General features: G+C 55.5%; 8 protein-coding genes and 1 long non-coding RNA gene across 26 annotated transcripts; 4 read left to right on the forward strand and 5 right to left on the reverse strand.

The window, feature by feature from the left end:
* Positions 1–387: 387 nt before the first annotated feature.
* EHBP1L1 (EH domain binding protein 1 like 1) lies at positions 388–16,605 on the forward strand. Of its 7 annotated transcripts, none has more exons than XM_045486759.1 (20): positions 388–783; positions 3,514–3,571; positions 4,238–4,333; positions 4,625–4,678; positions 4,770–4,948; positions 5,038–5,180; positions 5,644–5,679; positions 5,771–5,839; positions 5,932–6,094; positions 6,229–8,230; positions 8,691–8,848; positions 8,937–8,985; positions 9,417–10,109; positions 13,882–13,951; positions 14,072–14,127; positions 14,219–14,342; positions 14,609–14,708; positions 15,688–15,761; positions 15,846–15,960; positions 16,093–16,605. In XM_045486759.1, exons 1-20 carry the CDS (start codon positions 680–682, stop codon positions 16,190–16,192), a joined length of 4,443 nt encoding a protein of 1,480 aa, XP_045342715.1. In that variant the 5' UTR covers positions 388–679; the 3' UTR covers positions 16,193–16,605. The 7 variants fall into 7 exon arrangements, with proteins under 7 accessions (XP_045342715.1, XP_045342718.1, XP_045342719.1 ...); XM_045486762.1 differs by having other exon boundaries at positions 6,229–6,973; XM_045486763.1 differs by having other exon boundaries at positions 389–783; positions 6,229–6,364.
* A 456-nt stretch (positions 16,606–17,061) lies between these two features.
* On the reverse strand, positions 17,062–19,935 carry KCNK7 (potassium two pore domain channel subfamily K member 7). The gene is made up of 3 exons (XM_045486779.1): positions 19,422–19,935; positions 17,661–18,059; positions 17,062–17,408 (listed from the first exon to the last, which is right to left on the reverse strand). Exons 1-3 carry the CDS (start codon positions 19,738–19,740, stop codon positions 17,203–17,205), a joined length of 924 nt encoding a protein of 307 aa, XP_045342735.1. The 5' UTR covers positions 19,741–19,935; the 3' UTR covers positions 17,062–17,202.
* A 1,299-nt stretch (positions 19,936–21,234) lies between these two features.
* MAP3K11 (mitogen-activated protein kinase kinase kinase 11) lies at positions 21,235–37,694 on the reverse strand. 2 transcript variants are annotated; one of them, XM_045486776.1, is made up of 11 exons: positions 37,571–37,694; positions 35,396–37,279; positions 30,977–31,157; positions 30,633–30,781; positions 30,353–30,528; positions 29,973–30,216; positions 29,377–29,490; positions 28,709–28,844; positions 28,529–28,620; positions 22,753–23,178; positions 21,235–22,105 (listed from the first exon to the last, which is right to left on the reverse strand). In XM_045486776.1, exons 2-11 carry the CDS (start codon positions 36,135–36,137, stop codon positions 21,768–21,770), a joined length of 2,598 nt encoding a protein of 865 aa, XP_045342732.1. In that variant the 5' UTR covers positions 36,138–37,279; positions 37,571–37,694; the 3' UTR covers positions 21,235–21,767. The 2 variants fall into 2 exon arrangements, with proteins under 2 accessions (XP_045342732.1, XP_045342733.1); XM_045486777.1 differs by lacking the exon at positions 37,571–37,694 and having other exon boundaries at positions 35,396–36,694; positions 36,909–37,057.
* Positions 37,695–37,802: 108 nt separating this feature from the next.
* PCNX3 (pecanex 3) lies at positions 37,803–58,510 on the forward strand. Of its 4 annotated transcripts, none has more exons than XM_045486770.1 (35): positions 37,803–38,469; positions 38,843–39,030; positions 39,257–39,356; positions 39,479–39,518; positions 39,618–39,713; positions 39,949–41,076; positions 41,583–41,706; positions 41,792–41,970; positions 42,433–42,523; positions 42,881–43,016; positions 44,311–44,432; positions 45,236–45,389; positions 45,659–45,691; positions 45,954–46,125; positions 46,232–46,342; positions 46,707–46,798; positions 46,973–47,082; positions 47,264–47,369; positions 47,476–47,568; positions 47,747–47,897; positions 48,693–48,837; positions 49,188–49,365; positions 50,396–50,504; positions 50,669–50,798; positions 51,190–51,248; positions 51,364–51,579; positions 52,235–52,488; positions 54,831–55,061; positions 55,233–55,336; positions 55,639–55,786; positions 55,879–56,109; positions 56,194–56,468; positions 56,851–56,984; positions 57,068–57,366; positions 57,443–58,510. In XM_045486770.1, the coding sequence occupies exons 1-35, from the start codon at positions 38,317–38,319 to the stop codon at positions 57,638–57,640; spliced, it is 6,090 nt and encodes a 2,029-aa protein (XP_045342726.1). In that variant the 5' UTR covers positions 37,803–38,316; the 3' UTR covers positions 57,641–58,510. The 4 variants fall into 4 exon arrangements, with proteins under 4 accessions (XP_045342726.1, XP_045342724.1, XP_045342723.1 ...); XM_045486768.1 differs by having other exon boundaries at positions 37,816–38,469; positions 41,795–41,970; positions 44,272–44,432; XM_045486767.1 differs by having other exon boundaries at positions 37,817–38,469; positions 44,272–44,432.
* A 270-nt stretch (positions 58,511–58,780) lies between these two features.
* SIPA1 (signal-induced proliferation-associated 1) lies at positions 58,781–70,481 on the forward strand. Of its 4 annotated transcripts, none has more exons than XM_045486774.1 (16): positions 58,781–58,909; positions 61,231–61,991; positions 62,664–62,791; positions 62,877–63,053; positions 65,086–65,260; positions 65,967–66,070; positions 66,328–66,485; positions 66,566–67,175; positions 67,498–67,772; positions 68,689–68,910; positions 69,015–69,126; positions 69,220–69,328; positions 69,442–69,543; positions 69,618–69,693; positions 69,916–69,994; positions 70,089–70,481. In XM_045486774.1, the coding sequence occupies exons 2-16, from the start codon at positions 61,319–61,321 to the stop codon at positions 70,233–70,235; spliced, it is 3,147 nt and encodes a 1,048-aa protein (XP_045342730.1). In that variant the 5' UTR covers positions 58,781–58,909; positions 61,231–61,318; the 3' UTR covers positions 70,236–70,481. The 4 variants fall into 4 exon arrangements, with proteins under 4 accessions (XP_045342730.1, XP_045342731.1, XP_045342728.1 ...); XM_045486775.1 differs by having other exon boundaries at positions 69,639–69,693; XM_045486772.1 differs by having other exon boundaries at positions 69,015–69,328.
* On the reverse strand, positions 68,352–71,621 carry LOC123602299. Its single transcript, XR_006714440.1, has 3 exons — positions 71,046–71,621; positions 69,732–69,811; positions 68,352–68,522 (listed from the first exon to the last, which is right to left on the reverse strand). It is a non-coding gene; the product is annotated as an uncharacterized LOC123602299 (long non-coding RNA).
* Positions 71,622–72,304: 683 nt separating this feature from the next.
* On the reverse strand, positions 72,305–81,356 carry RELA (RELA proto-oncogene, NF-kB subunit). The gene is made up of 11 exons (XM_045486778.1): positions 80,961–81,356; positions 80,304–80,330; positions 80,050–80,201; positions 79,752–79,900; positions 78,992–79,083; positions 78,496–78,627; positions 77,555–77,659; positions 77,121–77,333; positions 74,641–74,721; positions 74,477–74,551; positions 72,305–73,728 (listed from the first exon to the last, which is right to left on the reverse strand). The coding sequence occupies exons 1-11, from the start codon at positions 80,965–80,967 to the stop codon at positions 73,094–73,096; spliced, it is 1,668 nt and encodes a 555-aa protein (XP_045342734.1). The 5' UTR covers positions 80,968–81,356; the 3' UTR covers positions 72,305–73,093.
* A 28,649-nt stretch (positions 81,357–110,005) lies between these two features.
* KAT5 (lysine acetyltransferase 5) lies at positions 110,006–117,752 on the forward strand. 5 transcript variants are annotated; one of them, XM_045486781.1, is made up of 14 exons: positions 110,006–110,248; positions 110,348–110,414; positions 110,735–110,803; positions 110,895–111,031; positions 111,322–111,477; positions 111,567–111,641; positions 111,747–111,821; positions 112,390–112,638; positions 112,716–112,805; positions 114,160–114,300; positions 114,380–114,473; positions 116,743–116,902; positions 117,025–117,106; positions 117,196–117,752. In XM_045486781.1, the coding sequence occupies exons 1-14, from the start codon at positions 110,237–110,239 to the stop codon at positions 117,328–117,330; spliced, it is 1,542 nt and encodes a 513-aa protein (XP_045342737.1). In that variant the 5' UTR covers positions 110,006–110,236; the 3' UTR covers positions 117,331–117,752. The 5 variants fall into 5 exon arrangements, with proteins under 5 accessions (XP_045342737.1, XP_045342739.1, XP_045342736.1 ...); XM_045486783.1 differs by lacking the exon at positions 111,322–111,477 and having other exon boundaries at positions 110,043–110,248; XM_045486780.1 differs by having other exon boundaries at positions 110,063–110,414.
* A 72-nt stretch (positions 117,753–117,824) lies between these two features.
* RNASEH2C (ribonuclease H2 subunit C) lies at positions 117,825–119,091 on the reverse strand. Its single transcript, XM_045486785.1, has 4 exons — positions 118,854–119,091; positions 118,472–118,665; positions 118,256–118,375; positions 117,825–117,960 (listed from the first exon to the last, which is right to left on the reverse strand). Exons 1-4 carry the CDS (start codon positions 119,023–119,025, stop codon positions 117,934–117,936), a joined length of 513 nt encoding a protein of 170 aa, XP_045342741.1. The 5' UTR covers positions 119,026–119,091; the 3' UTR covers positions 117,825–117,933.
* Between the last annotated feature and the right edge of the window lie 15,064 nt (positions 119,092–134,155).

Raw genomic sequence — 134,155 nt, forward strand, 5'->3', positions numbered from 1 at the left:
GGCAGCAGGAGTCCGCCACCCGTGTCGAGGGCAGTTGGCTCTGGCCCAGGTTCTCAGTGTGGACCTGAGCAAGTCTGTTCTTCCCGGGTCTCTGTTTCCACCACCTGTGAAATGGGGCCAACAGTACATACCTCCCAGGGCTGCGGGCAGGAAGGGTGGCGGCCAGGGCAATGCTCGAGAGGGCGGCACCAAGTTGTTGGTTGCTCTCTCCCCGGCCCCCGCGTCCGCACCGCCTCGGCGCGCTGCGAGCCGGCGCTGCGGACCGGGCGTCCCCCTCGGTACCCCTCCCCTCCCCGCCAACCGCGGTAGAGGCGCGAGGCCCCGGAAGCCGGGCCGCCCCGCCCCCCCGCTCCCGCCCGGGCCCCGGCCCCCGCCCCCGCCGGAGCCCCGCCCGCCTTCCGACGGGGGTGCGGCTCCAGGAAACGGCGCGCTCGCCGCTCAGCGCTCCAGCGACCCGACGCGCCCCGGACAACCCGCCGACTCAGCCGGACCACCCGGCGGGCCCCAGCGGCCTCCCCGGGGAGATCGGCCCCGGGTCCGAGCCTCGGACATCTCCGACGGACGGGACGGGCGGCTCGGATAGCAGCCCCGGAGGCCATGGGGACCCAGGGCCGGCCAGCGGTCTCGGGCCAGCGGGAGCCCAGAGTCTGAGGATCCGGCGGCGGGGGCGGCGGGGGCCATGACCTCGGTGTGGAAGCGCCTGCAGCGCGTGGGCAAGCGGGCCGCCAAGTTCCAGTTTGTGGCCTGTTACCACGAGCTGGTGGTGGAGTGCACCAAGAAATGGTGAGTGACAGGGAGGCCTGGGGGACTCCTCGGGCTGGCCGGGACCCTGTGGCGGCGCCGTTGAAGCCTGAGAGAACCCTGCCCCCAACCCAGGGGCCAAACAGGCCCCTTGCCCCACCTTGGGCCCTGGCGTCCCAGACAGAGATTCAAAAGTGCCTCTGCAGTTTGTGGGGCCCCTAGACTTGGTGGTGTGGGTAGCTGTTGGGGAGTGGAGGTCAGAATTTGCAGGCCTGGGAATCTGTCTGTCTGTGCCCACACCTTCCTCGGCTGCGCTCAGGGCTGGGGGAAGGGAGGCCTCCTGTTTTTTTGACCAGAGGGATGGTTCCGGGTGGCATCGGAAAAGGGAGCAAATTTTGAGGTCTGCGGGTGGCCAGGCCGCGGCAGAAACCTCCATCGACGGGTCCAGCTCAGAACAAGGACGTTGCCCCCTCCCCCTCTGCCCACTTGTTGAGCCAGAGGAACACGCACGCACGCACGCACACACGCAGGCCTCAGCCAGAGTGGATGCTGGGAGGCTGGATATGTCTCCACAATGTCCTTAAAAGGGGAAACTGAGTACTGAGAGGGATGAGGAGGGAGGCAGGGATCGGCTTAAAGGGGCCTGAGGGCCTAGAAGGTTGTGAGTCTGGGAGGAGAGAGGGCTTAGGGAGGGCGAGGTGGCCTGGTCAGGGGGAGATGTGTGAGAGAGCACAGAGCCTGGCTCAGACTGCCAAAGGAGCCGGGGGCATCTTGTTCACATGGCTCCCACCCGCAGCTGCCCGGACCCCTGTGTCACACCCTAAATATACGTGCTCACTGGTGTCGGCTTCCCTTGGCTGGATTAGGGCGCAGCTGTGGGGGCCTTGCCCTGCCAGGCGGGGCTAAATTTAGGCTCCCAAGAGAAAGCTGCTGGGGCAGGAAGGGATCATGGGGTCCAAAGGGAGGGGAGTGAGCAGGAGGCTAGGGCCCCTTGGGCAGCAGCCATATCCGTGGTTTTGACTGGGCCAGCTGGAGGGCCCTTCACTCCATTTGGCGAGGCCCAGAGAAGACAGGGGCTGACTAGGGTAACACAGCACAGGGCTAGGACTTGAACTCTGGTCTCTGGCTTCTACCTTCTGCCCCAGCATCCAGGATGAGCCCAAGGGGACGCTGGGCATCGTCCCAGAGAGCAGGCCTAGGGTGCGGGCAGTGTCAATGCATCTGAGTCACGGGGGTGGGCAGGGCCTGCTGGGCTTCTGAGCTAGGAGCCCAGGCTAGGAAGCTGCCCCTGCCCAGATCTCAGGCTCCCCAGGAGGGCGTGCCTGGCCTGAGTCAGGCTGCCCAGCCAGGCCCCGCCCTCTCTAGGCACCCCTGTCTGCTTCCCCTTTCTGGGAAGGCCCCGTGGTGGCTACTTTTTGCTCAGCCATCACCTGCAGTTTGGGGTTGGGGAGAAGAGCTTGGCTGCAGGCTGGAGGGCTCTGCGCTTGGCTTTGTGACCTTGCCTGACTCCCAACCTCTCTGGGCCTCGGGATTCTCAGGGGTTGACAGGAGAGCCATTTATCCTGGCCCCGCCTACAGAGGGGCAGTCAGGTGGGTGAACCTAAGTGCCCTGGCCTGGGGCCGGGTGCAGGCAAAGAGGGCTCTTGTACTGCCCTCGGCCTGATGGTCCCCTCAACCACCCCCACCCTCGTGGGCAGGACTTGGACCCTCTAACCCAAAAGGACCTTCTCCCCGCACCCACGTATTATCGCTGTGGGGCTGGGCCCTGCACGGGCAACTCTTGGCCCTTGTTTTGTCTGTCTCTTCACGTCTCTGCCTCTTCTCTGAGTCGGCCCCGGTGTATGCAGTTGGTTTGGATGTCACCTTCTGGAAGTCTCTCTTGATGCCCCTTGTGGGAGTCAGGGGCCCTGCAGAGCTAGAGTCCAGGGCTCTGGGTTTGAGAGGTGGGGGCATGGCTGGCTCTCAGGGCCTCTGACCCCAGCGAAGGGCTGGACGTGGAAGGCCCTGGGTGGTTGTCTGATGACAAACTGACCCTGTGTGTCTCTGATCACCTCCCACCCTCTGCCCCTCGCTCTGATCCCGAGCCCCCACCCCCCCTGCTCCATCCCCAACCTCGGACCCTTGCACTTGCCACCCCTTCTTGAACCCTCCTTCTCCAGAGCCTCACGAGCTTGTCCCTCCCCCACTCATGCCTTGCTCAGACACCCCAAGTTCAAGGAGACCCCAGTGGCTCTCTCCCATCTCCCTGAAGCCAGCTTGTTCACTTATTTTCTTTTTGATTGGCTCTCCACCCCTACCTCTGTTGTCCTCAGCCCCCGAAAGGGTCTCATTTCTTCTGTGCTCTGCTCTGCCCCTAAACTGGGCTGGGCTCACAGTGCACAGTCCCCACATATTTGTGAGTGATTGGGTTTGTTTTACTCCAAGTCTGTCTCTCCCTGTGTCTCTAAGTCTGTGTGTCTCTTGCAGGGTCCTCGCTGTGTTTACGTGTATCTCCCTGTCTCTGTGTGTGCCTGTCTCTCTATATGTCTCTGTCTCTCCGGCTGCCTGTCTTCATAATCCCTGTCGACCCACACACATCTGGGCCTTTGCCCTTCTGCCCTGGGCCTCACCCTGCCTCAAGCAGCTCCACCCTGCTCCTGGTGGCTCCAGATAATGGGCTGTCCAGTCCCTCTCCTGGGCGAGGAGGGTGTGGGCAGAAGGAAGACCCCGGAGGAGATGGAGAGGCTGGGCGAGTGGGCCCGACTGAGTAGCCCCCTCTCTCCCCACCCCTAGGCAACCGGATAAGCTGGTGGTGGTATGGACCCGGCGGAACAGACGCATCTGCTCCAAGGTGGGGGAGGTTGTCAGCGGGGGGGTCCAGGTTGGGGGTGAGGCCAACAGTGGGTGCAGGGTAAGTGGGTGAGGACTGATGGGAGAGTGGAGTCAGCTTCGGGTTTGGACCAGAATCCGCAGAAAGGGGGCTCCTGGGTGGCTCAGTTGGTTGAAACTCCGACTTGGGCTCAGGTCACCATCTCGTGCTTCACGAGTTGGAGCCCCGCGTTGGGCTTGCTGCTGTCATCTTGAGGCTGCTTTGGATCCTCTGTCCCCCTCTCTCTGTGCCCCTCCCCTGCTCGTGCTCGCTCTCTCTCTCTCTCTCTCTCTCTCTCTCTCAAAACTAAATCAACGCTAGGGCACCTGGGTGGCTCAGTCGGTTAAGCGTCTAACTTCGGCTCAGGTCATGATCTCGTGGTTCAGGGGTTCGAGCCCCACATTGGGCTCCGTGCTGACAGCTCAGAGCCTGGAGCCTCCTTCGGATTCTGTGTCCCCCTTCTCTCTCTGCCCTCCCTTGCTTGTGCTCTCTCTCTCAAAACTAAATAAACATTAAAAAAAAAAACAAAAAAAAAAAAAACAAAAGAATCCACAGAATGGAGAGAAAGATGAGGTCAAGTTTGGGGATAAGGACAGGGGACAAGGGGAGACTTAAGAGTCAGGGGAGACTTCAGACTGCTCATTGCAGGCCCACAGCTGGCAGCCAGGCATCCAGAACCCATACCGGGGCACCGTGGTGTGGATGGTGCCAGAGAATGTGGACATCTCTGTGACCCTATACAGGGTGAGTCTCTAACCTTCCTGCGTAGGTGGGAATGGGAGGGGCCGATTACAACCCAGGCAGCCACGAGGGATCCCAGTGTGTTATCCATCCAAATCAGAACGGAGGGGTGAGGCCAAGAAGCAAGATGGGGGTGGGGGTAGCCTGCTCAGTGTGGGTGGCCCAGGAGGTCTCTCTGGAGCGGGTAGCATGCACACATAGCTGCCAGAGGCAGCGTGAGAGACGGCTGGCCCTCCTCCCCATACTGCCCTCACCCCAGCAGCCCCCGTACTCACCAGTTCCCCCTTTTCCCAGGACCCTCACGTGGACCAGTACGAGGCCAAAGAGTGGACGTTTATTATTGAGAATGTGAGTGGCTGGGCAGGCCGGGGCTTGGGCTCTTGAGGCCCCGGGGGCGGCACTGATGCTCCTCCCCCTGGCCCTTCTCCCTGGCCCACAGGAATCCAAGGGGCAGCGGAAGGTGCTGGCCACCGCAGAGGTGGACCTGGCCCGCCACGCGGGGCCCGTGCCTGCCCCAGTCCCCCTGCGGCTGCGGCTGAAGCCCAAGTCGGTGAAGGTGGTGCACGCGGAGCTGAGCCTCACTCTCTCGGGGGTTCTGCTGCGCGAGGGCCGTGCCACGTGAGTGCCCATCCTCCTCCCTTGGCCTTAGTCTGTAATCTCTGTCCCCAGCCCCGACCCCTGACCTCTGACCCCCCCCCCCCCCCCAGGGACGATGATATGCAGAGTCTCGCGAGCCTCATGAGCGTGAAGCCTAGTGACGTGGGCAACCTGGACGACTTCGCTGAGAGTGACGAGGAGGAGGCCAATGGTCCAGGTGCCCCTGAGGCACGGGCTCGTGTCCCCCAGCCAGGTGGGCTCACAGCCTACCGTGGACTGAGATCTCCAAGACCTAGGGAGGGTGGGGGATAAGCCTGCCCATAAGCCCCTCGCTGTGCCGGGCCAGGGCCTGCCTTGAGCACGCCCAGTGAGGGGGCTCACTACGGCCCGGGCAGCCCCAACCTGCCCCGGCAGCCCTGACTGTCCAAACTTGGCTCCTGGTCCTGCGGCGGCCTGGGTTCTTGGCTGAGTCCTGCAGGATGGGTTCCCAGAGCCGCTGGCCCTCTCATCAGCCCTGAGCGGGTACCTGCCCGGAGACGGCAGGGCCAAACGCGCAGAGGGGAGTCTGATCTCCCCAGCCCTCGCCGCCACCCACCCTGGCCCTCCTCACTGGCTTCCTCATCCCTCCCTTTTGCTTGTTAAGGCTTTGTTTCTGTCTGTCCTTGTGGTTCTCTCTCTCTCTTTCTCTGCATCGGAGGGCCTGTCTCTTCTCGCAGGCCGGGGCGGTGCCCTGAGGCTGGGGCGTTTCCCAGGTAGGCCCAGGACTCTAGTTGGGGGGAGGGGGTCAGACCTGCAGGGCCCTCCCCTGGGCTGACCTGCCCCCCCCCACCATCCCCACCCCAGATCCCCCTCGGGAGCTGAAGACACTTTGTGAGGAGGAGGAGGAGGGCCGGGCCCAGCACCAGCAGGCAGGTGAGGCCCAGGCTCGGGTTGGGACCGGGGAGGGAATGGACCTCCAGCCTCAGGGCCCGGGCCTCAGCACCCCTCCCTTCCTTCCTCCCCAGCTGCCAACCCCTCTAGTGTGGAGAATACCAGCCCGGCCCCTGTGAGTGCCCCTGCGCCCCCAGCCAGGACCTCCCAGGGCCAGGGGTCTGAAAGAGCTACTGTAGCAGGGGGCCAGGTGGGCCTCAAGGCCCCAAGGCCCCCGGGAACCCCACCAGAGAAGAGGTGAGCTTTGGCACGAGCCCTGTCCCCTGCCCACTGTTAGAAAGCTGCACTCCTACCAGCGTGCCTTTCCAGGGCCCTAGGAACCTGAAGGGCGGGGATGGGGCTAAAAATGCTCTCTCCTGCTCTCTCCTCAGGTCTTCAAGACAGCCAGGCCAGGAGGTGGCCCCCACCCCAGCCCCTCGGCTCCGGAAAGGCTCTGATGCCCCCTGGCCCCTAGTCCCCCAAGGGGAAGATGAGGCTCCCAAAGCCTCAGGGGATCCCCCGGCAGGAGTGCGTTCTTCTGGGCAGGCCCGGGCCCAGGAAAGCCCGCAGGAAGGGACAGAGGCTCAGGGAGCCAGGCTGGCCCCAGGCATTGAGGGTGGAGGCTCCAGAGACTCTTTGGGGGGGCAGAAACCTAAGGTTAAGGGGAGGAGCGCTGGGGATAGGCGGGGGGCTGGGGGGACGGACACTGAGCAGGAGTCAGGAGTCAGAGAGGTGAACACTAAGAGGTCAGACGTCAGAGCCGGGGAGGCTGAAGAGAGTTTAGAAGGGAGTCAAGTGGATGCTGAGCAGATGTCAAAGGTGAGACATGTGGACACTGAGGGACCAGAGGCTGTAGGGGTGATGTCTGAGGCAAGATTCAAGGGGACTCCCGAGGCTCCTCCAAGGGGCTCTCAGGGGAAGACAGGGGTCAGGACCAGGGATGAGGCTCCCACAGTCCTGAGCCCACCCCCAGCAGACCCTGCAGGGCACACCAGGCATCTCGGTGACCTCAGTGGGGCCAGGGCTGCTGCAGGCCAGGAGAGAGAGGGTGCAGAGGTGAGAGGCAGAGCCCCTGGTGTTGGGGGGACAGGCCTGGAGCAGGGTCCCCCTGTTGGAGCAGCAAGCACCAGGCCCCAGGTGAGCGGGTACCAGGGAGCCCCGCCAGCAACTGGCCAGGGGGTGATGTCTAGGGATCTGGGGGTCTGGGAGGCAGAGACTCGGGATTCAAGGGTCCTGGGAACAGAGACGGGGGTGGCAGAGTCAGAGGTACTGGGGACCCAGGAGACCGAAGTGGAGGGATCAGGGTTCCCAGAGATAGAGATGGGGACAGCAGAAGCCAAGGCGTTGGGGGCCCAGGAGACACAGATCGTGAGATCAGGGGTCCTAGAGTCGGAGGCTGCTGGGATGGCAGAGTCTGAGGAACTGGGAGCCCAGAAAACAGAGGCTGAGGGTTCAGGGTTTCTGGGGACAAAGACTAGGAATGCAGAGACTGAGATAGTGGGGACCCAGGAGATAGCTGGTGGTTCAGGGATACTGAGGATAGAAGCTGAGATAGCAGAATGTGAAATGTTGGGGGCCCAGGAGACAGAGGTGGGAGGTTCCCGGATGCCAGAGATAGAAGCTGGGACGGCAGAGGCTGAGATATTGGAAACCCAAGAGGCTGAGGTGGGGGGTTCCGGGATAAAATCTGAGATAGCAGGGACCCGGGAAACAGAGGTAGGGGGCTCAGGGATCCCAGGGTTTGAGACTGAGACAGCAGCAGCTGAGATACCGGGGACCCAGGAGATAGAAGCTGGGGGTTCAGGGGTTCCCAGGATAGAAAATCAGATAGCAGGAGCCCTGGAGACAGAGGTGGGGGATTCAAGGGTTTCAGGGCCAGGAGTTGGAAGGGCAGAGGCTGAGGGACTGGGGACTCAACAGACAGAAACGACAGTTTTAGAGGCTGAGAAGGACAAGGCTAAGACTTTGGGGGTCCAGGAGGCAGAGACTGGGCTCTGGGAGACTCTCCAATATGAAGCTTTGCAGGATTCCATCACGAAGCGTGGAGTTTTAGGGCCCCGGGGAGCAGAGGCAGAGACCACAGTTTTGAGGGCCCAGGAGGCAGAAGCTGAGGTGCTGGGAGTTGCAGAGGCCAAGTCTGGGGCTTGGGGGGCCCAGGAAGCAGAGACGGAGATTTTAGGGCCTCCAGAGAACGAATCTGGTATTTTTGAGGCCGAGGAAGCAGAGGCCGGGTTCTCAGGGACTGAGCAGGGACAAGAGGCTGAGGGAAACCTCCCGGAGGCCAGCCTGATTGAGGTGCAGGTGGCCAGCGGGGCAGGGGCTGGGGTGCCCAAGCCCTCGGGGGCCTCTTCCCCAGAGGAGCCTGAAGAGGACGGGAGGCTGCCAGGCAGCCAGGTAGGGATGGGGGCCGCCGAGGGCCCAGTCCGCTGCTTTCCACTAACCTGGGGCTGAGCTAACGGCGGCTCTGCATGGACCCACCTGGTCGACTGGGGTGCGGTGGGATAGGGGCTCAGCTTCAAGGAGCCCCCCTCACCCTCTCCTCTCTCAGGATGCCCTGGCTCCCCCATCTGTCTTCCCTGGGCTGCATGGACCCGGACACCCCTAAGCTGATTTTCTGGGCTGACCTTGAGGTGTGGCTGCTGGTGACCTCTGATCTTGCCTGGGGGCCACTGACCTTTTAGGTGACCTTGGTAGATAACCACAGAGCTGGAAACCCTTTGCCTAGTCCCAAGGCTCTGGCCAGTGGTCTCTGGTGACCCCTGCAAACCCAGAGCCAGGGCTATTTTGTGCCCAGGGGTCAGAGGGTATACAGGTCCTCCGTTCACATTCCCTGAGCCCATCCCTGTGTCCCTAGGCACCACGTGCTCTGGTCAGCTCCAGTCAATCCCTGCTGGAGTGGTGCCAGGAAGTCACCGCTGGCTACCGTGGTGTCCGAGTCACCAACTTCACTACATCTTGGCGCAACGGCTTGGCCTTCTGTGCCATCCTACACCGATTCTACCCAGACAAGATGTGAGCGGCCAGAGGGGGTGGGAATGAATGAGGGAGCCTGCTGGGAGGGCAGTGTGATTTCAGCCTCTGACCGGCCCTCTCTCTGCAGCGACTACGCCTCCCTGGACCCACTCAACATCAAGCAGAACAACAAGCAGGTGAGATGGAGAGGGAGCGATGCCTGGGGGGAAAGGGTCTAGAGCCAGGCCGTAGATCCAATATTTAGGGTCCGTCTGTCCTTAGGAGAGGAACCTACGGGCTGCAGGGCCCCAGCAAGTGGGTTTGGGAAGTTCTGTCACTTTTTTACCCTCTTGGTCTTTAAACCGTTCGTTTTTCTTAGTTTTGTTTTGTTTTAAAGCCTATTTCCCCCAGATGGTTTTTCCAAAACCGCCCTTTGGTGTGCAGTTGCTGGGTGACGCGGGGGCGGGCCCTGTTGCTAGATTTCCCCCAATAGAAGGGTGAAGGCGTTGCTAGGCAAAACCCCGGCGTGCCAGTCGCGGGGATTCCTCCGGCGGTCCTGGGCGGGGCCGCAGCGTCTCTGGGTAACACCCGCCGCCGCCGCCGCTGATCCCCAGCGCACCGTTCCTAGGCCTTCGATGGCTTCGCGGCTCTGGGCGTGTCGCGGCTGCTGGAGCCGGCGGACATGGTGCTGCTGTCGGTGCCTGACAAGCTCATCGTCATGACGTACCTGTGCCAGATCCGCGCCTTCTGCACCGGGCAGGAGTTGCAGCTGGTGCAGCTGGAGGGCGGCGGCGGCGCTGGCACGTACCGCGTGGCCAGCGCCCAGCCCAGCCCGCCCGACGGCCTGGACGCCGGGGGCCTGGCGCAGCGGCTGCGCGAGCACCGGGCCGAGGCGCCGGAGGAGCCCAAGGGGCCCAAGGCGCCGGAGGAGCCCAAGGGGCCCAAGGGGCCCAAGGAGCCCGAGAACCGAGAACCGGACGGGGCGGCTCCCGAGGCGGCCTCCAAGGACCGCGGTGCGGAGGCCGCCCCGGAGGCGCGCTCCGCGGAAGCCCCTGCCGACGGTCCCGGAGCCCGGGCGTCCGTGCCCCCGGCCGAGGGGCTGGTGAACGGGGCGGGGGCGCCGGGCGCCGGGGGCGGCGTGAGGCTGCGGCGGCCGTCGGTCAACGGGGAGGCCGGGCCGGTGCCCCCGCCCCGCGCGCACGGCTCCTTCTCCCACGTGCGCGACGCCGACCTGCTGAAGAAGAGGCGCTCGCGGCTGCGGAACAGCAACTCCTTCTCGGTGGAAGACCCGGACGCGGGGGCCGCCGGGGCCGCGGCTGCGGTGAGTGCCCTCCTGTGGCGCGGGGTCGAGGGTGGCCGGGCAGAGAGGGATGGGTCCTGAGGGGCCCCAAGGGCAGAGACGGCGCAGGGGCGGCGGCTTCAGGGCAGCAGGACTCGGCTGGACGCGGCGAGGCGCTTTCTGAGTGCGGGGCCGTGGTGTCCGGGAAGAGTCCCCCGGCGACGGCGACGGAGTGGGCTTCTGTTCAGGGGACACGTGCAGGCCGAGGCCCCCCAGGCCCAGAGCGGCCGCCTGGGCAGGGTCTCCACCTTTGCTGCCAGCTTGGAATCTATGCTAACGGTTCTTAATGCCTGACACCCAGGTAGTGGAATCAGGGCTGTAGCAGGAAGTTCCTAGGAGGCTCCGTCGTTGTCAGCACTCAGCACGCTGCTCTTTAGGGACTGTGAAGTGGGTGAGGGCGTTTCTTTCCCTGCGGTTGGCCCTGGGTCGCTCAGCAGCCACCATTGCCCTGTAGGCCCGGCAGGGCTTCTGTCCTCAGCGGGGCCAGCCAGGGCCTCCCTGTTCCAAGTATCTCTGATTCGGATCTTTAACTCCAGATCCTGGAGACCCATTCTTCTCTGATAATGGGAGGTTGAAGCTGGGAGACCCTGCCTGGTGCCCCCTCCACCCCACTCCCCCAGCCCCTGCATTTCTCAGGTTCGGGTCTCCCAGGGTGTCATATGGTCATTGCACTGAAGGGGAGGTGGTCCCAGAGGAGGCAGGGATTTGCTCAAGGACAAGTGCCACTGAAGTGGCTTCCCAGCTGGGGTTCCTTCCACCCCCTGCACCCATCCTGCCCGCAACAGCAGGGGCAGCCCTGTCAGGCCACTGCAAGCCTTCAGCTGCCCAGGGATGACGTTCCAAAGAAAGGAGGGAATAAACCGGGAAAGGCTTTCTGGAAGAAGCAGCCATGTGAGCTAGGCTGATAAGATGGGAAGAGATGGTTCTCAAATGGGGGGACCTGCTTAAGTAAAAGTGTGCTCTTAGCAGGAAAGCTCGGGTCTCCTTTAGGGATCTGCCAGTCATCTCCCACGAGGTCCGCAGGTAGTGATAAGGCTGGTTTGGAGAGCAGGAGCCTTGAGCGGGTCAGAGGCACAGCATTGTGAATGAGAGACAGAGAGGGCACCAGAGGCACCCCTAGGAGATGTGATACGCAAGGGTCAGAGGGACACAGTCACCCTGGCCTGTCTGTTGTCCTCTGGCCACAGTCTCATTAATATATGTCACTGGCTCCTTAAATCTTAGAGGGGAGGCTCCGTCCTACGCCCTTCTCTGCCCAAGTCCCAGCATCTGGTCCTTCTGAGCCAGGCCCCTCCTGAGCCCTTGTCCCACAGGAGATCTGTGACCCACGGGGCTGGAGGGGACTCCTCCTTATTGGCTGTTCCCATCCCCCATGCCCTATGCATGCAGTAGGAGGAGGTCAGGCCTGTCCCTGCCCTTGGGAGTTCCCAAAGTCCTGGATGGGATGAAGTCAGGCACCTTGAAGCTGGGGTGGGGCCAAAGCAACGCCTAGAGGAGGGCAGGGTGCCTCTGGTGCGGCCCAGCAAGGCTTCCTGGAGGAGTGGCCATGCATGAGGGTATAGAAAGGGGAATTGGGGTCAGACAGGAGGAAGCACTGGAATTCCCATCGGGGCTGGCTGAGTGAGTAAGCTCAGTGGCTGCTAAGGTTGGGGTTTCTCCTCCACTCTTCTGCCTCTGCCTGCTCTGTGGGTGGAGTGCACGCTGCGTGCCAGGCCCTGCCCCCATGACCCCTTATTAGCTCCCAACTGACTTCTCACAATGTCCCTTCCGGGGAGGAATGATTACCCCATTTGCAGGTGGGAACATTGAGGTTCAGGGAGAAAGTTGAGAACACCCGTGAAGCCGGAACTATGAAACGGTGCCCTCTGCTAGGCTCAGCGCTACCGGCTGGCTGGCTGCGGGACTCTGGGCGAGCCACGTAACCTTTCTGTCCTCTTTCCCTGAGGAGAAGCAGCAAATGCCTAAGTCCTTCACGGAGTGGCCTTGAGATACTACTTCAGGGTGCCGTCAAGAAAGGGGAACTGTGTTCTTCCCCAGATGCCTTTCTGGAACCCTGCCACCCCCAGTTTCCACAGGGTTCGGATTTCTCTCACATAAAGACAAACAGAAGCCCAGGGAGTATGACTGGCCCAGAGGCAAACAGCCAGTGGGTGGCCCAGCTTGGGAACACATCTTTGGATTAGACAGCCCTGGGTCCTAGGCCAGACCTATATGAGCTTCATCTCTGGCCTTTGGTGTCCTGTTCTGTGAAGTGGTGATGTTATGACCCCTGAATCACAGAGCTGTTGGGGGGACTGGTGGAGTCATTATATGCACCGTGTCCAACGCATCAATGTCTAGTCAACGGCGCTAATTGGTGGGCCCTGAGTGCATTCTCTGGGCCCCATCCTGTCTGCAGGGGCTGCCTCTGGGCAGGGAGACACAGAGAACCAGCAACTATGATGGGGGTGCAAGCAGGGATGGGGGGACCCTGGGAGGCCATGGAGGGGGGCACTCTCCGGGCTTCAGGAGGGGTGAAGTTCGGGAAGAGAGACAGAAAGCTGTGTGGGAGCCGGAAGGGGCCTCATGGAGGTGGAGCCGAGCCGGGTCATGAAGGTTGCTGATGTCAGGTTTCCCCAGATAGAGGCCAGTCCAGGCTGAGGAAGCTATTTGGGGAAGCGAAAGTCCATTGCTATGGCCAACGGCTGGTGTCTGGGTGGGGTCTGGGGTAGTAGGAGTTGAGGCTGGAGCTGCCAACAGGGCTTGGCAACAAGATTGGGCGCTGAGAGGGGTCGGGGGGCTGGGGGAGTGACACCATCTGGTGAAAGTTTTAGGAAGACCCCTCAGTTGTGACTTGAGGATAGAGTCAGCAGGCAGGGAATGGGTAGTGGCCACTGACACGGGCCAGAGAGGATGGCATATGACCGCCATCTGTCCAGGGACGCTTCTCAGAGAAGCACAGGATGGAGTGGACAGTGGGGGTAGTTCAACCTTCTCCCCACCCTGTGACCTAGAAGGGTGGCCCGAGCAGGAGCCATCAAAGGGGCCAGGCTATCTGCTGACCTGAGCCCCCGGAGCTGACCCCCCACCCACCCAGCAAGTCGCCAGGGGCAGGGCACATTAAGGGCCAGCCCTGCCTTTGGAGACTGAAATTGGTAGGCCCAGCCCACCTGACCTGTTCTGAGTGTTCTACGAAGAGCACAGCAGTCTGGGCGTGGGAATTGATAAGGTGGGAGGGTGCCCCCTTTTGGCCAGGATATGGAGGTGCTGGCCCAAGATGGCCTGGGTCTGGAGATGAGGTGCATGCATCAAGGGAGCTCAGTGTCACCGTGTGTGCCCCTGGCCATGATGGAGACTCAAGCACTAGGTGATGGGAGTCGGAGGTGGCCTGAGGGAGCTCCAAGCAGGAAGGGGCGAGGGGGAGAAGGAGAGGCCCCAGCCAGGCCCCTCACAGCCTTTCACCCCTGACTCTCACAAAAGCCTTGTAAACCCAGCCCAGGGAACAAGGACTGTGAGGCTCCCAGAGTGGGAGTGGACTGGCCCAGGATCACAGGGCCAGGCAGGGTGAAGGCCATGGCCTTCCCTTGGGGAGGCACTTTCCCTGGAGGGGACGGTGGGTGGAGTTCTGTGCATGCAGGACTGGAGAAGCAGCTGGGGTGGGCAGGGCCTGGAACTGAGGGCCTCTCCTCCCCTGCGTGTGCATGAGGCTCTGGCTGGCCCTAGGGCAGGGCTGTTGGGGAGCCCTGCAGGCCCTCACCGGCCCCTTTCTCCACAGGAAGGCCTGGGCCCTGACCCCAGCCCTGCCCCTGGCCCATCTACAACCACAGCCCCACAGCAGCCCCCTGGTGAGTAGTTGTGAAGGAGTAGTGACCCAGCTCAGTTCAGGCTGTTCACAGATCCTGAGCTGGGGACGCCCTGGGGGCAGCTGTCAGATGGAGGTGCCTTAGCCCGGTCTCTGTCTGCAGGTGGGAGTTCCCCACCGGAGGAGCCACCCCCAAGTCCAGGGGACGAGGCTGGGCTGGTAAGGAGGGCTGAGGAGGGAGGAGCTGGTGGGTGGCACTTCCCAGGCAGAGCCTGGACTGAGCCCCCCCTGCCCCCCCCCTTTTCTGCAGCAACGGTTCCAGGACACAAGTCAGTACGTGTGCGCAGAGCTGCAGGCCCTGGAACAGGAGCAGAGACAGATAGATGGGCGGGCAGCGGAGGTGGAGACACAGCTGAGGAGCCTTATGGAGTCAGGTGGGGCAGACATCTGGAGTCCACTCCCCAACACATGCCACCGGATCTGCCCAGCCCTGCAGCCCTTCCTGATCTGGGGAGGAGTTGGGAGGAGGCAAGGCTGGGGTCACTGTCCCCATTTACAGCGGGACAAGGGAAGCAGCTTGCCGGAGGCACCAGGCTCCGGCTTCTGGGATGCCGTAAGGAAGCGAGCCCCAATCCCCAGCCACCCTACTCCTGCCAGCTGGGTTGACGGCAGGCCTGGTGACTGTCCTGGCCGGGTTCAGGTGCCAACAGGTTGCAGGAGGAGGTGCTGATCCAGGAGTGGTTCACATTGGTCAACAAGAAGAATGCTCTCATCCGCAGGCAGGACCAGCTGCAGCTGCTGTGAGTGAGCCCCTCCCACTCCAGACCCCGCCCCCAGCCCTCCCTGGGCTGCAGGACAGAGGGGAATCTTGGCCACTTTGGTTAGAACTATTCACTACTTTCTTCTTTCTGCAAAGGTCTTTTGGGAAAATTGCTCAGTCACCTTATTTTCTTCTTCTCGAAAGTCCTGTATGAATTGTACACCTCTTTTATTGGTACTGTTTTTATGAATCAGAAAACTAAGGCCCAGAGAAAAACGTGGTACAGGCAAGTCAGGGCTGAGTGCCTGTTCCTTTGACCCTGTTCCTTTCCAATAAGAAAAACTGAGGCCCACAGAGATCTGAGCTGGTTTCCAAGTGGGGTCAAAAGCAACTCTTGACCATGATTGCTTTGATAGTCCTGCAGGATGAAGGCAAGTTTGCCTCCCTTTTGGATTTTAGATCATTTTTCAGAATAATTTTAGTGTCTCATACTTGCTGCTGATGAATAATGTTCATCCAAATGATCCTGCAAGGTTGTTTCCTAATTACAAAAAAAAAAAAAAAAAAAAAAAAAGGAGGGGTGCCTGGGTGGCTCAGTCAGTTAAATGTCCGACTTTGGCCCAGGTTATGATCTCATGGCTCATGAGTTCGAGCCCTACGTTGGACTCTGTGCTAACAGCTCACAGCCTGGAGCCTGCTTCGGATTCTGTGTCTCCCCCTCTCTCTGCCCCTCTCCCACTTATGCTCTGTCTCTCTCAAAAATAAATACATATTTAAAAATTAAAAAATAAAAAGCAATGGGGATGGGAGGAGACACTATAAGCATCCAGCATTTGGAGAACAGTTGGAAGGAAGATGATCTGGGGCAGGGACGGGGGTATAGCGCTTTCCTCAGCCCAGCCCTCCACACGAACTGGTAATGAGGTGGGATGGGAGGCCAGGGAGTAGTAGTCAGAGCCCCGGGACCCCTTCCTCTCCTGTTCCCCTTTTCCTGACCCACCCCGCATCCTCCACCCCAGTATCGAGGAGCAAGACCTGGAGCGGAGGTTCGAGCTGCTGAGCCGGGAGCTACGGGCGATGCTAGCTATCGAAGGTGGGAGATGGGGCCTGGAGAGGGTGAGAGCCAGTACAGAGCAGGGACGGGCGCCTCCTGACCCTCGGCCTCCTCCGCCCTCAGACTGGCTGAAAACGGCCGCGCAGCAACGCCGAGAGCAGCTTCTGCTGGAGGAGCTGGTGTCGCTGGTGAACCAGCGGGATGAGTTGGTCCGGGACCTGGACCACAAAGAGCGGATGTGAGTGGGGTGGGGACCGCGCTGGGGGGGGGGGGGGGGCGTCTAGGGGCGGACTCCCGAGGAGGGCTCGCTCTGGCCAGGGGGCAGACTAGGGTTGGGGCCCGACTCTGACTTCAAGCCGCTCCCTCCCAGCGCCCTGGAGGAGGACGAGCGCCTGGAACGCGGCCTGGAGCAGCGGCGCCGCAAGCTGAGCCGGCAGCTGAGCCGGCGCGAGCGCTGTTCGCTGAGCTGAGGCCTCAACCACTCGGACCGCAGGCTTTCTCGCTGCCGCGCCGGGTCGCCGCCCCGGACTAGCGCTGCGGAGGACCCGGGCCGCACGGACGCGGCGCGCCGCCCGTAGGGGCCGCCGTCGCCCCCGTGTGGGGGGAAGAAGGGCGGCCTCTGGGGGCCCGACAGACAGGAGCGGCTGGACGGCCGTGCCGTCCGGGCCGTATTTATTTGTCCGTGTGAGTGTGTGTGCGTGTGTTCGCGGGGCCTGGGGGTCCCAGGAGCACCCCTACAGAACCCCTCCCCGATGGCAGGGCCCGGGCCGGCCAGCGGGGGGACAGGGATGGCCGGTGAGCCGCTGCGCCCCCGCCCTCCCCCCTTTCCTGATCTTCGCGAGCAATAAAGTTGGACGAGGCCACTCCAGGCCTGCCTTTCTCAGCCCTGGGGCTTTCAATAGACGGAAGGGGGCGGGGCTAGGCCGATAAGGCTGTCTGCGACCCGAAGTGGGGTCGGGCGGGCTTTGAGGTTCCCAGATGCGGCGGAGGACCTCCCTCGGCCTTCGCCTTCAAAGGATGATGGGGTTTAAGGATGGTGGGGTTTGGGTCGTTGATCGCTTTAGGGATCCCATTTTTTTAAATTTTTTTTTTTTTTTAATTTTTTAACGTTTATTTATTTCTGAGAGACAGAAAGAGTGCAAGCAGTGGTGGGACAGAGAGAGGGAGACACAGAATCAAAAGCAGGCTCCAGGCTCTGGGCTGTCAGCACAGAGCCCCATGCGGGGCTGAAACTCACAAGCTGTGAGATCATGACCTGAGCCCAGTGGGTCGCCCAACCGACTGAGCCACCCAGGCGCCCCTGGGAGTCCCATTTTGAAAGAAGGGACCAGAACACGGCTATTGCCTTTTTCCTTTAAAAAACAAAACAAACCACTATTGCCTGAGGTCCTTACAATCACACCCTCCCCTCCCATCACCGGGGGCTTCCTCCTCAAGCTCGTCCACCTGAACAGAGCTCAACTCCATCACCTGGCACCCATCAGCAAGTTGGGGTCTGTTCCGGGGCTGCGGCCGAGGGTGGCAGGGTGCTCAGGGCCAGTTCATCTTGGCCTAGGATGCCGCTTTGGTCTTCAGCCGTCCGCGGGCCACTGGACCCAAAGAACTTCACCACGGCGCGGACCTGTGGCAGCTCTGAGAAGGTCTCCACAGCCAGCAGCATGGCCAGGAGCCCGAGGAGCAAGTAACCTGGTGAGGAGAGGTTGCTGGCACAGCTCTGGCAGTGCCCGTATGCTCCCTGCCACCTCCCAGCCAAGTGACCCGCCACCCCGGCACCCGGCGCCACTCAGAGGTGCCGTCAGGGTTCTACGACTCCCACACCACAGCCCAGGGCAGGGTTCCTCCACCTGGGCGGCTCGGCCTCCCCAGTGGTTTACGGAGTCGTAGTCCGGGCTCCTCTTCCCTCCTCTCGCCCTCACGCTCCTTGGCAGCTGGACTCACCGAGAAGTGCGAGCTGGCCCAGGTGGTAAAGCCCCGGATGCAGGCCACGGCCGTGACCCGGCAGCAGGTCCCCCAGGCCGATGGTGCTGAGGGAGCTGAAGCAGAAGTAGATGGCCTCCAGCAGGCTGCAGTCACCCTGGACGCCCCACAGCACCAGCGCTGGCAGCAGCACGAAGGCGCCAGCCACTAGCAGGCCCAGTCCGGCTGCCCGTAGCAACGCGGCCCCGGCCGGGGCCAGCCGCCAGTAGGCCGCTACCCAGGCCCCTGGGCGGCTGAGCAGAGGCAGCAGGCAGCGGCGCAGTGCGGCCAGGAGCGCTAACGAGGCTGGCAGCCCCAGGGCCGCGTAGACCACGCAGAAGGCCTTTCCGCCCGCCGACAGCGGGGCCATGCAGCCATAACCTGGAAAGGAGAGAGGCCGTGGGCGATAAGCACTCCAGCGGGATGCCCGCTGTGGTCCCCCCCCCCTTCCCCCAACGAGGCCTCTGGCAGAAGACCGCCCTCTAGTGGCTGAGATCGAGGGACCGGCTCCCGCCTGTGCTCTGGCTGGCTTTGCTCCTCATTCGCTGGGGGTCTTGGACAAGTCCCTTTACCTCTGTGCCCACTCTTTTCTGGGAAATGAAACATTAAAAGAGGCAGTCACCTTAGGCCTCTTGGGGCTGGGACAGTTCTGAGAACCCCTATCCTGCCCCAGAGGAAGCTTGGTTTTCTCCGGTTCCTCAGCTCCGCCCTTGACCAATACGATGCTTCCAAATCCACTGGGAAGAACGTTACGCACTCTTCCCCTGCCCAAAGGTGTCTTGAGACACCCTGTGTGCCAGGCCTTGCACTGGAATCTGAGTCTGCCCAGGCCCTGCCTTTTGGTGGAGACGACAATGAAGGAAAGTCAGTGGAGACACGACGTGAACGGCAGCAAAAGAGGCAGCGTGCGTGAGAGAGGGCAGTCAGGACTGGAAAAGCATGTGCAAGGCAGGGAGAGGCGGGAGAGCAGGGTGTGCTGGGAGAACAGGACCAGCTAGTCCAGAGGTTGTAAACGCAAATGCCTAGAGGGGCCAGATGTGAGACAAGAGCGTTGGGTTGGCCTGGAGAGGAAGCGTTCTGTCCAAAAGTACAGGCCTTGTTCCTCTCCAGACAGTATGCCGCCTTGCAGGGATTCTGGCTCAGAGTGAATATAGCTCTCCTGATTGTCCAAGAGAAGTCGGGAATACAGATTTAGACGACATTTAGACACCCTGCAGATGTTTGTACGGACGATGTCCACTCACAGGACAAAAAAACCTCCGGGGCTGTGGGTCCCATTGCTTTATCTCCCTGCACCTTTACACATGCTGTTCCCTCTGCCAGGAATTCCGTCATCCCTCATCTCTGTGCCCTCTTGCCAAGGCTAACGTTTCATCAGGACTTCCTCCCCCTGGCCACTCTCTCCGGAGTCGGTGGTCCTGACCTGCACCCCTGGGTTCACTCCATTCTCCTCTGTTAAAGAATCCACCCTACAATAGCTGTTCCCCACCTTGCCTCGGGCCACGGGGTCTGGGCATCTCTCCCGGATGTCAGGGGGCGTCGGGGTGTGTGGCTGAGGAGGACACACCCCACCTGGCCGCTGAACTTGAGGTACCAGTTGGGGTACTGGTGTGGGAAGCCCCAGCTCTGATGTCAGGCCGAGTCAGGCCTGGGATCTGTCTGGCCTTTTGGGGCTGAGGGAAGGGCTACATCGCCAGGGCCCCCCCAGGAACCCCCGCCTGCCCGGCCGCCTGGCAGCCTTACCCGTGGTGGTGAGGAGGCTGGCAGTGAAGAGCAGGGCCGAGGGCAGATCCCAGTTCCCAGCCTCTGAGCCATCGCCCGAGCTGGAGACCCCGCGTACCTGGGCCGCCAGGGCGGTGCCCAGCAGCTCCTCCAGTGCCCCAGGTGGCAGGCAGGCCCCATATTCTGCCTGGAAAGTGGCCAACTCGGTCCTGAGTTTGGCCTGGAGCCGGAGGGCTGGCGGCCCCTCCAGGGCCTGAAACACAGCAGCCCCAATCCCCAGGGCCAGCAGGTAGGCCATAACCAGTAGTGGGAACCGGGCCCAGGGCCTTAGAGCCCCCATGTCGTGCCGCCTGGGGTCGGAGGTGCTGTGGGAGCTGGCGGCTCCACAGGCACCTGGGAGGGGCTGGCAGGGTGCGGCTGGGAGGAGGTGCCCGTGGGAGGCTGAAGACAGACGCCAGGGACTCACTGAGGGAGAGTGTGAGTGAGCTGGAAGGGGGTCGGTCTGGGGCCCTCCTCCTAATTTCTGGGGACGAGACATTATTTGCCCAGTTCCCTGAAGCTGGGGAGATGGGGGCGGGGTGGAGTAGGCTGAGGCCCAGAGAGTGAGCGAGACTGGCTCAAAGTCACACAGGGTGGCTTATTCAGGGAGGAGCTCACTCCAGCCCGGCCCGCTCCCTGCATCCCCTCAGCAGGTACTTCTTTTTCCTGAGGACACGGGACAAGAAGACAGACACAGGTCCCTTCCCTCCTGCTGTTCCACAAGAAACCTGTTAGCAAGAGAATGTGACAAGTTTGAATTGTCACACATGCCCTGAAGTTCTGGGGGAAGGCCCTGGAAGAGTGAAGACTGACAGTTCAGCTGGGGAACAGAAGCCAGTCAAGGTGGGAGAGAGCTTGGGGTGTGAGAGGAACGGCGTGGGGTGGGGGGGGGGGGGGTAAGGACACAGGGCCGAGAGGACAAGAGTGGCCCAGGTAGACCTATTGGGAGGGGGGTGCGAGGGGGGTACAGCAGGCAGCCTGCAAGGAAGAGGGGACAGGAGTGGGGATTTGGGAAGAGTCGGGGGTGGGGGGGGGGCAGGGCAGTGAGCTGAGAGGAGCCAAGGCCGCCGCCCAGAGGACGCTCTCACACCTCCATTCTGAGTTCTCCCTGAGAACCCTGTGCTGGGCCCTCCTGAGTCCCGCCCCACTGAACACTGGGGACACAGTGAGCCTGGCGGCCAGGGTGTGTGCAGGGGCGGGGAGCCTAGACTACTACTCCCCTGAACCATGGAGGGGCTGAGCGCAAAGGCCCCGCCCCGGGGCCTGGTGTGGGGTGCCCCCCACCCCCCCCCACAGAACCCGCATAAGTGTGGATGGAGCCATGAGCCAGTAAGAGAAGTGTGGACGGAGCCATGAGCCAGGGTGTTCACTCCTCCTGGTCCAGACCCTGGAATAGAGACAAACCCAGGACAAACCCCAAGATTCTGCCCAGTGGGCTCTGGACGCCCGAGCTCCGCGAGCTGGCTGTGGCGGGCACAGCATGGCCAGGGAAGACGCCCCAGGGGAGGTGATGTTGCAGCTGGGTCCCGAGGCTAAGCAGCAGGAAGAACGGGGCGATTCTTGAAATGGCAGGAAAGGCCTGCCAAGGGTGGGGAGAAGGTGGGCGAGAGCAGCGCTTGTGGGTGCCGAGGAGGCTGAGGCGGGCCCGGAATGCCTGACCGAGGCAAGTGCCCTTGGTCCCAGCCTAGCCTCAGGCCAACTGCCCCTTGTGCTGATGGCACGAAGTCACCAGGTTTGCGTGATGGCTCGGATCCCCCAGTTACCTCCCAAAAAGGTGAGAGGCTGTACCCGGGGAGACAGCTCGGGGAGTTTATTTGGCTTCATAGGATCCTGAGGCCGAGGCCCCAACCCTGGCCGGGGCGGCAGGAGGGCACCCAGAGAGTCCTGGCCCCAGAGGACCCCCAGGGCAGGGGTGGGGGCATCCGGGCACTAAGCCCTGGGGCGGGGGCCACAGTAGCAGGGCTTGGTCAAGAGTGCTGGTGACAGCCGAGGCCAGCCCCTCTCCCCTGTACTTCCCCTCCTTCCTGCACCACCCCTGGGGGCGATTCCCTGAGACAGGCTCTGGTCCTCCCAACCAGCTGGGTACAGTGTTGGGCCCCAACGGGGCAGGTGAGTCGGGGGACCCACAGGTTGCAGGTGTTGGGGGGGGTGCAGGCTCCCCCCCTCCAGTGTGAAGGCTTCCTGTGCAGTGTAGTGTTCCTGACCCCCAAAGGGGGTGGGGTCCCTGGGGGAAACCAAGGCAGCTACAGAGGCTCGCCCGGCTCCTGTTCCAGTGTATGCTGTGGCTCCTGTAGGGCAGCTGGAGCGTGGGGGAGCAGCCCAGCCCACTCAGGGCCCTGCCTCTGGCGCCCACGGGGCCTGGGCACCTATGTCTTTGGTCTGTGCCCTGCAGTCCTGAGGGCCCCCCCGGAAGGGGTTGGCAGGTGGAGAGTCCCAGAAGGGGTCCGAGTCCGGGAACAAGGTCCAGGGTGCCCGGCGGGGCGCAGGCTGTGGCGAGGACAAAGGCGAAGGCCGTGGCCCGGCTGACACGAAGCTCCACGGGTCGATGCGGCTGCGAAGGGGTGAGGGTCGAGGTCGGCTGATGAGGCCCAGGGGCGGTGAGCGTGGGGTGCCTGGGGTGCCAGGAGCAGAGCGTGATATCCCTGGCGGCGGTGAGACAGCACTTCCTAGGAAGGTTGAGGGAGGGGCACGGGGTCAGGCAGCCACCAAATCCTGGGTACCCACAGGAGGCACCGCCCACCTCTGGAGCTTTCCTATCTGCACAGCGAGCTGCTTGACTCATAACTTCCACGGCCCTTTATACTCTGTGGTGCATCTGTTTAATTACCCAGTGGTTAAGAGCAAGGCCTCTGGCATAGACGGGCCTGGGCTTGGATCCCAGCTCTGCCACTTAACTGGTGAGAGCCTTGGGTCCCTCATCTCTCTGTGCCTTAAACCTCATCTAAAAAATGGGTATAACAAGAGTATCTTGTTCACAGGCCCGTCATGTAATTAAGTGAGACAATCTCTCCGTGGCTCAAGGAACAGCGCCTGGCACAAGTAAGCAACCAGTAGGCGTTTGCTGTCATTATCTCACCAGGATTATTTCTATTCTTTCACAACCTGCCTGGCCATGCCCCCCCCACCCCAGCCCCCTCTCCCGCCACTGGGTGGCTGAACTTAGAACTCAGTTCCTTCCCTGAGTCCCCAGTGCCCTGAGGGCCTGGTCTGGGATCCAGCAGATGGCTGTGGCCCCAGCCTTACTGCCCCACACGTCCCCAGCGGCCTCTCCTCCCCGCTGTCACCCACAGTAGACCTGCTTCGGGCCACTCACCGCGCCTCTCCTCCTCGCGCCGGGGGCTCTTGGCTGACAGCTGGCCCACGGGGACTCCCAGCTCCAGCAGCAGGGGCGCAGGGGTGGGCGGGCCGGGGGCGTCCGGGCTCAGCGGGGAGGCGGGGGCGTCGGGCCTCTTGGGGGAGAAGCGGATGAGCTGGGAGGGGGGTGGCTCGGCGGCTGACGGTGTAGGCAGCGGCGCGCGGGGCATTGGCGAGGGCTCCCCACGCTCGCGGCCCGGGCCGCCCGGAGACGGAGACGGCGACGGCGGCTGCAGGTCGCGGCCCAGGCCCAGGGAGGCGAGCAGGGCTGTGCCGCGCAGCAGCGCGCGCTGGATCAGCTTGGGCGTCCCGGAGCCGCTACCGCGCTCCGCGGGGCCTGGGCGCCGAGGCTCCTCGGGCTCCGGGCTCGGCCGCGGGGGGTTACCTGGCAGCGGGGGCGGGCACACGTTAGGCCGTCTTCCGGGCGGGGGCCACAGGGGGCCCTCAGCGGCCTAGAACAAGGACTGAGTTCTGCTCCCCACCAACATCCTCCCTGACTCCTTTACTCCCCGACCCGGTTCCTCCCTGCCCACCGATCTCGCCCATCGCGCGTTCTCCCTCTCCCTCTCCCTCTCCCTCTTCCTCTCTCTCTAACACACACACACACACACACACACACACACACTCACACTCTCTGGCCTTTCAGAAGTGGCAGGTGTGGGGAAGGCAGGCATGCTCAGGAGCTTGCAGGAGCAAAGCCTGGGAGGCAGCCAGGTGCCTTGGAGCCCAGAGATGGGGGTTGGGGTGAGAAGGGGAGGGGGGGTCCACCAGGAAGCAAGCTGAGGTCGCATCACAGCTGACTTCGTTGGCCTCTGTGGCCAGCCAGGGGTATCTGCATGGCTCCAGGGACAAGGCTGGGATCGATGCCCTGTGCTCTGTGCCCCCCTCCTTCCTGACTGGTCAGCCCTGGCCCTTCTGCCCACCTGCCCCTACTCGATCAGCCACACAGGTCAATTCCAATGCAACGACAGCCCGGAGAGGCACACATCACTGTCCCTATTCTAGAAATGAGGAAACTGAGGCTCAGAGAGGTCAGTTGTTTGTGCCAGGCCTGAGCTCAATGATTCAGGGGCATTGTGTTGTCTGATCCTCGTGCCCCAGGGTCTCCAGGCTCAGAGAAGTTAGGCGCTTGTCTGAGACTGCACAGCCAGTGAGGGCCGGAGATGGCCTCACTCCAGGTGAAGGCTGGTCTCCACCATTTCCCAGCTGGACTCTGCTCTGGATTTCAGAACATCAGTGTCCTACTTGTGGGCCCAAGGTTGGCCTGACTCCATTCTAGACCACCAGGAATAGGCCTGGAGAAGCTGACATTGAGAAGGTGGTGGTGGTAGGGTCCTATGATGGCCTCCCACAAAGCCCAATTTTGTCAGTTCCTCTCTGGCTCTAGAATCTGCCATCGTTCTCCACTGCCACTAAAATAAAGTCCAAGCTCCTTGGCTGAGCTTTCAAAGCCTTCCTCTACTCCACCCTCCTCGGGCCAGTCCTGGAGTGGGACATGGGGCTGGGGGTCCAGAGGAGGAAATGCAAGGCTGGGGAAACCGAACTTTTACTACCAGGGCTTGGCTCAGGGTCCCTTTTCTCAGCCACAACCCTTACCCAGTCTCTCTGACTTATCTGCCCCTGCCCAGACCCCTGCCTTCTAAAATGCAAATGGCTAAACTCCCCATCGTTTCCAGGCCCTTCCTAAACCATCTCTTGCCTCCTTTTCCAGTGTCACCCACTCATTCATTCAACAAACATCTGCTGGGGCTGAGCCGGGCCCACAGACCCAGAGGATGAAGGCTTGGCCCCCACCTATGGCTTCAGGCCTGCAACTCCATGGCTCTCAACTTTTCCTCTGAGGTTTCCTTTTCCTCAGGTGTGGAAAGCCCCGTGCCTGTGCACATACCGTTCCCTCTGCCCAGCACAACTTTCCCACCTCGGCTTTCTGTGATCCCTTAGTCACCATTCAAGCCCCGGGTGAAAGAGCACCTCCCTGTGAAGCTGTAATACTGTTAATTATAATAAGAAATACATATTTGGTTTTCATCTCATCCCTGGCACAGAACTCCGAAAACTCTTAGATTTTCCTAAGTGATCACATTGATAGAAGTGAAAGGAGCATGTTTCGCTCTTCCTAACAAGCCCCTCTGAATCACATTTAAGTTCACGTTAACGATGGGGCACCTGGCTGGCTCAGTCGGTTAAGCATCTGACTTTGGCTCAGGTGGTGATCTCACAGTTCATGGGTTCTAACCCCATGTCAGGCTCTGTCCTGACAGCTCAGTGCCTGGAGCCTGATTGAGACTCTGTGTCTCCCTCTCTCTCTGCCCCTCCCCCGACCTGTTCTTGTCATCTCTCTCTCTGTCTCAAAAATAAATGAACATTAAAAAAATAATTTTAAGTTCACATTAACGAGGTCACTTTTGGAAAGCCTGGTTGCCGGGGGAATGAACCACACGACGAGAGCTGGAGACTGAGGTCTATCACCAACGGCCAATGATTCAATCAATTGACCGTGTCCACATAATGAAGGCTCTATACAAAAAAACCCTAGCCAAAGGGTTCAGAGAGCTTCCACTGGTCAACACGTGGAGGTGCTAGGAGAGTGGTGCACCCAGAGAGGGTCCTAAAGCCCCACTTCCCCCCTTCCCACAGACCTTGCCCTAAGCACCTCTTCCATCTGGCTGTTCTCGATCTGTATCCTTTATGATAAATTGGTGATCTAGTAAGTAAACTGTTTTCCTGAGTTTGGCGAGCTGCTCTAGCCAATTACCAAACCTGAGGAGGAGGTCACGGGAACCTCTGACTTATAGGTGGTTGGTCAGAAGCACACAGGACACCCTGGACTTGTGACTGGCATGTGAAGTGGGGTGGGGGGCAGTCTTGTGGGACGGAGCCCTTCACCTGGAGGCTCCGATGCGAACTCCAGGTAGACTGTGTTAGAACTGAATGGGAACCCCACCATTTGGCGCCAGAAGTGAAGTGAGCAGTGCCTAGAGGAAAACAAGAGTTTTTTCCCTCTTTTAGAAGCCTTCCCAGAATCTCTCCTAACCTGTGGAGTTACTGCTCACGTTATGCCTTATACAGCCTTTGCCCCACCACTTACTTGTTTGTTTCTGAGTCTGCCCCTCCCCCCTAACTAGGCCCTCCCCCAGGGCAGGGCAGGGTTGATTTCTTTCTCTTTCTTTCTTTCTTTCTTTCTTTCTTTCTTTCTTTCTTTCTATTAGAGAGAAAGAGAGAGCTTTCTTTTTTTTTTATTTGAGAGAGAGAGAGAGAGAGAGAGAGAGAGAGAGAGAATCTTAAGCAGGCTCTACACTCCACACTCAGAGCCTGAGGTGGGGCACAACCCCACAACCCTGGGGGATCATGACCTGAGCCGAAATCAAGAGGCAAGTACTCAACTGACTGAGCCATCCAGGAGCCCCAGGGTTGATTTCTAATATGTATGATGCCTGTCTCACAAAATGCATCAATATATGTTTGATGGGGGCATCCATTCTTATGATCTTTGCAACAGCCCCATAAGGTGATCACTATTATATGACTTTACAGATGATGAAACTGAGAGTTATAATAATATTAAACTGAACAGGGGAAAAACATGTTTAAAACAAACAGGAAGGGGTGCCTGGGTGGCTCAGTCGGTTAAGCGGCCAACTTCGGCTCAGGTCACGATCTCACGGTTTGTGAGTTCGAGCCCCACATCGGGCTCTGTGCTGACAGCTCAGAGCCTGGAGCCTGCTTCGGATTCTGTGTCTCCCTCTCTCTCTGCCCCTCCCCCACACTCTCTCTTTCTCTCTCAAAAATAAACATTAAAAAAAAATAAAAACTAAAACGAGCAGGAAAAATGAGACAAAGGTAAGGGCGGGTGGGAGTCAGTACAGAACATGAGAGTGTGAAGAAGTTCCTGTGATCAAAGGCCTTGAGAAACAGGTTCTGAGAGGTAAGTGCCTTGCTCAAGGTAATTCGGCAGGGATTTGAATTTGCCTCCACTCTTCCTAGCACTAAGAGCTGGCAACTCTGTTGCTTGGGATAAAGCAGCACAACCATCTTGACCCAGAGATGCAGGTGAAATCGCTTCCATGGGGCCTCACAGAGAGGACATGTCGTGTGGTAGTTAGCGGCTCCAGAGAGTCACAGAGCAGTCCCGTCAGCATAGGCGGACTGTATCCACCAACAGGCACCTTAGGGCAACCCGTTCCCCGGTAGTATGGCGTGTGCCTGGGACAACCTCACAGGGTCCTCTTTGACTCTCAGCCAGGCTTCTGACTGTGTGGGTGGCTGGGAGGTCAAGGTCACGTACTCTCATAGGCCCAAGATGGCCACTGGAGTGTGGGCTCGTGCTAGGGAACCAAGTGTTCAGCCGGCGGCTGGGCTGGGATAGGTGATATCCTTCCAGGTCAGGGGCAAGCTTGAGAAGGATGGGGTTCAGACCCTTGTGTCCCTGCTCCTGGTTGCTCAGAAAGAGCAAGGTCAAAGGGCTCTGCAGAACATGGTAGGGGCCGCTTCAACCTACACACCTGGGTTGACAGGCCTTTAAGTTCTCCCCTGGCCCTTCTAGCTTGGTACATTCTAGAGCAGGTGAACCAAGCTGCCCCTTGGGCCTTCTAATTCTCAGTTCCGTCTCTACAGTACAGCTAGCTTGGGGCAGTGTAATTTCTGGAGTAGAAAATGGAGCGGCAGATGAGGGTCCGTGGCCCTGTTGCTGGAGTCAGACCTGGGTTCAGATCCCTGTTCTGCTGTGTGCCCTACATCAAACCACATAACCTCTCTGTGCCTCTATAAGATGGTCCTAATCATAATACCCAGCATTGCCTGGCACATACGAAGGACCTAGTAAATGTTACCTGTTGTTACTACTATCAAATGTTACTCAAATAATGGTGGAGGTGATGTGCTGGGTGGGGCGAGAGGGGCTCTGACGGGATCCACAGGCAAAGAAGGATGCCGCTTTCTACCCCTTGCCAATCCTGAGCTGCTTGTCCCTCTGACACAGGAGCCCTGATCTCTGCCCAACCCACTAGCTTCCCAAGCAGTTTGTGTGCGAAAAACCCTTTCTTCAGGTGAAAGCATCTGAGGAAGCCAAAGTCTCTCTGCGTTCAAATCCTTAGCTGAAGGCCCCAGGCAGGTTACTTTACCTCTCGGGGCCACGGCTTTCTCATCTCTAAAATGCCGATAATAACAGCACCTCCCTCACAGGGTTGTCGCTTAAAGGGAATGCCTGACGCGCAGTAACTGCTCGTATCCTCGTGGAGGACAGAAAAGCTCAGAACTGCCCCGGGTGCAGTGAGAATGGGCTCTGGATCCCCACCTTCTCAGCTTGCTCATCTTCTTCTCTACCTACAGGCTGCTCAGAAGGGACTCTGAGCACAGTGTGGCAGCCACCTGCCTGGTCCACTCCACAGGCACAGTTTCCCTCCCCTCTCTGGACCCAGCTTCCCTTGGGTCCCACATGGGGAGTACCATCGCTGTCTTCCTTCCCTCCCTACAGCCTGCTGAGGCACAGCAGCTGCCACCGGGGCAGAAAAGAGGCCTTTTGCGGGCCAGGCCTGACCACGAGGACTGCACTATGGGCCCCCTGAAACCTGGGCTGTACCTGGCTCAGTTGTGGACCTACAGAAGTCAGATGGGGGTTCTAGGAACGACCTGCCCTGCTGCTGATTTTTTGTCGTTTCCCCATAGTACCCATAGGAGCGCAGCAGGAGTCTGCTGTTTGCTGGTGGGGGTAGGGGGAGGGAGAAAAGGCCACTCACCATTGAGCATTGGGGGTGTAGAAGGAGATCCCAAGGAGGATGAGTCATCTGAATCCAGGTACCACGTGGCTTCGTCCAAGCGGGACCTTCTCCTGGGGAGGGGAGGGAGGTTGGGCTTCGTGAATCTCAGGACTATTGGGGAGGTAGATGATGCTGGGGCGGGGGCTCTCTGGCACTCACCTCCCATTCTGAGCTTCCCCAGGCTTGGGGGAACTGGGGCCCCAGGCCCAGCATGCTCGCCGCTCTCCATTGCTGGAGTCCTCCAGACGTCTAGGGGATTGGCGGCCCCATGCCTGGCCTGGTTCAGCCGGCTCCACTGTGAGTGGAAAACCAAGAGGGTCTGAGCTGAGGTCAAGAGCCCTGATCCTTGTCCTCCAATCATAAGAGTCTGGCTCCAGGGACAACTTCTTAGAAGATGGGGGATCAGGTGGGAACCCATACTATTCCGAGGGTGGGCTTTGGGCCACAGAGAAACTGAACAGAACTGGGATGGGGTAGGTAGGTTTGGGTTCTGGGGTTAGCAGTGGGGTGGGGTATCTCATCTAGTTCTCCAGTTGGCATTTGCTGCTTAGTAGTTCGCATGCTGTGGCAAACTTGCCTGGGTTTGCTGGCTCTGCCCCTCGTTAGCTATGTGACATTAGGCAAGTTACTTTTTCCATTTTTCTCATCTATAAAACTTAGATCAAATAAATGCCGCCCAGGGCACGCAGAGATATCGGTCTAAACAGATAGGGGAGGGAGTCTGGGTGTGGGGGGGTTAGGAGAAGACAGTGGGATCCAGCTCCCAGGGTAAGGTTTGACAGAAGGATATGGTGCTGAGGGGAAAAGCATGGGGAGAGGTTTCTTACACTGGATGGCCCGGAACCGGGGGAAGGTGGGCGAGTCCCCAGCCCCAACCTCGAAGACGTTTCTCCTCCGGTCCAGGCCGGGTGAGGCCTGCACGGTGATGCGATGTTTGAAGTCTGGGGTTGGGGGGAAAGCAGGGTGCAGGTTTGTGGTGAACGAGAGCCAGGATTCCAACCCTCAAGAGCCCTCAGCCAGCTCCCAGGCCACGAAGGCAGTTCAGGCACGGTGGCTGCGTGACTGAAGCCGGGGGCCACCGCTCACCTGGGCCTCAGGCTCTCCATAAGGAAAGCGGACAGCCAGGACTCCACCAACCGAAGATTCCCCGGAGGCGACCCGCCGGGCGCCCACGGCCTTCCCCGAACTTTCATGAGCCCCGCCCCTCTCCGGGAGCAGCCACTCCCTGGCCGCCATGCAAATATTTCCGCCAGAGCCCGCCCACATGAGAAAACAACACCCGCGGCCCCACCCCTTCCAGCCTTCAGCTCACAGTCCCACCCACCAGCACCCCAGACCAATCCCAGTGAGGGCAGCACAAGCCCGACCCCACCTCTCCGCTCATAACCAATGACTGGGAGGCGCGCTAGACCCCGCCCCTTACCGAGGGGCATGCTGATGCGCTCGCCGCCGTCTCGCGCGCGGAGCTTGCTGCGCTTGAAGGTGCCGCGGCGGCGGCGCACGTGCGGCCGCTCCCGGTCCACCTGCTGCAGCAGCAGCGTCAGCTCGCGCTCGAACACCTCCAGCTCCCACTGAGCCAGCAGGTGCTCGCGCCGCCGTAGCTGCTCTGCCTGTGACCGCTGCTCACGCGCCGCGCGGGTCAGCTCCTCCTCGCGGCTCAGAAGTTCCTGCGCCCGGGACAAGGAAGGTGGTGGGATCAGCCCAGTAAGGACCCTAGCGTCCGCCCCCACTCTCTGCCCCACGGAGACCGTGGAGGCACTTCCCGGCCTCTCTTTCCAATCCCGTCACCCCGACCCCTCCCACCTTTTCCTTGGCCCGCAGTTCGTCGAAAAGGCCTTGGATCTCACGCTTCCAGCCTTCCTGCATGGAATGGAAGGAGTCCCGCGGCATTTCCCGCAGGACCTGCGCCTCTAGCGCCTCCAGCTGCTGCAGGATGGAGGCAAAGTCGGGCCTGCGGTGGGGGTCCTGCGCCCAGCAGTCTGGGGACACGAGTGGAGGGGGAACAGAATGAGAAAGCGTCTGTGGGTGGGCGTGTCCTGTGCCAAAGGGCTCTGCCCCACACCCTTCAGCCCCATATCCTTACCTGCCATGAGCTGTGCGAAGGGCTCAGGGCAGGTGGATGGGATGGGCAGTGTGAGCTTGTTGACAGCTACTCCGTAAGCTACAGCAAGGCAGTCGATACCACGGTAGGGCACCTCCCCAGTCAGCAACTCCCACAGCAGCACCCCAAAACTGTAAGCAAGACAAAGGGTCTGTGTCCCGTCCTCTACTTACTTATTACTATTTCACCCCAAAGCAAGTAGGAACCAAATGATTTGGGTCCCTCCCCCTGGGCTCTGCCTGTCTGCCCAGCCCTAGATTTTGGCAGCCACCTCTGCCCTCTTCAGCCCCACGGATGGCCTTGTCCTGTCTCTACCCAGGCCTCACCTCCAGACATCGCTGCCCTTAGAGAAAGTGGAGGCCTTGATAACCTCAGGGGCCATCCAGGCATAGGTGCCCGCAGCACTCATTTGTGTGGTTTTGTGCCACTCTCGGGCCAGTCCGAAGTCAGTGATCTTCAGGGTCTTGTGGTCCATGTCATCACCTTCAATGGGCTGCAGCAGCAGAACTGGGGAAGAGGGTGGGGGGCAGGACTGTGGGTGCTCCATGCTCAGTTAGTGGGGACAAGGGAGGAGCTAGGAGCAAACCATCATCTCACAGACAGGCTGGCTAGGTACTGGAAGCACAGAGGTGATCTTGCTCTGGAGAACTCACAGCTGGAGGTTGGGGTAGAATCAGACAAAAATAATAATGCTGGGAAACATTAATGGAGGGGCTACTTGAGGCCAGGCATTAACACTCAGCTCTAGCATTCACAAAACCATCTCCGAGGTACCCATCATTATCCCCATTTTACAGAAAAGGAAACGGAGCAGAGAAACCACTTAGTCAAGATCATATGCAAATAAAGAACGGCGTCCAACCTAGTCTGTGTGGTTCACAAGCCAGCGTTCCAACTTTTCCCTAATGCTGCGTTGGACAGAAACCCATGTCTTGTCATGGTGCTGAGACAGGAGTGTGAATTAGAACCCCCGTTCGTGTGGGCAACAGGAGGGAACCCCTTGGTGAGAAAGGAAACCCAGCAGGCACTGCAGGCCCCCGGTGCCCATGTCTCGTCTTGGCTAGTGCAGCCACTCTCCGTGAGGACAGAAAGACTCCCAACAAAAGATATCTACTGATGCAGCTGGACATGAAGAAAATGGGGAGTCTGAGAAGTGAAGGTCCTTGGCCAGAAAGGAGGAGCTTGGGACAAACACGGGAGTGGATGGTCAGATTTGGCAGGGGTTCGTGGTGTTGACCCCAATGGGGCCACCATAGTCTGTAGACAGAGGAGAAGCAGCAACTTGCAAATCTCTCATCGGGACAAACGTGGCTCAGATGAGAGGTTTTGAGGAACAGAAAGAGGATAAAGTCATAGAATCATCAAGGGTTTGAAGGGGGCCTCTCACTCTGCTAGTTATCGTAGAGAAGTGACATCCAAGCCAATTACCTTTCTGAACACACGTCATTTCAGGGCACACCAACCACTCAGCCCTGCTGTCCAGGGTGAAAGCACCATTACGGGGGCAGCTCAGGGTACTGAGGGCAGAGGGGATGGGCACCCAACCCAGCCTGGCAAAAGGGAGGACTTCTTGGAGGAGGTGGCAGAACCAGGGTATTCACTTTTCCAGGCTTGAAACCATAACCCCTGCTCCTGCTGCTGGCCAAGCTTTCTGGGCCTTGCGGCCACATCTGGCACTGCCGCCCCCCCCCCCCCCAGCTGTCTTTGATTCTGGGGCCTCTGGCTGCTTGTGCTATTTCCTTAGGGCCTCCCCTCCCCTCAGCCTTTTCGGTGCCAGTGCTCCTCAGAGCCTGGCCTCTCCTCAACCTCTGCCCACTGCCCCCAGGCTGTCTTGGCCTCTCCCAAGTGCCAGCTGCCCCCTCCCTGTTGGACTCTCCCACATTTGAAGCTCTAGGCCAGAAGCCAATTCAGCTGCCCATCACCGCCCCGTCTGATGTCCAAATGCCCTCAACAACCACCTTCTGAATCCCACCGCACACAGAAAATCTCCCTGCGATTTCTCCTAATTCAGAGAACGGTCTTGCAGTCCGTCCTCTCCTCTGAGCCAGACTGGGGCTGAGTCCCAAACAGTTAATAAAGCTAAGGATGACAACGAAAGCCACCTCAGAGGGTCGTCATGAGTATTTAACAAGATCACACTTCTTAAATCCTTAGCACAGGGTGTGACATCTGGTACTGAGTGTCAGCTGTCCTCTAAAGATTAGGTCTCTACCATCTCGTGTTGACTCTCCTTGCGGTCCTCTGTCACAACATATTCCCTGCTTTGCAATGGACTCTGGGCTGGCTGCTGGAGGCTCAGAACTGGACCATTTAGTAAACCTTACACGAGTTCATTCCAAAGCAGCAGACCTGCAACGGGGGGCGGGGTGGGGGGGGGGGCGGCAGGTGGCTGGAGTGGCACCAAGCAAAGGGGTCTATGTGCCAGGGCCCGAGGGTCTATGTGCTGGTCTCTCCTGGTGACAGGACCCACCCACCCTCTTGAAGACCAACTGGCCAGGTCTCTAGCTACTTGTACCTCACAGACTAGTGAAGCACTTTCTCACTAGCATCTCTGGCTGGGAGGCCAGCTTCCCCTTTTCGGTCAGGTAATCTGAGGCCCAGAGATAGGCAGCCTCTCATCCAAGTCTCAGGACTTCTTTGTCCCTGGTGGCCTTTCTGTCACCCTCCGCCCCCAGCTTCACACCTTTGAAGCCTCATCCTCACCTCCGCATCCCCTGCTTTATATCGAGTGCCTTGAATTTGTCCCAACCCAAGTTGCTCTTCTGGCATCTGATACAAACCTTGGGGATGGGGTGATCAGGGGCCACCTGGAGGAGAGGGGGCTGGAGATCCCAAGCTCTCAGCCCCCTCTTAGGGCTCCCTAGCCTCTGAAAGGGGCCTGGCCCCCAGCTCCCTCCACAGGCTGGCCTCTGGGGGCCTAGGCAGCTCACACCTCTTCCGCTTCCCTTCCCTGGTCCCTACTTCTCCTTTCTGGGAGGCCTGGTCCAGGTTTCCAACTGGGGGGGAGCCCTTTGGGGGAGAATTGGGGGGAGGTCAGACCCAGGCCGGGCTGGCTGGTCAGTCCTGTGACTCGTGGGCCTGGAGAATTCCCCCTCCACTCCCCGCCAGGCTTCCTCACAAGGCCCCCATTGTCCAGGAAAATCACGCCATTGTTTCCTGCCTGTGCCCCCCCCCCCAGCCCAGGGACTCCCCCCACCATCCCGCAGACAGCACCCCAGGCCTAGGACCAGGACCGGGGTCTTCGAGGTGGGAGGCCAGGCTCAGAGAGGCTGAGGGCACCTTGCCTGCCTTCATCACCACCCAGACTCTGGGAGAGAAACAGGGGAACTGGAGGGGGGGGGGAGTGTGTGTGTGCAATCCCTGGCTCCTTCCTCTCCCATAACCCCCCCCCTCCCCAACCCTTGGCTCTTTCCTCCCCTGCAGGCAGCTGGGCTGGGGAGGGAGCAGAGGCTGGAGCAGGGGCAGGAAGCCGGCTCAGGGGCAGCAGGAAACGCAGGAAGCAGTGGGGAGGGTGGGGAGCAGGGGCCTGGGCTATTGTTCCATTTTCTCTGGAAAGAAAACTGGAGGAAAAACAGAAGAAGGGAGTCCCCTCCCCCAAGGCCTTCGGGGAATCTCCCTCAGGCTGGGGCAGTGAGTGGGGGGTCCCTGGAAGGCTAGGGCCAAGGAGTGAGGGTGAGCAGAGGGAAGTGCCCCACTGGATGAGGGGAGTAGGTGGGGGTGGCTGGCAGGCCTCCCCAGCCCCTCCAGGCGTGTCAAGGACTTGGATATTACTGGGTCAGGGCATTCTGCTCTCCATAAGCTACTTGTATATGGTCAGCTCAGGCCAGGCCACCCAAAATATCCATGCTTACCTCCCCCAAGAGTTGCCCATGCCTCTCCAATAACCCATCAGCCCCTCCCGCACCTCCTGTTGCTCTACGGCCTGTACCCTGAGCCCCAGCAGACCCAGCCCCGCGTCCCCACTACTGGGAGGGGTGGTCCTGCCTCTTGGCCTGACATGGCTGGAGACGGAGTAATCTTACTGCTTGAGGCTCCCTTAGCCCCACCACGCCCACCCCAATTGCTCATTCCAGGCAAGGCCCTCTCAGTGATCCAGCCCTCAAATGCTCACACCCACAGCTGCAGACCTACTGCGTGCCAGGCATCAGATGCCAGGCTTGCCCAGTCCCTTAAGCCATTTCACCTTCCTGGTCACTCCCTTTTTACAGAGTCTGAAATTGAGGATCTGAGTTGAAATAAGGAGCTAAAGGTCATGCAGTCAGGGGCATGGGCGGGACCAGAATTCCAGCCCTGTCCCCAGCCTTGACCCCCAGGGGTGGGAAGGGTGGGGGGCTTTCCTCTCCAAGATCTCTGTTCTGGAGAAGCTTCCCACCACAAGAGCAGAGCAGCAACAGCACAAGTGTGAGCTTTTGGGGAGAGGAAGATGAGCGCCAGTATCCAGCTTCCTTGAAGTGGTGCCCATGGTTAGACAGGATGCTTATGGCTCACCCGAGAGCTCCCAACTTTTTAACTTGGCAGCTATGAGCTCGGGTTAAGGGCTCCATCTGAGGCTGGAGCGTGAAGGACGGTTTGGTGCCTGGGACTCCTGCTTTGGGGTCCATGTGGACTCATGGCGCCCCTAGTCAGCTGGGACTCCCCTAGGGCAGGAGCTCCTGCCTCTCCTAGATCCCCAGGTGGCTCAGCTGAGAGTTGGCAGGTGTGTGCTTGGCCCATGCCGCCCTCCAACCATGCTCCCCAAAACTCACTGTTGTTGGACTTGAGGTCTCGGTGGATGACGGGCACCAGGGCCTCACAGTGCAGGTAGTGCATCCCGCGGGCAATTTGCACAGCCCAGTTGACCAGAACATGCGGGGGCACACGTCGCCCAGCCAGGGCACGGCTGAGGGGCCCACCGGCCGCATACTCCATCACCAAGCACAGGTTGGGCTCCTCTAGGCACACGGCCTTGAGGGCAATGATGTTGGGGTGTGCCAGCATGGCGAAAAGCCGGGCCTCCTGGCGCACGCTCTCAGCTGTCACACTGATGTCCTCATCGGGGTCCTGGCGAGCTGCCTTCACAGCCACCAGTTCACCTCGCCAGCTGCCGCGGTAGACCTTGCCGAAGCCACCGATGCCGATCACCTCCTCCAGCCGCAGCTCTTGGAAACTGGCCACCTCGCAGGGGGGCGGGCCACCGCCCCGAGACACATAGTTGGATGGAAAGATGCCCACCTGGCCGCCCACCTGGCCCGCCCACCAGCCCTCATCGCCTGAGATAGCTGCATCCCGGGACAGCACCTCCACACGGTCGCCCTTCCTCAGGGCCAGTTCGTCCTGCCCATTGGGTTCGTAGTCAAACAGGGCTGTCCAAACAGGGTTGGCATAAGCCGCTGTCTTCGGGGACCCCTCTGGCCAGCCTCCTCCGCCACCACCCCCACCGCCCCCACTGCCGCTGCCGTTCCACGACCCCAGCGGGCTCTTGAGAAAGAGGTTCTTCAAGGGCTCCATGGCTGGGACCCGATACTGGGGCAAGTGGGGTACCTTCCGTGGGTGCCCCTGGTCCCCACCCCTGCTGGCTGCCAAGGCCCTAGTCCCGGAACCCGGGCATCCGGGCCCTGGCCCTCAGCCCCAGACCCAAACCTCTCTGGGGAGCCAGGAGTATTGCCTCCCGGCCCCCCGCATCTCGGGCTTCTAGAGGGCCACCCAGGGCAGTGTGGTCAGGCTCTGGGGGTGGGACCCCGGGGCCTCCGGCATCTCACCATGGCCAGCTTGGAGGGGCCCGAAAGTCCCTCAGTCCTGGAGCAGTCCTGGGAGGCTGGCTCCGGCACTCGCCAAGTGTAAGGTGGGGCCAGCAAGGGGCAGCGCCTGGACTCCGGTTGGGTCTTTTTGCGCAGGGGGTGGCTGGAGTGTCCCTAGTTGGGCCGAGCTGCCGCTTCCCAGCCCGGCTCCCTCAGCCCGACGGCTCCAACCCCGTTCCCTTCTTCCTCCTCCCTTTGTACTTTGGCCCCGGGGGCGGGAGGCAGAGGTGGAGGGTGGAGTTTCACTTTTTTCCGCTCTTCTCCCTCCTGCAGGAAACAGCATCAGATGACGCGGGCGGGTAGCCCTGCTCCCCTCCCAGAGGCTGCCGGAGCAGGTCCCGGGAGTTCCCGGGTAGGCGGGCAATGAGGGGATGGGTAGTCCCGACCGCCCATCGCAGGAGGTTCAGGGTCAAGGTTGGTCTTTGCTAAGGACAGGCCATCATCCCCTCTGCATCCGCATCAGCAAAACGGGGTAAAGAACCTGGCTTGGGAGTGGGGCAAAGCCGAGTCTAGTCTTGGCTCCGAAGTTGAAGGACTGTGTGACTCATCTTCTCTTCGCCTCATTCCCTTCATAGCTGAAACAGAGACCAGAAGCTCTGCTTTGTAGAGCTAGTTTGGGATGAGAGTGGGCAAGATTGGAGGACGGGACTGGCTGCACCTCAAGCTCTTGGAACGGGTTGTCTAAGGCTGTCCTCTGCTCCTCACCTGGAAAACAATCCGGTTCTTCATGCCCCTTCCCCAGTGGGCTGAAACCTGAGACCGTCTTCCAGAATTTCGCCCCGCGATTGGATTCAGAATAGCTAAATCGCCCTCACAGCCGCTGGATGGACTCCAATTGCCTTGCGCCTGTCTCTTTAAGAAAAACGACGTTATCCTATTTCTATTACTCATGCCTGTTCTGTAAGGTTACTCTCTAACCGCTAAATCTGAGCTCTGACCCGGAAGTAGACACCGCTTAGGGCGAGAATGCCGGTGTGAGGTCCAGCACTAAAAGGGGCGGACCGAGAGGGGCGTGCTTTGGTGGTGCAGAGCTGTCCCTGTAGCCCTGGGGAGTCCACGCCTCCACCCCGCCTCCTGTAACTCACTGGGAGAGTTTTGTGCCAATTAATTCCGCCGTCACCCAGTGGCCACTCATCAACTAACCCTTCGGTTCCGCCCAGTGGTGTCTACTGTGTCGCCAACGCCTAGGTGTGCGCATGCGCTCGAGCGCTACCACTTTTGAGCTCTTTTAGACCTGGACTCTGCGCACGCCCAAAGGGCTCCGCCGCTTCTTAGCGCTCCACTACCTTCCTGCGCGTGCGTCGGGTTTCCTGCCGTCAGGTTTTCCTTTTCCGGGTCTCAACTAGGCCCGTCGCACGCATGCGCCACGGTTGGCTGGCGGCTCGCGGTTCCTTCCGGCCTCCCCCTTGGGCCGGCTCCTGCAGTAGCCGGGCGAGCGCGGAGCCCGAAGAGAGTGACCTGTAACCCCGGAAGTGGACCTCAGGGTCCCGGGGCTCTCCCCGGGCCAGAGCCGAGGGAGCCGTCGTCTGCACCCCCGGAGCACCCACTCCACGCCCATCTCTGGATGCCGCCGACGGGTGCCCGGCCCGTGCCCCGCGCCTGCCTACCGGATCGGCCCCTCGGAACAGTTCTGGGCCGGGGGTGGGGGCCTGGACCCCGCCCCTGATGAGGCTCCACCCCCGCGCCCAGGCCTCGCTCCGCTGACTGCTCCGGCCGGCCCCGCCCCCTGCCCGCCCCCTTGCCCGGGCGACCCCTCTCCCCCGCTGGGGGAGGCCATGGCGTGAGCTCGAGGCCGGGCCCCGGGGCCCTCGGGCGCCAGGCGGGGCATGGGCCGGCGGCCGCCCCCATGAGGGTCCCGGGAGGGGGGCGCGCGCATCAGCGGCGGGGCCATGGGGTCGCAGGTATTGCAGATCCTGCGCCAGGGGGTGTGGGCCTCGCTCACCGGCGGTTGGTTCTTCGACCCGCACCAGAGCACCTTCTCCAACTGCTTCCACCTTTATGTCTGGATCTTCCTGCTCACCTTTCCCTTCTTGCTGTACATGGTGAGATGCTGCCGCCACCTGTGACTCTCGCGGGGAAAGGGAGGGTGGATGTCAGGGAGGGGTGCCAACCTCGTAGGGATTCCGGGCTGTGCCTTGGGCACTTGGGGTGTGGAGAGGATTCACTGCAGCGTTTGGGGTAGGTGGAAGAGTGGCCAAATTAGTCTTTTGTTGGGCTGGGTGACCTTGAGCCCCTCACTTAATCTGACTCCAGTTAGAGGACCGAGCTTCTCGACAAGGTCTTGGTACCAGCTGTAGCAAGGGATGGGCGATGAAGTCTTGTGAATTTGTGAATCCTGGCTCTGACTGTGGTGGTAGGCCTACCCCATGGGGCCAGGGCTGTATAAAGAGGAGCCTGACTTGCTGCCATCTCCAGGTCCTGCCCCCCAGCTTGATGGTGGCCGGTGTGTACTGCCTTGTGGTGGCTGTCATCTTCGCTACTATCAAGACTGTGAACTATCGGCTGCATGCTATGTTCGACCAGGGCGAGATCGTGGAGAAGCGCAACTCTGCCATGGGGGAGCCGGAAGAAGAGCCTGCACAGGGGGACAGCAGTTTGCCCAGGTTGGTGGGGTAGGGGTTGTGTTGGGAATTGAGGGGTCCTGGTGCCTGGCCTTAAGGTTTGGGGGCTTCGGGGACATGGCTCCGTGAGCAGTTGAGTGCTAGCTCTGCGGTCAGCCCCAGACTTTCGAGAGGACCCTGGAGAAGAGAGGAGTGCCGGGGATGGTGGAGGAAGTACAATGGCAAGAGGGGAGGTCAGCTGAAAGCTGATGTTTTTCTCCACTGCTAGGGACCCCGGAGTGGAGATGACAGTGTTTCGGAAAGTGAGTTCTACACCGCCGGTACGCTGTAGCTCCCAGCATTCCGTGTTTGGCTTCAATCAGGTCTCGGTGAGTGGTTCCTAGCGTCAGTCTGTCCCGCTTCTCTCTTGGGAGCCCGACCCCACTGTGGGTATGTCCTGAACCTTCGTTTTACCCGCCGTGTTCCTTCATTTGTTTGTCTGTGTGCCTAGGAGCTGCTGCCCCGGATGGAGGACTCCGGGCCCCTCAGAGGTAGGTGGCTCCTGCTCAGGGCTGAGTTTGGTGGTGTGGAACGGGATGGCACACCGGTGCCTTGAAGTCCTGCTGACACCTGTGGGGCCATGGTCGCAGACATCAAGGAGCTGGTTCGGGAGCAGGGCAGCAACAACGTGATCGTGACCTCGGCTGATCGAGAGATGCTGAAGTTAAGCTCACAGGAGAAACTGAGTGAGTGGGCATGATAGGGCAGGGACTTGGCAGTGGCGGGAGGACTAGCTGACTTGTCTTTGAGTCACCCCAAGTTTTGTTTCTCCGGGGCTCTCTTTATCCTTCAGGTTGGGGCCTCCTCACTGTCCTGCCCCCGCTGGGCTCTGGGGAAGCAGCGGCCTTAGGACCCTCTTAGCGACCGGTTCCTTTTGCAGCATGCCCCTCCCTCACTTTCTGTCTTCCTTTTCTCTGATAGTTGGAGACCTTCCCCAGACACCCCCGGGGGCTGCCCCAGACCCCTCTCTCCCCAGCACAGACTCTTCAGAACGTTCTCCCCTGGCTGGGGATGGAGCCCCCTGGAGGGGGAGCAGTGTGGCCGATACTCCCATGAGCCCCCTTCTGAAGGGGAGCCTCAGCCAGGAGCTGAGCAAGAGCTTCCTGACCCTGACCCGGCCTGACCGGGCCCTGGTGAGGACCAGCAGTCGACGGGAACAACGCCGGGCAGCAGGCGGCTACCAGCCCCTGGACAGGCGGGGCTCTGGGGAGCCCACACCCCAGAAAGCCGGCTCCTCGGATTCCTGCTTCAGTGGCACTGACAGGGAGACGCTGAGCAGCTTCAAGAGTGAGAAAACCAACTCCACCCACCTGGACAGCCCCCCTGGGGGGCAAGCCCCGGAGGGCAGCGACACAGACCCACCCTCTGAGGCTGAGCTGCCTGCGTCACCAGATGCTGGAGTCCCCTCAGATGACACCCTGCGTTCCTTTGACACGGTCATAGGAGCAGGGACGCCACCGGGCCCAGCCGAGCCGCTCCTGGTCGTGCGGCCCAAGGACTTGGCCTTGTTGCGGCCCAGCAAACGACGGCCACCCATGCGAAGACACTCCCCACCTGGCCGTGCCCCTCGGCGGCCCCTGCTCGAAGGCGGGGGCTTCTTTGAGGACGAAGACACCAGCGAGGGCAGCGAACTGAGCCCGGCCTCCAGCCTCCGATCTCAGCGCCGCTACAGTACCGACAGCTCTTCTTCTACTTCCTGCTATTCCCCCGAGAGCTCCCGTGGTGCAGCAGGGAGACCCCGGAAGCGACGGGCCCCCCATGGGGCTGAGGAGGGGACGGCTGTGCCCCCCAAGCGGCCCTATGGGACCCAGCGGACGCCTAGTACCGCCAGCGCCAAAACGCATGCCCGAGTGCTGAGCATGGATGGGGCAGGGGGCGATGTCCTCAGGGCCCCCCTGGCTGGCTCCAAGGCTGAGCTGGAGGCCCAGGCGGGGGTGGAGCTGGCTGCTGGGGAGCCCGCTCTGCTGCCTGCTGAGGCCCACAGGGGACCTGCCGCCAACCAGCCCGGCTGGCGGGGGGAGCTGCAAGAGGAAGGTGCTGTGGGGGGAGGTGAGTGCCCGCTCTGCTGGGGGTGGGGTGGGGAGACGAGCTAGCTATGGGCTTGGGTTTGGACAAGGGCTAGGCTGCAGAGGAGCTGGTCAGAGTCAGCTCAGCCCCTGTCTCAGGGAGCAGGTGGAGGTGGACTGAGTGAGTGAGAGGCGTCTGCTGAACCCCTCACCTGAGCAGGGCCGAGAGACCTCAGACACCTGGCTCCAGAGCTTGGCAGTTAGTACAAAGCCTCCGCCCGTCGAGGATCCTCAGCAGCTGCGTTCGTTGTCCTGGGCCGCCAGTGGGGCAGGGCAAGGTCCTATCTTCATTTCCAAGCGTGGAAACTGAGGCACAAGTGTGGTTTAGGTGACCTGGGTAGGCCCCAGAGGCAGGACAGAGTTGAATGAGACCTGACACTTAGCTCCGTGCAGGAGCAGCTGCTGCCTGCTCCCCACCCCCCCCACCCCACACTCCCCCCGACGTGTCCAAGCCCGTGTCGCTTATGCTTGGGGCCTCTCTCTGGGCAGCGGCCGAGGAGACCGGCAAGCGGGACCGCACAAGCAGTGTGAGGCGCACTCAGGCGATCCGCAGGCGCCACAATGCGGGAAGCAACCCCACCCCTCCAGCCTCTGTTATGGGCTCGCCGCCCAGGTGAGCCCCTGCTGGCCGGTTGGAGGGGCAGTGGGGGCCCGTGGCTCTAAGTGGCGCTGACCCGTGGGCCGACCCCCCTCTTCAGCAGCCTGCAGGAAGCTCAGCGGGGCCGGGCCGCCTCTCACTCCCGGGCGTTGACGCTGCCCTCCGCCCTGCACTTTGCTTCCTCGCTGCTGCTCACCCGGGCCGGCGCCACCGTTCACGAGGCCTGCACCTTTGATGACACCTCCGAGGGCGCCGTGCACTACTTCTACGACGAGAGCGGTGAGCCCCTCCCCCGAGTCCAGCGGCCGAGCCCCTGAGCCCGGCTGACCCCACAGCCCCTGGCCCTCACGCGGGCGTTCTCGTAGTCCTCGCGGCAGCGTTTGCTGTCGGGCACGTACCACGCTCTCAGCCCCGTGGTGACCGACCGCTTTACCCGTGCTGCCTGACCTCAAACTTGCAGCCGCCCTGAGGCCACGGGGTAGCCTCGTAATCCTTGCCCTGCTGCTAAGGAGGCTGAGACACAGACTGAAGTCACAGCTGAGCAAGTGGCGGGAGAGAATCCCCAACCCAGGGCGGGCTGACCCGCGGTCTCTCTCCTCTCCGGCTCATGGTCCCTAGGGGCTGGGCGGCCACCCAGGAGGACGTAGCACGCGGTTCTTCCTTGCATGACGGTCCACGTGGGTCAGGCCTGGATGCTCCTGTCCCTGATCTGCTGCTTTGTGTCCCATACCCTTGCCCCAGGCGTGCGGCGTTCCTACACCTTTGGCCTGGCTGGAGGCGGCTACGAGAACCCTGTGGGGCAACAGGGGGAGCAGGCAACCAATGGAGCTTGGTGAGTCTCCAAGCTTGGGCTCGCCCGGCCGGCAGCCTGTTGGGCCGCTGTTTCTAGGGATTTTCTCTCTTCCCTGGGCTGGGGCAGGGGCAGCTCAGAACCTCTAGGAGAAGAGGGTGGAGAGTGGCAAAGGGCAGGCCTATAGGGGTGCTTACGCTGTAGGAACACGACATCTCTAGGCAGGAGGCTTCTAGGAACCAGGGCCTGGGAGGGAGGTCTTTCTGCCACCTGTTTCCTATGTGTTCTGTATCTGAGCAGCCCCCTTAGGGCCCCAGTTGTGGCCTGACTTTGGCCTCAATCCCCCCGCTGTCCCAGGGCTCTCCAGTGGCCTAACCTTCATGGCTGCTGTTCCCACAGGGACCGCCACTCACACTCCTCCAGTTTCCACTCGGCTGATGTCCCTGAGGCGGCAGGTGGCCTGAACCTGCTGCAGCCAAGGCCAGTGGTTCTGCAGGGTATGCAGGTGCGCCGCGTGCCCCTGGAGATCCCAGAGGTGAGGAGCCAGCGGTCAGGGAAGGACCTGCGGGAGGGGCAGTGGTGGGGCGGCAGGTCACTGAGCACTTGCCCAGGTACCAGGAGGGACGAGCCGTTCCAAGTAAGGGCTCCCGGGGGCCCTGAGGTGTCCATCCTGACCTTTGATGGCTGACACTGGGCGTGCAGGCTCTCTGGATCTCTGGGGCCCAAGGAGTTGTTTATTTGCTTATTCAGCAGGCGTGTCTAGGGTATCTCCTTTATCCCAGAGGGGCCCCTACTAAGTGGGGATGACGAGTGTCGACAGTGATCCCTGTGGAAGAGGCGCTTTCTTCCACGTACTTGGCTGTGCTGCTCCCTGTGCTGGGCCCAGGTGCACTGCATAGCACGGGGCACTCTGTTCGTGCTTGTTGCCTTAGCGGGGTTATTCACGGGCTCCCATCTCACTCCCAAAAGTACCCCAGTTTGGACAACGGCTTACAGGATCTAATAACGGCAGAAGCATTAAAGATGCTTCAAAGCCAGAGTCAGAGTTTAGAGAACAGTCGTGAAAGGAGCACCCACTCATCTAACACTCAGGGTCACAAACAGCATAAGCAGTGCCCAGAAGCCCCACGTGTCCCTTTCTGGTGCATTTATTCTCCTTACTTGTCACACGGGATAGGCACCACGGTCCTGAGACAGCTGATGGCCACATCCAGAGGCAGGGGCTGTGCATCTTTGGCTCTGCATTGTATCCCTAAGGCCCAGGGCGAGGCCTATAGTTGTGCCCCATGAGTATTTGTTGAACGAAAGATGCAAGAAATCCAAAGAGATTAGGTATTTGCCCGGGGCCTCACAGTACTGGCATTGGCACTCAGGCCTGTCATCAGGGCTGGTTCCCTGTGTGCTCTGGGATAGGACGGTCAGAGTGAGCCTGATGGCTCTGTCCAGGAGGAGGGTAGCATTGCACTGCGTCCCAAATGTGGATTTCACCGAGCCCAGGAAGAGGTGGGAGAGGCTGCCTGAGCGGGGAAGACACGGACGGCACTGGTGACTGTGGCCCGCAGCAGCCCCGGCAGGTCCCCAGCAGCCATTGAGCCATTGAGTCCTAGGAACCTGGAGAGAGGATCAGGCCTTTGTGATGGAGCGTCAGGACAGGCCACAGGGCTGCTCGATGGCGGGGACTCTGTGCTGGAGGAAACGGCTGACCAGCCAGTGTGCACCGGGCAGGGGGATGGTGGCAGTGGACTGTGTGGGGGGCGAGGGGCTGATGGCTGCGGCTGTGGGGACCGCAGTTTGACCTGCTGGACCAGGACTCCCTGCACGAATCCCAGGAGCAGACGCTGATGGAGGAGGCGCCACCTCGTGCCCAGCACAGCTACAAGTACTGGCTTCTTCCTGGCCGCTGGACGTCTGTGCGCTATGAGCGGCTGGCTCTCCTGGCCCTCCTGGACCGGTGAGTGCCCACCCGCCTTGGCCCCCAGCCCCTGGCCCCCTGGCCTTCTGAACCCTGTAAACATATGGAGGCCATCACGGCAGCAGGAAGCCTAACCGTTGCCGGGGGTCACTGAAGGTGTGTCAAGGGCTGGAGTGGGGTTCTGCTAGGTCCTTTTGGAGCATGAAGGGGTGAAGGGGTGGCCAAGCGGATGGGGCTCTAGTTACTCCCCCGTCCCAAAGCTCCACTCAAGACCAACCATTCTTGTCCGGTCTCTTGTTTATATCTGTTTCTGTTTTAGATTTTATCGAATAGAGGTCCACGGTCTAAAAAAGCTCGCAAACTCTTTGTCTCAGCTTTCCCATTTCTCGGGGGTAACTGAGGCCCAGGAAGTTAGATAGAGAAGTCAAGTGACTTCTCTTGTCTGCATGGATGACTTGGGCCTAAGAGCCCGTGTCCTGGCTTCCATGGTCTGGATTTCCTCCCGGCACTGCAGCCAGTGTTTGTGGGGCACTGCCTGTGTGCATGGCATGCGTAGGCTAGAGACAGGCAGTCCCCAGAGCAGTGGCACTTGGAGCCTACAGGGTCTAGAAGGGACGAAGATTGAGATTCACGGTAGCAACGGGGTGGCTTCCTAGAAGAGGTGCGAACTGGCCTCCATCCCTGAGAGGTATAGATTCCGACATTCAGAGGATGAGGGGGTGGCGCAGGCGCAGGCACAAACGTGGGCCTTTGTGGCTGGGTCCTGTCCTCTGTGCTCCACCCACTTTTGCCCCCCTAGCTGGTAAGGTGTTGGGTGTGCCCTGACCTTGCTGTCTCTCCAGGACTCGGGGGCTGGTGGAGAACATACTCGGCGTAGGCCTGAGCAGCCTCGTTGCCTTCTTGGGCTACCTGCTGCTGCTTAAGGGCTTCTTCACGGATATCTGGGTCTTCCAGTTCTGCTTGGTCATTGCCTCCTGCCAGTATTCCCTGCTGAAGGTCAGTCCTAACTCCCTGGGCCACCTCCCTCCCCGCCCCACCTCTTTCCACATGCCTCTTTTCCCATAATCCATTTTGAGGGGTGTGAGCTGGAAAGCAGATAAGACGCTTGAGATTCCCTGTAACCAGCCCCTTGTCTTACAAATGAGAGAGCCAAGGCTCAGGACAGTTTAGGATCCTGCCCTGGTTACTCCTGACAGCCAGTGGTGGAACCAAGCAGGTCCTGGGCTCTGGCCTCTGTTGCGAATGTAGCTCCTGTCTTTTTCCAGAGTGTCCAGCCTGATGCAGCATCTCCCATGCACGTGAGTAGAGTGCTTTCCCGAGGGTGCTCAAATGTGGGGCTGGCAGGGGCTGAGACCAGGTGTGCAGGGGTCTGGGAGGGGCAGGGCTCCCTCACCACCCGTATGGCCTCAGATCCTCAGTCCTGCCGCCCTCACCCTGCCAGGCTTTCTGTCTTAGATTCAGGGCCACGGGTAGGGCACGTGAGCATGTGCGTGTGTGCGCGCACATGTGTGCGGGGTGGTCAGTGGGGGAGGCCTGGCCCCTCACAGTCCCACTCCCCAGGGCCACAACTGGGTGATCGCATATAGCCGGCCTGTCTACTTCTGTATCTGCTGTCTGCTCATCTGGCTGCTGGACGCCCTGGGCTCAGCTCAGCCCTTCCCACCCGTCTCCCTGTACGGCCTCACGCTCTTCTCCGCCTCCTTCTTCTTCTGTGCCCGGGACGTGGCCACTGGTGAGATTGGGCAGCCTTGAGGTGACTCGGGAGTGAGGCCCCAACGGTGGGCCAAGGGGTGGCCTGCAGGCTGACCGGCCGGGCCTTGGCTTTCCCTCCCTGGCAGTGTTCACCTTGTGCTTCCCGTTCGTCTTCCTCCTGGGCCTCCTGCCCCAGGTCAACACTTGCCTCATGTACCTGCTGGAGCAGATAGATATGCACGGCTTTGGGGGTACAGGTAGGGGGCCCATAGGTGGCTTGCGTGTCGGGAGGCAGCGTGGGGCCCAGGAGGGGCCTTGGGTTGGGTGTGTGGCTCCAGCCTTTTGCTGAGTCTTCTCCTGTGTCTATACTGTGGGTATCCATAGGTGTGGATCAAGAGCCCGTTACCTCCCCCTGCTTCCTCCCCTCCCCAAACAAGTGGTTTAAACCCAAGAATGCCAGAAGCCCTGAAGGCCTCTCGGGGCTCGAGGAGCAGAGAACAATGGGCTAGTGATGGGTCCCAGGGAGGTTAGCCTGTGAGAATCGAGGGGCAGTGGGGTGCGGGTGAGGTGGGGCCGCAGCAGGTAGCGTTCGGGCCTTACCTGCTGTTTCTCACCTGACAGCCGCCACCAGCCCGCTCACTGCCGTCTTTAGCCTCTCCCGCAGCCTGTTGGCTGCTGCCCTGCTCTACGGCTTCTGCCTTGGGGCCATCAAGGTAGGGATGACCTGTGGGGTGGGGGGCATGCTGAGGCCCAGGGGTGTTGTTGGGACAGGACTGTGAATTGGGCTCAGCAGTGGCTTCTCCCGGGGCAGGGGGAGGGGGCGGTGGATCCTCCCCTCCCCCCACGCTTACCCTGCCTCCCCTGACCAGCATGGGTTCTCTCCCCAGACTCCTTGGCCGGAGCAGCACGTCCCTGTCCTCTTCTCGGTCTTCTGTGGCCTCCTGGTGGCCCTGTCCTACCACCTGAGCCGTCAGAGCAGTGACCCCACCGTGCTCTGGTGGGTGCCTGCACGTGCCTGTCCGTGCGCATGTGTGTGTCTGCGTGTGTGTCCGTGCATGGCAAGGGTTGCGGGGGCGGGGGTGTTCCGTGCACGTGCCTGGCCCCAACCGACCCTGGTGCCTGCGGCAGGAGTGTGGCCTCTGCAGACCCGGGCCTCTGCCTCTTCTCACCCACCCCAGGTCTCTGATTCGGAGCAAGCTCTTCCCCGAGCTGGAGGAGCGGAGCTTGGAGACGGCTCGGGCCGAGCCCCCAGACCCACTGCCAGACAAGATGCGCCAGTCGGTGGTGAGGGGCTGGAGTGTGGGGTTCTAGTCTTGGGGTGGGGAGCTGACAGGGTGTGGTCAGCCCCCCGGGCGGCGGGCACCCACGCTGGTGTTTCCCGGCCCTGCAGCGTGAGGTCCTGCACTCTGACCTGGTGATGTGTGTGGTGATCGCCGTGCTCACCTTTGCCATCAGCGCCAGCACCGTCTTTATCGCCCTGAAGGTTCGTGTGGCATGGGCCACCCCTGTCCCCTGGGTCTTTGCCGGAGCCTCCTCCACCTGAGGGCCCTGGGCAGCCATGGCCTCGTGTCTTTCTCTGCCCCTGCCCAGCCCGTGCCCAGGCCCCCTTGGCTCCTTGGCCTGCTCCCCTTGGCTGAGCCTCTGGCCTCTCCCTCCTGCAGTCGGTGCTGGGGTTCGTATTGTACGCACTGGCTGGGGCCGTGGGCTTCTTCACGCATTACCTGCTGCCGCAGCTCCGCAAACAGCTGCCCTGGTTCTGCCTGTCGCAGCCTGTGCTGAAGCCGTTGGAGTACAGCCAGTATGAAGTTCGAGGTGAGTGCCTGTCCCCACCCCTCCGCCCCTCCTGCCCTGATTTCCTGGTTGACCTGCAGCCTGCCAGCAGGGGGCAGCCTCCACCCAGGCTGTCCTGACCACGCTGACCCTGCAGCCCCTTCGAGGGCCCTGCCTGCCTTCTCCTGCCTGCTGTGCCCCAGCTTGGCCCCTGCTTTGCTCTCACCCTGCCTGCCCTGCCCTTTTCCCGCCTCTTTTGCTTTCTCTGAGGAGATGGAGGAAGTAGAATTCCAAGGCTCTAAAGGGATCTGTCGTCCGGGATCACAGATTGGTTTCCAGTAGACCAGGTCTGCCTGGCTGATTTTCATTTGAGCCCTGTGATAAAAACACCTTTAAGTCTCTGTTTAATCGTCTGGTTTTGTTATGCAAAGTTCCACGTGCCCTGTTTTACTTAAGCGATAAAAGATTTTGCCCATCCCCACGTGACGATGATCAGCTCAAGCCAGGTGGCAGTGGCCCCTGACGAAGGGCCCTGCAGCTCAAGGTCACAGTGCATAGGGGCCTCACCCAGCCTGCCTTGGCTCCAGTGGGCATGTTGGATGGCCTCATTCCATTTGTTTTCAGACAGCAGAACAGGCAAAGAGTGTGCCCTGGGCCCCTGATGTGCCCTGTCCGGGCCTCATTGCCCTCATTTGAGCTGCCACAAAGCTTCTAGGCACCTGGAGAGCCATGTCCCCTGGTTTGTCCTCCCTCCAGGTTCCCTCTGGGAGCGCACCTGACTTGGCCCTGCGGTAAGAGGGGAACACACAGAGTCAACAGTCCTGCCTTCTCTCGCAGGCGCTGCCCAGGTGATGTGGTTCGAGAAGCTGTATGCCGGCCTGCAGTGCATCGAGAAGTACCTCATCTACCCTGCCGTGGTGCTCAATGCCCTCACGGTGGACGCCCATGCTGTCGTCAGCCACCCAGACAAGTTCTGCCTCTAGTGAGGACTGCCCCGCCCCCACCATCCCACCACTTGCGTTCCCACGTGACACGTGGGATGCTGAAGCCCACAGAGGGAATGAAAACCTGCCTCCGTTGCCCAGCCAACTAAAGCAGGATTCGGGCTTCTGACCCTTTCTGCTGAGACAGTTGCCTCTTGGAAAACAAACGTGTCTCCCAGATGTGTCTAAAAAGGGCAGCCCCTTTAGAGAGCAGAGGCTGAGAGTCACCAGCCCAAAAGAGCAGGGCCCAGCCCAGCGGCGCCCAGGCCAGGGCCGGGGAGGGATGGGCAGCCATCTCCTCTGCCTCCTGAGCCCTGCCTGGCACATAATGTCTGCTTCTCGTCTACAGCTGCCGGGCGCTGCTGATGACCGTGGCTGGGCTGAAGCTGTTGCGCTCAGCCTTCTGCTGCCCGCCCCAGCAGTACCTGACCTTGGCCTTCACTGTTCTGCTCTTCCACTTCGACTACCCACGCCTCTCCCAGGGCTTTTTGCTTGACTACTTCCTCATGTCCCTGCTCTGCAGCAAGGTGAGGTGGTCATGTTGCAGTCTCTAGGCTGTGCGGTGGGAACGGGGTGGCGGGGAGAACTCCCCCAGGGGCCTGCGGCCCTCGCAGCTGCTGTTCCACATCAGCCCCACCGTGGGCCTTCTCAGCAGTTTATCCAGGGGCACGGAGGAAACTGGTTTAAAGGGCTAAAGTGACTTGCCTCAGGTCCCCCAGAGAATTGGTAGCCAGCCAGGACTTGAATCCAGGTCTGTCTCACTTGGCTGCCTGTTCTCTGAATCATGGTCTTTGGTCACTTTCCTTATAAGCAGTTAAGGCAGTTCAGACTTGGCCTTGTCCTCTAGATACCAGCCTCTGAGCTCTGCCCCTTTGCCAGCCACAGCCCTGGGGAGCAGTTAAGAGCTGAGTTTCAGAAGCCCCTGGGGCCTGGGTATATCCAGACTGCTCTGCCAGGCTGTGGGATCCCCTGATCAGGGGTTGGGGGAGGGGATCACTGTGAACAAAGAACCATTCCTCGGCACTGTACTGGAAGCCTGTAGTGGTACCTTCCTAGCCCTGGGATCCCAGCAAGGATCCCAGCATAACCCTGAGCCTTTTTCTTTTACATGGGTATTCTGGTCTGGTTTTCTGGTCTGGCCCAGAGTGGTAGAGATCCAAACCGTATCCCCTTCTGAGGGTGGGGCCTGTGACTGTCTCTTGACTCTCAGTATCATGGTTGAGGCCCAGCCTCATCACTGACTGATGGCCCGAGCAAGTCATTTGCCTGCCCTACCTTTTCTGAACCTCACCTTTCCGATCTGTGAAATGGGACAGCAATAGGAAGCTTCCAGGGTGGTCCTGCAAATAGATGGCTAATGCTCCTGTAGAGGGTTTGCTAACAGTAACGGATACTTTGAGCCAGGTCCGGAGAGAAAGGGCCGGGAGTGATCTTGAGCTTGACTCGCACGTGGGCAGCCACTGGGGTAGGCTTGAGGCTGTAAATGGGTACTTGACAGACCCTACCTCTGTGAGTGACCTGTGTATCTTTCACTTCTCCCCTCTCCGACCCTGCCAGCTGTGGGACCTGCTGTACAAGCTGCGTTTTGTGCTGACCTACATCGCGCCCTGGCAGATCACCTGGGGCTCGGCTTTCCACGCTTTTGCCCAGCCCTTTGCCGTGCCACGTACCCAGCCTGCCGCCCGCTGCCTGGGTGGGGGTGTGCGAGGAGGGCTGTGGCCTGGATGGGGGGGTGGTTGGGGGCACGGGGCAGGTTGATGGGGGTCAAGGAGTGGTGAGGGAGGTCAGGGAGGGTCCTGTATGCCTGCCACCTCCTTGACTTGCGCCCAGACTCGGCCATGCTGTTCGTTCAGGCCCTGCTCTCGGCACTTTTCTCCACGCCACTTAACCCCCTGCTGGGCAGTGCCGTCTTCATCATGTCCTACGCGCGGCCCCTCAAGTTCTGGGAGCGGGACTACAAGTGAGTACTGCGGGAGCAGGCGGGTCACCCAGAGGGGACCTGGAAGGGAGAGGAGCTCGGGGCCCAGGTGGGGTGGGGTGCAGGGGGGTGCCACAGCGAGGTTGCAAGTGCTCGGGCACGGTGGGCTTCAGATGGGTGATCTGATGAGGGCAAAACCTGAGTCAGGCCGAGCCTCGGGCTTACACCCTGGGCTTCCTGGTCATGTGGTCCTAGGTGAGTCCCCTCACGTCCCGAAGCCTCAGTCTCGTGTGCAGTGGGGCTGTCATGGCATCTGCCCAGAGAACAGGGGTGTGGGCTCAGAGGACACAATGGTGGGCTGGCGGGAATCATCGTCTGAACCCTGGGCAGCCTCACCCTCTCAGCCAACTGTGTTGTCGTTCTCTCTGAACAGCACTAAACGTGTGGATCATTCCAACACCCGCCTGGTCACCCAGCTAGATCGGAACCCAGGTGTGTACTTGGCCATCTGGGGGCTTTTAGGGCCAGGTGTGTACTTGGCCTCCCTGGGGAGGGAGCCTTGCTTACTTGTCATTTTGCCCATTTGTCTGTCTGTCCTGGGTCTCAGGCGCTGACGACAACAACCTCAACTCCATCTTCTATGAGCACTTGACGCGCTCGCTGCAGCACACGCTGTGTGGGGACCTGGTGCTGGGCCGCTGGGGCAACTACGGCCCCGGCGACTGCTTCGTCCTGGCCTCTGACTACCTCAACGCCCTGGTGCACCTCATCGAGGTTGGCAATGGCCTCGTCACCTTCCAGCTGCGTGGCCTTGAGTTCCGGGGTGAGCCGCGGGGCCTGGGCCTGACGCAGGCTGCTGCGTTGCATAGCGCGTGAGGGCTGGATTCTAGTCCATCCCAGCCCTGGTTTGCAGGATGACCTTGAGCAAGGCACTCTTCCTCCCTAGGCCTGGGTTTCCCGGTGTAAATGGTGAGGCGGCAGGGTCTCCTTTGGCCAAGCTGTGTCCCTGCCCTGACTCGGTCCACAGGGACTGAACAGGCTGCACTGGTACAAGCTTGGGCCCGGAGCTCTGGGATCTCCCTTCCGCTCCCAACTGCCTGCCCTGTGGTCTTGGGCTTGGCCCAGGTTGGGTGCCACCTATGACCCCTGGTGGGTGAGCTAGCTCTTTGCCCTTGGAAGACGTCCATGTTGGATGTCAGCTTCAGAAAAGGCCCCTAAGGGTGCAGAGGGGCTCTAAGCACAGCTCATGGGCACCACGAACTTGAGCAGGTCCCTTCTCTCTGAGCTTCGGTCTTTGCTGTGGCCCCTGGGAGTCAGGAAGAGAAAGGGTTCATTCGTCGATCCGTTTAATAATGTTTACTCACACGGCATCCCCGGGCAGGGAATGACGAAGGCTGGGGCGCTGGCTGGGGAGAAGGCAGGCGGGATGTCCTGGTGGCCCCCTGACTGCCCCCCCCCCCCCCCCCCGCCACCTCCAGGTACCTACTGCCAGCAGCGCGAGGTAGAGGCCATCACGGAGGGTGTGGAGGAGGATGAGGGCTGCTGCTGCTGTGAGCCTGGCCACCTGCCGCGGGTCCTGTCCTTCAATGCCGCCTTTGGGCAGCGCTGGCTGGCCTGGGAGGTGACGGCCAGCAAGTACGTGCTGGAGGGCTACAGCATCAGCGACAATAACGCCGCCTCCATGCTGCAGGTGTTTGACCTCCGCAAGATCCTCATCACTTACTACGTCAAGGTACGTCGGGCGGGTGGCTGGGCGGCAGGGGTCCCCACTAGCGAATGCTCACTGACCAGGAGCGTCCTGAGTGTCATCTTCTGGATTGTTGGGAACCTGTTTTTCCCAAGGGAAGCAGAAGCCTTAGAGAGGTTAAGCATCCTCCAAGGTGCCACCCACCACCGGACAGCAGGACTCAGGGGCCTCAGTGACTTGTGTGGCTCTAGCAGTAGGGTACTGGGGGGCGGGAGTCTCCCTGTCACCCTCCTCTGGAAGATGCACCTTGGGCAGTATCAGGGGAAAGTGGGCAGTATGTGCATGGGTCCCCTCACTGGGCTGCTGGTCCTGGGAAGGGCAGTTGCTGAGGCCAGTCTTCTAGACCACCAGGACCCTGGCCCAGGTCCCACCAGCACAGAGGGACGATAATGCTGCCAATGGTGGCGTTAAATGATAATCATAGAAGTGGCTGCCAAGCAGTGGTACTTACCAAGGGATAGGCTCCTAAACTGGCTGAAACCCACCATACCCTTCAAGAGAGGTCCTGATGTCTCGGCCATGGCAGCTGGCTCGCAGAAGGAGGCGATTAGCCTGAGGCCCCAGAATCAGGAGGAAAGTGGCAGAGCCAGTCTTAGACCCAAGCCTGGGCCTCCCTGTCTCAGTCTGGGTGTGCCAAGCACCTGCTGGGGGTGGTAGGGTTTGTGAGGCACAGTGTGGAGTCCAGCAGGAGCCCTGGACTGGGTTCTGGGAAGCCTGCGATGTCCCCTCCTTTGCTGTGTCTGGTTTATCCGCTTGAGAAGTGGGGATTACTGGAGTTCTGTGAGATGGCAGGAATGATGCAGCTTTGTGACCCCCAGAGTAAGGGAACCGAGGGAGTGGGGTGAGGGTGGTCACAGGCCACAGTCCCTTGTGCCCTCTTAACATCTGCCCTGGGGCTCCTGGCGCGGGGTCTGGAGGGGAGGCCTCCTGGGGCCCAGATAGGCCTGCTCACTTGAGGTCATCTCTGGGGCAGGCGTCTGCATCTCCCAGCTGTCCTCTCACCTCCAGTGACATCCCTTCTGCAGCACACGTCAGAGAAACTGTAATTCTTCTGTGGTTTTTCCTATCCACCCATCCACTTCTAAGGAAGGGCTTGTGAGCCTCACACCTCTCACTGTCACCTAGGAGGCGGCTGTGGTCCAGACCGGGACATTCCCAGCTTCAGGTCATCCAGGGGTCACAGTTCTGTCCACCTCTCCCCCCCCCCCCCCCCCCCCCCACTGTCAGAAAAGTGCTTTTACTGAGGTCACCCTGCTGCCTCCCGGAAACCCAGCTCAAGGCCAACAGCAGCCTTCTCATGGCTGTGCACCAGGCACCTAGCCAGGCTTGGGCTGGCAGGCTGAGATGAGCTCCACCCCAGCCAAGTTTAATGTGCCACGGGGAATCTGACTTGCCACAGATGCAGCTGCCTCCAAAGCTGGGCACGGTCAGAGCTGGGTACAGGTGTCTGGAGGACCTGGGGAGTGCTCTGCCAAGGACAGTGTGGGGTGAAGTTCGGAAGGATGAGTCGGGCGTGGTGGCAGGTGTGCGGGGCAGGGTGCCCCACCGGAGCCACCCTGCTGGACATTCCTCGTCCTGCTGTCTGGGTGCCCTCTGTTCATGGCCAGCTGCAGCACCCTCCCCAGCCCCGGACTGGCCACCCTGTCCCCAGGCACAGGACCAGATCGGCTCCATCCCAGGGTGCCCATGGAATCCCTGTAACCTTGCTGGTTACCAACTGCCAGCCACACACTGCCCATCCATCCTGACTCTACCTTCCAGAAGCTCTTCTCCATTTGCCCAAACACCTGCTCAGCAACCAGCGTTCACTTAAGGGGTACAGGAGCCGCCGACTTTGGGCACAGGATACTGTGCCTTTGCCTTTTTTTCTGAGTGGAAGCCCTGTGGCTGTCACATCTCACCTGCCTAAAGGGACCCATGACCTACGGGCATGGCCTGCAGGCAGCCCCACTACCTCAGCCTGACCTTCCAAGGTCTCTGAGATTCGGATCCCACAGCTTCATGGTGTGGAAGGTTCTGGGGGTTCAGTTTAGAACCCCCTAGCTCCGTCTGCTTTGCTGTGTAACCTCAGGCAAGTCTGCTGTCTAAGCCCCAGTCTCTCTTCAAATGAGGGATCTTCTGAGGCAAGCAGACAAGCACTTGCCACGGGGCAGAACCTTCTAGGCGACGCTGTGTAAGGAGGGGGGCACACTTGCCCGTGTGGCTTCAGGGAACTCAGAGGGGCCAAGGGTGGATGGCCCAGGGAGCATCCTGGTGCTTTCTCTTCCACGACTAGGGCATGACCGCAGTCACTGGCCCCAGCTCTGATGCCTGCCCTCTCCTCCTAGAGCATCATCTACTATGTCAGCCGCTCACCGAAGCTGGAGGCGTGGCTGAGCCACGAGGGCATTGCAGCAGCCCTGCGGCCCGTGAGGGCGCCGGGCTACGCTGACTCGGACCCCACCTTCTCACTGAGCGTGGATGAGGACTATGACCTCCGCCTCTCCGGCCTCTCACTGCCCTCCTTCTGCGCGGTGCACCTCGAGTGGATCCAGTACTGCGCCTCCCGGCGCAGCCAGGTCCGGCCACCGCGACCCTGGGGCTGCCTCCCTCCCTCACCCCACCAGTTCTCCCTTCCCCGTGCGAGTCCCTCTTGCTCTCAGCCTCCCTTGGCCCGGGCCCTGCCCCCCGCCCCGAATTCCCTGTCCTGGTCTGAGCTGGGCTCTGGGGACGGGGTCCTTGTGCCGCAGCCCGTGGACCAGGATTGGAACTCGCCGCTGGTCACACTGTGTTTTGGCCTGTGCGTGCTGGGCCGGCGGGCCTTGGGGACAGCCTCGCACAGCATGTCTGCCAGGTGAGTGCCACAGGTCCGGCCCCGCCTCCTGTATTCCCCCTGCCCCCTCCACGAACAGCTCTGGGCCCGAAGCCCCCAGGAACCACATCAGTCCTTCAGGGTGGCTCCTCTCTGTGGGCAAGACACCTCCCAGTTATGATCATGCCTGTTCCTCACCACCCCGTGAAGGACCCAGACGGAGACGGACCTTGTCAGGCTGTGGAAACTGAGGCCCCGCAGGAAGAGTGGTCCCGGCTCCGACCACTGCCTGGAGAGCCAGAGCTCAGGAACCTTCACGCTCGCCTGTGCCTTCTCTTCCACAGCCTGGAGCCCTTCCTGTACGGCCTGCACGCCCTGTTCAAGGGGGACTTCCGCATCACCTCCCCACGCGATGAGTGGGTCTTTGCAGACATGGACCTACTTCATCGCGTGGTGGCGCCTGGAGTTCGCATGGCCCTCAAGCTCCACCAGGTAGGGGACACGCCCCCAGGCAGGGCGGGGCGTGGGGTGAAGCCCCTCCCCAGGGCGGGGCCACTGACACGGCCCTCCTGTCCACCCCGCAGGATCACTTCACGTCCCCAGATGAGTATGAGGAGCCCGCCGCCTTGTACGACGCCATCGCAGCCAACGAGGAGCGGCTGGTCATCTCGCACGAGGGCGACCCAGCCTGGCGCAGCGCCATCCTCAGCAACACGCCCTCGCTGCTGGCTCTGCGTCACGTCCTGGATGACGCCTCCGACGAGTACAAGATCATCATGCTTAACCGGCGCCACCTCAGCTTCCGAGTCATCAAGGTGGGGATGCCCCTTCCCGCCCCATGCCCGCTCAGCCCCCTTCCTGGCACTGACCCCCTGACCATTGTGTGTGGCCGCCCACAGGTGAACCGCGAGTGTGTACGTGGCCTGTGGGCCGGGCAGCAGCAGGAGCTGGTGTTCTTGCGCAACCGCAACCCCGAACGCGGTAGCATCCAGAACGCCAAGCAGGCACTCCGCAACATGATCAATTCTTCCTGTGACCAGCCACTGGGCTACCCCATCTATGTGTCCCCCCTCACCACCTCGCTGGCCGGCAGCCACCCCCAGCTGCGGGCACTGTGGGGTGGCCCTGTCAGCCTGAGTGCCATTGCCCGCTGGCTTCTGCACAGCTGGGAGAGGTGAGCCCAGAACACCACCCCGAGCCTGTGGGGCTGAGGTCCTGGAGTGAGAAGCAGAGGCTCAGCGAGGTGAAGCCACTTCCTCCTAGGGCTCAGAATGAGGAAGTGCTGGAGCCAGGATTGGGCCCCGAGAGCTGACACCGTCCCAGAGCTGACCTGACTTCATCCTGCTCTCCCAGAGTTGAAGGTGGCCTTTAGCCTTAAGAGCCATTGATAACGTCTCTCTTAGAAGACCCTGCACAGTAGATGGCAAAATCTGTTAGAGACAGGATCCTGGGGCTCAGAGATGTTAGGTGACTTGTCCTGGAGCCGGGGGCTTGTGCCTGCAAGGTCTCTGGCCCTCCCCCTGCCAACCTGTCCCTCCCCACTGCCCCCATCCCAGGCTTCATAAGGGCTGTGGCGCCGGCTGCAATAGTGGCGGGAACGTGGATGACTCGGACTGTGGCGGAGGCGGTGGCTTGGGCTCCCTCAGCAATAACCCCCCCTTGGCACACCCCACACCTGAGAACACAGCAGGTGAGCTGGCGAGGCCGGGCCGAACTGGTGGGTGAGGAGGACAGCCTAGCTGAGATCTCTACCCTCTTATCTGTCTCCCACAGGCAGTGGAGACCAGCCCCTCCCTCCGGGTCCAGGCTGGGGCCCTCGGCCTTCCCTGAGCGGCTCTGGTGACGGGCGCCCCCCTCCTCTGCTGCAGTGGCCACCCCCTCGGCTCCCTGGACCAACCCCTTCTTCTCCCGCCCCCACTGAGGGTCCCCGGCCCTCAAGAACCCCTGGCCCCGGTCTCCTCAGTTCTGAGGGTCCCAGCGGGAAGTGGACCCTGGGGGGTCGGAAGGGGCTGGGGGGATCTGAGGCAGAGCCAGCCTCAGGGAGCCCCAAAGGAGGCACCCCCAAATCTCAGGTAAGGGTCCTGTGGAAGGGTTGGGTCCTGAGCTACTCGGGTCTGCTTTCCCACCAACCTCTCTCCCCTCCCTTAGGCGCCCCTAGACCTCAGCCTCAGCCCGGATATCAGCACCAATGCCTCCTCGCCCGCCAGAGCAGCCCAGGACATTCCTTGCTTGGACGGCAGTGCTCCTGAAAGTGGCACACCCACTGGGATCCTGGGTGACTGGCCTGCCCCTGCTGAGGAGCGTGAGAGCCCGGCTGCCCAGCCCCTGCTGGAGCATCAGTACTGAGTGGCCTGGTACCCTCTGGATCCCAGCCCTAGGATTCAGTAACTTGGATCCCTGGTCTCTGGCCCTCTGCTGGACCACAGAACTGAGTGGCCTTGGCTTCCACATCTGAACCCTGACCTCTGGCTGCCTTAGCCAGCGTACCGGAACTAAGTGGCCCAGACCTCCGGCCTTGATCCCTGATCTCTCATCCCTAGTCGAGGGCCTGGGCTCCCTTAATTGAGGCAGGCAGCCTCCCAGCCAGGCCCTAGAAGTCAAACCCATGGGCTGGTCCCGTTTCGAGCCCGTGGCCAGGACTGTCTTGGCCCCTGGGCCTGCACTGCCTGCAGGGGCAGCCCCTTGGCCTGGACCGGGGGCTGAAATGTGGGAAGGGTGGTTTCTTTTTTTCTTTTCTTTCTTTTTTTTTTTTTCTTTCTTTTTCTTTCTTTCTTTTTTTTTTTTTTTTTCGTGCTTCAGAGATACCAGAATTAATAACACTATTTTTGATTTTGGTTGGCGTCTTCTTTTTCTGTCTGGGATTGTTTGGGTGGAGGGTAGAGGTGGCGGCCAGGTCAAGGTAGATGAGCACCAAGAGGAGGATAAAGGGTGTGGGGCTGGGTTATGATGGAGATAGAGGTAAGGCCCAGGTAGGGTTCACGTAGCCCTAGGTCCCTTCCCCCCCCTAACCTGTTCCTTTTGAAGCCTTGGTCTGAAGTTCATTTTGTTCACTTTCTCATCCCTGTATTTTCAAACACTTCCAGTTCATGAGGCTAGTGCCTATAATTATCAGCCTTGACTTTAGCCGCAGCCCATCTCTGAACCTCAATTTATCCAGCTATAAAGAAGAGAGGACACCTGTCCAAAATGTTTTAAGAATAAATGAGAGCGCGTGGAGAGTAGGGTTCAGTGCTTAGTAAGTGCTCATAAATACTCAGTTTCTGGGCACCTGCTGCGTGGGGTGGATGGGTGGGAAGGGAGGCGGTTGCTAAACGCTCTAGGAATCCTGTAGCCCTCGGAGTTGGTCTGGACGGCAGGTACACTTCAGCGTTTCTCGGCGGAGGCTGGAGGCCCCGCAGCGCTCGGACTGCGCGCCCGCCTTGCAGACGCCTGGCCAGTCCCCGCCCGCGGTGCTTCCCGCCGGCCCAGGCTGCTCCCAGGCCGGCCCCGCCCGCTCCACGGCGGCCCCGCCCCCCGGCACGGCCCCGCCCCCAGGCGGAGCCAGCGCCCTAGCGCTAACGGGAGAGGCAGCGGAACCTCAGCGCGGGAGGCGGCCACCAGGCGGGAGCCCTAGAGGTACCGGCGGGAGCGGGGCAGTGGAAGCACCGAGGTCGGGCCAGACAGGGGAAAAGGTGGCTTGGCGTGGGCCTGGGTGGTGTGTGTGTGGAAGGGGGGTCTTCGCCGCGTTCGCCGCCTGCACCCTCCTAACCTCCGTCCGGGCTCCAGCTCCAGTCCCGAATCAGTACGTCCAGTCCCCTGCCTCCGGCCGGCGGCCCCCACTCTGCTCTGCGTGATGGCCCGACCCGTCCAGTGTGTCGGCGACTGGATGCGGCGGCCCCCGACTCCTCTGGGCGGCGCTGGCGACTGCCCCTGCTGCCGGCTGTGTGAGGGGCTCCCCCTGTTCTGGGGCTCCCCTTGTCTCGGGGCGGCCTCCTCCTCAGCCTTTGCGCACCGTCCCCCAGTCTCGGGCCTGGCCTGGGAGGAAACATCTGTCGCCCCCTTGGCAGCAGAAATGGGGTCGTGACCTCCAGATGTGCTGGGAAGCGTCCAGGGCCTCCTCCTGGGGCAGCCAGGCCTTCCGGATCTGTGGGGGCGGGGCCGGCCCCCTCCCCCCAAGTGACACAGGCTGCGAGGAATGTCCCGGCCTCAATGGACCCTGTGTGAAGCTGCCGGGTGGGGGGCAGAGCCCAAGAACACCCCCCAAGGCAAGGCTAGAGCCCAGCACTGGGCCAGAGCGAGAGGCACCCCATGGGCTGTGCACAGACACGTACACAGAGCTCAGCCCACGCGGAGCAGGGGCTTACACGGCTCCCCTCTCTCGTGTCCCCTCCCACTCCAACACACACTTCACAACCCAGGCCCAAGACCAGGGCCTGCATCATCACCACACATGGTCAGCTTCACACTCTTCAACCTCCTTTCAGGCTCCCAGTGGTGTTGGGAAAGGGCAGAAGGTTAACCCCATTTTAGAGATGAGGGAACAGAGGCTCACGGGTGAGGTCAGAGGTTGTCCTAGGAGAAACTAAGGGAGGAGGCACCCCGAGCATGGTGGCCTACCCTTGCTTTGTCTTAGAGCTTAAGCTGAGGGGTGCACAGAGCCCTGGCCCCCACCCCGGCCACACACAGTGTCACCGGAGGATGCCCAAAGCCCTACCAGCAGTCGCCTGTGTTCCTAGTGGAGGGTCCCACATCCCTGTCCTGCTTGCCCACACCAACCTGAGTTCACCTGGGGTGGCTTCCCTCACCTTCTCACACTACCCTTGGCACCTGCCCCTGGCCTCGACACGTTTCCGCATTTAGCAGGTCCCTGGGACCTTGGGTATCTCAGTCTTACATCCCGTGAGACCTCGAGCCTCAGCCCAACACCCCCCGCCCGCTCACCCCACACCTACACACACAGGGACGGGAGTGGGCAGGTACCGTGCTGTCTAGGCCCTGGAGATTGACAGAGCCAGGTTCAAATCCTTGCTGTAACATGGAATTACTTCAGGCAAGAGCATCCCCTTCTCTGGATCTGTTTGACCATCTGTCACATGGGGTTCAGACCTCCCTGTCAGCATCAGTGAGGCCAGGTAGGCAGCCGTCCCGTGGGTCCCAGTTCCAGCAAAGGGGTTCCGTCAGTGTGACTCCTTCCCCTGCCCCCAGGCATGGCCACAGTAGGCTGCAGAGAGTGAGCCTGGGCCTGTCCTTCGGGCCAGGGGGATGGGTCCCATGACTGAGCTGGTGTGACCCCAGCACCTTCCTCAGGATATGGTGCTGGGCAGGGGGCTGGGCGCAGAGTTGGGGCCACTTCCTGTACTGAAGGAAGTACTCTTGTCGTTTCTGTTGCCCTCCCAGTGCCCCCCAGGAACCTCTGTGTCCTTGAGGTATTGAGGCCATGAGGGCCAGGGCATCGAGACCCAGCTTCTGGGTGCTCGGCTCCTCCGGGACCCTGAAGGAAGTGGGAGGGGCAGGGAGGAAGGTCTCTGGGGACAGGACGTCCTCCCTTTGTCAAGTGGGTAAGACCCAGACATCAGCGGCCCCATGGGTTTCCCGTCCCAGTGAAGACGAATCATCTGTCTCGCTGGGCCAGGACTTGGTGGGGACCCTGATTCTGGGCCCAGGCCAGAGCCACGGTGTGTGCTGTAGGAACTGACCGCCCCAGGGCTGCCCGGACTCCAAGACCCTCAGGGCCAAGGCCCAGACAGCCCGGCCCCTGGCCCTGCCCCTCACTTAGCTGGAGGAGGGGGCTGGAAACCTCAGCCTAGGGCAGACGAGGAAGTGGCCAGGAAAGCGGAAGAGGCTTTGATGGTCGCGGAGGGGGGCCGGAAGCCAACCCGCGTGGTGGAGGGCCAGGCTGGGGGCCCGGGTTCCTGTTTTCTCCCCAGGCCCCACTGAACAGCCCCCTCCTCCCTCAGGGCAGGAACTGGCCTGCCGCCCGGGCACCAACCACCCGTGCCTGCCAATGCGACCCGGCCCCCGGAGAGCCAGGCCCACATCACGCCCATGTGGGCCGGTGGCGTGGGGAGCCCTCGGCGGGGCCCGGCCCCTGCGCCCACCGATGACCTCTTCGCTCGGAAGCTGCGCCAGCCGGCCCGGCCCCCGCTGACACCGCACACCTTCGAGCCAAGACCAGCCCGGGGCCCGCTCCTGCGCAGCGGCAGCGATGCCGGCGAGGCCCGGCCCCCCACACCGGCCAGCCCTCGCGCCCGGGCCCACAGCCACGAGGAGGCCAGCCGCCCTGCCGCGACCCCTACCCGGCTCTTCACTGACCCCCTGGCACTGCTGGGGCTCCCGGCCGAGGAGCCGGAGCCCGCCTTCCCGCCGGTGCCTGAGCCCCACTGGTTCGCCCACTATGACGTGCAGAGTCTGCTCTTTGACTGGGTTCCGAGGCCACGGGGGACGGGCGGCCACGCAGAGGCTGGCTCTGGGACTCCGGCCTCCGCTGAGGACCTGTCCACCAGCTCGGACCTGCTGCTCGAAGCGCCTGGCTTCGTGAGTGAGCTCGGGGGTGAGGGCGAGCTGGGCCTGGGTGGACCGGCGTCCCCACCCGTGCCCCCTGCACTGCCCAACGCGGCCGTGTCCATCCTGGAGGAGCCGCAGAACCGAACTTCGGCCTACAGCCTGGAGCACGCAGACCTGGGTGCTGGCTACTACCGCAAGTACTTCTACGGCAAAGGTAAGGGGAGGGCTGGGCAGCAGGCCCTGTCACCTGACCAGCACACGGTAGGGCTCAGGAGTTGTCATTTCCCTGTCGAGTTTCCGGCAGGCTGCGTAAAGGGTCAGGGTCTGCCTCTGGGGCCAAGGCTGCCCTGCAGGGCCTAGCTTTAACCACCTGAGGCCTTCTAACCACCTTTAACCAGCTTTAACCACCTGAGGCCTTCTGCCTCCATCGATTCATCCTACCCCTCCGGGCTGGGGAGAGAATTTCTATCAACACTTCTGTGAGGTGAAGAGTGAGGTGTGAAAACCTCTGCACCTGGGATCCTCGTTCTCATCAGTTCCCAGAACGGAGGGCCCCAGACGTCCTGCAGCAGAAGATGGGCGGATGTGGCTGGGGGGCCAGCAGGATCTAGGCCTGGAAGGGAGCGGGCATTGGCCCCCTGGGTCTGGGGCAGGTGTGAGGTGTGCTGAGCCGCCCAGGGGGCGGGGCAGAGGGCCAAACACGGATAGGGATTTGGCCTGGTAGAACGGGGGCGGGGCTGCGGAGGGAGCGGGCCTTAGTCTAGGGTCCCCACTAGGTGAGGGGATGGGGCGTGGGGGGGGGTGGATTTAGTGATGGGCGTGGTCGAGCGGGGGGGGGGGGGGGCCGGTCATCCACCGACTGGCCCTCCCCCGCACCCCCCTCCAGAACACCAGAACTTCTTCGGACTGGACGAGGTGCTGGGCCCGGTGGCAGTGAGCCTGCGGCGGGAGGAGAAGGAAGGCAGCGGAGGAGGCACTCTGCACAGCTACCGCGTCATCGTGCGGACCACACAGGTGGGCCGAGGTCATGGGACCCGAGCGCGCTTTGCCTCCTCGAAAGCCTGTATGGATTCTGAGCGCCCCTCTGTCCCCTCCTCAGCTCCGGACCCTCCGCGGCACCATCTCGGAGGATGCGCTGCCGCCGGGGCCCCCGCGGGGTCTGTCTCCGAGGAAGCTTCTGGAGCACGTGGCGCCGCGGCTGAGCCCAACCTGCCTGCGCTTGGGCTCAGCCTCACCGAAGGTGCCCCGCACGCTGCTCACACTGGACGAGCAAGTGGTGAGTGGCCGGTGTCCCCGCGCAGCCCCTACAGCTAGACCTGGTCTGAACCCAGTCTGCTCAGCTCCCAGCCGCCTAGCCCTGACCCTGATCCTGGGCTGGACGGTGACCCCAAGAGAGCTGGCTTTTCAGAGGGGGCAGCACAGGTCATCCAGAGCCTTGCCTCTCAAAGTATAACCCGTAGACCAGCAGCATCCACGCCATCTGGGAGCTTGTTAGAAGCTCCTGTCCCACCGCATCAGAGCCTGTACTTTCAGAAGATCGCAAGTTAATTGCCATGTACATTTCAGTTGAGAAACACTGGTCTGACCCCTTGCTCCCCTTCCTGCAAGTCCCTCTCCTTCCCTGTCACTTTGCCCTGCAAGGTGCTGCTTAGTCTCCTCTCAGTGTGGGGTGCTCACTCCTTCCTGGGGCTGCCTGTTCCACTGTGGGACAGATCAAGCCAGTGGGAGTCCTTCCCGACCCTGTGCTGAAAGCTGCCCACTGGCTCCGATTCTCCTCCTCTGTGTCATTCGGTCTGTCAGCCATTCAACAAACATTTTCTCACAACTTGATGCTGGGCCCCGGACTGGACACTTGGGGACATGTCCAGACCAGGTGCTGTCCTGGAGTAGCTCACAGCCAGTGGGGAGAGAGAGAGAGAGAGAGACTCACAGTTAATCGTGGAGCAGTGAAAGAGGAATATTGAAGGCTCCATGGGGCGCCAAGGGTAGTCTTGACGGCCCTTCCTTGGCTTGGGGTTTAGTATTATCATGGTGGAAATGTAAGGGCTTGGCTCAGGAAGAACAGGTGTCTTCTAGACAGAAGAAACAACTTGCGTGAAGGCTTAGTGACTGAGGGCAGGTCACACTGGGGTCCTATAGGCAGTTCTGTGTGGCAGGAGTAGCACTTGGGGGGAAGGGGGATGGGGAAGGCTTGTATTCGGGAAGGCTTGCATTTGGTCCTGGGGGCACTGGGGAGCCATGGAAGGTATGAAAGGTAGAGCAGCCTTCAGGTGGCAGTGTGGAGGCCAGACTGGAGGGGCAGGGAGGCCAGGCCAGAGGCTGTTGTAGTCATCCAAGCCAGACCTGATGGTGATGATGGCAGAGGTGAAGAGGAGATGACAGTCCAGGGGTAGGTGGGTGGGATGGGAGCGGCACAGTGAGGGGGGTGAGGTGCCAAGTGGGGGGAAGGACACTTGGACAGCCGGAGAAACGGGTCTGGAGCTCAGAAGAAAGGTCTGAGCTGGAGGCAGAGACTGGAGTCTCTTCCCGTGGAGATGGTTGCGACCGTCACCGAGGGCAGAGACCGTGGGCGGAGAAGAGGCCCAGGCCGGAGACAGTGGGGTCGTTAGGGTTTCAGGTAAAGTGAAGTTCCAGTTGTCCCAGGCGCCCACCATGGAGACAGTGTGCCAGGGTAAGGCACGCCCATGGGCTGAAGGAGCCGCAGGGATTTGGAGCTGGGGTGGAAGCGGGGCTACAGGAGTCAGGAGTGATGAAATTGAAGTGGGGACTGAGTGTAGACAAGCTTCTCGTGAAGAAAGGAGGCTGGAGCCCGAGGGGCCAGAGCACCTTGAGCTGTGCACGGTTAACCCCGGATGGAAAGGAGCCGGGAGCAGCGTGAGCGGAGGGGGTGCAGGGCTCAAGGCCTCCAGAGGCTGGGCTGGGGATGCCTGGGATTCGAGGGAGGGGAGGACAGGCTAGCCTTGAGATAAGGAGGATGACAATGTGAACGTTCACAGAGATGGAGCGAGCGCACCGTGGGCCGGGTCCTTTCCACGAATCACCTCGTCTGTGGTCACATGAGAACCACCCCCCTCCTGGTCCCTTCCCACCTGTGACTTCCTCTACCCGCCTAAGCACTGGGTGGGGTGGGGGGAGGGGGCGGGACAGACCAAACCCACTTATAGGCAGAAACACAGAGGTGGCTTAGCGAGGGAGGTGCTCAGGGCCGCTCGCAGAGACAGCGCAGCCCCCAGCCCATTGCCCAAGACCCGGTGGGCGCAGGGCCCGAGAGACTGAGGCCTGGGCCCTCTGCCTGTGCTGCCCCGCAGCTGAGCTTCCAGCGCAAGGTGGGCATCCTGTACTGCCGCGCCGGCCAGGGCTCGGAGGAGGAGATGTACAACAACCAGGAGGCAGGACCCGCCTTCACGCAGTTCCTCACCCTGCTGGGCGACGTGGTGCGGCTCAAAGGCTTTGAGAGCTACAGGGCCCAGCTGGACACCAAAAGTGAGGCCCCGGGGCTGGGAGTGGGGGCGGACCGGTGCTGAGGGGCAGATGGCCTTGGTGAGAGCCCCCTGGCTTGTCACCGCTCCCCCTGTAGTGTCCTGGGTCTGAGGCCCGGGTCGAAGAGTTCTTTGGGCAGGTTGAGGACGTGGGTCAGGGGCCACGCTGGCCAGGCAAGCCACGGGCTGGAAGGAAGGACTAGGATGGTCCCCCAAGGCCCTGATGCCCTACTGCCTGAGCTGGAGCCACGCGGGCTGGCAGGCACCGCTCCCTCCGTCAAACACACATATTCCCCCAGCCCTGCTTCCTCGGGAATGCCCCTGCCTCCCGGGTTGGAAGGGCCCCAGGGCCGCTGGCGGAGCACCTCTGGCCTCCTTCCACTCTCAGCTGCTCCATACATGCTGGTGCCTGGGCCAAATCTGTCCTCTCCTGGGACATCCACCTCCGCCCCCCTCAGAGCAGGCCACTCCTCACTGAGGTCCTCGTTCTATCTCCGCACGCCCACGCCGAGCCTAGGCTGGAGGCTGGAGCCTGTGGGGGAAGGGGCAGGGAGCAGCCACAGGTGAAGCCATGACTTCGTGACCTGGTGGCATGACGGGTGGTCCGCCTGCTGGTTGGGGGGCACAGGAGCTCGAGACCGCAAGCAGGGATGCCAAGTTCGAGCCGATCCCTCTTGCTCTCCCCCGTGTCCCCGAACCCCTGGCCACAGCGGATTCCACAGGCACACACTCCCTGTATACCACGTACCAGGACCACGAGATCATGTTCCACGTGTCCACGATGCTGCCTTACACCCCCAATAACCAGCAGCAGGTGTGAAGAGCTATGACGGGGCTGGGGGATGGCCACGGGCTTCTGGGGAACCATGGAGGGGGGTCACGTGGGCGGTGGCATTCGAACCTTGACCTGAGATCTCTCGAGGCCTAAACAACCCTCCCCAAAGACAATCACCCCAGACCTTCCCCAGGGGCAGGTGGGGGAGCCCCTGGTGCCCAGCCTCCGCCCTGCCAGAATTAGGAGGGACTTGGGCAGACAGGTCCGGGTTACATCTCCTGCCATCTAACTCCCAGCTCCTTCGGAAACGCCACATTGGCAACGACATCGTGACCATCGTGTTCCAGGAACCTGGCAGCAAGCCCTTCTGCCCCGCCACCATCCGCTCGCACTTTCAGCACATCTTCCTGGTGGTGCGGGCTCATGCACCCTGCACGCCACACACCTCCTACAGGTGGGTGCCTGGGTGGTCCCAGTTCTGCCACCGCCACGGGCCCTCCCAGTGGCCCCTAACTACCGCCTCCCTCCCCTCAGGGTGGCCGTGAGCCGCACCCAGGACACCCCTGCCTTTGGGCCGTCTCTGCCCCAGGGCGGAGGCCCCTTCCCGGCCAACGCCGACTTCCGCGCCTTCCTGCTGGCCAAGGCGCTCAATGGCGAGCAGGCAGCAGGCCACGCACGCCAGTTCCACGCCATGGCCACGCGCACGCGTCAGCAGTACCTGCAGGACTTGGCCACCAACGAGGTGACCACTACGTCGCTGGACTCGGCCTCGCGCTTTGGCCTGCCCTCCCTGGGCGGGAGGCGAAGGGCGCCCCCTCGGGGCCCGGGCTCCGAGCTGCAGGCGGCGGGGGCGCTGGTGTGGGCGGTGCGCGCGGCGCCCGGAGCGCGGGGCGCCGCGGGGGCCGAGGCCCGTGCTCCCGACGACGCCGAGGTGCCCTGCCTGCTGGGCATCTCCGCTGAGACGCTGGTGCTGGTGGCGCCGCGCGACGGCCGCGTGGTCTTCAACTGCGCCTGTCGCGACGTGCTCGCCTGGACCTTCTCCGAGCAGCGGCTCGACCTGTACCACGGCCGCGGGGAGGCGATCACGCTGCGGTTCGACGGGCCCCCCGGCCATGCCGTAGGCGAGGTGGTGGCGCGTCTGCAGGTGAGGCCCGGGAGTAAGGCAACTCGCCGCCGGGTCCCTCCCCACCTCGGGGGGCGGAGCGGGCTGTGGAATCCCTCGCTCCCGCCGCCTCTCCCGCGAAAGGGGAAATTGGGGGTTGGGGTCAAACCCTGCCCTGGCGCTTGGCAGAGCTGGAACAGGGGCGGGGAGGTCGTCGGGCAGGTGACTTCCGGTCTCTGAGCCTCAGGTCCTCATCTGCCGGGGTGTAGGGGTGCGGGGGTGTGGGGTAGGCGGTCTGGGCGGCCTGGGTCCTGGACTGGAGCTGGCGCAGTGCCCGCCCTGCTCACGCCCCGCCCCGCCCCAGCTGGTGAGCCGAGGCTGCGAGACCCTCGAGCTGGCGCTGCCCCGCGAAGGCCAAGGCCGCCTGGGCTTCGAGGTGGACGCCGAGGGATTCATCACGCACGTGGAGCGCTTCACGTTCGCGGAGACAACGGGGCTGAGGCCAGGGGCGCGCCTGCTGCGCGTGTGCGGCCAGCCGCTGCCCAGGCTGGGCCCGGAGGCCGCTGCCCAGCTGCTGCGCTCGGCGCCCAAGGTCTGCGTCACCGTCCTGCCCCCCGACGAGAGCGGCCGGCCCCGCAGGTCAGGGCCTGGATGCGGGGAGGTGGGAAGACCTGGCAGCTGGCCACCGCGGAGCCTGTGCCTCCCGTGTCGCCATTAGCATTCTCCCAAGAATACCCTGGGGAGGGCTCTCCTCCAGAGAATCCCACGTTTCTTAATCTCTCTGAGTCGCAGGTGCAGAGTGAAGCCAAGATCCAATAGCAGCCCCATCTTTTAAAAAGTGTCATCCACAGACGCATACATGCAACCGGCCACTTACCGGCTTAAGCCAGGATATGCAAACTTTTCCCCCAAAGGGCCAGACAGTAAATATTTAGGTTTTCTGGGCCACCTGGTCTCTGCTACAGCTACTCAACTGTGCTGTAGCACAAAAGCATCCGTAGAGGACACATGAATGAATTCGTTTTCTTTGTTCCACTAAACCTTTATTTGTGGACACTGAAATTTGAATTTTATTGATTTTCATGTGTCATGAAATGTTCTTTTGATTTCTGCCAACTATTTAAAAATGTAAAAACCATTCTTGGCTCACAGGAGTAGGAAAACAGGCACATCTGCTAAAACAGAAAAAAAAAAAAAAAAAAAAAAAAAGGCGCAGGCTGGATTTGGCTCCCAGGCAGGAGGTTTTAGATCTCTACCCCGGGTGACTTACTTGTGTCGTTACTTAAATCCTCACAGCGGGCTGTGAATTGGTACAGTTTACCCATTTCGCAGACGGAGAAACGGGTGTTCAGAGTGATTTGCCCAGGATACACAGGGGCAGCACTGGGTCTGGAAAAAATGGCCAGTAGTCAGGCAAACAGTTTTCGTTGTCGTTAGGGTGTTTGGAGAGCTCTCCTCCTGGAAGTGAGCCTCGGGCACAGCCGGGAGTGGGGCTGGAGATGCGGGACACCGGGGACAGGGTGTTCCTGCCTGACGCCTCCCGTTCTCCCGCCAGGAGCTTTTCGGAGCTGTACACGCTGTCTCTGCAGGAGCCCAGCCGGCGGGGGGCCCCAGAGCCCGTGCAGGATGAGGCCCCCGGGGCGGCGACCCTGCAGCCCACCACGCAGCAGTTGCTACAAGCGTGCCTGCTGGAGGGTGGCAGTTCCACGGGGCCTGGGGATCTGGCTGAAGAGAGGACCGAGTTCCTGCACAGTCAGGACTCACCGTCAGCCCGCAGGTGCTCCCTCTCGTCCAGCCCAGTGAAGTCGGACAGCCGCGGTCTGTGAGAGCAGGGGCCCTGGGGTGCAGCTTCTCTCGCTGAACTGTCTCTGCTCTCCCCAGCTCCCTGTCAGACGAGGCCCCGGTCCTTCCTAACACCACCCCGGACCTCCTCTTGGCCGCCACGGCCAAGCCGTCAGCACCCAGTGCTGGCCGGGAGACACCACCCACCCGGGTGAGCAAAAACAAGACTCGAGCCCAAAGGGCGGTGGTGGGCACAGTGGGGAGGGTGGACGTCACTGCATCCGTACCCATTAACACCCCTCAGGATGGGCCAGGCAGCCCCAGTGGTTGTGAGGACAGGGGCGACCCGGCCCCAGAGCTGAGGGCCTCCTTCCTGCCACGAACCTTGTCTCTGAGGAACTCCATCAGCAAAAGTGAGTCTGGAGCAAGGTGTGGGTCATGGGTGGGGTCGGGGGGGGGGGGTGCGGGCAGAAGAGGGGCTGGCTTGGGCTCTCCCTGGGCTGAGCCCACCTCCCTGTGCCCACAGTCATGTCAGAGGCGGGCAGCGAGACCCTGGAAGACGAGTGGCAGTCCATCTCAGAGATCGCCTCCACCTGCAACACCATCCTGGAGTCACTGTCCCGGGAGGGTGAGGCCACCAGGGCGCCGGGGGTAGGAGCTAGGGTGGGGTGGGGATCTTTCTCCCTTTATCCTCCTGCCCAGATGGTCCCTCTGTCTCCACAGGACAGCCCATCCCAGAGAGCGGGGATGCCAAGGGAACTCCGAAGTCTGATGCTGAGTAAGCCTCCCCGTGCGGATCTAGCCCCTTCACTGTACCTGTGTGGCCTCCATACGTGCCCGTCCGCTAGAGTTAAGCGTTGTCCCGGGCAGGGCTCCGCGCTCACACCCACAGAAGTCTGAGAACACAGGGGTTGGGCCCATCTCATTTAAGCGGGCTGGGAGCCAGCCGGAGGTGCTGACACCTACCCTGGTCCCATGAACCTGTCCCCCACGTCCTCAGGCCAGAACCTGGGAACCTGTCGGAGAAGGTCTCTCACCTGGAGTCCATGCTCAGGAAGCTGCAGGAAGATCTGCAGAAGGTGACGACGGGGCGGATTGGGGGTCGGCGGGGAATTACAGGGCCGCCCTGGGAAAGGAGCCGCTGCTCTGACACCTGCCTCCCACCGGTCCCAGGAGAAGGCAGACAAGGCGGCCCTGGAGGAGGAGGTGCGGAGCCTGCGTCACAACAACCGGAGGCTGCAGGCCGAATCAGAGAGTGCAGCCACGCGCCTGCTCCTGGCCTCCAAGCAGCTGGGCTCACCTACTGCCGACCTGGACTGAGCCGTCTGGGCCAGCCTCAGCCTGGCTGTGGACCTGCTTGGAACTGCTCAGGTCCTTCAGGGTACCTGGGTCACAACGGGCCTGGGGCCCTCCTCAGGAACTCTCCCTGCGCACAGAGGCGCGTCTTAGCACTGCCCCCACTCCCCAGTCCATTATTTGGTGGTGAAGTTGCCCCTACCCCCCATCCCTGTTTGTAAATATTCTGTGGAGAAGAGGGGACTTTGGGGAGTAAAGAAGCCACTACTATTTGTGTCTGTGTGGGTGTTCATGACACGACCGGGGGGGGGGGGGGGTTGGGGGAAAATCGGTTTTGACACCCCAGAGGCTTCTGCCAAGTTCCCAGGACCAGTTAGAAGGACAGGCCTTGGGGACATTGGTTCAGGCCTAGGTCGGCACTCGCTGAGGGGTTCTCTTGAGGCTAGGCCACCCCTTGGTTTCTCTCCCACAAACATTTATTTGTTCTGTTGGGAAGCAGATGGCCACGCCCCACACTTACTCTGCTTTATCTGGGAGCCAGGCCCAGCCAGGCCCTTGCCCTGGAACCAAACCTGAGGGAGTGAGACCAGGGGCAGAGGAACAGAGGTGGGCCTGCAGGCGTGGGGGAGGAGTTTAGGGGTCAAGGAGAGAGGCTGATTATGCTCCGATGGAAAGTCCTTTTCCAGGCCCTGCCCTCCAGTGAAGGCCCCACTTCTCCTCTCTGTAGTCACCGAGCCTCCAAGACTGGAGCTCCCTCGACCCCTGGCAGGTGACTGCAAGACACTGGGAAGGCCAAGGGAGAGGCGTGGCCCGGGTAGGGGGACCAGGGCTCACTCGGTTCGTTCCCCTCGGGCCTCAGGCTGGGGCCACCGTACGCAGCTACGCCGTCTGCTTCCTCCGGTCAGGAGTCTTCTCACCTCCCTCCTCGGGCTCGCCCGGGCCCCGCCTCCGGGGCCGGGGTTCCACCGAACCCGGCCTCTCTGGGCGATGGGGTCGCGGGTTCGCAGGGGTCCTGACCTGGCGACCACACTCGGGTTCCGCCCCGGACGCGGACGCGCAGCTTGGCCTGGTCCCTGAGTGGCCCACCCTGCTTCGGGCCCCACCCCTGGCTCCGCCCGCTGGGCTAGAGGCTGGAACGCAAGCTTGGCTCTGCAGACGCTTTCCGATACCCCGACATTTTGCCGCTCTCCGGCGTCTTCCTCGCCGGCAGGCAGTCCACCACCGGAGTCTGCAGCCAGGGCCTACTGTCGTTCCCAGGGTACACGCTAGTTTTTGCAGCAAGCGCCACTGGTAACCCGCATACCTCTACCTTCACCCTCCCGCAGCCGTGCAGAGCACAGAACTTAGATGCCATCCGACTCAGGGCTGGGATTTCCCCGAAGCGCATTACAGGGCCGCCCCTCGCGGAATGCCGCCTGTGCGCGTGCGCACTTGAGAAGGCGGGGTCTTGCGGGCCCGAGCCTTCGCGAACACTGCCTTACTGCGCCTGCGTCGGGTCAAGCCGGAAGTACGTCCAGCTCCAGGCCTCTGGGCTGTGGCCTGGCTTTTGTTTAGGCTCTCGAGGCTGCAGATTTAAGATTTTTTTGGTCCTTACAGAACAGGATGTCAAAGCATAGACCTTTACCTAGCACCTCCCTTCCCCAACAGATGCGAACTCTCCCTCAACCACCCAAGAGATGAAATCCAAACCTCTCGGTCCAGCGTCCTTCATGTTTTTTATAGCCTGGCCCCATCCAACTTTTCCAACATTGTCTCTTTTACCCGGCTCACCTTCCAACGCTGGCTGGACCCTTTGCAAGACTGACCCTCCTCTGATCAAAGACCTGAAGCTGATTGCCCCTATGGCTTCTGTGAAGCTCTTCCTGAAACTACTCCATCCCCACAGCCACTGGGCCCTGCTGAGCTCACTGTGCTGGGACACCGCCCCTATTAGCTGCTTGCTTTCATCCACGGGCATTTCATTCCAAGGACATCCTCGGACTGCAGGCTTCTAGATGACAGTGTAACTATTCATCCAACTCTGTATTGCTAATGTCCAGCCTGACATGACCAGCAAAGAGTGTGCTGTTTGCTGAAAGAAGGGGAATCTCTGGCCAGCTTGGCAACAAATTTATTAGTTCAGAATAGAAAGAGCAAGAGTCCAACTGCTTTGATTTCTTCAGTAAAAACTGAGCCTCTTGATTGGAGAGCTGCCAGCCTGCCCTCCCCCCTACTCTCCAAACAACTAGCCCTACTTATTAAGGCACTTGAGGAAAGGGGGAACAGAGAGGTCTCAGACCGAACCTCCCAGGATCCCGGACAGGGCCAGTGCTGTCCCACCAGTTCCCTTACAGCCACAGCTGAGCAAGGAGAGCTGGCAGAGACCTCTGCGGGGCCAGAAGGCCAGGCCCTCAAATGCTGGTGTTAGTTCAAGGACAACGTGCCAGCACCACAGAGGGGCTGGTAACAGGCATTATTTTGGCACAAGATGTGAATGAATCCATCATGTGAAGACACTTGGTGATAAGGCTTTGTGGCCTCAAAGGCCACAGCTCCAGCCTGTCCCTCTCTCTAGGAGAGTATTAGAAGCTGGAAGGTAGGGATGGGGGCCCCCAGCATTCCCTGTAAAGAGAAGGGAGCGGAACATCAGGATAGGGGAAGAGTTTGAGTCCTCCCTGCTCCCCGCTTTCCAGAGAAGTTAATGCTTCTGCTTAAGCACCTCCAAAAAGAGAGAGAGATAGACACTGCCAGTAAAAGAATAAAATGCAACCCCCGGAAGACATCACCCAAAGAAGTTGGGGGCAGTTGGAGCACATCCCCCTCCCCGAATCCATATGTGCTTGCTTTGGGAGGGCTTCAATCCCCTGCAACCCAGTACCCCAGGCAGGGTAAGTGTCACCCCCTTAGGAGCTGATCTGACTCAGAAGGGCTGAGAAGTCCATGTCGGCAATAGAAGAGAAGTCTTCATCCCCTGAGAGGAGGCCATTGGGAAGCCCAGAGGCCCCCAGGGGAGCGGGAGCCGGGTCAGGGGGCCTCTGGGATCCCGTCATCAGGCGAGTTATTGACTCAGGGTATTCCATCAGCATGGGCTCAGCTGGGTGGGGGGCCACAGATACACCCTGGTTCAGCAGCTGCTGAAACTCAGAGTTGTCGACGGATGCCAGGTCTGTGAACACTGCTGGGTCGGCGCTGTTGCCAAGCAGGGCCCCCAGGTCTTCATCAGCGTCAAACTGCAGCTGCAGCAGGGCCTCCGTCAGCGTCCCTTCCCCAGCCTGGGTGGTCTTGGGAGCAGGCGGGACCACAGCCTGAGCAAGGCCTGGGGCTAAGATTGGGGCAGGGGCCGGGGCTGGGGCCGGGGCAGGGGCGGGGACAGGGGCAGGGGCCGGGACAGAGGCAGGCGCTGGGGCCAGGATTGGGGCAGGGGCTGGTGCCAAGGCAGGGGTCTGGCTTGGGATCTGCCCAGAAGGGAAGACCATGGGGGAGAACTCCTCGAAGTTGATGGTGCTGAGGGATGGCGTAAAGGGATAGGGCTGGGGAGCTGGGAGAGAGAGACAGAGTCGGGTCAGACAAGGCTGCAGAGACCCACCCTGTCACCTGTGCCCCAGCCCCTGTCAGTCGTGCTTAGGATCAGTCCCTAGGAGGAGATCCCTCCCTAGGAGGTCACGGCTAGCACCCTCACTCCTTCTTCCTCAGTCTGACCTGTTCGGTTCCATCCCCACATCCTCCTGTGGAGCCCTCCAGCCCGCAAAGCTCTCCCAGCCTTTTAGAGGAAGGGATGCTGTCAGAGATCAGCTGGTAAAACCCAAGCCACAGACCATGAGCCCAGTGAGCGCCTGGCGAGTCAAAGCCTGAAGCAGGGCACTTGGTCGCTCTTTTGTGAGCTACATACCAGCATGCACATTTTGCTGGAGGAGGTTTTGCTTCCCTAATTCAACTGAGAGCTGAGGGCGAAGACTGCATCTTTGAATGGTCTCCTGCGGCATCCAGTATGGGGTTTAGCTGACACAGTGGTTCTCAGACCACAACGTGCATTAATTCATGAGCTGGTTCCTGGGCCACGCTTCCAGAGCCTCTGGATTGCACAGGTCAGTGATGGGGCCGGGGAATGTGCATCTTCACTACCCCCCCAAATGACTCTGATGTGGGTAACTAGACCTTAAGCCTTGTGAGCCCCACAGACAGTAAGCTTCAGACACCCGCTGGTAAAGCTGACCCCCTCCAGCCCAGAGCCACAGGCTGAATAGAGTTGAGCCCACAGTTCTGGTGGGGCAACAGGAAATCCTTACCTGGCTTGGGGACGGCAGCTGAGCTTCGGGAAGGCACAGCAATGCGCCGGGGTGGAGGCCGGGGGTCGGTGGGTCCTGTGGGGCAAGGCTGGGTCAGTTCCTAGCCCCCAGGGTCTCCCCTCCCCTATCCACCACGTTCTAATTCTCTGCACTGCCCCTCTCACCATTGAAAGGACTCTTTTTCATGATGCTCTTGAAGGTCTCATATGTCCTTTTGCGTTTCTCCTCAATCCGGTGACGATCATCTAGAAAAGTAATGGGGAGAAGTGGGTCTTGCTCGTCTCAGCTGGATCCCCAGAGCCTTCAAAGGACCCGCAGGAGGAAGATGACGAGACCACCTTTCCGTAAGACCCTTTCTCCAAACATTGCCTGCCAATGAGAAGGGCCTCATGACACTGACACGCAATTCTGAGAGTGCCACAGCTTTCTGAGAAGGCCTTGGTCACTGAATCTGACCACCCCCCTCAAAGGCCATGTGGGTGCCTCCAAGTAGGGGTCATGCTCTGAGGGGACAGGAGCCCTCATGAAGCTGTCTCCAGCTTTTTCTCTTACCTGCATTACCCACGTCCTAGCTCACCTCCAGCCTTGATCCAGGCCTGGCCATGATCTTTGCACTCTGGGGCAGCATAACAGGCTTGCTAAAGACCAACAAGGACTTGTATTCTTATCTCTGATGGTTTGCTAGTTCAGTCTGGAGCCTCCAGGACTGCCTTTCTAAGTATTGGAGCACAAGGATAACTCCAAAGTACTCAACACCATCAGTCCAAAGCCAGCCTCATCATCTCACCTCAAAAACCTGGCTCTTGGGGCGCCTGGGTGGCGCAGTCGGTTAAGCGTCCGACTTCAGCCAGGTCACGATCTCGCGGTCCGTGAGTTCGAGCCCCGCGTCAGGCTCTGGGCTGATGGCTCAGAGCCTGGAGCCTGTTTCCGATTCTGTGTCTTTCTCTCTCTCTGCCCCTCCCCCGCTCATGCTCTGTCTCTCTCTGTCCCAAAAATAAATAAACGTTGAAAAAAAATTAAAAAAAAAAAAACCTGGTTCTTCCTTCTCCAGTGGCCCCTCACCACCTGTCTGCCCTGTCACCCCAACTAGAAACCTTGGAATCATCCTCAGCATCTTCCTTTCTCTCACTCTCCACCATCCACTAACACGACACACGTTTACCAACACCCACCATGTGCAGGCTCCATTCTAGCCACTGGGGGTATGGCTGTAAGCAGACAAAGGCTCCTCCTCCCCCCAAAGTGGGGACAGGGACACAACCACATACGAGTGACAGGAGCTCTAAGGAAGAGACACAGGCTGATGTAACAGAACCGGAAGTGAGGTTGGGGAGTCGAGCTTAGAGGTGGCCATGGAAACACCAGTGTGGGCCCATCATGTGGAGATCCAAGCATTCCAAGCAGAGGCAACAGCTGGAGCACAGGTCCCGAGGAGGGACTCAGCTTAGTGTGTGTCGGACAGAAGGGCCTGGGGGCGGAGGGCACCCAAGGGAGACAGCGGTGGAGGAGACTGTCTTCCTCTGCCATCGGCTCTGCAAGGTTCACACCACGTCTTCTCCTGGACCGGACTACGGCATCTTCCACAAGAGCCTCCCTGCCTGGAGCCTCTCCCTCTTGGATCCTCTATACATTCCTGCCAGAGTGAGCTTCCAGATCCACGCGTGTCCCTTCCTTCTTAAACCTTTGGTGGCTCCCCACTGTCTTTAGGATGAAATCTTGGATGAATGCCTGGAGTCTGACACTCGAGGCCCTCCTGCCAGCACCTGTTCAGTGCCCGCCGACAGCTCCCACAAGGCTGCCCCCAAATGCGATGGGCACCCTCCAACGCCCTTGCGCCTCCAGGTGTCTGTCCACCTACCTGGAGAATGTGCTTCTGGGGCCTTCTCCACCTTAAACCACTCCTGCCCCATGCAGCCATCTCCAGCTCTTTGCACGCACCTCCCTCTGTTTCACAGGTCTTTCTGTCACTTAAGAATCTGTCCTGCATGTTTGTCTTTCTCATGAGACTGAGCTTCTGGAGAGCAGGGAACACATCTCATTCGTCTTTGTGTTCGCAATACCTGGCACGGGCCCTGACACCACGTGGGTGTCAATAACTATTTGTGGAATGAACCGATGGCTGTTTCGGGGGTTGCTTTCCAAACTCTATTAGACTTCTCCTGGGACAGAAAACACTCTCAGGCTCGACGACGGGCTTTGGATCGAAGATCATTCTGGCTGTTCCTAATGTGGTCAGATGCCCGAAAGCCTTGACCAAATCATGGCTACGTGGGAGTGACGAGACACATTGCCCAGCAATAGGACCCTAGAGCCAGATGGCCTGAGTTTAAATACTAACTCTGCCACTCACTATCTATGTGACCTCAGGCAACTTAGACGCCATCTTCTACCTCAAAAAGCTCACGAGGGAACAAAATCAGGTAATTCACTGATACGCTTGGAATAGGAGCAAACATGTAAGGACTCAGTCAATCTCAGGGATCCTTACTACTAACTGAGGCAAGAAAGAGAATCTGATTCCTGTATAAATCCCTGCCCCGACTCCAGTTTTTGACCCACTACTACAGCCCCAGACATCTAGCCCTAGCCTCACGTCTGCTGGCTGGAGACGACAGTCCTGCTGCTTCCCTCCCCAGCTGTGTACCTGTGTCTGGCAAGTACTGAAATTCCATGGGCTCGCTGAGCTCCCGATCTGAAGGCCGCCGCAGCTGCATGGAGACACGCACGGGGGCCTGCAGGCTGGGGTCGGCATAGGGAGGTGTCCGGAACACAATGGCCACTTGTCGGTGTACGTCAGCTTGAGAAAAGGAGCCTCGGGCCTCCCAGCCTGGTCCCGTGAAATACACTTCAATGTCCTCTGCGGGAGATGGGGAGCAATGTGGGTCACCGTGCTCGACTCATACGGCTCGCTGCCCGCCCCCCCACAATCGCTGAGACTTGTTTCCCAAGATACATCACTCTGCTGCCCCCGAGGCATTAGGGGGAGTGTTTAAAGCCAGTCTCCTGACACTCACCATCTCCGCTCAGCATTGCCCCTCACCTCCTGTTCCAGAGTCCAGCCCTCTTCCTGGTGTGTACCTTTCTGCACCTTGTCACACAGCAGGAAGATCTCATCCCCCCCGAGGCAGCTCCCAGAGTTTCGGTTCACTCGGCAGATCTTGAGCTCGGCGGTGTTGGGGGCACCTGAGGGCGTGGGAATAAGGAAGGAAGCCCTGAACCGTCGCAGGTCTCCGGGGCTGGCCTGCAGGGGATGCAACATCCCTGTCCATCCCAGAGTCAAGGCTGTTCAGAGCTTGCGGACCACACCTCCGCAGCCAAGGCTGCACCGTTCCCAGGACCCCTCAGCCCAACGTATTCAGCAACTGTTTATCTACTGCGTGCCCAGCACTGTTCCACGCACTGAAAACACGACAAAACTTAATCATCTCTGCCCTCGTGGAGCTTATAGTCTGGGGGAACCAATCTGGTCACATACCCTCTTTTCCCATCAGACCCATGCACCCTTCAAGACCCAGTTTGCTTGGTAACAGACCCTTCCCTCCTGACCTCCACTTCATCCTGGTTTTCTGTCCTTGGGGCTCCAGAGCCCTTTTATTCCCATTCATCCTGCTGATTACTTGATTAAAGGCTGCAACTGATCAACATTGGCCCAAATCATCTGTGAACTTCCTATGAGATTTCATCATTGAATCACTACTCTGGTAACATCTTCTTGTTCCTGGGAGTTCATTTCCCGGAGTCGTTAGTACCGTTCCGGGCACACTATCCCCCCATCATGTAGTGGAAATGCCTGTCTCGCATAGACTCCCTGCCAGCCTAGAAGCGACACCTCACAGGCAGCTCCGGGTCTTCTTTGCCCTGTCCCCCCAGCCAGCACAGAGCTGGACACAGAAGAGGTGACAAATCCACAAGATGCCTGAACCAAGCGAAAGCTCCTCTCGCAGGCCATACCCAGCCAACCCCCTTCCTCCTCACAGGCCCATCCCCCTCTCCCTTCCACGGCTACCCCGGCCACTCACGGTTGTCAAAGATGGGATGCGAGAGGACAGGTGGCAAGCGGAGGGGCCTGCCTGCCGGGTCCCGCACTGTCACCTGGAAGCAGAGCCGCACCGCATTCAGGTCGTAGTCCCCACGCTGTTCTTCTATGGGAACTGCCACAAAAGCACATGGTCAGGAGATTGGGAGGCATGGCAGGGAATGAGGTGGGGCAGGGAGCTCTGGGCCAGGAGGGTTAGTTGAGGGTGTGTCAAACAGTAGGAGTCCTAAAGCAGGAGAGAGACAAGGTTCTAGACCCATCACTGACCTGTATGACCCTCATGGGACCCTGGATGTCATGTCCCCTCACTGGCTCCCAGTTTCCCCAATGGTAAAATGGGAGTGTGTACTGAATGGGCAGCAAGATTCCGTCTGCACTATGACTGTTGGCCAATGAGGGAGAGGTGCAGGGAAGGTGGCTTCAGAGGGGCGACAGAGGGTGGGGGTGCTTCAAGCAGGCCCAGGCTTTCGCCCCCTCACCTTGGAAGGGATTGTTGTTGGTCTGGATACGTTGACTGATGGCCTGCTCCAGGTCCCGCTTCTTTACACACTGGATCCCCAGGTTCTGGAAGCTGAGTCCCCCACCAGGCATCAGTCCCACGGTCTCTGCCCAGGCTGCCCCCCTCCCCCCACTCACGAGATCACCTCTGTGCTTTACCCCCTCGAATGGCTTCCTCCTGTGCTGCAAAGAAACCCCACTCCTTACTTTGGCCGAAAAGCACCTGTGCCCTGCGACCCGGCCCTGGCCACGGTCCCTGCTGGCTCCCTGCCCTCAGCCATAGTGGCTTCTTGTCTGTTCTCCAAACACGCCAAACTCACCCCCACTTTGAGGCCTTTGCATGTGTTCACTCTGCTTGGAATGTTCTTTCCATGCTTCTTTGCTCTTTCTCACTATTCAAGCCTTAAGTGAGAGGCCTTTCCTGACCTCCTGGCTCTCCTACCTCCCTCCCCTCCACCAGTAGATTATTCTTCCAACCTAACACTGTTTTATTTTCATCTGTGAAGTTATCTCAGGTGTTGAGGTGACTGGGGATCCAGCCCTAGCCCACAGAGCTCTTATCTACTTGACAGTGGAGATGCACAAACAGGTAACTCCAAGACCAAGGGAATCTGCTTGCAGAGCTGGGAGTGAGGAATTCGGTCTCTTGTCCAGACAGTAACAGCTACACAACTGCCTTGCCTCTTGTCCCCCCACCCCAACCCCACCCCCACCCCCACCCCCTGCTGGTCAGGAGCTCACCTGTGGATGCAGCGGTCTGGGCAGAGCTCAGCCTCATAGAAGCCATCCCGGCAGTCTTTTCCCACCAGCTCATGGGGGTGAGGCCGATGAGGGGGGTCCTTGGTGACCAATGAGATGCGAACTGTCCCTGGCCCAGTGTAGCCATTGATCTGTTCAAAGTACAGAGAACATCTAGAAACTCAGGAATTCCAGACCCAACTCCCAGACACTGTACCGGGACCCGGAAGCAAGCCTACCACAGTTCCTTCCTGCAAACCCTCTCTGTGCCCCCCACCCCACCGCTAACAGCCATGCTGACCTTGATGGTGGGGTGGGTCTTGGTGGTATCCGTGCTCCTCTCGCCGGGGATACTGCCCGCGGAGCGACCCTCGCACTTGTAGCGGAAGCGCATGCCCCGCTGCTTGGGCTGCTCGATGATCTCCACATAAGGGCCAGAGGCCTGGGCCGGCTCTGCGGCGGGGACACGGACCAGCCCCGGTCAGCCGGCTGCCCTCCTTGCCCCTAACCCTGGGGAGCTCCTCCCCAGTCACTGGGAAAGGCTGGTCCACTTACCAGTCGGGAAGATGAGGGGAAACAGGTCTGAAAGGGGAGGGAGACGAGGGTCAGCACAAGCCCACTTCCCATCCTTACCAGGGAGGGCCTGCTTCCCCACGGAGAGGAGATGGAGCCAGGCTCCCTCCCTCCGAAGGAGACTTTGTCAAGGCCTGTTCCCTGGGACCTGCGGGTGAAACTAAGGAGAAGGGGTAAAGAAGGCAGAAGCACCTGCTTCGCGAGGGAACCCTGGGTATAGCGTCCTCTCTTTACGGAGGGAAATGGAGTCGGGGCCTTTCCTACTTCCATAAGGAAAACTAAGGGAGGGCACTTCCCACACCTCATCCTGAGAGGAAACGGAGTCAGACACAGTCTCTCCCCTGACAAGGAAACCAAGTCGGAACTGCCCCCACGGCCCCGGGGTGAAACTGAGTCAAAGCTCACAGCCACCCCTCCCCCCTCCCCCGCCAGAGGATACTGAGTCAAGTCTCCGCCACCTAAAGGGGAAACTGAGTCAGACCCCTCCATGCCCGCCCCGCCCCGCGCCACCATCCGGCCGGCCGCTCCCTGCGCAGCGCCCGTCGGCGCAGGAAGGGGCGGAAGGCGGCGCGGGGGGCTCCCGTCGCCGTCCCGGAGACCCCGACGCGGCCACCCCGCGGGGTCAGAGGGTGCCCTCACCGTCCATGGCCAGGGTCCCGGGGGCGGGGCCGGGGTCGCAGCTGGGCCCGCAGCGCGCGCTACAGCCAAGCCATTCGCCAGAGGCGGAAATGCGCCGCGCGCGCCCGCCGCCGCGTCACTGCCGGGAATCCGGCCGCGCCTGCGCGCTGCTCCGCTCAGCCGCCGTCGCCGCCGCCGCGGCCGCCGCCACCCGCGCGGGGCCAGGCGCGCGCCGCGGTCAAGTCTGAGAGGCCGCGCGCGCCGCCGCCTCCGCCGCCGCCGCTGGAGTCTGGGAACCAGAGCGCGCCGCTCCGGGAACCAAGAGGCTGCTCGTCCCGACGCCACTCTCGAGGCTGGCGGGGCTGCTGGGCTGCCTCCCGGGTCCAGGCCCCGCCTGGAGGGCGGGCCCAGCGATTACTCACAATGTTTTTAGGGGATTTCGGGGCCCCCTCCCGCTGATCGGAGGAGTTGGGTGATGTCACCCGGGCCGGGTCTGGAGCCCAGCCAGGGCTGCTGGGCTGCGGCCGCCCGCCCTGCGCGGGGAAAGGCCCGGGCCTGCTTCGCCCGCAAAGGCCAGGTGGCTGATCTCCGCAAAGTTTCCTAATCGCCAAAGGTGCCTCTTGGTGGTGTCGCGGCAGAAGCACTTTTTAATTAGCCATTCACCCCAATCTAACAAAGCAGGGGCAAAGGGGAACTTCCGGACCTCTCCACCTGGCAGTGCTTGGACCGTGGGCTTCACGGAGCCTGCAGAACGCAAGGGGCGACCAGGACACCGCCGCATCTGCTCCCGCCGGCGAGGGCGGACCGAGGGCTAGTAGGTTTAAAGTTCATATGCGTTTATGGTTCGTTCACATTGTCAGCCCCAGGTCCCAGGCCCTCAGCGCCCCCCCCCCCACCCCCAGGGGCGATGGTAGGGCTGGAGGCGCCCAAGGGTAAATCTTCCGAGGAGCTTTGTCTTTATAGCCTGATGCCTGTGTCTTGGAAGGTCCCAGACCCCTGGGGCCACCTAAACCCGCAAAGTCCTGCACCCCCCTCCCCCGCCCATCTCCCCAGGGCCTACTGCTAGGGTCCAACCACCTGCTAAAGCAATTCCACTAATTAACCCTCCTGTGACCTCTCCGCGGAGGTATAGTCCCCAAGGCCAAGCTCAAGGCCTCTTTGTGGGGTGAGGGAGGAGGCTGGAGTATCCACCCCCCCAGGCTTTTTCCCCAAACGAAGATGCTCCAAGGCAGGCGGTAGATTCTTCCCCAGATGGAGAAAGACTGAACTCGTTCTAAATTAGGGAATCATGTGGGAATTGGAAAAGATTGGAAATTCTGACTTGCTTTCCCAGGCTCTGAAAAAACAGGAAGAGAAAAGTGAAAACAGTTAACCACCCCTCCCACTCATTTCAGTTTCTCCTGTTTTGGGCCCCGATTTGAAGAGTCAGCTCACTTTTGAGAAGGAGGCATTCAGGTCGACAGAAGTGATTACTTATAATCTTTGGTTAATGACACACAATCATTGATCCTTGCATGATCTTCTTTTTAAAATTCACATATATTGGGACACCTGGGTGGCGCAGTTGGTTAAACCTCCCACTTTTGATTTCAGCTCAGGTCATGATCTCAAGGGTTCATGGGGTTGAGCCCTGTGTAGGGCTCTGTGCTGGCAGCGAGGAGGCTGCTTGGGATTCTCTTTTTCTCTCTCTCTCTACTCCTCCCTTGCTCAAGCTTGTGCTCTCTCTCAAAATAGATAAATAAACTTAAAAAAAAATTGTTTTTAAAGATAGTCAGTCTTAAAAAAAGCTCTTAATGCATGGATTTAAACATATTTGATGCATTTTGATCTATTAATATTTGATCTATTGTTTTCCTTATTGAAGTTTAAAATTGTTCCATCTTTGGCCAGTGGAAAAATTTTCAATTTTGTTCTTCACTCTTTTTGACACGGTTCCGCAATTCTAGTGTCTAAGATCTGGAATTGGGAAGGTTTCTGAAGAGTCCTCATTCCTCCTAGTGGGAAATGGTATTTAGAGACCACAGCCTGAGTGCTAGGGGTACTTACTGATCCCTTACTGATCCCTTACTGTACTGGGTTAGTCATTGTAGATCTTTTCAATGAACAGTTAGGCTATATATATAATATAAAATGTATTAGGAGTTCATATTGATATCTCCTTTTTAAATTTAGGACTACAGGGTTTTAACTTAACCTCAATCATCTTACATATTTCTCCAGTGTTAGAAAAAAATCTCATTTCTCTTTTTACAGAAATAGAACAATTCATCCTTAAGTTCATATGCAGTCTCAAGGGACCCTGAATAGCCAAAACAATCTTGAAAAAGAAGAACAAAGTTGGAAGAGTAAGACTTCTTGATTTCAAAACTTACTACAAAAGAATACTAATCAAGCCCATGTGGTTCAGACATAGATTGATGAAATGGAATAGATAGAAAACAAACAAATAGAAAAACAAACTCTCACATATGTGGTTGAATGATTTTTGGTAAGAGTGCTAAGACTATTCAATGAGGAAAGGACAGTCTTTTTACCAAATGGTGAGGGGAAAACTGGATGTCCACCTTCAATAAATGACGCCGGACCCTTACCTTACTCTATATACAAAAATTAACTTAAAATAGATTGAAGACTTAAAGAGCCAAACCATAAAGCTCTTAGAAGAAAGCATAGTGGAGGCGGGGGGCTCACCTGGGTGGCTCAGTTGGTTAAACAACCGAGTCTCGATTTTGGCTCAGATCATGATCTCATGGTTTATAGGTTTGAGCCCCGTGTCCGGCTCTGTGCTGACAGCACAGAACTTGTTTGGGATTCTCTCTCTTCCTCTCTCTCTGCTCCTCCCCCCTCCCCAAGTTGTATGCTTCTACTTATATATAGAATTGTCAAATTCATAGAGACAGAAAGTAGAATAATGGTTACCAGTGGCTGGGGAAAGGAAGGAATGGGGAGTTAGTGTTTAATGGGGACAGAATTTATACTGGGGGTGGTGGAAAGATTCTGGAAATGGATGGTGGTGATGGTTGCAAAACAATGTAAGTATACTTAATGCCATGGAACTGTACACTTAAAATAGTTAAAATGGTAAACTTTATACGATGTATATTTTATCACAATAAATAAATAAAGGCATAAATAAATACCTCTGTTCTCAATGACATCGACCAATTACTCATTTGATGTATTTCACATTGTACACAAAACATTCTCAGAATAATAACACCAACTGCCACCAATAATGCGTGGAGTTATTGAAAATATAATATATTTTTGTAGTATTTGTCCTTAGGTTATATATAATTTGGGGTACATATCCATTATCAGGTTAAGGTAGCTCCTTTCTCGTTCTAGTTTACTAAGAAAGTGTATGGTAAGTAGGTGTTGATTTTTTTTTCTTTATAAAAGTTTTTGTTTATTTATTTTGAAAGAGAGAGAGAGCAGGGGAGGCGCAGAGAGATAGAGAATTCAGAGCAGGTTCCGCGCTGTCAGCACAGAGCCTGATGCCGGGCTCGAACCCAGAGCCACGAGATCATGACCTGAGCCGAAATCAAGAGTCAGATGCTTAACTGACTGAGCCACCCAGGCACCCTCATTTTTTTTTCAAATGTTTTTCCACATCTATAGCGAAGAGCAGATGATTTTTCTCCTTTATCTGTTAATGTAGAGTATGATGTGGGCTTCCTGATAGGAAACAGTCCTGTGTTCTTGGGATAAAACTAGCTTGGTCATCAGTGTGTTACATTGCTGACTTGATTCACTGATAAATGAGGAGGGGGTTTTGCAACTATATTTGTAAATGAAATTGCTGTCATTTTCCTTCCCCCCCGCCCCCCGGCTTCGTGTAATTTTGGTATCAAAATTGTACCAGCCTCAGAAAGATTGGAGGAAGAATCTCCCCTTTTCTATTCACTTGAGGAGTCTGTTTAAGTTTGGAATGATTTCTTCCTTGAACAATTGGTAAAACTCACCAGGGAAACTGACTGTGGCTGTTGTTTTCTCGGTAGATTTTATTTAATTATTTTAACCTTTTAATTATGAACATTTTCACATACATTCAGTATTAGAGAGAATGGCATAGTTAACCCCCACATACCCATCCTTCAGCTTACATAAGTTATTAACTTTCCTGGGGTTTTTTTTTTTTTTTTGCTCCATTTTAGGGAGTATTTAAAAGCAACCATTACATTAACTCATAAGTACAGAATTATGTATGTCTACATGTAAGGATTTCTTTTTTATTTTTTTATATATTTATTAATTTTTTTTTTAAATGTTGATTTACTTTTGAGAGAAAGAGAGAGAGCATAAGTGGAGGAGGGGCAGAGAGAAGGAGACACAGAATCTAAAGCAGGCCTCCAGGCTCTGAGCTGTCAGCACAGAGCCTGATGAGGGGCTCAAACTCATGGACCACAAGATCATGACCTGAGCTGAAATCGGACACTTAACCGACTGAGCCACCCAGCCTGGAGCCTGCTTTGAACTCTGTGTCTCCCTCTCTATCTGCCCCCCACCCTGACCCTGCACCCCCACCTCCCCCACCCCCTGCTCGTGCTGTCTCTCAAAAATAAATAAAAATGTTTTAAAAAATAAAAGGTCTTTGAACAGATTTCCTGCTGTTGAACTCTTAATTTTTTTTTTTTTAATTTTTAATTTTTTGTTTTTCAACGTTTATTTATTTTTGGGACAGAGAGAGACAGAGCATGAACGGGGGAGGGGCAGAGAGAGAGGGAGACACAGAATCGGAAACAGGCTCCAGGCTCTGAGCCATCAGCCCAGAGCCTGACGCGGGGCTCGAACTCACGGACCGCGAGATCGTGACCTGGCTGAAGTCGGACGCTTAACCGACTGCGCCACCCAGGCGCCCCATTTTAATTTTTGATTATATGCAAATACATTCATTCTACCCTCATTTTTTTTTTAAGGTGTTTATTTATTTTTGAGAGAGAGAAGTCAGGGAGGAGCAGAGAGAGAGGAAGACACAGAATCCAAAGCAGGCTCCAGGCTCTGAGCTGTCAGTACAGAGCCCTACACGGGACTCAAACTCACGAACCATGAGATCATGACCTGAGCCGAAGTTGGACACTTAACCGACTGAGCCCCCCAGGCACCTCTCTACCCTTGTTCTTGAAAGATAATTTTGGTAAGCACACAATTCTAACTTGGTTATTTTCTCTCAGTGCTTTGCAGCTATCACTCCCTTGTCTTGTGGCTTCCTTTGTTGAGAAGGTTGCTGTTATTCTCTTATTTATTAGAAACCTGTCCTTCCTTTCAGCTGTGAAAACTTTGTGTCCATTATCTCTAAATATATTACCTTTCCTCTATGCTTTCCATATGTTCTTTCTGGGACTTATTAGTAAAATAACTAGATAGACCTCAAGGAAAAATATGTGTAACACATACATCCAAGGAAGTCCTCCTATCTAGAGTATAAAGAACTTCTACAAATCAATGATGAAAAGAGAAACAATAAAAATTGGCAAAAGAATTGAACAGAAATGTCACAAAAGAAGATATCCAAATAAGTGGTAATAAACACACAAAAAGTATTCATCAAGAGTCATCAAAGAAATGCAAATTAAAACTACAATAAGATACCACTTCCCACATACTAGGATAAAAAGACTAAAACATAAAATGATAAAGAGGATGTGAAGCAACTTGAACTCTTGCTGGTGAGAACAGAAAATGGTACAACCACTCTGGGGATCTGTTTGGCACTTGTGAAGTTAAATCTACGTTCGCTCTATGACCGGCAAGTTCACTATTATGTAGTTTCCAAAAATGAATTTTTAAAAATGCTTTCACAAAATGTACAAAGATGTTTCTAGCTTTTTTATAATATGAGAAGACTGTAAACTACCTAAGTGTCCGTCAGTAATAATCCTTTGTGAGTGGATTAACAAATTGTGGAATAGTCACACAATGGACTACAGTTATCGTACCTTGCACCTTCTACCATGGAAAAGAAGCACCGTGTCTGCGAGGCAGTTTTTAGATTTAGACAACAGCACATACTACGTTTAGGAATTCTGTTCTGATCCATCCATTGAATGGCTTGAAGCCTGCCACGTTTAAGTAGAGCCTGGAGCAAGAGAGAGCTCTATGTGTATGCAGGTTAAGGTCCAAGGGCCTCTGCCTATCATGATCTACGAATTGTCAACCCCATCAAGTTCAAAGTGACATGTTCACAATTGGGCCTGTACAGATCCAAAGGGCAAATGTAAGTTTCATGACCATGTGGCCTGATCCCCACTGTGTCTGTTGCATCGATGTGTCCCCATCAGCTCATGCCTGTGGCCTCTTAGGGATTCTCTATGACCAGCTAACAAAGACGAGAAGCTCATGCTTGGTTCATTGATGGGTCAGTATGATAAATTGGAGTGAACCAAAAATGGTCTGTTGCTGTTCTACAGACCTACTCAGGGTGGAAAATAGTGAGGGGTAATCCTCCCAGTGGTCAGAGCTTCAAGCAGTAGACCTAGTCATCACCTTGGTGTAGTTTGAGAAATTAATGGCCTGGAATAGCGCTATGTATGGATTCCTGGGCAGTGACAAACTCATTCGTCAGAGCCTGGGAGTAGCAAGGTTGAGAGCCCAGAGACAAGGAGACGTGGGGAAGAAGCATGTAAGTGGCCTTATGAGAGTGGAAAGAAAGTGCAGGGATCTTTGTGTCTGGTGTTACTGCCTACCCAGACAGCATCCATCATAGAGAGAAACTAAACAATATGGTGGACAAGACGACTTGTCTCATAGATGTAAGTCAACTTTTGTCTTAGGCGACTCCAGCATTTGCACAATTGGTTCATGAATAGAGTACCACAGTGGCAGGGATGCAGGTTACCTATGGCCCAATGATGTGGGCTCCCTTTCATCACAGCTGATGGCAAGTGAATTACATTGGGTGCTTCTGCAATGGAGTGGCTGTGATATTGTCCATACTAGGATTGGCATGCATTCTGGGTATGAATTTGCCTTCCTTACCTAGGTTTGGGTTAACTCACTGGGCTAGCAACCATGTCCATGGATTGGAAGATTCAGTATTGTTAAGATATCAATTCTCCCCAGATTTATCTATAGAATTAGTGCAATCTCAATCAAAATACTGGCAGAATCTGTTCTAGAAAATGACAAATTGATTCTAAAATTTATATGGAGGGGCGCCTGGGTGGCTCAGTCGGTTAAAACATTGACTTCAGGTCAGGTCATGATCTCACAGTTTGTTCAAGCCCCACGTCGGTCTCTGTGCTGACAGCTCGGAGCCTGGAGCCTGCTTCCGATTCTGTGTCTCCCTCTCCCTCTCCCTCTGTCCCTCCCCTGCTTGTGCTCTGTCTCTCTCTGTCTCTCAAAAATAAATAAATGTTAAAAAAATTGTTTTAGGGGTGCCTGGGTGGCTCAGTCAGTTAGGCGGCTGACTTCGGCTCAGGTCATGATCTTGCGGTCCGTGAGTTCGAGCCCCGCGTCGGGCTCTGGGCTGACGGCTCGGAGCCTGGAGCCTGTTTCGGATTCTGTGTCTCCCTCTCTCTCTGCCCCTCCCCCATTCATGCTCTGTCCCTCTCTGTCTCAAAAATGAATAAACGTTAAAAAATTTAAAAAAAAAATTGTTTTAATTTATATGGAAATGCAAAGGACCTATAATAGCCAAAACATCTTTGAAAAAGAACAAAGTTTGAAGAATTACATTACTTGATTTCAAATTTATGTTAAAACTGTATATTGGGAAAAAACTGTATATTGGGCTTTGATTAAAGAAGGGTTTATTGAAGTAAAAAAAAAAAAAGCTGTAGTAAACAAGAAAGTGGGATATTCGCGTAAAAACGGACCTATTGATAAATGGAACAAATTAGAGAGAACAGAAAGAGACCTACACATATACATACATGATCAATTGATTTTCAACAGGGGTGCCAAGGTAATTCAATGGGGAAAGGTTAATCTTTTCAAGAAGTGGTGATGGAATAATGGGGCAGGGGAGGGGTGGGGAGTAAAGAGCCTTAATCCTTACCTCACACCATATATAATAAGTGGTTTCTTGTCTCTGCCGATATTTATTGCTGAGTAAAACATGTGATACTTTCATGTGTTTGGTGGTGGTTGTTTGAGAAATCAAGGAGTCCTGTAGGCTTAACTTGAGAAAGCCCCCCTCCATGGAGGGTTTGCTCCTGCTTCTGTTTCTGCTATTAATTTCAGTGGAGGTGGGAGTAACAGGACCACTGAGTCCATTTGAGTACTAATTTAGCCTCTCTTGTGGGTTTAGCGCTAACTGGGAGTCTCAAAATCAGCGTTTGATCCTTATTCTTGTTCTGAGAATTTAAAAGTGTTGGCCTAATGTCAATTGTGCTTGCTAGATATTTAAAATATTTTAAAACTGGGGGCACCCGGGGGGCTCAGTCAGTTAAGTGTCCCACTTCGGCTCAGGTCATGATTTCACAGTTCATGGGTTCAAGCCCTGGGTCGGGCCCTGTGCTGACAGCTCAGAGCCTGGAGCCTGCTTGGGATTCTGTGTCTCCCTCACTCTCTGCCCCTCCCCCGCTCATGCTCTGTCTCTCTCCAGCTCTCAAAAATAAATAAATATTGAAAAAAAATTAAGATATTTTAAAACTACGATTTTATTGTCTTACTGATAAAATTACTCTTTCTACAAATGATTGACACCAGAATTAACACAGTTTAATAAAACAATGTAAATATTGTCTATAAAACCATCTAAATAGTTTTCTTGTTGGAGCTGGTTGTTGTCATTGCTATTTAAGTAGGCTCCATGCCCGACACGGGGCTTGAACTGATGACCCTGAGATCAGTAGTTGCACGCACTGCTGACTGAGCCAGTTAGGCGCTCCTGGAGCTGGTTGTTCTAATGGGGAAGAGCAGAACTAGTCTTTGAACCTCTTTAAACTAGTCTTTAAACCCTCCTAAGTTTATACAAGGGACTTAGAATGAAGTTATCTGTCAGTTTTTCTGATACATATGACAAATATCTACACCAGTTATGGATTTAATATCTGTTTCTATAACTCTCCTAAGAATGGCATCTTCCCTATCTCTTGGTTTGTCCTCCCAGTCATGATTTGGGAATGTGAGAATCAAAACTGTATCAAATGAGAAAAGTGCACCTGGATATGTAAAGAAATCACTGCCTTTCACCTTTCTGGCTGCCGACCAGTTGGTTTACTTTGCATGCAACTTGTCTTGGTTCACTGGGCCTTGGGAATCAGCTGTGCTGGCCCACTTCCAGTGTCGTGACAATAGCTAACACTGAGCATTGGTTGTGTGCCAGATGTTGAGCTAAATGCTGTACATGGGTGAGTATTTGAATCTCATGCTCACAGCCAGTCTTTGAGGTAGGTGTTGCACCATTCTACCTCCACATTACATGTGAAGTAACAGGTTCAGAGACGCTGGGTAACATTCTTAAGATCACACAGCTTCATGGAGAAGCCAAGATTGAAACCCGTTCTGTCTGCCTTGAGAACCGACGCTTTGTTGCAATTGTCTACATCAATGTGATCCTGGAGCCAAGTCTCAGATGCAGTGTTGAGGGCCCTTCAGATCTTCCTTGAAGCAAGCCATCTTCCCTAGTGTCTCTCCAAGTCTATCTTTGGCCCCAACATGGTCAGCTCTTGCAGCAAGATGCATGAAGCAGCTCTGGGTTTTCAAGGTCCTTCATGATGTAGGTCAAATCTGCCTCCCTTTGGCTTCCATTAGATGGTCAGCCCTTTGCCCTCTGGGGCCTTATAGAAGACATAAAGCTAGTCCACACCATAGGGAATCCCCTCAGATCTTGACTCATTCATTCACCAGATATTTACTATGTGTCCACAATGTGCCTGGGACACAGCAGTAAACAAGACAAAATGGTAGCCCTGGTGGAACTGACATTTTGAAGAGGGAAACATACAATAAGTTTCATGTTGATAGTGACACACACACACACACACACCCTTATAGTCTCTCTGGATCATTCCAGATTTCCAGATTTTTTTTTTTTTTTTTTTAGGTTAGCACAAGTTGCTGTTTTTTCTGCCACAATTTTTTTTTTAAATAAAAGAATAAAAATCAGGGGCGCCTGGGTGGTTCAGTTGGTTGGGCATCCAACTCTTGATTTTGGCTTAGGTCATGATCTCAGGATTGTGAGGTTGAGTCCTGCATAGGGCTCCATGCTAAGCCTTGAGCATGGAGCCTGCCCAAGATTCTCTCCCTCTCTCACTGCTCCTCCCCCTCATGAGCTCTCCCTCTCTCTCTCTCTCTCTCTCTCTCTCTCTGGGTGTAAGGCTACTGCCTCCTTTCTCTTCACATACTGTTGCTCTTTCTCTTCCTCCAAAAAGATGACCAGCTCTGGCTTCCACACAAGGAGACCCAAGAAGGGGAAGTTTCCATGATTCTCTAGAATTATACCTGTATGGTTCCTGCTCCTCCTGAGAGAATGCTATGGCCACATCCCTGAATGTCAGCAGTCCCTGGCATTGTTTCTATCTGTGGAAATGTTGGGGTTCGGAGCCAATGGCCAAGGAAGAATTCTTGAGACATCTTCAGTTACAAAAAGGTGGTTTTATTAAAGCATGGAGACAGGACCCATGGGCAGAAAGAGCTGCCAGATTTCCAGATTCAAGATCCTTTGATAATGTGGTCTCAGGGGCGCCTGGGTGGCTCAGTCAGGTAAGCGGCCGACTTCGGCTCAGGTCATGATCTCACGGTCCGTGAGTTCGAGCCCTGCGTCGGGCTCTGTGCTGACAGCTCGGAGCCTGGAGCCTGTTTCAGATTCTGTGTCTCCCTCTCTCTGACCCTCCCCCGTTCATGCTCTGTCTCTCTCTGTCTCAAAAATAAATAAACGTTTGGGGCGCCTGGGTGGCGCAGTCGGTTAAGCGTCCGACTTCAGCCAGGTCACGATCTCGCGGTCCGTGAGTTCGAGCCCCGCGTCAGGCTCTGGGCTCATGGCTCAGAGCCTGGAGCCTGTTTCCAATTCTGTGTCTCCCTCTCTCTCTGCCCCTCCCCCGTTCATGCTCTGTCTCTCTCTGTCCCAAAAATAAATAAACGTTGAAAAAAATAAATAAACGTTAAAAAAAATTAAAAAAAAATAAATAAAATGTGGTCTCAGATGAGGTAGTCATACAAAGAGCAAGGCCATGGGGCTGGCTGTGATGACCCCATGCAAGATGCTTTGGCTTGTTTCTGGGGTTTGGATGGGCCATAGGTCCAGGGCAATCCCAAAGCTTTACTCTGTCCAAGTCCCAGCAAAAAAAAGAATGGAAATCCTGCTTCCCCATCTCCATACACCAAACAAGCAGACAGCAAGAAAGGCACAATTCACTGGCCTCCCTACCTTCTCCCAAACTCCAGAGTTCCCACTCCTACCCCTGCCCACTATTTCCTTCACCCATCCCCAGATCCTTCCCTAGCCAGAGTGCATAGGCACTTCCAACTCACTCACATTCTGCCTTTCTCTAGCCTAAAGCTCCCTTGCCTATTCTCACTGCCTCCCACCCTGTCTCAGCCACCCTCCCAGTCTTCTGGTCTCTTCCACCTCCCAACTCTGTCTCCAGTTCAGCCTTGGCCCAAGATCAAGTGTCAGAACTGTTCCCTCAGACTTACACCCTACCTGTTCACCTCCTCAGCCCTACTCCAACAGATATTTGGAATAGGAGAACATTGAGATAGTATCACAAGTCAAACACACACATTTCCTTTTATTCCATGACTCTCTCTAGTCACTGACTCAGGACACAGTGGAACAAAAGAAGTCATGATGCTGGTTTCAATGTCATAACGATAGATGACAACAATAGAGTTGTCAACAATAGAGTCTATCGGCTTACCACCCCCACCAAGGGGGATCATGAGAGGATGAGGAACAGACAAGACAGGGACATCAGAGGTTTCAGAAAAGACCCAAGAAGTTGGGGTGTCCCCCCACTGTATCCGAGCCCTGGCCCAGCCCCCACCTTGGCTAAGGCACAGAAACAAAAAGAGAGCCCAGAGGGATTGGGTTGCTGGCAGCCCCATGCCTGTGTCGTGTTTCTGGGCTGGAGTCAGGGTCAAGGATGTCCTCAAAGATGATGGCCAGTGGGAGCCTGGAAGGTGATTTGAGGGGCCTCCCAGAGCCACTGGGCATTGAGAGGGATGGGGCACAGAAGGGTTCCCCTGCAACCAAGAGTTGTATGGTTTGGGCACCAAGAGCTGGTAGGCCTGGAGAGGCTCCGCCCCGAGAGCAGGGAAGGCCAAGATGCGGAAGGAACCATAGGTACCAGCGGGGTACCTCCCCAATATTAATAGTATTATTAGCACTCCATTAGCCTTTGTGGACTGCTCACAATATGGCCCTTCATGTGAACGGAGCTCATTTACATCTCAAAGCAACCTTGTGAGATACTATTATCCCCATTTTACAGATGCGTAAATTGAGGCACAGAGGGGTGAAGACACCCACTCAAGGACACAATACAGTAAAGGACACATTAAAAAAATCAATTTTATTAAAATATATTTGCATACAATAAATGCATATATTTTGAGCATGCAGATCGATAAGTGTTGACAAACATACACATCTGTGTGTCCATCACCACAATCAAGACACAGGACATTTCCATTATCCCAAATGCTCCCTTGTGCCTCTTCCCAGTCAATCTCCACACCCATCCCATGCCCTAAGCATTAAGTGATCTGTTTTCTTCTTCTTCTTCTCCTTCTCCTTCTCCTTCTCCTTCTCCTTCTCCTTCTCCTCCTTCTCCTCCTTCCCCCCCCCCCTTTTTTTTCAAGAGAGAGAAAACATGAGCAGGGGAGAGGGGCAGAGGGAGAGGGAGAGAATCTCAAGCAGGTTCCACGCTTAGCATGGAACCTGACACCGGGCCCGATTCCATGACTCTGGGATCATGACCTGAGCCAAAACCAAGAGTTGGACATTCAATCGACTGAGCCATGCAGGTGCCCCTAAGTGGACTGCTTTCTGATACTATTAATTCAATGAGTCTTTCCTAACACTTCATAATATGGAATCATACAGTGGGATGAGTACTCTTTTGTATCTGGCTTCAAATGCCATCTATTGTAAAGTTTCCATTCAATTTTTTTGCTTTGAGTTTTTAGAGTTCTTTATATGCCTGGATAAAAGTCTTTTGAATTTGCAATACAAGTATTGCAAATAGTTTCTCCCAGTCTGTGGTTTGCCTTTTCATTTTGCTAATGATGTCTTTCTAAGACTGAATTTTTATTTCATCAATTTTATCTTTTATGTTTTTAAATTTTTTTTAATGTTTATTTTTGAGAGAGAGAGATAGACAGACAGACAGAGCATGAGCATGAGCAGGGGAGGGGCAGAGAGAGAAAAATTCACAGAATTCAAAGCAAGCCCCAGCCTCTGAGTTGTCACACAGAGCCTGCTTAGGATCCTCTGTCTCTCTCTCTCTCTCTCTCTCTCTGCCCCTCCCCAGCTTACACTCTCCCTCTCAAAAATAAATAAAACATGAAAAAAATCTTAAAAATTGTTATTTCATGTTTATTTTTTTTCTTTTTTACAAAGAGAGAAAGAGAATGGGGCACCTGAGTGGCTTGGTCGGTTAAGCAGCTGACTTTGGTTCAGGTCATTATCTCACAGTTTGTGAGTTCGAGCCCCAGGTCAGGCTCTGTGCTGCCAGCTCAGAGCCTGGAGCCTGCTTTGGATTCTGTGTCTCCCCCTCTCTCTGCTCCTCCCCCCACTCATGCTCTGTCTCTCTCTGTCGCAGAAATAAACATTAAAAAAAAAATTAGAAGTAAGGATCAAATGTCTCTCTCTCTCTCTCTCTCAAAAATAATAAACAAACATTAAAAAAGAGAGAGAGAGAGAGAGCGTAGGAGAGGGGCAGAGGGAGAGAGAATCCCAAGCAGGATCTGAACTCAATACAGAGCCCAACATGGGGCTCAATCTCACAAACCAAACCATGAGATCATGACCTGAGCCAAAATCAAGAGCCAGACGCTCAACCTTCTGAGCCACCCAGGCGCCCCACTGATCCATTTTTGAATTAAGTTTTGTATGGGTTAAGAAGTAAGGATCAGGGGGTGCCTGGGTGGCTCAGTTGGTTGAGCGACCGACTTCGGCTCTGGTCATGATCTCACGGTTTGAGTTAGAGCCTTGCGTCCAGCTCTCTGCTGACAGCTCAGAGCCTGGAGCCTGTTTCGGATTCTGTGTCTCCTTCTCTCTCTGCCCCTCCCCCCACTCATGCTCTGTCTCTCTCTCAGAAATAAACATTAAAAAAAAATTAGAAGTAAGGACCAAATGTCCTTTTTTTCTCCCCCAAATGGACGTCCAGTTGGTCCAGCTCCATTTGCTAAAAAGCCTGTCCTTTTCTCATGGAATTATCCTGACTCCTTTGTTGCAAATCAATTAACTATACGTGTGTGGATCTATTTCTGGACTCTATTCTGTTCCATAGATCTATGTTTTGATATATGTTTCAATTCTTATGCTAATATTATACTGTGTTATAAGTCCTCTGATCTCATTCTTCTTTTTCAAAAATTACATCGGCTATTCTAGGTCCTTTGAATTTCTGCATTTAGTTTAGAATCAACTTCTCAATTTCTACCAGTAAAGCCTGCTGAGATTTTGATTGAGATTCTTTTAGGAACCTATAAAATTCAATCGCATTCTCAAAATGAAAAGGCTGCTTAGAAATAGGATACATTTTGGGGCGCCTGGGTGGCGCAGTCGGTTAAGCGTCCGACTTCAGCCAGGTCACGATCTCGGGGTCCGTGAGTTCGAGCCCCGCGTCGGGCTCTGGGCTGATGGCTCAGAGCCTGGAGCCTGTTTCCGATTCTGTGTCTCCCTCTCTCTCTGCCCCTCCCCCGTTCATGCTCTGTCTCTCTCTGTCCCAAAAATAAATAAACGTTGAAAAAAAAAATTTAGAAATAGGATACATTTTAATCAAGTTTCTAGAATATGTAATTGTTAACTGTGGCCATGGAGCAACCAAACAATATAATCTGTATAATTATTAAGACTGAACCCTTATTAAAAAGTAAGTGTTGGTGGGGATGTGGAGAAATCAGAACTCTTAGGCACTGCTGGTGGGGATGTCAAATGGCACAGGCATTGTGGGCAACAGTTTGGTGAGTCCTCAGAAAGTTAAACACAGAACTAGCATAGGATCCAGCCGTCCCACGTCTATGTAAATACCCACAAAAACTGAGAGCAGAGACTCAAACAGATAGGTCCACACCAGCATTTATCACAACATTACTCACAGTAGCCAAAGGGCGGAAACAACCCAAATGTCCATCAACAGATGAATGGGTAAACAAAATGCGGTCTAAACATACAATGGGATTTTATTCAACCGTAAAAAGGAAGGAAATTCTGACCCGTGCTACAACACGGATGAACCTTGAAGACATTATGCTAAATGCTATAAAGCCCGACACAAAAGGACAAGTATTATTTGGTTCCACCTACATGAGGTACCTAGAATAGGGAAACTCATAGAGACAGAAAGCAAGATAGAAGTTAGCAGGAGTGGGAAAAGGGAAACGAGGAATCGTTGTTCGTGGCACAGAGATGACATTGGGGATGATGGAAAAGATGCATAGTTCGGATGGTTTTACAACACTGTGAATGCATTTATGCCCCTCGGTTGTACACTTACAAGCGCTTAAAATGAAAAATATTTTGCTACGTATATTTTAGCAAAATAAAGAAGTAAACCTTTACTAATAAATTAATGGCATATATCTAGTGACGTTTAAAAACAGAATAGTGTAGGGGTGCCTGGGAGGCTCAGGCGGTTAAGTGTCTGACTTCAGCTCAGGTCATGATCTCGTTGTTCATGAGTTCGAGCCCCGCATCGGGCTCTGTGCTGACAGCTCAGAGCCTGGAACCTGCTTCGGATTCTGTGTCTCCTTCTCTCTGCCCCTCCCCCGCTCATGCTCTCTCTCTCAAAAATAAACAAACATTAAAACAATCAATCAATCAATCAATCAATCAATAAAAACAGAATAGTGTAAGCGTGGGGCAGGACTGGGTAACTCATTTTAATCTGTTTTTAAAATGTGCCCCATTATCTTTGTTTGTACTTGGGCTCACAAGGGAAACGATGTGTCTCTTGAAAGCACTTGGGAATCCATCTCTCATTTAATCAGCCAACAAATATTTATTTCGCATCTAGTATTGGTCAAGCACTGTTCTAAATGTTGGGATGGTGGTGCGGAGAGGAGAGCCATGAACGAAACAAAGTCCTCGCACTCGGGGAACTTATATTCTACTCGGAAGACACATGTACGAGTATAAGATACCAAGCGCGGAGGCAATATATCAAGTGGAGATAAATGTGGTGAAAAAAGGGATGATTTGATATCATTTGCTAAAGCATTTTGTATCTCCGTTCGTGTGGGATACTTGTGAACGTACTGTTTCCTTACCATAGGTGTGGTTTTCATGTCAGGGTAATGCCGGCTTTATAAAATGAGCGGGGAAATGTCTCTTCTGTTTCTGAAAGAATTTGTGGCGGATTGGTATTACTTCTACCTCAACTTTGATAGAATTCACCAGTGAACCAACTGGACCTGGCATTCCATGTGTGGGAAAGTTTTAATTTACCAATTCAGTTTCTTTTTTTAAGTTTATTTATTTATCTTGATAGCGAGAGCAAGCGGGGAGGGGCAGAGAGAGAGGGGGAGAGAGAATCTCAAGCAGCAGACGTGGGGCTCGATCCCAAGAACTGTGGGATCATGACTTGAGCCGAGATCGAGAGTCGGACGCTTCACCAACTAAGCCACCAGGCACCCCCTCCCTTAGATATTCCTGAGTCGTGTTTTGGGACACAGTTAAATTACTTGGAAATGGTTTGATCCTTTTGAGTCTTGCTTTTAAGATTTGGAGAGCTTTTTTTCCCTCACACCAGCCAGTTCTCTGACACCAACTGAATGTCCAACTATTTATTTCCGTTCTGACACTATTTGTAGTTTGCACAGACCTCACAGGTTACGGGCTTAGTTTCACAAGATTGCCCTCACTTCAGATGCCGGTTGCAAATGGGACGCTCAAGCTACCCACATTTCTACCTGGCATTCTACAAATTTGAGGGGTTCCCATGACCTCCCCTCCTTCAGGTTCAAAAATTCAGTAGAATTCACAGAGCTCAGGACAGTGTTTTACTTATAATTACTGGTGTATTTGTAATTGTTACAAATTACAAAGGCTCTAACTCAGGAACAAACAAATAGAAGAGACGCAAAGGGCAAGGTAGGGGGGTACAGAGCTTACATACCCTCTCTGGGCACACCACCTTCCTAGCACTGGGGTTGACTGCTCTGGAAGAATTCTGCATCCTGTTGTTTAAGAGTTTTTATGGAGGTCTCATTATGTAGGCATGATTGATTAAGTTGTTGGCCATTGGTGATGAACTCAACCGTTAGTCCCTCTCTCTTCTCTCGGGGTTGGGAGTGGGGCTAACAGTTCTAACACTCTAATCACATCGTTGGCTCCTCTGGCTACCAGCTTCCATCCTGAAGCTATTCAGGGGTCCACCAAAAGTCACCTCATTAACACAGATTTGAGTATCACTGAAAGGGGCTTATTATGAATATCTAGAAACATTTCTATCACTCAGTAAATTCCAAGTGTTCTAGGAGCTCTGTGCCAGGAACCAGGACAAAGACTAACTATATATGATTAATTAAACCAAAGATCTATTAGGGGGGAGCAGAGCAGCATTTAGTCTGGGGCTAATCACTCCTCACTACTGAAGCAAGACTCATCTAGGACCCAAAGCCCCATGTATTATGAAGTCTTCATTCTGACTAGGGGGAACAGACACAAATATCAGTTAGGTCAAGTTGGTCGATAGTGTTGTTCAGGTCTTCGATATACTTACCGATATTTTCTGTACCTGTTTTTGTTTGTTTGTTTGTTTGTTTGTTTGTTTGTTTTTTATCAGTTCTTGAGAGATGAGTGCTAGGTCTCTCATTGTGGATTTTTGTTTCTCCTTTTGGTTCTGTCAGTTTTAGCTTTATGCATTTAAACTCTTTTGTGGCTCTGTTAAGCATCTGACTCTCGATTTCAGCTCAGGTCATGATCTCACAGTTCATGAGTTTGAGCCCCAAGTCGGGCTCTGTACTGACAGCACAGAGCCTGCTTGGGATTCTCTGTCTCCCTCTCTCTCTGTCCCTCCCCCACTCTCTCTCTCTTAAAAATAAATAAACAATAAAAAAGAAACTCTTTTTTGAATGCGTACAGTTAGGACTTTCATGTTTTCTTGATGACATAATCCCTTTACAACTATAAAATGTCTCTCTTTCTTGCTGGTAATATTTCTTGTTCCAAAGAGGGCTATAGTATTCAACCAGCAGGTCAAATGACCAACACTACAGCTACAGGTAAGCCCTGTTTCCCTCCATCTCTACTGTAGATTCATGTCCACATCACAAAAATTACTGAGATTAGATTCCCCACCCCCCAGGTATGACAGATCTCAAAACAGAGATTAAGATGAATTATGGAGAAAATAAAGGTTCTCTGCTTTCTCAACAGTGCTGTCATGCTGTGTAGATGGAAGGATGGAAGGATGGAAGGATGGAAGGATGGAAGGATGGATGGATGGATGGATGGATGGAAGGAAAGATAGAAGGATGGATGGAAGGATGGATGGATGGATGGATAGAAGGATGGATGGATGGATGGATGGATGGATGGATAGAAGGATGGATGGATGGATGGATGGATGGATGGATGGATAGAAGGATGGATGGATGGATGGATGGATAGAAGGATGGATGGATGGATGGAAGGATAGAAGGATGGATGGAAGGATGGATGGAAGGATGGATGGATGGAAGGATAGAAGGATGGGTGGATGGATGGATGGATGGAAGGATAGAAGGATGGGTGGATGGATGGATGGATGGATGGATAGAAGGATGGATGGATGGATGGATGGAAGGATAGAAGGATGGATGGAAGGATGGATGGATGGAAGGATAGAAGGATGGGTGGATGGATGGATGGAAGGATGGATGGGTGGATGGATGGAAGGATAGAAGGATGGGTGGATGGATGGATGGATGGAAGGATAGAAGGATGGGTGGATAGATAGATAGATGGAAGGATGGATGGATGGATGGATGGATGGAAGGATGGAAGGATGGGTGGATGGATGGATGGAAGGATGGATGGATGGATAGAAGGATGGATGGATGGATGGATGGATGGAAGGATGGAAGGATGGGTGGATGGATGGATGGAAGGATGGATGGATGGATAGAAGGATGGATGGATGGATGGATGGATGGACAGATATGGACGGATGAATGATAGATGGCTGCTCTTTAATGTCACAGACAAAACCCATCTGTTCCTCCTGTGTTGCCTGTTTGTCAGCCTACCCCATAGCAGCAACTTCTATCTTGACTTCTAAACTACTCTTAACCAGCAACTCTCTTGCACATCCTCTTCCAGCCAGGCCCCCGTGCTCTGCCCAGCAAAGTTCCTACTCTCTCTTTGATCCATCTTCTGAGGACACTAGAAGCCTCCTGACTATTGCAATGAAGATATTTTGCATCCTGATTTCAGCCCATCCTGTGGGCAGCTCCCTCTCCAGTCCTCATCATCAACTATTCCAAACCTGAACTTCCTTTTGCCTCTGCACCCATGCACACCCCCCAAAAAGCACCTGGTCTCCCACTCCCCCCGAAAAGAGATCTAGGAAGAGGTTCTCAAACCTCAAAAGACCTCAGCAGTGCTAAGGCCCCATGACATCACAAGACAAACAGTCTTTGATTCACAAAGTTTATTTTAGCTACTATTCATTGTGTGCTTACTCTACTGAGCCCTTTACATTTGGTGGTTATTTGTTACAACTACCAGTTGAAAGAGGTGTAATTATTCATACTTCATAGATTAGGAAATTGAGGCCCAGAGAAGTTAAATTACTTATCCAATCAGGTAGCTAATAAGTGGCAAAAGTAGGGATTCTTTCTGCAACATCAATTTTACTCAACATTTTTAAGATAGATAAGATTTGTTTTATTTTATTTTATTTTAAAGTTTACTTATTTATTTTGAGAGAGAGAGAGAGAGAGAGGGAGGGGCAGAGAGACAGGGAGAATGAGAATCCCAAGCAGGTTCCACACCATCAGTACAGAGCCCAATGTGAGGCTTGAACCCACGAACTGTGAGATCATGACCTGAATTGAAATCAAGAGTCCGATGCTTAACTGACTGAGCCACCCAGGCATCTGTAGATAAAATTTACTTTAAGTGAGAAAAAATAGAAGAAGAAATAACAATGTAAAATAAATTCTAGCCATAAAGTAATATCAACAGGATATAATCCAAGTATATCATTCATTGCACTAAGGTATGTTGCTTAAAACACACACACACAGAGCTATTATTGAGTTAAATCGAATTTTCTTTCAACCCAGTGATCCCACTCATGGAAATTGATCTTTTAGACTCTGAGGGATTTATTGTAGCTGTGTTCATGTTGGCATAAAACCAAGAACAGAGCAAAAGACCCCAGAGAGCTGAATTCCTCCTGTGTAATATTACAGGCATTAACGAGTGAAGCAGGCTTGGAGGGGGTCCCATGAGGTGCTGCTGAGTGAGAAAAGCACATTTGATTGGCTCAAAGCACTAAGAGTGACTATGAGACCAAACAAAAATGTCTGCACATACTCACAATCCTATAGCCATAAAAACACACATGTTATGACCATGTATTCATCATGTGCTCCGGAGAAGCAAAGTCAACAGAATGGTGCCACTGTTGGAGGTGGGCCAGGCCTTGTATTGGTTGTGTATAATCAGAGAATTGACATAGAAACACATATATATGTGAGAGAGAACACACGTGCTTGTGAGTGTGAGCAGGGGAGGAGCAGAGGGAGAGGGAGAGAGAGAATCTCAAGCAGGCTCCATGCCCGGTGTAGAGCCCAATGCGGAGCTTGATCTCACAACTGTGAGATCATGACCTTTGCTGGAATCAAGAGTTGGACACTGAAACGGCTGAACCACCCAGGCACCCTGAGAATAGAAATATTTTTAAGCCAAAAGTATATCTGGGGGGCACCTGGGTGGATCAGTTAGTTGAACGTCCAACTTCGGCTCAGGTCACGATCTCACGGTTCGTGAGTCTGAGCCCCACATCGAGCTCGCTGCTATCAGCATGGAGCCCACTTCAGGCCCTCTGTCCTCCTCTCTCTGCCCCTCCGCTGCTCATGCTCTTTCTCTCAAAATAAACAAACAACTTAAAATTTTTTTAACATATCAAATATTGTGAAAGATACAAAATAACTTGTGGGTTTGGCAGGATCATACATGGGGAATGGGGAGGACACAGGTGAGAGAAAGAAAGGAGGTGGGAAGGGGATAGGCCCCCTAGAGGCTGAGACAGACAAGAGCTGGTGTCTCGCACTAAGTCCGGGACACTTTCCTTCCCACCTGGGGCCCTCCCTCTGACCTTTCACTGCTCTTCCTGTTTGCCCCCTCGATGCTTTCTCAGCCCAGATGACTCTTCCTCTGGACCTTACAGCTGGGGTTGCTTGTCATCTGATGACATGTGTGTTTCCCTCCCCACCTTCCCAAACTCAGGCTCTGTGGGGCCGGGGCCGCTTCTGCATCGCCCGTCCCGATTTCCCCAGTGCCAGCATGGTGCCTGCACAAAGGAGGCTCTCAATGAACATTTGCAGGAGGAATGAATCTGACCCCACAATTGCCTGAGAATGGGGTTAGGTGCTGTACCCATTTGACGGGTGACCCATGAAGGGTCAGAGCTTTGGGGGACTTAACCAAGCCATAGAACCAAGGATTAGCAGAGACATCATTTGAACACAGACCCTACCTTTCAATCCACTAACCCACCTGCCGCCAGCCCTGCTCCGGGAAACCCAGAGCCAAAATGGGGCAGGAGCCCCTGGAGCACAGACCCCCACCTCAGCAGAGAGACTCGGGGAGTGGTCTGAGGGGCTACAACAGTGACCACTGGGCAGGAGATGCGGGGTTCACTCTCACCAACTTCAAAATCATGACCTGAGTTGAAACCAAGAGACTGGTGCTTAACCGACTGAGCTACCCAGGAGCCCTGAATTATTTTCCTATAATAGACTTGTATGAAAGGTTTCAGAGCTTTCTGTAAATAAATAAATAAATAAATAAATAAATAAATATATGTGTGTGTGTGCGCGCGCGTGTGTATATATATATATATGTATATATACACACGCGCGCGCACACATATGCTTGAAAGATTTATCGTTATGAACCAATATATCACAAGACCATATGTGCCAATGACAAGTAAAAATTATCTCTACCTGATTCAGGGGCGCCTGGGTGGCTCAGTCGGTTGAGCGCCCAACTCTTGATTTCAGCTCAGGTCATGATCTCACGGTTCATGAGTTTAAGCTCTGAACCTGGCTCTGCACTGACAGTGAGAAGCCTGCTTGGGATTCTCTCTCTCTCTCTCTCTCTCTCTCTCTCTCCCTCCCTCTCTCTCTCCCTCTCCCTCTCTCTCTGCCCCTCCCCTGCTCACATGCACACTCTCTCTCAAAATAAATAAATCAACTTAAAAAAAATCTCTACCTGATTCAGACATTTGATGATGGAAAAGATAAAAAGAAGGGAAGTGAACAAGTTCAAGGTCAATTAAAAGCCAATTACTGAGAAATAAATACAAGTATTTAGTAGTTAATATTTAGAAGTTACCACTTCTTAAAATGAAAATGTAAAACATACAAAGCATTAATTGCCTCTCTGATAGTCTTGACAGTTGTTTGTTAACAAATATTCCAGATGTAAAAACCTTTCTTTCATTTGGCATTGACCTTGATCAAATTGTTAAAAGGGCATCCGCAAGCAACTTCAACTCAGGCATGTATCCTTCATACAAGCCCCTTTCCTTTTCATTTTTTCATTTGAGAGAGAGAGAGAGAGAGAGAGAAAGAGAGAGAGAGCGTGAACTCACGTGCTCCGGAGCGCGGTAGAGGGGCAGAGAGAGAAGGAGAATCTTAACCAGGTTCCATGCTGAGTGCAATTCCCACACGGGGCTCAATCCCACATCCCTGAGCTGAAATCAAGAGTCAGACGCTCAACTGACTGATCTGCCCAGGCACCCTGCCCATTTCCTTTTGTTAATGAAGAAAATCTTTTGTCTCCTGGTCCTGATTTTGGTTTTTCTGTTGAAATCAGTATCGTTAATTTAGATTTCGGATCAGTTTCTGGTTTCCTGCTGGAGCATTTCATAGCACTCACATCTTTTTCATCTCTTTGCGTTTTTCTTCTTAAAGTTTTCGCAAGGAGCCGTAGCCTACAGCTGCTATTTCAATGTCAGAATCCTCCAGTGAACATTATTGGGTGGTATTTGAATAACGTGACATTTGGATCTCCTAACAAGATTGAAAGTACTGCGTGGAATCCTAGGTCAAAATGACCAACTTAAGGACTTATTTTACTTCCAGAAGGTGTTATTTCTTAGGGACACCATTCATAAGATTTGTATAAAGAATAGTTTGCCCACAGACTTAGTATCCATACACTGGAATGTGATTTGCCCTTAAAAAGGAATAAGATTCTGATATGCGCTACAACATGGATGAATCTTAAAAACGTTACTCTAAGTGAAGCAAACCAGACGCACAAAGACAGATAGCGTATGATTCCATCTATACGAGGCGCCAAGAGCAGTTAAATTCTGAGAGAGAGAATGTAGAATAGTGGTTACCAGAGGCTGGGAAGAGTGGGGAGCGGGGAGTGATCGTATAATAGGTAGAGGGTTAACGTTGGGGGTGACGGAAAATATTCTGGAGAAGGACAGCGGTGACGGTTGTGCCAAAGTATGAATGTACTTAATGCCACTGAACTGCACACTTAAAAGTGGCTGAAATGTTAAGTCTTAGGTTATGGATATTTTGCCAGAATTTAAACAAAAAAAGAAAGAAAGAATGCCTCCCTGTTAGCAGAGGCAGGGCCACGAAACCACACTTAACAGTATGGAAACGACTGTAAGTGAAACTAGTTTCATCATGATGACTTCTCTCCTATGAACTCGTATTTCTGCATTTGCTTTCGACTTGATATCAGCAGCTTCTTTCGAAGCATTAATGTCTCCATGTTGACCACTAAGCTTTAACTGTTGTGGGGGAATTGTGATACCTTTTCCTGACTTTTGTTTTTCAGGGTCAGGACTCGCCACACAATTTGTGGGGCCCTTGTTTAAAAGTTATTAAGAATTCTCTCTTTTTAAAGTTTATTTTGAGAGAGAGAGGGAGCACGAGCGGGGAAGCAGCAGAGAGCACAATCAGCCAGTGACCTAACAAAGATTTTTTTTTTTTAATTTATTTATTTTGAGAGAGAAAGAGAGCATGGGTGGGGGGAGGGGAAGGGAGAGAGGGAGAGAGAGAATCCCAAGCAGGCTCTGCCCTGTCAGCACGGAGCCCAATGCGGTGCCTGAACCCCTGAATCGTGAGGTCATTGACCTAAGTCAAAGTTAAGAGCTGACTGCTTAACCAAGTGAGTCACCCAGGTGCCTCAACCTAACAAAGACTTTTAAAAAAATGTTTATTTGGAGAGGGGGAGAGGGGGAGAGAGAGGGAGGGAGACTCGCAAGCAGGCTCCGAGATGTCAATGCAGAGCCCATCACGGGACCCCATGTCCTGAACCATGAGATCATGACCTGGGCCGAAATCAAGAGCTGGACGCTTAACCAACTGAGCCACCTAGGCGCCCCAGTTATTAAGAATTTTCAAGATGGCAACAACTGAATGCTAAACTAAGTGTGGGACCCTCTTCAGCTCTAGGCCCTGTGTAACTGCACAGGTCACATCCCCATGAAATTGACCCTGCTTAGGATCCAGGAAAACACATTTCCTGAGAGATGCCAAGAAGGAATTCTTGCACGGAAACGCTAGGTGTGAAAGCAGAAGGATGTGGCCCAGTGACTACTGTAGGCTTCCTACTGCTTTAGAGGGAATCCCCTAAAGGGGCACCTGGGTGGCTCAGTCAGTTAAGCCTCTGACTTTGGCTCAGGTCACGATCTCGTGGTTTGTGAGTTCGAGCCCTGCGTCAGGCTCTGTGCTGACAGCTCAGAGCCTGGAGCCTGCTTCGGATTCTACGTCTCTCCATCTCTCGGCCCCTCCCCTGGTCATGCTCTGTGTCACTCTGTCTCTCAATAATAAATAAACGTTAAAAAAATTTTTTTAAGGGAATCCCCTAGAGAACAAAGCCAACCCACTGGGTTGGTGACCTGGAGAGATGGAATAAACCTGGGTGCCTGGTGGTGCCATCTTTGAGCCACTGGGCCAAGCAGTCCTGGGGCTGCTCCACCTCCAAGGAGGTAAGATATTTGGCTTAGTAAAGCAGTTTACTCTTGGTTTTCTGTTATTTACAACCGAGAGTATCCAACTAATGCACGTCCTAAAGAAATTTCCTTTCTCCTCCTTGCAGCACCCCCTGGTTCCCCTCCAGAGGCTATCTTCCTCACCAAATAAACATAAGCTCATAGTTTTTTATAATTTTATTTCATTTTTATTTAAGCTTTTCTACCTTTTCTTTAAAAATTTTTTTAAATGTTATTTATTTTTGAGAGACAGAGAGAGAGAGAGTCAGAGCACGAGCTGGGGAGGGGCAGAGAGAGACAGAGAGGGAGACACAGAATCCAAAGCAAGCTCCAGGCTCTGAGCTGTCAGCACAGAGCCTGACGCGGGGCTCGAACTTGGGATTTCTCTCTCCCTCTCTCTCCCCCTCCCCAACTCATGCTGTCTCAGTCTCTCTCAAAATAAATAAACTTAAATTTTTTTTTTAATTTTTTTTCAACGTTTATTTATTTTTGGGACAGAGAGAGACAGAGCATGAACGGGGGAGGGGCAGAGAGAGAGGGAGACACAGAATCGGAAACAGGCTCCAGGCTCTGAGCCATCAGCCCAGAGCCCGACGCGGGGCTCGAACTCCCGGACCGCGAGATCGTGACCTGGCTGAAGTCGGACGCTTAACCGACTGCGCCACCCAGGCGCCCCTAAAATTTTTTTTAAAGAATCAATGTTTTTATTTCTTTTTTCCTTTGTCCATTTGTTTTGTTTCTTAAACTCCACGAGTGAAATCGTACGGCTATTTGTCTTTCTCTGACTTATTTCACTTAGCATCACACTCTAGCTCTATCCGTGTTGTTGCAAATAGCAAGCTTTCATTCTTTTTCATGGCTAAGTAACATTCCATTGTGTGTTTGCACCCCATCTTCTTTATTCATTCATTTACCTCTTCATTTGGGTCTCAGGTCACATGTCATCTCCTGCAGTGGCCGTCATGGCTGCCTCAATGGCCATTTCTTCCTCTCCCTGCTGGCCACAGGCATTGGCTGAGGCAGAGACACGTGCCCCATAACGGTTCACTCTGAGGGAATCCCACGGCCGGGGAAGACATTTTTCTCCTTGGACATGGCCTGGGACACATGTAGGTCCTAGAGCTGGGGGCAGCTGTCCTGCGATCGCGAGAAGAGCCCACCCTAATGTAGAAGGAAGGTAACCACGAGGAGGCTGGAGTGGAAAGACAGAAACTTCGTTGTTGGTGATAGGTCGAGTCCTCAGACGAAGCCATCCTGAAGCCCTGCATGCCTTTGGGGCCGCGCGGACCAAGAAGAAAGGCACTGCGTGACTCTGGGGCCTAGCAATCTTGACTGACAGCCCTTTAGAGAGGTCCGCACTGACCGGCACCTCACTCCCCGCCGGATGACAGTTTTATCATCGACACTGCACTTACCACTACCCAAGGGGATTGTTTTTGTTTTCTTTTGCTAACTGTTCACGTCCAACCCACTAGAATAGGGGCCTCATCTGTTTTCATTCAAGTTGCTCCTGCGGGCTGCGGCACACAGGTGGTGCTCAATTAATGTTGTTGAATGCCCGATGCCCTGTTCGCCAACTGTTTCTTTTCTCTGTTTTTCTTTGCTGTTGCCGTCCTCCCTTCCCGGAATGTCCCCCAAGCCCCTTCTCTTGCTAACACTTGCTCATCCTCTAAACTGTAGGTCAAACATCAGATGCTCTGAGATCCTTCCCTGGATCTGTCTCCTCTGAGCTTAGGTTTCCTTCCCATCTTACGAGACTAATCACTCTCTGCAGTAAATGTCAGTCTGCATCTCTGGCTCCCTGGAGAAATCATGTGCTTAATCCATTTGACAGGTTTTAATGGAATGCCTCCTGTAAGCCAGGCACTATTCTAGAAGCCAGGAGCATAGCGCTGGACAAAACAATACAAATACTGTGTTCCTGGATCCTACATTCTAGTGAGGGAAAGACAGTACTGAGTAAATAAGGAAACTATATGGCTCAATGGCTGGTGAAAATTCTATGCAGGACAATGAAGTAAGGAGCGGGGAGATGAGGTGGGTGGGGGATGGGCAGGCTTCACTGAGGAGGTCAGAGGTGGCCTCACTGGGAAGGTGACATGTGAGCAAAGGCTTGAATGAGGTGAGGACTAAGCCAAGTGGATAAAAGGAGACAAAGTGTTGCAGGAAAGAAACAGCAAAGGACCAGAGAAAGGAACTTCCTATGTCCTGGAAACACAGGGAGGCCCGTGTGGGTAGAATGTATGAGTCGCAGAGTAGAACGGAGCAAGAAGCGGCAGATGGTAATGGGACTGGTTTATACAGGGCTTTGGGGTTTTACTCTGAGTAAATGACGAACCACTGGTGGATTCTGATCATCACGGTGACACGGTGTGAGTTATATTTTTGAACGATCCCTCTCGTTCCTGGGTAGGAGGCTTCTGCAACAGTTCCGGGAGGCGATGGCGGTAGCTCGCCCCAGGCTGGCAGTGGTGAAGGCAGAGAGAAGTGGTACAGCCTCAAGTATTTGCTGGCGGACTGAATGTGAGAGAAGTCAAGTCCGATGACTTCAAGGTTCTTGGTCTGAGAAGCCGGATGGATAAAATTTTCACTGACAGGGACAAGAAAGAGAGTGGGAGGAGACCGTTAGGAAGGAAGACCAGGAGTTTGTTTTTGGGTATGACCCCTAGACATCCAGGCAGAGATGCTGAACGGGCAGCGAGAGCGGAGTTGGGGAAGAGATCTAAGCCGAAGATACAAGTTTGAGAAACCTCAGCATGTGAATGTTATGTAAAGCCACGAAGTCCAGGACTGAGCCTGGGGCCTGTGAACATTTAACGGTCACGGACAGGAAGGGGAACTAGCAGAGGAGATAAGGGGCAGCCACGGAAGCTGGATGGGAACCAGGAGGGTCTGGTATCCTGGAAACAAGGGCAAGTGTTTCAAGGACTGGAGAATGACCAACTGTGCCAAATACCATTCACGAGAGGACCAAGAAGCAGCCATGGGATTACCACGGGGGTCACGGGTGACTTTGACAAGGCGGCAGGGACTGAAACTCTGCTGTGATCCACAGCTGGCCCTGGATAAACATTTTTTTTTAAGTTTATTTATTTTTTTAGAGAGAGAGAACGCACATGCAAGTGGGGGAGGAGCAGAGAAAGAAGGGGAGAGAGAGAATCCCAAGCAGGCTCCACACTGTCAGCACAGAGATGGAACCCACGAACCCATGAGATTATGACCTGAGCCGAAATCAGGAGTCAGATGCTTAACCGACTGAGCCACCCAGACGCCCCAATTTTAAATACACTTTTTATCTATACCTCTCTTTTTCCTCCCAATCCTCAAGACTGTAAGCTCCGCGAGGTCGGTTTCTTTCACACATTCGCTAACGTATTACAGGCTCCTAGAGTAGTGCCTGGCAGATGCTACGGGATCACTAAATATCTGTTGATTCTATGAATGATTAATACATTACATTTAAAATTAGAAAACGAATATACAAAAGAATATGCCTACAAATCTGAGTCCCCATCTCTAAGGAAGTACGTCCACAAGCGGCCAGGCACTGAGGTCCCTTAGCAGTCCCGCCCACTTCTCCAGCCTCCCAATCCCCCAGATCCGCCCCCGGCGCCCAGCAGGCTGTGTCCCTGCCGGCGACGCCTCCCGCTGCCACGAGGAGACGCTCGAGCCCGGGCGTCCTGGAAGCGCAAACCCAGACCCACGTGACCCGCGCCGTAACCACGTGATCGGCGTCGCACCCGGTGGGCGTCACGTGACGGACTCAGCTTTCCTCCAATCGTTGTGCGCCTTTCGGGGATTCCACCTAGGACCCAGGCCTTCATTTAAAACACCCCACTCTCCCGCCAGCCAAACGGGACGCCGGCCTGCTTCCAGCTGGATAGCGGTGTCTCTTAAATGTCGTCTTCTAAAGCGGCTTCAGGAGGCGCGGGCCTACAGCGCGATCAGTCCCGGAAGTGACGTCTCCCAGAGGGGCCGGAAGTGGCAGTGGAGGGAGGGAAGATGGCGGAGGTGGTGAGTCCGGTGCCCGGGGCGGGGCGGAGGGAGCCAGGGGAGGTGGGTAGAACCCGAGGCCCCCCAGTAGCCGACCCTGGCGCCGCGCTGTCTCCCCAGGGGGAGATAATCGAGGGCTGCCGCCTGCCCGTGCTTCGGCGGAACCAGGACAACGAAGATGAGTGGCGTGAGTGACGTCGGGGGGCGGGGCTAAGGAACCTGAGGGCGAGGGGCGGGAGGGAGTCAACCGAACCCTCGGGAGGGGGTGGGGCCTCTATAATCCTGGGGCGGGCGGGGCGCAGATACCCAGGAGGGGCGTGGCTCTCAGCCGCTCGGAGACGGACAGGGCGGGGCCTGGAGAGGGGGCGGCACTTGGTGACTAAAAAGGGGTTTGGGCGAAGGCTTCCAAGTGCTGGGGATCCAGTCTGGGGGTGGAGATCAGGTCTTAGGAGGGTGGATCCTCATCGCCTGGCTCGTCTAAGGCTCCTGCCTGTGCTGTTCCCACAGCCTTGGCCGAGATCCTGAGTGTGAAGGACATCAGTGGCCGCAAGCTTTTCTACGTTCATTATATTGACTGTGAGTTCTAGGTTGGGGTGAGGTAGGGCTGCAGGGTGGGGTTGGGAGGCAGCCTCTGGCATTCCTTCCTGAGCCATCCCCACTGCTACAGTCAACAAACGCCTGGATGAATGGGTGACCCACGAGCGGCTGGACCTAAAGAAGATCCAGTTCCCCAAGAAAGAGGCCAAGACCCCCACCAAGAACGGACTTCCTGGGTCCCGCCCCGGCTCTCCAGAGAGAGAGGTGGTGAGTAGGTCCCGTGCTTCACCTTTTTTCTCCTGCCTCCTACTTTTCTCATCTCTTGGCCTCAGGGGCTCCTGGATGGGTAGGAGTCCACACCCTTCCACTCTGGCTTCAGCTTGCAAAGGATGGGGGCCAAATTGCAGATGTAGCTTCCAGAGTCCAGTAGCTATTCCTATGTCCTTGAGAGGGCAGAGGGTGGGGTTTGATCACTCCACGCTGAGGGGCCCCTACTCCCCTTCCCCATCCCACAACCATCCCCACCCCAGAGGAAGACCCTGGACCTATCTCTACAGCCGGCCTCCGCCCAGGCCAGCGGGAAGACCTTGCCAATCCCGGTCCAGATCACACTCCGCTTCAACCTGCCCAAGGAGCGGGAGGCCATTCCCGGTGGCGAGCCTGACCAGCCGCTCTCCTCCAGCTCCTGCCTGCAGCCCAACCACCGCTCAACGGTACCCTCAGCAATTCCAGGGACCTTGCTTTCCTCTTAGGTCCCACCTTCTCTACCTTCTGACCCACCTTTCTTGGTTTCTCTCTGCAGAAACGGAAGGTGGAGGTGGTTTCACCAGCAACTCCAGTGCCCAGCGAGACAGCGCCAGCCTCAGTTTTTCCTCAGGTAAGTTCCCCAAACCTTTGTTTTGTTCTTCGCTTCTCCCCTCTGGCGGCCTCTTTAAAGCTCATCTCACAGCCACCTTTTCCATTCCTACAATTTCACCTGCAGAATGGATCCGCCCGTAGGGCAGTGGCAGCTCAGCCAGGACGGAAGCGAAAATCAAATTGCTTGGGCACTGATGAGGTAGGTCTGGGGAAGAGGAAAGCTGGGTGAAAAGGAGGGGACACAGGCAGGGTGGAGAGTTCAGTGATTGGCTTAAAAATAAATAAGAGGTTGGGGCGCCTGGGGGGCACAGTCGGTTGAGCGTCTGACTTCTGCTCAGGTCATGGTCTCCCAGTGAGTTCAAGCCCGCCTTGGGCTCTGTGCTGACAGTTCAGAGTCTGGATCCTGCTTTGGATTCTGTGTCTCCTCTCTGTGCCCCTCCCGTGCTCATGCTCTGTCTTTGTCTGTCTCTCAATAATGAATAAATGTTAAAAACAAATTTTTTTTAATGAATAAATAAGAGGTTGTAGGCAGTGAAGGATCTAGGTAGGGTTATGAGCCAGGCAGAGCTGGTCCAGATCAGTCACTGGGTGATCTTTTTCAAACTACAATTGGAAATTTTCCTAGTTTCCTTTTCTTTTCCTGGAAAGTGCTGAATATAGTACCACACTACCCCATAGGGTTGTTGTTAGGCTTGAACAAGGAAAGCTATGGAAGGGTTACGCGAGCTGTGTCCTGTAACCTGGTGTTCTCCACTGGCCCTGGGCAGGACTCCCAGGACAGCTCAGATGGAATACCGTCGGCGCCACGCATGACTGGCAGCTTGGTGTCTGACCGCAGCCACGACGACATCGTTACCCGGATGAAGAACATCGAGTGCATTGAGCTGGGCCGGCACCGCCTGAAGCCGTGGTACTTCTCCCCGTACCCACAGGAGCTTACCACATTGCCCGTCCTCTACCTCTGCGAGTTCTGCCTCAAATACGGCCGTAGCCTGAAGTGTCTGCAGCGTCACTTGGTATGAGGGGTCCCAGGAGGCTGCCTGCCTGCTGCCCTCCGCTCTGCCCCTGCCTCTGATCCTCCTGTCTTCCTCAGACCAAGTGTGACCTGCGACATCCTCCGGGCAATGAGATTTACCGCAAGGGCACCATCTCTTTCTTTGAGATTGATGGACGTAAGAACAAGGTCTGTGGCTCAGGGGCAGTGGGGAGCCATTGGCATTGGTGGTGTAGTGGGGAGTTAAATGAGCAGCTTCCTCCTGCTCAGGAACACAGCAGTCTGATCAGCAGATTAGTTTATCCCATTTTTATGGAGTTCCTGCCGTAGGGCAGGTGTGGGGAGGTATAAAGATGACCAGTAACTAGACAAAGGCTCTAAGTGTTCACAGTCTGGAAAAAACAGATTTGCCAGTATCTTCAGATTCCAGGGATAAGTGTCATGAAACAAAGGGCGGGGGGGAGGGGAGGGGGCTCAGGACCCAGAGGAGATGGCCAGCGGAACTTCACAGAGGAGGTCATCTTTGATCCTTGACACAAGGGTAAGGTGGGTAAGGGAGTCACAAGCAGTAGGGTCCTGAAGGGTAGGCCTGGACGTACAGGTGATGTGAGGGTTCAAGACCATTTGGGCTGAAAGGCAGAGAGCATGAGGCAAGGTCGTTACAAGAAGCAGAGCTCAGGTGGTGAGAATAAGGTCAGTTGGGGGAGGAGTAGGGGTCACTGCAGGTTTGGGCTTCAAACCTGCCTCAGTCTGTGGCTGCGGGGAGGAAGGAGTAATCTGGAGGGACCGTTAGGACTGTGAGGTCATTCCCAGGGCAGAGAGGGCAGTGAGGGAGAAGCATCTTGAAGGGCAGGTGAGAGCTCTGGCTTGGGTGCTGGGGAAGCTTGCAGGAAGACGCTTTAACTGCTGTCCTTTGTGGTTAAATGTGGATGTAGGCATCCAGATGGCAGTGCCCAGGAGGTGGTTACAAAGCCACGTCTGGGATGCAGGAGAAAAAGGTGTATAGAGATAAAGCTGCAAGATTAATCATTTTGCTGGGCAACCCGAAGGCTGTTCCCTTTCAGTTTCAGAACACCTAATCTCCATGGTGAGATAGGAGGTCAGCCTCCAGTAGGTGTGACTGCGGGCCAGAGAGTGTTGTGGTTTTGGACAGGTAGATTCCTAGGACCATCACCTGGGTAGAGCTGCTCATAAGCCGTGGCAGTCTGCCTTCCTGGAAACACGCTGCAATTTGTTGACTGTTGTCAACTACAGCAGAGGGCAGTGGAAGCCCCCTGGGCGAGACTTAGGTGGAGGTATGGGGCCCCGGGGGTAAGCCCGCCCAGCCCACCAGCAAGGCAGGTGGTCAGGCACCATCATGGAGCTGGTATATGGGCTCAGCACTGAGAAGTCGCTCTGCCTGAGTGGCAGGGGCAGCCTGACCAATTGAATGGATCAGACCCCAGGGAGGAAGGCTCATCACCGATCAGCCTCGGGTAAAGAAACTAAGTGACTACGTTTAAGACTGGGTACCCAGAATGGTGACAGGCCTTTTCCTTTGCAGAGTTATTCCCAGAACCTGTGTCTCCTGGCCAAGTGTTTTCTCGACCATAAGACATTGTACTATGACACAGATCCCTTCCTCTTCTATGTCATGACGGAGTATGACTGTAAGGGCTTCCACATCGTGGGCTACTTCTCCAAGGTGAGCGCTTACCTGGATCCTCTCTCGGCCCTGTCCTGGGCTGTGTCCCCCTCCTCACTCACCCACCCCTGCTTTCTAGGAAAAGGAATCCACGGAAGACTACAACGTGGCCTGCATCCTGACCCTGCCTCCCTACCAGCGCCGGGGCTACGGCAAGCTGCTGATCGAGTTCAGTGAGTACCTGTGCCCTCGGCCAGGGGCTGGGGTTGGGTACTGGCGGGCCCGGCACCAGTGCCCCTGTTGTGCCTCCCTCTTAGACATGCCAGGCTACTGTCAGCCCTGCTGTGCAGCCCCATCACCAGGGGAGCTGGCCAGAAATAAAGATGAGACTCTCCTGAGGTTCTCTTCCATTCTCAGCATGACTGCCCTGCTCGTTTGTTAGGTTCTCAGCCCCTCACTCCTCCTTGGCTGAGGTTCTAAGCACCACCCAACTTTCCCCAAATCTGACTCATAGGCTCCTGCCGAGGGCCACGGGCAGAGGCCAGGTGAGCCACTGTTGTTTATCTGTCTGCTTCTGTGCCGTCATACAAGTTCTAGGTGAGGACCGGTGCCTCCGTTTCCCTAGTTGTTGCCTGAGCCTTGCAGACAGATGATCAGAATGTCATCAAACGTCAAAATGGCGTTAACTCAGCAAATTTTTGTGTGGATTTGGCCTCTGCTTCTTGGATTCAGGCAGATCAGTCTCTTTAAAGCCCAGAAGGGACTCTGTCCCTCGTAATACATGAACTCTTCCCTGTTCCTCCAACTGCAAGGCCCCCTTCTGCTTCCCAGTACCTTATCTCCACTCCATTCAACTCTCTACTCACTGAATCCTTGGGATAACCAAGCTCTGACCTGGGAGATGGGAGGGAGCGTTAGCTGTTTGGTGAAGACACAGAGGCTTGACTTAATCCAGGTCGTGGTCCATTTGAGGAATTTTATTAGTAGAATGATGCTGGATGGTGGCACATCCCCAGGAAGCCCTCAGTCTGGTAGAGCAGGCAGATACTTAAAATGCATCTAAGCTTGGGAGCTCAGACCTCAGTGGAGACAGGTTATGGTCAAGGTCACCAAGATGTGCTCAGTTCTCCCCAGCAGGAGCAGACCGGTGCACCAGAAGCACCCATTCCAGGCAGTTCTGGAGGACAGGTGGAAGTTCACTGGGGAGGGGCCAGGGGTTCCCTGCAGCCAAGGAGGTGAGTGTGGCCTCCGGTTGATCTGTCAGGACTCCACATGCACTGGTGGGCCCAGCAAAGTTGAGTAGAAACCCGGGTTCGCCCCTGTTCCCTTCCGTTGCTGCCTTTCTCTAAAGAACCGGCCTCTCTGTCCCTCCCTCCACCAGGCTGCTGGTGGAAGTCACAGGAGATTGGACAAGAGGGTAAGACTGGCAGATAAAGATAGGGAGGAGTGGGGCAGAAAGGGCCATGGCCCAACATAGTTGATGACTGAGGGCGAAGGGCTTTTACAAGTAACGGGGACGCCCCAGACCCTGAGGAAGAAAGAGAATGAAGACTCTGCCAGGAGACCTGAAGCCACACAGGCTTTTGCAGCACCTGAGGGGCTCGCTGGAAATTGTCCGCCAGTGCCCAGTAGTCAGCAGGGTAGAGGAGGACAGAGCAGTCAGAGGGGGGAGGGGAGGAGGGAGTCCCTGGAGAGATCAGGTAACCTGCTGAAGAATGACCTGACCTGGGGGGTGCATTGGCACCGCTCTCCTTGCTTTACCTCCCTTCTTTTTTTTTTTTAATGTTTATTTTTGAGAGAGAGAGAACACGCGTGTGCGCCACATGCCGTGCGCACACTGGGGAGGGGCACAGAGAGGCAAGGAGGATCCAAAGCAGGTTCCATGCTGACGGGAGAGTGCTTGATATGGGGCTCAGACCGGCAAACCGCGAGATCATGACCCAACCCGAAGTCAGACGTTCAACCAACCAAGCCACCCAGGCACCTCTCTCCTTGCTTCGTGTCAGCACCTAGCTAGGCCTAGCCTGGTCCTGGAGCACTGATGGCCCTCAGGTAGCAACTAGGGGGACTGATTTGACTATAAATCCAAGGACCCTCAGGCCTAGACGAGAGGTGGGGTCTGCCTTCCCTCCTCACATACCCTAGCAGAGAGAGTCTGGAATGATGAAAATCAGAGGCACTTTCTTTTCCTAAGCCATTTTCTCTGCATTCCCCGCCCCCTGCTCTGCCTATAAGCCCTCACTGGCTCCTGAGTATCCCTCCTAGTTGACTGTGGCTTCTACCCTAAGTCCCGCCACAGCAGAGGTCAAGAGTGAATGCTCATTAGTTCTTTATGGGGATACTGAGACACCACAGACAAGCCCCTTATGCCAGGTCACAGAACGACCACCTGGCAGGGCCAAGATGAGGCCCCGGCAGTCTACTTCCATAACCCACGCTCTGAAACACTGGTTGCACAAAGCTGTGGCTGCTTACCCACCCCTTCCTGCTCTGTTGCCGTAGGCTATGAACTCTCCAAAGTGGAAGGGAAAACAGGGACCCCTGAGAAGCCCCTCTCAGACCTTGGCCTCCTATCCTACCGGAGCTACTGGTCCCAGACCATCCTGGAGATCCTGATGGGGCTGAAGTCAGAGAGTGGGGAGAGGCCGCAGATCACCATCAAGTGAGCCTGGCCCTACCTACCCCGGGGGTGCATGGCATGCCCTGTCCTCACTCCTGGGGTTCCTGGGAGGCTTGGGGCAGAGACGAAGGTCCCCAGAGAACCTGATCTTTGCCCTCCCACAGCGAGATCAGTGAAATCACCAGCATCAAGAAGGAGGATGTCATCTCCACTCTACAGTACCTCAACCTCATCAATTACTACAAGGTAGGGGCTGGCAGGGGGAGACAGGTTTGTGTAGGGCTGCAGGGTGCGTGCCCCACGTGGGCTGACCCCACCCCCCACCTCCCCTCCAGGGCCAGTATATCCTCACACTGTCGGAGGACATCGTCGATGGGCATGAACGAGCTATGCTCAAGCGTCTCCTTCGGATCGACTCCAAGTGTCTGCACTTCACTCCCAAGGACTGGAGCAAGAGGGGAAAGTGGTGACCAGGCACTGTCCACAGCAGTGGCAACAAAAGCACGCGGGGCTGACAGCACATCCCACCCCTTCCAGGGTCCCCAGGAGGCGTACCAAGGGAGGTGGGGCTGAGGACAGCTCCATAAAGAGAGGACGGGCCTCATAGGGCCTGGGCCGGCTGGGGCCCAGCACCAAGGCGAGCTCGGGGCTCAGGTCAACTCCAAGGTCAGCTGACCGCAGGTCTGGGCCTGCTAGGAACCAGGGACCGGAGGGAGCCAGGCAGCTGTGTACAGTGACTTGGGGGGGTGGGTGCACTCTGTACAGAGGACTAGTGGCTGTAAAAATTCCTTTTGTAAAGTAGGAGTTGGGGGGAGGGTGGGTACTGGCTGCAAAATTCTGGCCTCTCTTGCCCTCACTGCTCCTTGGCAATAAATTGTTTCTATAGGCCAGAGCCACGAAAGTTTCTTGTGGGAGAAAGGGCAATGCCAGCTCAGGGGCTCCAAGGTGCCCACAAACTCACAGGTGCTGTGAAAAGCTCATTTATTTGGGGTGATGGAATCAGCGGCTCCAAAGTGAAGAGCTGGTTTACTGGGGTGAAGGGACCGGTGGCTTTCAATTTCAGGTTCCGGTTCTCAGTCCTCAGGCACCTGTGCGTGAATCTGCAACAGGAGTCACCTCTACCACTGGATTTTTGACATGTGACTGGGCGGCCCACCTACTCTGGGAGGGACCCAGCTACTCAGAATGACAGCCCCTTCTAGACAGGTCAGAGCCATGCTGCCCCTGATCAGTCCAGTCCTCCATTCAGACCCAGGCTCCACCTGTCCCATTGTGCTCCCCCGCCCCGAAGCCCCAAATCCACTAAGGGGGCAAGATTCTGGATAACCTAGGCAATAAGCTTGAAGTCAGAGAGGAACGGACGGGGCCTGGAAGAGGGCACATCCATCTACTCACCGCGGCAGCGAGACTGGGCCAGGTTAGGGCCCCGCGCACTTTGGCATCCGGGCCGGGGATGGTCTCCAGGCCCCACAGCGTGAAGCCACTGAAACTAGCGGTGGCTCCAATGAACCGGTCCTGGGGAGGGAGCTCAGCTAAACATTGGGGCCACCGCTCCCGCCCGCATCCCCCCTCCAGCCCTATCCCCCCCCACCGACCCGCCCCCGTGCTCACAAAGTCCCGCTCCAGCGCCTCTGGGGGTTCCACCAGCTCCTGCCGCTCTTGCTCGTTGTCATTCGACGAACCCTCCGAGAAGCCCTTCCCCACCAACCCCTCTCCCTTTTCTTCCATCACGTAGCCCACGAGCCCGGGCGGCACCACCACCTCGTCGCCGCGTAGTTTGCGGCCCCGAAACGACACTTCCAGTCCTGTAGGAGACAGGCGCGGGGCCTCAGGGAGGGCCGGATTCAGGCCTAGTGGGGCAGCCTCCCTGGGGCCCTCCCGCCATCTCCAGTGGACCACGATCCCCAGGAGCCCTCGAGCCGCTCCTCGCCGAGAAGAGCGTGGCGCGGGCGCGGGGGCTGCCGGGAGCTGTAGTCCCGTCGTGAGTGCTCACCGTCGGGACCCTGGCGGATGGCTGGGGTGAAGAAGCGCCCCACGGGGGCAGGCCGGCTGACCAGAACCTCGCAGGGCAGAAGGTGCAACGTGGCGGGAGGTGCGTCGCGCAGCGTGCCGGGGCGCAAGTGGATTCGGCATTTCTCGACGGCCGCTTCATCGCTGCTCTCCATCCTCTGCCGCGATTCTGCCACTCGCTGGCTAAGGCCAAAGCTGGCGCGTAAAGCACGCGGAGCCTGTCGGGAGGCCGGAGACGGTCAGCGCAGAGCCTCCTGGGAGGCGTAGTCCTTCCTTGAGGCTCCTCTGCGAGCCCTGCGTCTCTGTGTTAAAGTCCCAGCCATTTTTTCTTGAAAATGTTTTTCAGTGGTACGTTATTGTTGCAAAAAATTAAAACTATTTCGAAAAGTGTTCTTTTCATGTCATTGGTAAGAAGAGTTGTTTGTTTTACTGGGGACATCAACCTTCCTCAAATGTGTTGAAGACATTTTATCTGAGTTTGTGGTTTGTTTTCCCAACTGTGACATTTTTTTTTTTTTTTTGTAAATTTATCAACCTTTTCCTCTTATGTCTTTTTTGTGTTCGCAATATTTGTTTTTTTAGTTTCCTAATTCTTCCGTAATGTTTATTTGTTCAGATGCCCAACTTAGATATGTTTTGACAAGTTATTTCATACCACAAGTATGTACAAAACTGGTAATTAAGGTTAAAACTGCAGTTGATTTATAGATTTGAGAAAGTGAAACACACCTCCAGACACCCAGGTGTTGGCGGTGGTATTCTGTTACACATGAACAATTTCACAGAACATCAACATTAAACAAAGTTATTCTGTGATGTGAGGGATCAAGGTAAAAACAAGATCACTCTATAATCATGTGAACACCAAAAAAGATAGGAACATTGTCCAAACCACAAAAATGATGAAACATCCTTCCATCTTGGGTAATGTAAGTGACCTTTACCAATTACAGTTTTAGCCTTTGTCTAGGTAAGATTTGTTAACATATCCCATCTTCGAAATACTACTTCCTGACAACTCCAATACAAAGAAGAACTCTCACTTTCTTAAACCCTTCCCAAGTCACCTAGCACAAGTCCAAATCCTATAAATCCTTCCTAAACACCCTTTTACTGAGATGCCCAATAGCACAAAGGTAATAAACCCATTTGTGCAACTATAGATGTGCTCTTGGTGTCTTTGGCTGGAGGGTATTGGTAAATTAGAGAGTCTGTCTTTAGTTTTCTATCAAGAACAAGATACATGATGCCATTTATTCATGTCTCCTTTTACATCTGTGCAATTGTGAAGTTTGTTGATATATTCACTTTTTTTAAGTTTATTTATTTATTTATTTGGAGAGAGAACAAAGCAGATGAGGGGCAGAGAGAAGGAGAGACAGAATCCAGAGCAGGCTCCATGCCATCAATGCAGAGCCCCATGTGGGGCTTGAACTCACGAACCATGAGATCTTGACCTGAGCAGAGATCAAGAGTCGGATGCTCAACAGACTGTGCCACTCAGGCACCCCAGTTGTTACATATTTTATTATTAGATAGTTTTTGTTTCTGTTATTAAGTAGATTTTCCATTTTATTTTTTATTACTTTAAAAATATTTTTTAAATTTATTTATTTATTTTGAGGGAGAGAGAGAGTGCAAGTGGGGGAGGGGCAGAGAGCTAGAGAGAGAGAGAGAATCCCAAGCAGGCTCCACACGGTCAGCACAGAGCCCAATGCAGGGCTTGAACCCACAAATTGAGAGATTATGACCTGAGCCAAAACCAAGAGATCCTCAACTGACTGAGCCACCCAGGTGCCCCTAAGATTTGATTTGATTTGATTTGATTTGATTTGATTTTTACTTTATTTTATTTTTAATTTTTAAAAATGTTTATTCGTTTTTGAGAGAGAGAGAGAGACAGAGCATGAGTGGGAGAGAAGCAGAGATAGAGGGAGACACAGAATCCGAAGCAGGCTCCAGGCTCCGAGCTGTCAGCACAGAGCCTGACACGGTACTTGAACCCACAAACCATGAGATCATGACCTGAGCGGAAGTCGGACGCTCAACCAACTTTTTATTTAAAAAATTTTTTTAAACGTTCATTTATTTTTTGAGAGACAGAGACAGAGCATGATCTGGGGAGGGGATGGGGGGGGGGGGGGAGTCACAGATTCCGAAGCAGGCTCCAGGCTCTGAGCTGTCAGCACAGAACCCGATACGGGGCTCAAACTCATGAACCACGAGATCACGACCTGAGCTGAAGTCGGACGCTTAACCACTGAGCCACCCAGGTGCCCCAAACTAGTTTTAAACTTACAGAACACTTGAAAGAGTTCCCAAATACCCTTCGCTTGGCTTCTCCTAATGTTAACATCCTTAGGTAGCCAGGGCGCAACGATCAAAACCGGGGAATTAGCACCGGGACAGTACTATAAACGAATCTGCAGACAAGATTCAAGTTTTGCCAGCCTTCGCATCGATGCCCATTTTGTAGTCCAGGATCTGACCACGATCTGGTCCAGGATCACATATCCCATATCTTCAGTCATTCTTTTTCTTTTATGACCGTGACACTCACGAAGAGCGCCGGCCAGTTATTTTGTAGAATATCGCTCCGTTTGGATTGGCCTGATGTTTTTCTCCCAAGTGGACTGAAGATATGTATTTTGGCAAAAATACCAAGGAATTGCTATTGTGCGCTTCTCCATCAGCATATCACTGCCCTTTTTAAGCGTTTCTTTTGAAGTACTCCCTACACCCAGCGTGGGGCTCGAACCCACAACCGTGAGATGAAGAGTCGTGCGCTCCACCGACCGAGCCAGCCAGGGGCCCCAGGTGCGCTTCTTACTGCTGTGTTCACTCCAATCACTTGGGGAGGGTGGTGTCTCTCACGGTTCTCCCCTTTAGAGTCACGGTATTTTATTTTATAATTAATAAGGGTCTCATAGGGAGCTATTTTGAGGCTATGCAAATACTCTGTCCCTCCTCACGCTTCTCCCACCATTTAAGAACTGACGGATGGGGCGCCTGGGTGGCTCCGTTGGTTGAGCGTTGGCCTTCAGCTCATGTCAGCTCATGTCGGCTCGTGATCGTGTCATGATCTCCAGGCTGGTCGGTGAGTTCCAGCCCCACCTCGAGCTCTCTGCTGTCGGCAAAGACAGAGCCTACTTCGGATCCTCTCGCTCCTTTTCTCTCCGCCCCTCCCCACCCTCCTCTCTCTCAAAAATAAACATTAAAAAAAAAAAAAAAAAAAAAAAAAAAAAAGAACTCACTGCCGATTACCTGAAACTATTACTACTCCCGGTGTGCCCAGTGGTGATTTCCTATTTCTGACATTCCTTCTACATTTATTAATTGGAATTCTAGAGCTGTCCCTCCCCCCTCACGTGTTTATTCAATTATTTACTTATATCAACATGGGCTCATGGAGATTTACTCATTCTATAGGTTTGAATCCCATATTATCATGATTTACTTGCTTACTTAACTCATTCCAGATTTGGCCATTGAGAGCTCCTTCAAATTCACTGCCTTCATACATTGAACAAGTTACCGTCATTAAAAAATGTCTTATTGGGGCGCCTGGGTGGCTCAGTCGGTTGAGCATCGGACTTCAGCTCAGGTCACGATCTCGCGGTCCGTGAGTTCGAGTCCCACGTCGGGCTCTGGGCTGATGGCTCAGAGCCTGGAGCCTGCTTCCGATTCTGTGTCTCCCTCTCTCTCTGCCCCTCTCCCGTTCATGCTCTGTCTCTCTCTGTCTCCAAAATAAATAAATGTTAAAAAAAAAATTTAAAAAAAATGTCTTATTGACACTTAGCTCACATACCGCAAAATTCACCCCTTTAAAGTATAAAATTTAGTCATTTTAGTATATTCCCACCATTACGAAACCACCACAATGATCAGACTCCAGAGTATTTCCATCCCGCCAAAGGGAAATGCTATTTCCATTTGCAGACACTTCTTGCTGCCTACTTCCTCCAGTCTCCGGCAACCATTAATTTGCTTTCCGTCTTTGGGGATTTGCCTATTCTGGAAATTTCATAACAACGATCTCACACAGTACGTGGCTTTTTGGTTCTGGCTTCTCTCACTTAGCGTCATGTGTCCGAGGTTCATCCGTGCTGTAGCACGTGTCAGGACTCCGTTCCTTTTTACAGTCGACTAGTATTCCACTGTACAGATATACCCTATTTGGTTTATCCATTTATTTAGCGATGGCCGTTGGGTCGTTCCTGCTTCTTGGCCATTACGAACAATGCTATGATGAACATTCACGTGCCCGTTTCGTGTTAACATATGTTTTCATCTCTCTTGCGTGTGTACTCGAGTGGGTATTAGCTAGAGCTGCCGTCACCAAAGACCACAGACTTGTGGATTACACAACAGAAATCCATTTTCTCACAGCTCTGGAAGCTAGCAATCCAAGATCAAGGTGCCATCAAGGTTGGTTTCTGGTGACCCTTCTTTTCCTGGCTTGTGGATGGTCGCCTTCTCGCTGTATCTTCACAAGTTCTCTCTCGGTGCTTTGAACTGGACTTGTATTTCCCTGATGACTTATTAGGCTGAGCATCTTTTCATGTGCTTCTCAGCCACTTACATATCTCCTTAAAGGAAATATCTATTCTAGCCCTTTGCACATTTTTTGATTGGGTTGTGTGTCTCTTTGTTGTTGAATTGTAATTGTTCTTGATACGTCTGGATACTATACCCTTTCAGATATATGACTTGCAAATATTTGCAATTTTCAATATTTCAGACGTATGACTTGCAACCCATTCTTTGGGTTGTCTTCTCACTTTCCTGAGAGTGTCCCTCGATGCACAAAGTTTAGGTTTTTTTTTTTAAGTTTATTTATTTTTGAGAGAGAGCATGAGTGGGGGAGGGGCAGAGAGAGAGGGAGACAGAGAATCCGAAGCAGGCTCCAGGCTCCGAGCTGTCAGCACAGAGCCCGACACAGGGCTCGAACTCACAAACCATGAGATCATGACCTGAGCCGAAGTCAGACGCTTAACTGACTGGGTCACCCAGGCGCCCCTTAGAATTTTTGATGAAGTCCAGTTTGTCTATGTTGCTGCTTATGCTTTTTGGTGTCATATCTAAGAAACCATTGCCAAGTCTAAGGTCATGAAAATTTACCCTTATCTTTTCTTCTGTTTTAGAGTTTTGCTCCTACATTTAGGTCCTTGATCCATTGTCAGTTACTTTTTGCCTTTGAAGTTACATATGAATTTTAGGATCAGCTTTTCTGTTTCTGCAAAAGCCATTCAGATTGTGATATAAGGACCGCACCAAAGCTGGGGATCATTTGGCGGGAGTATCGCCATCTTAACAATATTCAGCCTTCCAATCCATAAACATAGATGCCTTCCCATTATTTGTGTCTTGTTTAATTTCTTTCAGAAATATTTTGTAGTTTTTAGTGTATAACTCCTGCATTTCCTTGATCGAATTTATTCCGAAGTATTTTATTCTTTTTGGTGCTATTATAAATGGAATTTTTTCTTAATTTCCTTTTTGATGAAATTTTTTTTAGTGTTTATATATTTTTTTTTTAATTTTTTTTTCAACGTTTATTTATTTTGGGGACAGAGAGAGACAGAGCATGAACGGGGGAGGGGCAGAGAGAGAGGGAGACACAGAATCGGAAACAGGCTCCAGGCTCTGAGCTATCAGCCCAGAGCCCGACGCGGGGCTCGAACTCACGGACCGCGAGATCGTGACCTGGCTGAAGTCGGACGCTTAACCGACTGCGCCACCCAGGCGCCCCTAGTGTTTATATATTTTTGAGAAAGAGACAGAGGGTGAGCAGGCGAGGGGCAGAGAGAGAGGGAGACACGGAATCTGAAGCAGGCTCCGGGCTCTGAGCTGTCATCACAGAGCCCGATGTAGAGCTCAGACTCACGAACCATGAGATCATGGCCTGAGCTGAAGTTGGACATGTAACCTATAGAGCCATCCACGTGTCCCCTTAATTTCCTTCTTGGATTGTTTCTTGCTAGTGTATAGAGTTCAATAGGCATTCTTGAGATCTACTATATTGATTATGTTGTTTATGTCTTCAATGTCATTCCTTATTTTTGGTCCTCTTTTTCCTCTGTCTTTTTTTTTTTTTTTTTTTAATTTTTTTTTTTCAACGTTTATTTATTTTTGGGACAGAGAGAGACAGAGCATGAACGGGGGAGGGGCAGAGAGAGAGGGAGACACAGAATCGGAAACAGGCTCCAGGCTCTGAGCCATCAGCCCAGAGCCTGACGCGGGGCTCGAACTCCCGGACCGCGAGATCGTGACCTGGCTGAAGTCGGACGCTTAACCGACTGCGCCACCCAGGCGCCCCTTTCCTCTGTCTTATTTTGAGTGTGATATATTAAAATCTCCTGTAATTAGTGTATTTCTATCTATATTTATTTGCATCACCTGTAGTTTTTGTATCTCAAAAGTGTTTACTGGAGCACCTGGCTGGCTCAGTTGGAAGAGCCTGCGACTCTTGATCTCGGGGTCAAGAGTTCAAGCCCCACATTGGGTGTAGAGGTTACTAAAAGAAAGAAGTTTGTTATGCTATGTGGTGCATAAATACCGTGACAAATGTCACAGTTGTAAATTGTGGCTTTTAATATTTAAAATTGCCCCTTTTGTCAGGTTTAATACTTTGCAGCTTGAATCCTACTTTGTTTTAGATCAAGACCATTACCTCTGATTTTTTGTTTCCATTTGCCTGGTATACCTTTGTCCCTTATCTTTAGTTTCTCTCAATCACGTTGCTCGAGGTGCTTTTCTTGTAGATAACATCGTTGGGTCTTGCTATTTCAGCCAAATTAAAAATTAAAAAAGAAAATAGGTGAGTTAAACCTTACATTTACACTTATCAATATAATTGGTGTGTTTGGTAATAACTCTCTGTCATAATATTTTATAATTATGCTTATTTGTTCTATTTGATATTTGAGTTGTATTTTTTTGATCTTTAATTTATAAGATAAATTGGTATTTAGGAAGGCTTATATTTTTGTTCTAGTGTTTACCATTGTATTTATACCTTAAAAAAAAAAAACAACCTCAATTTCAAAACTCTGTCTGGCTTACCCATTTTTACTGGTACCTTTAACTCCTACTTATTGTCTGTTCTTTCAGTCAAAGTCCAATCTGGAGAGAAATCACACAGTAATTTGAACAGGGGGAGTTTGATATAAAGAATTATTAATTATAACAAGGGACTGAAGTACCAAGGCATTGGCCAATAACTCCAATGAATATATTGGGGCTCCTGGGTGGCTCAGTCGGTTAGGCGGCCGACTTCGGCTCAGGTCACGATCTCATGGTCCATGGGTTCGAGCCCCGCGTTGGGCTCTGTGCTGATGGCTCAGAGCCTGGAGCCTGTTCCAGATTCTGTGTCTCCCTCTCTCTGACCCTCCCCCGTTCATGCTTTGTCTCTCGCTGTCTCAAAAATAAATAAACGTTAAAAAAAAATTTTTAATAACTCCAATGAATATAGAAATAGCAGATATTGGGCTGCCTGGGTGTCTCAGTCAGTTAAGTGTCCAACTTCGGCTCAGGTCAGGATCTCATAGTTCGCGAGTTCGAGCCCTGCAGCGGGCTCTGTGCTGACAACGTGGAGCCTGCTTCGGATCCTCTGTCCCCTCCTCTCTCTGCCCTTCCCCCGCTGGCACTCTTTAGCTCTAAGATAAATAAACATTAAAAAAAAAAAAAAAAGAAATAGCAGATATAAGGAGCAGCCCTCCCACCCCCCATTTACAGCAAGGCTGTGCCCAGGAGATACCTCTCTTCCCACGCATAGGTCTGAGATCCAGATCTGGTTGGACAGAGCATGACTGTGGCTCACAGGGTGTTAGCGAAGTCAACTGTGGCGCAGGTGGAACTTGCTGGAAAACCATTCTGTAAGGTGCCACGGAAAGTTGTCGATGGGCAGGTGTCTCAGTGGAGATACTTTGTGCCAAAACAGTCCAAGGGGAGGTACTGGGAAGCTGCTAACGGCTGGCTGTCGGGAGCTAGAGGAGGCTGGTGCCGGCAGAGCCATGGGTGCCCTGGATGCTTGATGCCCGAGGAGCCACGGGTCCTGGAGAAGCTTCACAAGACGGTCTAGTGAGACCCTTCAGAAGGTGGAAAGAGAACTTCCTTCTGCCCTGGCTCCTCTGCGCCCTCTGCTGGCAAGCTTAAGAGTGAGCCAGCCGGCAAAGACCCGGATTTAAATGGCCCCAGCGTATTTTCACAGAGCAGTCCGTTAAGAGTGAATTTGGAGCGGAGAGGCACCCATACAGCCATCAGTGAGTTTCATCCTATTTTCCTTTCTCCCTCTCCCTTCTTCTCCCACGCTTTGAATTACACTAATTATCACAATATGTAACATGTTTACTTTTTTCCCCATGCCACCTCTGTTTTAGCCTTAAGTCATACGTATATATATTTGCATCATCTCTAGGGTGGGTAAAGTGCATTCTCTACCAGATTGGCTCACGGGTGCAGACTTCCCGAAGTAGTTGCTGAAAAACAGAAAACTGTTTCCTTTGGCCTTGATACTTGAAGGACAACTTCTTTGAATATAAAATCCTTGGTTCATGCTTTAAAAAATAGAAGGTTAAAAAAAAAAATGCTAGGGGCGCCTGGGTGGCTCAGTCGGTTAAGCGGCCGACTTCGGCTCAGGTCATGATCTCTCGGTCCGTGAGTTCGAGCCCCGCGTCGGGCTCTGTGCTGACAGCTCAGAGACTGGAGCCTGTTTCAGATTCTGTGTCTCCCTCTCTCTGACCCTCCCCCGTTCATGCTCTTTCTCTCTCTGTCTCAAAAATAAATAAACGTTAAAAAAAAAAAAAGCTGTTCCATTATTGTATCGCTTTGTTTACTGGCTTTTATTTTTTTTAAGTCTATTTATTTATTTTGAGAGGGGTGAGGGGCAGAAAGAGGGAGAGAGAGAATCCCAAGCAGGCTCCACTCTGTCAGCACAGAGCCTGACTTGAGGCTCAATCTCACAAACCATGAGATCATACATAACCTGGACCCAAATCAAGAGTTGGACGCTTACCCGACTGAGTCACCCAGGCACCCCTGTATTTTGGCTTTTAAAAATCTGATGCCATTCTGATTCTTTTGTCTTTGTAAGTTATTTGATCTTTCTTCCTGAAGATCTTAAGAATTCTTTTTTTTTTTTTTTTTTTAAGATTTTTTTTGGGGGTGGGGGGAAGGGCAGGGAGAGAGAGGGAGAGAGAAAATCCTAAGCAGGCTCTGCACAGTCAGCATGGAGCCTGATGTGGGGCTCAAACTCTCGAGCCGTGAGATCATGACCTGAACCGAAATCAAGAGTTGGACGCCCCAAGAATTCTTTTTTTTTTTAATTTTTTTAATGTTTATTTATTTTTGACAGAGAGACAGAGCATGAGCGGGGGAGGGGCAGAGAGAGAGGGAGACACAGAATCCGAAGCAGGCTCCAGGCTCTGAGCTGTCAGCACAGAGCCTGACGCGGGGCTTGAACTCACAGACCGCGAGATCATGACCTGAGCTGAAGTTGGACGCTCAACCGACTGAGCCACCCAGGCGCCCCAAGAATTCTTTTTTTTTTTTTTTTTTAATTTTTTTTTTTTCAACGTTTATTCATTTTTGGGACAGAGAGAGACAGAGCATGAACGGGGGAGGGGCAGAGAGAGAGGGAGACACAGAATCGGAAACAGGCTCCAGGCTCTGAGCCATCAGCCCAGAGCCTGATGCAGGGCTCGAACTCACGGACCGCGAGATCGTGACCTGGCTGAAGTCGGACGCCTAACCGACTGCGCCACCCTGGCGCCCCTCTTTTTTTTTTTTTTAATGTTTATTTATTTTATTTTTGAGACAGAGAGAGACAGAGCATGAACGGGGGAGGGTCAGAGAGAGAGAGAGGGAGACACAGAATCTGAAACAGGCTCCAGGCTCTGAGCTGTCAGCACAGAGCCTGACGCGGGGCTCGAACTCACGGACCATGAGATCGTGACCTGAAGTCAGATGCTTAACTGACTGAGCCACCCAGGCGCCCCAAGAATTCTTTAAAAAATTTTTTTTAACGTTTATTTATTTTTGAGACAGAGAGAGACAGAGCATGAATGGGGGAGGGTCAGAGAGAGAGAGAGGGAGACACAGAATCTGAAACAGGCTCCAGGCTCCGAGCTGTCAGCACAGAGTCCGACGTGGGGCTTGAAATCACAGACCGGGAGATCATGACCTGAGCCCAAGTTGGACACTCAACCGACTGAGCCACCCAGGCGCCCCAAGAATTCTTTATAAAGAGTATTTTCAGGGGCACCAGGGTGGCTCAGTCAGTTAAGCATCTGACTCTTGATCTCAGGATCATGAGTTCAGGCCCTTCACTGGGCTCTGTGCTGACAGAAGTTAGTAGCCTACCTTCTACCCAGTAGAAGCCTACTTAAAAATAAATAAAATCTAAAAGTATAAAAATATCTTGAAAGCTAATAGTTTTATGAGGATATGTCTCAACGCTGATTGTTCTGGGTTAGTTTTCCAAGGTTCCCAGTGGGCCCTTTCAAGGTACAGGTTTTTTGCTCTTTTCTTATAGTGTTAAATATCAGCTCTGGTTCATTGTTTGGTTTTTCTTCAGGGACTCCGATTATACCAATGGGATTCCTTCTTTGACAATCTTCTGTTACCATTATTTCCTTCTTCTTCTTTTTTTTTTTTTTTTATTTTTTTTTCAACGTTTATTTATTTTTGGGACAGAGAGAGACAGAGCATGAACGGGGGAGGGGCAGAGAGAGAGGGAGACACAGAATCGGAAACAGGCTCCAGGCTCTGAGCCATCAGCCCAGAGCCCGACGCGGGGCTCGAACTCACGGACCGCGAGATCGTGACCTGGCTGAAGTCGGACGCTTAACCGACTGCGCCACCCAGGCGCCCCTTTGCTACTTCTTTATCACGTTTTCATTCTCTTGATTGTTCTTCTGTCTTTCTTCAATGACCCTTATTGTATGTTTGAGTCGATTCTCCCTTGGGCATCTTATAACGTAATCTTTATTTCTAGATAATTTTGTGCGTTTCTTCCATTTCTCTCCTGAGTTCTACCAACCTTCTTCGTTCTTTTCCTGGGTGTTATCTATTTCCATTCTGTTTAAAATTTCTCCTTCTAGGGGCTCTCGGGTAGCTCAGTGAGTTAAGCATCTGACTTTTGGTTTCTGCTCAGGCTATGATCTCATGGTTGGTGAGTTCCAGCCCCGAGTGGGGCTCCGAGCTGGCAGTTCAGGGCCTGCTTGGGATTCTCTCTCTCCCTCTCTCTCTGCCCCTTCCTCGACCTCTTTCTCTCTTAAAATAAATAAATAAACATAAAAAAATTTTTTTTCTCATTTTAGGTGGCTTTGCATATCTTCTAACACTTGTTTGGGGTGTATTTCGTTCTGGTTAGAGTGCTGCTCTGTGGCTGTTTCTTCAGGGGTGGATGTAAATTGTTCTTGGTTTGACAGGTGATGAAATTCATTTTGCGATATTTTGCAGTGACTCTGTAAGAATCCGTTCATCTTTTCTCGCTCATTTCTGTGCTGTTGGGTGTTTTCTCCCTAACTGAATGCTCCTTCTTTTGCCAACATGGCAAAGTCCAGATGCTTTCATGGATTGGTTTGGAGAGGGGGTCCTTTGGTTTTGTTCTTTCGTCTTGCAGAATTATGAAATCTCTCCGTTTTCTTCCCCTTTGACAGCCAAAGGGTACCTCTCCCTTCCTTGTGGCCCTTGGCTCTCCAGGAATCTGTGGTTTTCAGAGACGGGCCGGTTACATCACTGTGTACTTTGAAATCCCTCCCTTAGCGTCAAACCTCTGATCTCCAGACAGGGTTTCACATTTTTCAGACGTCAGGTGGACACAGTGTTTCTGTGAGGTTTTCCATCAAGTGTAGGCCACTACCAGCTCCCTGCTTCTCCTAGCTTTTCTCAGCCGGTCTGCTCAGAGCCCGTGTGGGCAGGGTGAGGGTGGGACAGGGACACCGGAGATGGTGTGCTGTCACTGTTTTTTGTTTTTACTTACAGGTACTTTTAAGTCTGAGCATTCGACCTTCAGGCTCTACTGGGGCTTGGTTTTGTGTAATTATATCTTTCTCTTCTCTTCGTTCCATACTGTTTTTTTTTGGGGGGGGGGGCGGGGCGGAGATGGGAACTAGGCTGCTACTGTCATTGTCTTTAGCTACCCGGAAGTCTCTCAAAATAATTCGCTTCTCATCCCTCCAGCTTTGGCCCTTGCCAGTTTAGAGTCCTTAGTACCCAAGAGAATGCTAGTGGACACAGCAGTGGTTCTTTTGAACTGGAAGGGAAGACTGCTACCTTGTCTTTTTGCCCTCTTCATGCCTGGGTACCAACAGCTCTAAAAGGATGACTGAGGGATGGGGCGCCTGGGTGGCGCAGTCGGTTAAACGTCCGACTTCAGCCAGGTCACGATCTCGCAGTCCGTGAGTTCGAGCCCCGCGTCGGGCCCTGAGCTGATGGCTCAGAGCCTGGAGCCTGTTTCCGATTCTGTGTCTCCCTCTCTCTCTGCCCCTCCCCCGTTCATGCTCTGTCTCTCTCTGTCCCAAAAATAAATAAACGTTGAAAAAAAAAAAAAAAAAAAAAGGATGACTGAGGGGTGCCTGGGTGGCTCGGTCGGTTAAGTGTCCAGCTCTTGGTTTTGGATCAGGTCGTGATCTCATGGGTCATGAGTTCGAGCCCCGCATCGGACTCTGTGCTAACAGTGTAGAGCCCGCTTGGGATTCTGTCTCTCCCTCTCTCTCTTCCCCGCCCTTGCTCGGGCTCTCTCTCTCTCTCTCTCTTTCAAAATAAATGTTTTTTTAATAATAAAAAATAAAAGGATGATTGATCCTGATGATCAAGGAAGAAATTGTTGCTGCCATACAATGGAGGGGGGAGTCCCCAGGACTCACCAGGACTGCCAGGCCCAGTGACCACCTTCACTAAAAAAACTAAAGACACCCAGTACAGGCAGACTTACCAAGGACTTAGACCTCTTGGGGAAGAAGGTCACCTCACTAGGTAAAGATCCTTGAAGACAAACAAACAAACAAACAGCCCATGCAATGGATCATAGAAAAAATAAGTTATAAATGCTAATCTAGGGGGTTGAGAGATCAAATACAGGATGCTCAGTTATACCTGAATTTCAGAGAAACAACTTTTGCTTGTTTTAGTATCAGTATGTCCTAAAAAAATTATTTGTTGTTTGTTTGAAGTTAACTGGGCACCCTGTACAGTATTTTTATTTGCTAACTCTGGAAGCCCTAATGATGGCCTTGTAACTCATTACACAACACTTTCTGCCTTGCAAGTAAAATCTAGCTTAGCCAGTATCTTTCCCTTGTCTTATGTAAAGTGTGTTATTGATGATTGTCTTCATAACCCAGTGCACCTGTTACAGTGTATCGAGATGGGATCATGACTCAACTACCAAGCGTCTCCACACCAATCTGCACTTCCACAGTTGCCATGCTGCGGGGAGAGAGGGCCGGGAGGCTGAACGCTAGCGGTTAGTGTTTTGCCCCAGAACTGACATTCTACGTTTCATTAGCCAGAGCTGGTCTCATGTCCAGGCCTAAGTTCAGGGAGGTGGGGAAGGGGACTAATGTACCTAGAAGTGGAGAGCCAGCAACATTGCTAATGTCCAGACAGGTGGCCAGTGGCTGATGGAACTTGGGGTCTTCCCTTTTGGGAAGAAGTCGTGGTTGGAAGAGGGGTAGTTGCGGGAGCATGTCGTTGTTGCTATGACCTTCAAGAAGTTTAAGTATGAGCAGAAGTATGTGGAGACTGAGTGTGCAAAGGGGTGGACTGTGGTGGATGCCATGGGCTCATGTCCGTCCCTACCTTCCCAGGCGTACTGAAAGGATGTGAAACTGAAAACTTTACTCAGACACCTCTTAGTCAAATTAAGCACACGCATGCCTTATGATTCAGCAATTCTCTTCCTAGCATGTGTCCCAGGGAAATTGCCACATAGACACATGAAGGGACATATTGTGACGCTCGCTGTGGCATATCTGTGGTGGGGGCAGGGGAGCTGGAGGTCATCTGGTGCCCGGCACCGGAGGAGTGGACAAAATGGGACGGATGCATGGATGGGTGGACAGATGGGACAGAAGGATGGCTGGTGAGTCCTTCCATGGGCCAGTGATCTTAATCTCAGGCTGAGGATTATCACTACTTAGTGCATCTGAAGTCAAAAAGAAAACGAGTACATTTCCCAGGCTCCCTTGTGCTAGAGATCTGTGTGAGAAACAGATGTCCTCTAAATGACGTGGGCAGAGGAAACAAGACGGAGGCCACTCAGCGGCTGCGGGAGGCTCGGCCTGTCTACAGCAGGGCCAGCGCTCTGGCTTTGTGGGTGCCAAGAGGAACCTGGGCTCTGGCAGCCCACCCACATTCCAGGATCGAGGCCCAGCTTCTGGGTGCTCAGAGGAGCTGGACTGCAGGCAGGGCAGGGGGTCCAGGAACTCAGCAGTGCCACAGGCAGCTCCTGGGGGCTCCCTTCTCTAGCCTTCCCAGCCACTTTGGAAGTAGCCGGGTGTCTTAAATCCCTTTCCTGGATTCTTTCCTGGAACCAAACCCTTCCTGATTTGGCAATGGCGTGCCCAGATCACCCAGCGAGTTACGGCCGTGGCCCCAACTTAGGACAGACCTCCTGACCTGACCTGTGACAGCCCGCTTGTCCCGGGCCTTGCTTTCCTTTCCCAGCCCGCCACAGTTAGGAGGGGCAGGAATGGCCCATGAGGAACCTGTGGGCTGGAAGCCCAGGAGGCAGGGGCCACACGAGAGGCCCTTCCGGAGCAGAACGGTTAGGCCCCAGCCTCTGGTCATCCTCTGCCCAGCACTGCTGATTGATCACCGCTGATGGACCACAACCCCCCACCGCCACCCCAGGGGCTGGCCCAGGGCAGAGAGGCCTGGGGACTCCGCCGCCCTGTGATCCGTGCAGGTCTCTGTCCTCACGGTGCGGTGATGGCAGCCTGCTCCAAGATGACGAAACACCATTACTAACCAGCTGGGTGACCACAGGAAAATCACTCAACCCCTCTGGCCTACAGATTTCCTCATCTGTGGGGCCCCACTGAGCTGTTGCAAGGATGAAACGAGGCAGTGTAGGTGGAAAATACCAGCTTGGTGCCCGGCAGCAGGGTCGGCGCCAATACACTTGAACTCAAAGTTGTCTTGCATATTTGGAGAACAAAGGGACTAGTTTTTCTTAGCTAGAAGATTCTTAGGTCCACAGGTTGGGTTGCAGTGAAGGAGAGTCAGCTTAGTTTTAGCCCACGTTATGGGCTTTCCGTCTTAGCTCCCCAAATATAC

This window comes from Leopardus geoffroyi, chromosome D1 (assembly GCF_018350155.1).
Source record: "Leopardus geoffroyi isolate Oge1 chromosome D1, O.geoffroyi_Oge1_pat1.0, whole genome shotgun sequence".
Classification (NCBI taxonomy): Eukaryota; Metazoa; Chordata; class Mammalia; order Carnivora; family Felidae; genus Leopardus; species Leopardus geoffroyi.

Coding starts and splice junctions, on each gene's coding strand:
- EHBP1L1 (XM_045486759.1), top strand. CDS start 680: ATGACCTCGGTGTGGAAGCGCCTGCAGCGCGTGGGCAAGCGGGCCGCC. Junction 4,679..4,769: donor GGACGTTTATTATTGAGAAT/GTGAGTGGCTGG, acceptor CCTGGCCCACAG/GAATCCAAGGGGCAGCGGAA. Junction 13,952..14,071: donor AGCCCCACAGCAGCCCCCTG/GTGAGTAGTTGT, acceptor CTCTGTCTGCAG/GTGGGAGTTCCCCACCGGAG.
- KCNK7 (XM_045486779.1), bottom strand. CDS start 19,740: ATGGGGGCTCTAAGGCCCTGGGCCCGGTTCCCACTACTGGTTATGGCC. Junction 18,060..19,421: donor CAGCCTCCTCACCACCACGG/GTAAGGCTGCCA, acceptor TCTCCTTTCCAG/GTTATGGCTGCATGGCCCCG. Junction 17,409..17,660: donor GGGCCAGCTCGCACTTCTCG/GTGAGTCCAGCT, acceptor TCTCCTCACCAG/GTTACTTGCTCCTCGGGCTC.
- MAP3K11 (XM_045486776.1), bottom strand. CDS start 36,137: ATGGAGCCCTTGAAGAACCTCTTTCTCAAGAGCCCGCTGGGGTCGTGG. Junction 30,782..30,976: donor AAGGGCAGCGATGTCTGGAG/GTGAGGCCTGGG, acceptor TCTTGCTTACAG/TTTTGGGGTGCTGCTGTGGG. Junction 30,529..30,632: donor CTTCGCACAGCTCATGGCAG/GTAAGGATATGG, acceptor TCGTGTCCCCAG/ACTGCTGGGCGCAGGACCCC.
- PCNX3 (XM_045486767.1), top strand. CDS start 38,317: ATGGGGTCGCAGGTATTGCAGATCCTGCGCCAGGGGGTGTGGGCCTCG. Junction 46,343..46,706: donor GCACGGCTTTGGGGGTACAG/GTAGGGGGCCCA, acceptor CTCACCTGACAG/CCGCCACCAGCCCGCTCACT. Junction 56,469..56,850: donor CTTCTGCACAGCTGGGAGAG/GTGAGCCCAGAA, acceptor CCCCCATCCCAG/GCTTCATAAGGGCTGTGGCG.
- SIPA1 (XM_045486772.1), top strand. CDS start 61,319: ATGTGGGCCGGTGGCGTGGGGAGCCCTCGGCGGGGCCCGGCCCCTGCG. Junction 65,261..65,966: donor GGCCCAGCTGGACACCAAAA/GTGAGGCCCCGG, acceptor CCCTGGCCACAG/CGGATTCCACAGGCACACAC. Junction 66,486..66,565: donor ACGCCACACACCTCCTACAG/GTGGGTGCCTGG, acceptor CCCTCCCCTCAG/GGTGGCCGTGAGCCGCACCC.
- RELA (XM_045486778.1), bottom strand. Junction 80,202..80,303: donor TCCCCTCATCTTCCCGACTG/GTAAGTGGACCA, acceptor TCCCCGCCGCAG/AGCCGGCCCAGGCCTCTGGC. Junction 74,552..74,640: donor GAAAAAGAGTCCTTTCAATG/GTGAGAGGGGCA, acceptor CTTGCCCCACAG/GACCCACCGACCCCCGGCCT.
- KAT5 (XM_045486780.1), top strand. CDS start 110,237: ATGGCGGAGGTGGTGAGTCCGGTGCCCGGGGCGGGGCGGAGGGAGCCA. Junction 112,639..112,715: donor AGTGTCTGCAGCGTCACTTG/GTATGAGGGGTC, acceptor TGTCTTCCTCAG/ACCAAGTGTGACCTGCGACA. Junction 117,107..117,195: donor ACCTCATCAATTACTACAAG/GTAGGGGCTGGC, acceptor CCTCCCCTCCAG/GGCCAGTATATCCTCACACT.
- RNASEH2C (XM_045486785.1), bottom strand. CDS start 119,025: ATGGAGAGCAGCGATGAAGCGGCCGTCGAGAAATGCCGAATCCACTTG. Junction 118,666..118,853: donor CATCCGCCAGGGTCCCGACG/GTGAGCACTCAC, acceptor TGTCTCCTACAG/GACTGGAAGTGTCGTTTCGG. Junction 118,376..118,471: donor AGGCGCTGGAGCGGGACTTT/GTGAGCACGGGG, acceptor CTCCCTCCCCAG/GACCGGTTCATTGGAGCCAC.